This window comes from Talpa occidentalis, unplaced genomic scaffold (assembly GCF_014898055.3).
Source record: "Talpa occidentalis isolate TD23 unplaced genomic scaffold, MPIMG_talOcc4v2.1 talOcc4.16, whole genome shotgun sequence".
NCBI lineage: Eukaryota > Metazoa > Chordata > Mammalia > Eulipotyphla > Talpidae > Talpa > Talpa occidentalis.
Window position 1 is genome coordinate 15,872,935 of NW_023601653.1, and position 144,179 is coordinate 16,017,113.

A 144,179-nucleotide genomic window follows, 5' to 3' on the forward strand; every position below is an offset into this window, starting at 1 on the left:
CATTATTTCACCCGATAAGGAATATCCACATACTTACACAAAGGTTGTTTCTTTTATTTGGGCGGGCAAAATCACTTACTTCTAAAAGGGGTTGTCCACTTGCCCTACTGATAACAATGGAAGAGGTATGTGCCTTGCCACGGTGAATTTTCTTAGGTCCCTGTGGCTGACCTTGAATTTGACCCAGTTTCCTCTAAGTGCTTTCAAAGACATTGAAAATTTCCAGAGTAAAATGAATTTAACAATTGAAAACATAGGAGAGACCGCACAGGTCAACTTCACCATCAGCTAGGTGTCTATTGACGTGCTTTTTTTACATGAAAGATCATCTGGTCTGTTATGGGAATCACAGTTAAAAGGCACGAAATTGACAGTGACTTATTAATTTAGAGAGAGAAGTACAAGAATACATACTCAAGTTATTTACAGGAGGTTTGTCCAGAAACCATAGACGCAGGTACTATTTCATCAGTTTTCCAGACATCAGCTCACTAATAAAGCTGCTGGCAGATTGCAGAGATCTCTATCCTTTATTGTCAAATGACCTTTATTGTCAAATGACCATTGAGTCCTTCATATTAGGTCTCAATAAAGCCACTTTCTGCTCTCCAACAATTCTCCCCAACTGTGCAATTAAGGGTATCCATTTGCATTTTCCAGTGCAAAACAAATGAGAATTTTTTCTGTGAAACTGAAGTCTGTATTATAGGGCATTAAGCATTCTTTACGACACCAGCAAGATTTAAGCAGGGCACCGATCTTTTCTTTGCTGAAGTGCTAATGTGGTGCTTCCTGGAATGAGAGCGTGGCGCAGGGAACTGGAGATATCATTATGCACTTTAAAACTCTGAAAATTACTTTCAGCTGAGTTTCCACATGATTCAGGTCCTTGATTCTGTCAGGTGGGGAAGCAATTGTTTCAATAGAATGTGACTGAGAAGCAGTGAATTCAAGAGTGTGGCTTCCCAAAAAGAGAAGCAGATTTCATGGTGTGTGCTCAGGGCTTTGGATTGTGGGATGGGGATTTGAATCATCTATTGCTTTATAATAACTGAAATTCCATCTGGATTTTCCTCCAGTCTACATTTGAAAGTGTTGGGAAATTTCCCTCTTATCTCTGCCTTTTCTCTTATTTAAAAAAATCTCTCCTAATTGACATTGCAATCTTCTTTCCAAATTTCTTTTCATATAACAAAAGTCAGTTTTATGACCCTACTCAGAACTGCTTTTAATCTTTCCTCCATACTCTCTTCTTTTATTGCTTCCTCCAGACTTGCTACGGTTCAGGGAGAATGTTGGGGGCGTGGAACAAGAAGATGATGGAATTTCAAGAAGAAACTGACAAATCTACTATTGTAGTTGGAGACTTTAACACATCTCTATCAGAAATTGACAGAGAAAAGAAACCATAGGTGCTCATGGTCTTGTTGAAAGTTGAGAAATGTGTATTATCCATCACAAGGTGATAAGTGCACCCCAAAAGATTCTCCCTGAGCTTGGAGAAAGCATGACCAGGAGGGTCTGGGAAGGGGCTTTGAGTTAGACTATAAACTCCATAAGGGTTCGGAGTGGCTTGTACTACCTAGACACTGAAGAAGTCTGAAGAAATAAGAGGAAAAATAAAGGAGAATTAAGATTAAAATGAGTAAACAGTTGAGTGCATGAGTATAACATACAGGTATGATTTTTCAGCTACTTGGGAGGGTGAAACAGGTAACATAGTTTAAATATTTTGGGGATATTATATAGATTTATACATACTATGTTCTATCAGGATATAGGCTATGCATTTTTACCTTTTTAACCCTCAAATATAGAGCAGCCCTTGTTGAGTCTTAATTACAAAGCATTGTTGGAATGAATGAAGGTGATGGGGCCATCAGAAGATTTTAATTAAGAGAGTGAAATGATGGGATCTGTATTTTAGGAAAGTGAGCCTGACATCAGCACGGGGTACAACCTTACAACATGAGTATGAATGATAGCAAATTGGGTTATGGCCCACACACTGTAAGAGGGAGAGAGTGACTGACAGAGCGAGAAGAGCAAAATCATCATGCATTGCTCGTTGTTATACATTAGCACTACTACACAGGTATTCCTTACAGTGCCATGCACAAAAACTGTTTACAAAGCATTTAAGAAACATTGGATTAGAGTTTGGAGAAGCAGAGATAGCAAGACAGACTAAATCAGCATTCAGGACAGAAAATAATGAAGATAGCTGCTTTCTGTTGAAAGGAATGATGCCGGGCTAATTTTCTACCTCATCAGATCTGTTCCTGTGTTGACTTTTGCAGGACCCCGAAATTGTTAAGTAAGAAGGAAGCTAAATTTAAAGTGAGAGAACTTTTGCTTATCTTCCCTTTGTAGCAAAGAAGGGACACACATCCTCATCTTAATGTATTTAATTTGTTTTAGAAGAAGAGACGTTCAACACAGACACACACACACACACACACACACACACATAATCATTGCTATTGATTTCCATGGTGTCTGAATCCCACCCACAATGGGAAGGGACCAGATTCAGAGACATTTTGGAGAAGTGGTTTGGTAGAAGGATCAGGATATACAGTCCGAGTCTGTATGAGATTTACAGAGCTGCTTTAACGAACTATCAAAAACTGGCTGCTTAGAACAACAGATAATTATTCTCTTGCAGTTCTGGAGGCTGAAGTCTAAACCAAAGTAGTGACAGGGCTGCATTCCTTTCTAAGCCTCTGGGAAAGAATCCAGTGGCTGCCTGACTTGTGTCTGCATCCCTCCGGCCTCTGCCTGTGTCTTCATGTCACCTCTTCCTCTGTATCTGTTGTCTCTGCTGTATGTCTCTTTTAATGACACTTGTCATTGGATTTAGAACCCTTCCAGATAATCCGAGGTGGTCTCCTCACCTCGAGATCCTAACTTAATTACATCTGTAAAGATCCATTTTCCAAATAAGGTAATATTTACAGGGAATTAGAATGTGAACAAACCTTTTTTTGGTGCCACCACTCAGACCCCTACTGAGGAGAAGTGCCCTTTGGCCAATGCTCAGGTATCTCAGGTATGCTGCTTTACCAGAAAGGACCTGACCTTTACATCTCCAGGGGGCTGAATGTTCATGACCCACCCCCTACTTTAGATCCTGAAGCCAGAATCCTCCAGCCTGATCGTGTTGGAGATGGAGCCTCCGTGAGTTGGACAGGTGTGACTATGTAAGCCTGGGAGCAGGATTGGGGGTATTAGAGCCCTTCCAGGCAATAAGGAAGTGCTTCCTCTCTGCCTCTCAGCCAGGTGAGGATAGGAGAAGGCCACCGCTTGCACACCAGAAAGCAGTCTCCCACTAAGATATCAGGATTCTTAGCACCTTGATCTTGGACCTCCCAGTCTCCAGAACTGTGAGAAATAAATATTTGTGTTCTAAGCCCCCCAGGCCATGGTATTCTGTAATTGCACTTTGATGACAGACACAGCACCGAGCTCAGCCACAGTGGGGAAGGGTTAGGTCTATGGATGGTACCGAGAGCAGGTGCTGACGCAAGTGGACAAAATGGTGAGCATGGAAGCCGGGACCCTGAGTTGAAGTTTGCTTCTTTGTTATCGTGAAAATAGAGCTCCTTAGTTGGGAGCAGGGCTATACAGTTTTCCATGACACTACCCTGGGAAAATAGCGCCAAATATGTAATACAAAACTTTGTTAAGAAAGGGACACCTGGGCCTCCCTGGTGGCGCAAAGGAGTTAAGTCACAGTGCTGTGAAGCTATCAGCAGCCACTGAAGCAAGAGTTCGATCCCCAGGCAGGGAGCTACCCACATGGCACAGCAGACCTCTCCTGCCTCACCCGCTGCTCCCCTCAGCAGTATATTTCAGCCAATCTGCCTGTTTTGCTCCCCACTCTGTCTCTGGTGAGTCCTCTCGCCCCACGAACCTCTGGCCTACACACCCTCGCTCTTGTATGCATAAATAAATAAATCTTTAAAAAAAAGAAAGGGACAACTACATATATAATTTGGGGCTTTTGTCTAAGCTGTCAGGTTCTCCAAATCCCCTTTCTTAAAATAAGTGAGTCAAACTGTATGATGCTAAGTATCTTTTCACTTTTATTTTTTTTCTGTAAGAACTTCAGAACCTGGGCCTTCCCTGGTGGTGCAGGGGGTTGGGCACTGCGCTGTGAAGCTTCTGCAGCCTCTGCAGTGCTGGTTCGATCCTGGCTGGCTGGCGAGGGTCCCACATGGCACAGCAGACCTCTCCTGTCGCGCCCGCTGCTCCCCTCAGCAGTGTATTTCAGTCAGTCTGCCTGTTCTGTTCCCCGTTCTGTCTCTGGTGAATCTTCTCACCCTCCCGCGCATCTGGCCTGTACCCCAGTTCTTGTGTAAATGAATAAATAAATCTTTAAAAAAGAACTTCAGAACCAGGGTCTACCTTCCACAGCCACCACTCCCTTCTTGCTTCTTGCACATTACCACATGGTCTGCTGGCTGCAGGGAGGCTAAACCCCAGGGCAGCCTGTTTCTCTTCCAGTGACTGGGTCTTGGGAGAACTGTAGGATGGAAACTACCTCCTCGAGCAAATTAAAAGTTTTATTGGCGAAATATAACTTGACAATGTCTGTTGAGATTATCATTTGAACTTAGCAAGAAGATCCAATTTGGAACACCAGCTGAGGGGTGGATGGGATGTAAGTTGGCATGTGAACCACATATATAATACAGTCCCTGGAACGTTTGGGTGCTCAGGAATTACTCGTTGAGTTTGCATGCAAAGGTCTAGGAAAATAGTTCACTGTACAGTCTACCTTTGAAGGAAACCTCTGGAGTCCAAGCATTGTCACTGGCTTGCCCACTTTTTCTTCCACTTCAGAGTTGAAAACCTGGGTTTGTATTTGCCCTAGGGTTCAAGCTATCCCTCCAGCTTCAAGAAAACCAACCTTGTTATGATAAGGCTCTGTGCCTTTCCTTAGTGTCTGCACCCCCTGGCAGTGAATTCACTCCAGGATGCCAGGATTCAAAAACCCTGCAGCCACTAGTCACGTTGGCTCTAAATGACCTCAAGCAGTTTTGGCAATTGGAGCCTCTGAAGTGTGGCCCCTCTGGGTTTGTGGCTTCAGTGCTGAAAAACCCTGGGCTGCTGCCGATTCCCCATGGACATCAAGCCTCAGTCAAAGCAGATCCTCACACCTAGCACACACCCCTTCATATGACTATCTCCCAACATGTCAAAACTACCTTGCTCCCTGCCAGGCAGTAGCCTTCAACTTTTCCTGCTTCCAAGTTTGAGAGGAAGGAAAAGAAGAGAGAGAAACAGGGCCATCTCCAACATGTTGATCTATAAGACCTGACTAAAAGATGGGGGTACCCCACATCCAGGCAGCTCAGTTGCTGCCTCAGTTGCTGTGGCAACCTGACACTCACGGGGCTTCCTGAATTCCTCAATATTTAATAGTGATTCTGTATTTTATAATTTCTCCACTTCAGACTTGCCAGTTTCAGCACAACTCTGGTCTGCCTCACTCAACTGATTAAGCCTGCTGGTGTTTATTTATTTTTAAAATAGGCTAAAATTTTAGACATAGGAAGTGTCTGATAAATATCTGATGAATGAATGATTGAAGTGTCTTGTGTCTGAAACAACACAAGATAGTTTTAAACAAAGTCACTAGAATGGATTTCTCTGGAGAATGAGGTAAAGACTCAAGAAAATTGACATGAGATGGCAATACAATATTTGGCCATGTAATATCTACCTTTTTTATAAAACAGTTCTTTTCTACATCATTCCACACTATATTTGGCCATAGATATTTAATCACAGCAGGCACTTATTTTGTACTGGTCTTTAGTCAAATAAATATTTTCACATAATCTAAAAATGCTTAATTGTTATTACCTCTCTAAAGTCATTCCCTTTCACTTGATGCATGCATGGCAGTTTTATGAGGCTTTTAACCTGATCCAGAAATTTCACCCGAACCTGGCTAAATGAATGTGCTTTCAGTACTCACTAATCCTAGATGCATCTCTACTGTAAAACACGGATATTATATTCAATCTGAGCATGAAGTTATCTCCCACCTGAAATTGCAGGCTCCTTGTTTTCTTGGACTTACTCATCTATATTTTCCCAGTGTCTAGACTCACTGTAGAATTGAACTCGATTTTTATGTCCTCCATCCTCCCTTTAGGGCAGTTCCACTTTTATTCTTCATCTTCTGCGGTGGGCTTTTGGGCTATTATTTAGTTGTATCTTTTTACCTTTGCCTTGGAGAATGAATGTCAGCATGGGACATGGGACAGAAAATGAGGTCAAGTGGCCAGTCCGTTCAAGAAAGAGCCAAGCCTCCAGCAGCAGTTATAAACACCCAACTAGGAAAGGATTTCCAGAGCTCATAAACTCCTTTTTTTTTTTTTTTATTATTTATTTATTTATTTATTTATTTTTTAAATTTATAATAAATTTTATTTTTATATTCCCCATACAATTGCAACACTCTTATTTTGACCCCAATCCCTCCCCTCCCGCCCCCTACCCCCCATAGAGTGTCTCTGGTTCATAGTTTTTTGTTGATTTTGATATTCACTTTCTTATAGTTATTCATTTTCCTGGTCCCTTATTTAAGTTTTCTAGATTCCTGCTATGAGTGAGACCATCTGGTATTTTTCTTTTTCTTTCTGGCTTATTTTGCTGAGCATGATCCCTTCCAGCGCCATCCATGTTGCTGCAAATTGCATGTGTTTATCTTTTTTGAGTGCTGAGTAATATTCCATGGTGTATAAGTACCACATCTTCTTGATCCAGTCATCTATTTTTGGGCATTTGGGTTGTTTCCAAAGCTTAGCTATTGTAACTAGTGCTGCTATAAACATAGGGGTGCAGGTGCTCTTTGGAATTACTGTTTCTGTGTCCTTTGGGTAAATACCTAGGAGTGGAATTGCTGGATCCTATGGAAGCTCTATGTTTAGTAGGTCCAGAAATCTCCACACAGCTCTCCATAGTGGTTGGATCAGTTTGCACTCCCACCAACAGTGCAGAAGAGTTCCTTTTTCTCCACACCCTCGCCAACATTTGTTGTTGCTAGTTTTTTTAATATGTGCCATTCTCACTGGTGTAAGATGGTATCTCATGGTAGTTTTGATTTGCATTTCCCTGATTACAAGTGATGTTGAACATTTTTTCATATGCCTGTTGGCCATTTGCATTTCCTCTTCAGAGAAGTTTCTTTTTAGCTCTTTTTTTTTTTTTTTTTATAAATTTTATTGTTATATTCCCCATACAATTGCAGCCCCCCATTCTGACCCCAATCCCTCCCCTCCCGCCCCCGCCCCCCTAAAAGTGTCTCTGGTTCATAGTTTTTTGTTGATTTTGATTTTCACTTTCTTATAGTTATTTATTTTCCTGGTCCATTATTTAAGTTTTCTAGATTCCTGCTATGAGTGAGACCATCCGGTATTTTTCTTTTTCTTTTTGGCTTATTTCGCTGAGCATGATCCCTTCCAGCGCCATCCATGTTGCTGCAAATTGCATGTGTTTATCTTTTTTGAATGCTGAGTAATATTCCATGGTATATATGTACCACATCTTCTTGATCCAGTCATCTATTTTTGGGCATTTGGGTTGTTTCCAAAGCTTAGCTATTGTAAACAGTGCTGCTATAAACATAGGGGTGCAGGTGTTCTTTGGAATTGATGTTTCTGTGTCCTTTGGGTAAATACCTAGGAGTGGAATTGCTGGGTCATATGGAAGCTCTATGTTTAGTAGGTCCAGAAATCTCCACACAGCTTTCCACAGTGGTTGGACCAGTTTGCACTCCCACCAACAGTGCAGAAGAGTTCCTTTTTCTCCACACCCTCGCCAACATTTGTTGTTGCTAGTTTTTTTAATATGTGCCATTCTCACTGGTGTAAGATGGTATCTCATGGTAGTTTTGATTTGCATTTCCCTGATGACAAGTGATGTTGAACATTTTTTCATATGCCTGTTGGCCATTTGCATTTCCTCTTCAGAGAAGTTTCTTTTAAGCTCTTCTGCCCATTTTTTGACTGGATTATTTTCTTTGTTGTTGTTGAGTCTCATCAGCTCTTTGCAGATTTTTGTGATCAGTCCTTTATCATTAGTGTTGGGTGCAAAAATGTTCTCCCAGTTGGTGGGGTTTCTCTTTGTTTTTGTTATTGTCTCTTTTGCTGTGCAAAAGCTCTTTAATTTGATGTAGTCCCAGCTGTTTATCTTTGCCTTCACTATCACTGCTTTGGGTGATGTGTCTGTAAAGATGTCTTTGATGTGCAAATCACGTAGTGTTTCGCCTATATTTCCTTCTATATATTTTATGGTTTCAGGTCTTATGTCTAGTTCTTTAATCCATTTTGAGTTGATTTTTGTGTATGGTGTGAGGTGGTGGTCAAGCTTCATTCTTTTGCATGTAGCGACCCAGTTTTCCCAGCACCATTTATTGAACAAACTTTCTTTGCTCCAATGCATAGTCTTTGCTCCTTTGTCAAAGATTAGTTGACCATAAATCTGTGGGTTTATTTCTGGATTTTCTATTCGATTCCATTGGTCTGTATGTCTGTTCTTGTTCCAATACCATGCAGTTTTGATGATTATGGCTTTGTAGTATAGTTTGAAGTCTGGGAGTCTGATGCCTCCATTCCCTTCTTTTTTTTTCAGGAGAGCTTTGGCTATTCGGGGTTTTTTGTGATTCCATATGAATTTCATCAATAATTGTTCTATTTCTTTGAAGAATGACATTGAAATTTTGATTGGAATAGCATTGAATCTGTATATTGCTTTTGGAAGGATGGCCATTTTAATAATGTTTATTCTTCCAATCCATGAGCAGGGGATGTCTCTCCATTTCTTTGTGTCTTCTTCTATTTCTTTTAACAGTGTTTTATAGTTTTCTTTGTATAGGTCCTTTACCTCTTTTGTTAGATTTATTCCCAAATATTTGATTTTTTTTGTTTCAATAACAAAAGGGATGGTCTTTTCGATTTCTTCTTCTTCAGATTTATTGTTTGTGTATAGGAAGGCTACTGACTTTTGCGTGTTGATTTTGTATCCTGCCACTTTACTGAACTGATTGATGAGTTGAATTAGCTTTTCTGTGGAGTTTTTGGGGTTCTCTATGTATAATATCATATCGTCTGCAAATAGTGATAGCTTGACTTCTTCTTTTCCTATTTGGATTCCTTGGATGTCTTTCTCTTGTCTTATTGCCCTGGCTAGGACTTCCAGTATTATATTGAAAAGCAATGGTGAGAGTGGACATCCTTGTCTTGTTCCAGATCTTAATGGAATTGCTTTCAGCTTTTCACCATTGAGAATGATACTGGCTGTTGGCTTGTCATAGATGGCCTTTATGATGTTGAGGTATGTTCCTTGTATCCCAAGAACTTCAAGGGCTTTTATCATGAATGGGTGTTGCACTTTGTCGAAAGCTTTCTCAGCATCTATTGATATTATCATATGGTTTTTATATTTCTTTTTGTTGATGTGTTGGATAACGTTGATTGATTTTCGGATGTTAAACCATCCTTGTGCCCCTGGAATGAATCCAACTTGGTCGTGGTGAATTATCTTATGGATACATTGTTGGATTCTGATAGCTAAAATTTTATTGAGGATTTTTGCATCAGTGTTCATTAGGGAGATTGGCCTGTAGTTTTCCTTTTTTGTGTTGTCCTTGTTCGGTTTTGGTATTAGTGTAATGTTGGCTTCATAGAACGTGTTTGGTATTGTCCCTTCCTTCTCAATTTTTTGGAAGAGTTTGTGAAGGATAGGCACTAATTCGTCTCTGAATGTTTGGTAGAATTCATTTGTAAATCCATCAGGTCCTGGGCTTTTGTTTTTGGGGAGGTTTTTGATTACCATTTCAATTTCGCTGCTTGTAATTGGTCTGTTTAGGTGTTCTATTTCTTCTTTATCTAGCTTTGGGTGATTGTAGAGTTGTAGGAATTTGTCCATCTCCTCTAGATTGTTAAACTTGTTTCCATATAACTGTTCATAGTAGTTACTGATTATTCTTTTGATTTCTGCTGTGTCCGTTGTGATTTCTCCTCTTTCATTGATGATCCTGTTTATTTGTGCTTTCTCCCTTTTTTCCTTTGTGAGCCTGGCTAGGGGTTTGTCTATTTTATTGATTTTTTCAAAGAACCAGCTCTTGGTTTCATTGATCTTTTGGATTGTTTTTTTAGTTTCAATTTCATTTATTTCTGCTTTGGTTTTTATTATTTCTTTTCTTCTACTGGTTTTGGGGTTTTCTTGTTGTTCTTTTTCTAGATCTTTGAGCTTCGAGATTAGGTTGTTTCTTTGCGTTCTTTCTTGTTTCTTGATGTGAGCTTCTATTGCTATATATTTTCCTCTTATTACTGCTTTTGCTGCATCCCATACATTTAGGATATTGGTGTCCTCCTTGTCGTTCAATTCAAAAAATTTTTTAATTTCTTCTTTGATCTCCTCATTAGTCCAATGGTCTTCCAGTAGTGTGGTTTTTAATCTCCATGAGGTAGGAAAGTTCCTTGCCTTCTTTTTATGGTTTATTTCTAGTTTGACGCCTTCATGGTCAGAAAAGATGGTTGATATGATTTCAATCTTGGTGTATCTGTTGATGTTTGTCTTGTGCCCCAGTATGTGATCGATCCTGGAGAATGATCCGTGTGCGCTTGAGAAAAATGTGTACTCCGTTTTTTTGGGGTTTAGTGTTCTATAGATGTCTGTTAAGCCCAATTGCTCTAGGTCCTTATTTAGAGCTTTGGTTTCTTTACTTATTTTTTGTCTTGTTGATCTATCCATTGTTGATAGTGGTGTGTTGAAGTCTCCCACTACGTATGTGTTTTCTCTGATGTCTGTTTTCAGAGAGGACAACAGTTGTCTGATATATTTTGGTGCTCCTTCGTTTGGTGAGTATATGTTAATGAGTGTTATTTCTTCTTGAAGTATTGTCCCCTTGATCATAATGTAGTGACCATTGGGGTCTCTTTTTATCTTTTTGAGTTTGAAATCTGTTTTATCTGATATAAGTATAGCTGTTCCTGCTTTCTTTTTTGGTCCATTTGCTTGTAGGATTGTTTTCCATCCTTTAACTTTGAGCCTATTTTTATCTTTTGTAGCTAAATGTGTTTCCTGGAGACAGCAAAAGGTTGGGTTTTGTTTCTTAATCCAGGCTGCAACTCTGTGTCTTTTTATTGAAGAGTTTAGTCCATTTACATTTAGAGTTAATATTGATATGTTAACATCTGTATTTGCCATTGTGTTTGTCTTTCCTTTGATTTTATTTATTTATTCTTTTAATAACTTTTTTTTTTTTTTTGGCCTTCTTTCATTGTTATTCGTCGCTCTGAGGTTCTGGCTTTAGGACTCCTTGTAGTATTTTTTGGAGTGGGGGTTTAGTTGCAATGAAATTCCGGAGTTTCTGTTTGTCTGGGAAGGTCCATATTCTTTCTTCAAAGAGGAAGGAGAGCTTTGCGGGATAGAGTATTCTTGGTTGGCATCTGTTTTCTTGGAGTCTGTTGACTATGTCCCTCCACTCTCTCCTTGCCCGTAGTGTTTCTTCGGAGAAGTCTGATGTCAGCCTGATTGGTTTTCCTTTGAATGTTATCTGTTTCTTCCCTCTTGCCAGCTTCATTATTTTTCCTTGTCCTGGATTCTTGGGAGCTTTACTATTATGTGTCTTGCTGTATTTTTCCTTTCGTCGTGGAAGTTTGGTGTTCTTCTTGCTTCTTGTATATCAATTTTCAGCTCCTTCTTCACATTTGGGAAGTTCTCTTCAATTATCTCTTTGAATATTTTCTCTGTTCCTACATCTCTCTCCTCTCCTTCTGGTATTCCTATAACTCTTATATTTCCTTTCCTCATGGAGTCAGATAGTTCCCGAAGTCTTTCTTCGTTCTTTTTCCTTCGTACTTCTCTTTCCTTCTCTGTTTTGGTTCTTTTTATTTCTGTGTCTTCAAGATTACTTATTCGTTCTTCCATTTCATCTATTCTGCTTTCATTGCTTTTCCCAGAATTCTTTAGTTCTTCCATTAATTCTTTGATCTCCTGCATTTCTTTTACTTCCCTCTTTAGGGACTCAATTTCTTTCTTCTGACCATTGTTTTCCCTCTCTAGGGACTCAATTGCATTCTTCTGATCGTTGATTATTTTTCCCTTATCATTGTTTTCCTTTATGACTTCTGTCAGTTTTTTAATCACGGCAATTTTAAATTCTCTTTCTGGAAGGCTCAGAAATTCTTCCAAGTTATTGTCGTTGCAATCTGGGGGCTGGCTTTCTTTTTGTGGTGTGCTTTTTCTCTGGAGAGTTGCTAGGTTGCGTGTGGTTCTTCTCCTCCCTACTGTCTGTTTTCTAATTTGCCGTATGCGTTGGGACACTGTGTTGTTGGGACTTGCCGGCATCTTGGGTGGGCTTCTCTGTTCCCCTCTGGTTCTTCTAGGAGTCATCTGTCAGTTTCAAGCAGCCTTTACTGGAGAAAGGTCCCTGTTCTAAAATGCCGATGTGGGGACACACTCCCCTGTGCGCCTGGTCTGCCCCGGCGGTGGGTTCCTGCTCCCCTCTGGGCTTGGACTGCAGGCCAGAGGGGGTCTGGCGTGGGCGAACTTCCCCCGCTCACCTCTGGCTCCTGAGGAAGCCTTCTGCAGGTAGTCTTTACTGAAGAAATGTCCCTGTTCTAAAATGGTGATGTGGGACACACTCCCTGCGCTTCTGGTCTCAGGCACACTATTCTGCGCGCCTGGTCTGCCCCGGCTGTGGGTGCTCGCTCTCCCTGTGGGCTCAGACTACTTGTTCAGAAGGGGCCCGGTGTGGGCTAACTCCCCAGCTGGCCACTAGCTCCTTCAGTAGCCTGTGCTGGGGTCAAGTCGCTAGGTGGCACCAGAGATCTCTCCTAGAGCCCTTGGGGAGCTGATTTTCCACCCCGTGGGACAGGGAGCAGAGCGGGGATGGTAGGGTACACCTCAACGGCTTTGGGGTGCTGTGTCTGCCTTGTGCCCCACCGTCGTGGGGAACCCACGCCCCTAATTTCGTGCCCCGGGTCTCAGTTCCAAAGCCCTCAGTTCCAGGACGCGGGCTGTAGCCCAGATCAGTGGCGCGGGAATGGCGCCTTTTGAATCCCGCTCCCCTGCCTGGGCGCCTTGTTCCTGCTCACTCAGGGAGGGCCTCCGCCCGGGTCTCAGTTCCAAAGCCCTCAGTTCCAGGACGCGGGCTGTAGCCCAGATCAGTGGCGCGGGAATGGCGCCTTTTGAATCCCGCTCCCCTGCCTGGGCGCCTTGTTCCTGCTCACTCAGGGAGGGCCTCCGCCGTCTCCCCGCAAGCCTAGGTCGCAGGCGCAGGGCCCTGGGCAGCTGCAATCCGAGCGCCGCTTTCGCGCAAGCTTACCGGGCGGCCGGTTCTGTGTGCTGGTGCTGGTCTCCTCCTGGTGGGCGGGGCTCTCTTTACTGGCGCCTGGAGCTCACCTCCGCGGCGGATCCTGCAGGGTTCGCCTCAGCTCCCGTTCACAGGGTGTGGTGGCTGAAATAGTTCCTTTCCACTCACAGTCCCACTTGCTGCATCCGTTTTTCTTGTTGGTCGTTTTGGTTTGTTGTTTTCCTCCTCTCTGCCGGTCGGAGAGTGCCGCCTCTGTGGGCGGGGGAGGGGAGCAGGGTTCTGCGCTTCCCTCCCTTCTCGTCCTCTTTTATGGCAACTTTCTTCTTTGGGCAGTTTGCTGGCGTCGTCCGTTTATCTTCCGTGTCCCAGTTCTCACTGGGACCTGCCGCTTTTCCTCCCTATTAACTTTTTTTAATGGGAGATCTTACTCGCAGCGTCTCCTCGCCGCCATGTTGCTCCGCCCCCTCATAAACTCCTTTTTATGAGAATCTTTCCTGATAAGAACAGAAGACGAACATCCCCCCCTCCAAAAAAAAGCAACATTCACCCTCTAAATTACAGCATTTTCTGGAGTGTGGTACTCATTGGGTGTTTGTTTAGTTGACAAATATTTATGGTCCCTGCTATGTGCCAGATATTTTCAGACCTGATAAGGGAAAACAGTGGGTTCTTTAGAAAGAGGCAGGCAGTTGAATTGCCATCTGCATAGCAGGAACATATTACAAAAGGAGCTTAAAATCCTCATCTTGGGGAGTCTTAATATTGTACCATTTTGAAATGGTATTTTGGTGTTGAAAACTAAAAACCAAAATATTATGACTTCTTCAACAACCAGATACCTTCTCTCTTCCAAAGAGATTCTTTTTGCTCATTTTTACGGATGATTTTAAAAGTTCAAAGCAGAAACTAGGTTTTTATGGCATTCCTAATAATTTTATCATTGTTAAGCAGTAGTTTTCAAAACTAAGAGGCTGGAACTGTTTACAATAGCTAAGCTTTGGAAACAACCCAAATGCCCAAAAATAGATGACTGGATCAAGAAGATGTGGTACATATATACCATGGAATATTACTCAGCATTCAAAAAAGATAAACACATGCAATTTGCAGCAACATGGATGGCACTGGAAGGGATCATGCTCAGCGAAATAAGCCAAAAAGAAAAAGAAAAATACCGGATGGTCTCACTCATAGCAGGAATCTAGAAAACTTAAATAAGGGACCAGGAAAATGAATATAAGAAAGTGAAAATCAAAATCAACAAAAAACTATGAACCAGAGACACTTTTTTGGGGGGTGGGGGGCGGGAGGGGAAGGATTGGGGTCAGAATGGGGCGTTTGCAACTGTATGGGGGAATATAAAAATAAAATTTAATATTTAAAAATAAAAAAAATAAAAATAAAAAAATAAACAAAAAAAAAAAAAAAAAAACTAAGAGGCTGGAAACTACATCCTGCCTCTTTCCTTTTCACAGCCTTTGTTTCAAAGTCCACACCAACTCCTACTGGTGGTTCTCATTACCTAAGACTTTTCATTTACAGCATCCACCTTTTTCAGAAGGCCTGTGGAGTTGGTATAGTTAACTGTTGCTTTATATATAGTTGACTGTTGCTTTGGTTTTATTCTAAGGACTAGCTCTGTGACATTAGGCCAATCTAGTAACTCATCTTTAAAATAGAATGGGCTAAATAATCTCTAGAGACTGCTCTGGCTCTACAATTTAACAACTTATACACTATTTGGGGAAAATGTGTATTAGATGTTGGAATATAACTTATATAGTTAAGATAGTGGTAGTCTTGTATCCTCTTAATTCATATCTCCTTGATGTTAAGAGGCTTTCCAATTCTGTTTTTCATTCATTTATTCATTCAACAAACATTTACTCAACCTATGCTAGGTGATTGTCCATAGCAGACACTAGTTTATAAAGGTACATAAGTATTGTCTCTACTGCTGAGATGTCTACTGGAAAAGGTTGCTGGAGAAATATTGTACTCTAACAACATAAATAAAGGTATGGGGAAAGGTAGGAACTTCTACAATATATCTTTGTTTCCATGAGAGGATGGGCATTGAACAATATAAACAAGGAAAGAGGTAGATTTTTATCTTCTTTTTCCCATTTCAGCACAAACATACAAATGCACATAAAATCCAATGCCACTTAACATATATGCAGTCTCATTTGATGTAAAGCATTTTGACTGTAAAGTATATAAATGAGAAAAGCATAGTCATTCTACCAAGAAGTTTATACCTATCAATGGGAGACATAATTGGTTCATAAATGCCTGCACTGAAAGTAAAATGAAATCCATACCATAAATAAGGTCTAAAAACTTCGCTAAAGAGATTCTGAAAGAAAGAGCACTGCCAACTTAAAGCATCAAGAAAGGCATTATGGACAGATGATGCTGAAGACATGTCAAAGTGGCTGATAAATCTCAACTAAATACCAAGTGTCATAACTATTGCCTTTCCAAGTAAAATCTGCAACTTGGAGTAAAACACACTTCATATTTCTCTCTTGGAAAGAGTACTTTTCTTTTTCTATTTAAATAATTTTCCAATATCTGATTTAAGTTAGTATTTCTGACCAATAAATGCCTTTTTAAATGACTCCCCAGTTTACGTAGGCAATTCTACTCCCAATGGCTGCTTTGTAGGCTTACCAAGAGTCAGTGGTATTTGTTCCCAAACTGGGTGAAACTTAATTAAATATTATGTAAAACTGATGAAATATGAGAGAAAGAGAAGACAGGAGTTGTTATAGCTCTAAAAATTAAATTGTTCTAGAAAGGCTAAATAAAGGTGAGTCATAAAAAAATTGCTATTAAATTGGGAACAGAGGAAAAAAAAGGTAGAAGATTTGGAGAAAATGTACTAAAAGAAATTCCATTCAGTAGACACAGATGTAAAGAAAAAAATTTTGACTTCCCATAAAATTTTGGTTAACATAAAATGTTGGTATTTCATCCCTATCATTTTTATGATCCTTTGGCTTAATTGACATTTTCAGTTGAATTTTTTAAATTGTGTTATGTAATAAGGTCTTCATATTAATTCTGCCCCAACTCTGAGACCTTTTACATTACTGTAGACTTTCTTGGAGTCTTTACTGTAACATCGCAGGAATTCTGTAACACTTCTTGGGTTTGATTGATGTTGTATGTGCATTGACTATCAAGCTTAAACTATAACTCTCCCAAAACAGAGACAGCCTTGGGTCAACACTATGAATTCTGATTAAAAAAGAAAGAAGTAGACAGAGAGAGATGTTTTGGCCCCACTGTCCTGAATATTTTCTTTTTGTTCTACATTTCCTCCATGTATAATCCCTTCTATGTATTTCTCTATGCAAACTCCCAAATAGGTATTTTCTGCCCCATGCTCTCCAGTTCCTTTTTACTGAAAATTATATGTCTTTCATCTAATTTTATAAAGCCTTTGGCTGTTAATGATGACACTTACACTTCTTAATGTATTGTAATAGTTGTCTAATCCTATTTGGTGGTGTATATTGATTGATATTCCTTTCTACTTTCCAAAATAGAATTTCCAAATGCCAGCCAATGAGAATTCATTACAGCTAGAAAGCACATGATGTAGGAAAGGGAGCCAAAACAAGACATCTAGCAAAGATTAAGCTTTCATGCTCTACTGGTAGCTTTTTGAACAAAGACACCAAGTCACAAGTGACACAGATGATCAGATTTTGTGTCCTTCATGTATCATCTGAGATTTAAACTTGTTATCACTATGACTCTTGACAGGTACCAGTGTTTACTGATACCAATCATTTTCTATTTTGGCTATGAGATTCTTTTCCAGTTAGCAGACCAGTGGTATCTACTAATTTTCTTACTACATTTTAGCATGTGACATAATTTAACAGTTAAAAATATATTTTCCATATACAGAACTAAATCATGATCAAACTATATCTGACAAAAAATACTATTTCTTTAAAACAAAAACAAAGTCTGTAAAATTAACATTCATCTTAACTATACATGCCTTACATATATCCAAATATGGTACCCGATCTCCTTTAGGATGTAGGGTTCTTGAGCTCAGACCTGTTTGATCCATTGCTGTATCCCCCCCACTAAAGTAGAAACAGGCTTAAGTAATGCTTGCCAACATAGACTGGGCCTGCTCCCCAATCATGATCATTTTATTGTGCCAGGCCACTCACAGGTAAGTTCTTTTTTTTAGATAATGATCTATCTCAATGAGACTACCTATAATCCTAAACATCTAATTATATATCTCAGAATCCTTACATATAGAAAGAATAAGAAACATTTCACTTAGAAACTTAATGTGACTGAATTCATAAACTATTTTCAGCTTTAATCAGTCAGTGCTAAAAAATCTAGCCATTGGTTGTAAGAGGCAGCAGCACAGCCAAGCATTTGGGATTGTTACTTGGGTAAGTGACACTTGCCTCCCTGATTGGTCGCGTGATTTTGTTGTATCTCAATTCCTCTCTGATAAAATAGGGACTATAATAACAGAATCTAGTTTACAGGTTCTTATGAAGATATAAGTATGCATATTTTTATATGTACTCATTTATCTTTATATTATTTGAAATAGTACATGGCAAGGTAATGGCAAGGTATAAAGAGGGATTCATTACAGGCATTTGGGTTAAAGAGTTACTAAAAGAAGTTGGTTTGAAAGCAACTTAAAGTGCCTGAGAAGCTATTTTTACTACAGTTTTGCTTTGTGTAGCTTATTCCTACAAAGGAGATTAGATTCCTAATCTGGATTAGTATTTGAAATAAAATGATAATAGTTTTATTCAATTTGCCTTGAAAAATTTTATTTCTTCTGTTTTATCTTTAACTTTGAAGTTGTTAATATTTTTGGAGGAAACCAGATTTGAAAATTTAGAGGTCAATACAGTGATTCTTCCAATTAACTGCAGGTCAGCATCTCTTGGAGCAAAATTTAAAAAAAATTAAGAATATTGAGTTGCAATTCCAACAACCTATTCAGAGTTACAGATGTTCACAGATGGGGCCCAGAAGATCCACTGTTAAGCTTTTGCTCTAGCCCCTACCCTTTGTGATTTGTTGCCAAGTGCAAACGTTTGTACAGCCGCTACCATCTGGTGGAAGTTACCTGAAACACAGACTTACACAAACAACTTTCCAAACAAGGTAAGTGATCATTTGAATTGGTCTTCAGCAAGACAGAAACCATACAGAGATACTATTCTATTACATTTTGCTGCATCACAAATACAAAGGAATTAGTTAAATCAGAGCTAGATTTGGAGAAGTTCTGTATATTTAATTTATTCAAGTTGGTTCAATTTACCACTAACAGCAAAAACATGGAGTTAGCAGGAATACACGGCCACAATATCGGTCTTGGACTCGAGGCGTCTATGTGTCACAATCCATCCCCACACCTCTCTCTGCCTTGCACTTTATTTGAATTGCATTTGATCTCCAACCAATTGGGACTGGTTAGAGAACATTGGCAGACTAACTGGCAGAAGGTTTAGTGATTTTCAAAGAAATATTTTCCTCGTCTAAACACAGTGTTTTAGTTCTCTCAGTATCACTCTTGTAGCTGCTTTTGTCACCTGCTTGCATCCCACATCCTTGATATTCTTGCCCTAGAATAAGGTTCCTGCCTCTACAGCTGCCTCTGGTTGTTCCTTTCTGTTGCCAATTTTCCCCCTTGTTCCTCTAAGTATCAGTTCCCAATTTGCATATTGAAGTGTTTTCTTTCACCCTTTTTCCTGTCTCATTTGTTTCCTCTTGAGTTTTTTTCTTGTTTAATACCTTTCTGCAGAAGTTTAAAGGCAAAACAAACAATTTGTTTATTACCTAGAGAAAGACTATGGACCCAAATTCCTGCAAAGGCCAGTTTATCGTAATGATAGGTCAAGCAGGCAGGCAGACCCTAGGTAAAGGGCCAAAAATAATTTCCCCCTTTGAATGTTGTCTTGGTAGAAGAGACACTCACAGGGGCCAGAATTCCCATTGATTGAACAAAAGTAACCCAAAATTTTAAGCAGAATATCCTGATTTTTAAATGGTAGCATTTAATTCAGTTACATTTAAAAACTCTTCAAAAGAAGAAAAATATAGACTAGTAGATAGAAAATGACCTGTAATGCCTTTCCACATACTCTTATAGGAAAGATGTTTTCCTTCCTATTCTCATCTCCTCTGCCCTGGAAGGTTGGTTCTCACCTCATCAGTTACCAGCTACAAGAAGACCCCCAAGACAGTCAGTGCTCAGGTCTTTCCTAAGTGCTAGAGACTGAACATTTGTGTTGCCCCTAGCTCATATTTTGAAATCCTAACTCCCAATATGATGGTTTTAGGAGGTAGGACCATCAGGAAGTAATTCGGTGAGTCTTGAGATTGAAACTCCTTGAAGGGATTAGTATCCTTAGAAGAAAAAGAACAAGAAGGTGTTAGTGCTCTCCTGTCTTCCCCATGTTGATGTAGCAAGAAGGTCACTATCTGCCAAGTGGAAGAGGACTCTCACCAGATAGTGAATCTGCTGGCAACTTGATCTTGAACTTTGAGAAATAAATGTTTATCGTCAAGCCACAAAATTTATGGTATTTTTTTTTTATAGCAGTCAACTAACCAAGACATTGGGTTAACTTCAGGGTAGTTCACTAGAGTAGTACTCAGAAATAAGTATTAGGTAGAGTATACTCAGAGTTAAGGTAGAAAGTTTTCCTCCCCGATCTTCAAGTTCACCTAGGGAAGGGCATCACACAGTGACAGTCTCTTCTTCCTGCTTCTTCAGCTACTTCTTTCCAGAGGTGCAAAAGTGAATTGTCTGTGTGGAAAGACTAAAGCAGGAACAGAACGTGGAGTGAGGTGCCTTCTCTCTCCGCATCAATTTAGCATCACTCTTAAGTGCCCTAGGATTTTCTGGGTGGTGGATGAGCTGTGGCTTCAACTTCAAATCACCAGCTGCCTCAGCTACTAACAAGAGAGTCAACCTGTTCTTTGAAGCTTCGAAATCAGGCGTTGATGTCTCTTTAGCTGTGAAAGGCCTAGATGGTGTCTTCTTCCAATAAAAAGCTGTTTCTTCTACATTGAAATCTGTTATTTATTGTAGCCACTTCATTGGTGAGTTTAATTAGATCTAGATAACTTGCTTCACATTCTCCATCAGACCTGGCTGCTTCCCCTTGCAATCTGATCTTATGGAGATGCTTTTTTCTTTATGCCTCATGCACCAAACTCTGCTAGTTTCTAACTTTTCTTCTGCAGCTTCCTTACCTCTCTCAACCTTCATAGAATTGAAGAGATTTAGGCTCTGGATTAAGCTTTGGCTCAAGGGAATGTTGTGGCTGGTGTGAATTTCTATCCAAACCACTAACACTTTTTCCATATCAAAAATAAGACGATTTTGCTTTCTTATCATTTGTGTGTTCACTGGAGTAGCACATTTCATTCCTTCAGGAACTTTTTCTTTACAATCACAACTTGGCTGAACTGCAGGAAAGATCTAATTTTCAGTCTGTTTTGATTTTCAAAATGCCTTTCTTACTAAACTTAATCATGTCTAACTCAGTGAGATTCAAGACTCTTTCTTTCACTGGAACACTTAGAGGTCACTATAGGGTTATTAACTGGACTAATTTCAATAGTGTGTCTCAGGGAAAAAGAAGGCCAAGGGGAAGGAGAAAAGGGAACAGCTAGTAAGTAGGGTAGTCACATATTTATTGATTAGTACATATTTATTAGTAGTAGTACACATTTATGCATTAAATTTTCTGTCATGGCCATAGGTTGGCCAATGAAGAGAACAATTGGCAATAGTGCTTTCAAAGATGGCTAATCATGACTCACAATAACAGATGTAATAATAATGAAAATATTTGACATATCATGAGAGTGGCCAAGACGTAACAGACACAAAATGAGCACCTGCTGTTGGACACACAGTTCAGGTTGCTGTGACAAAATACCATAGGCTGAGTGGCTTCAACGGCCATCAGTTCTTCCTGCCAGTTCTGGAGACTGGAGGTCTAAGGTCAGGGCACCAGCATGGTTGGGTTCTGGGGGAGCTCTCTTGCTGCCTGCAGTTGGTTGTTTTCTTGCTGTGTGGTCACATGGAACAGAGACAACCCCTGTTCTGATTTTTAATCTACCTTAGATTAAATATTCATTTTCTAGAACTTCATATGAATGAATACTATCTGTGTTGCTTTTCATAAATTTTTTAATACATACATAAATGTTCTAATAGGACTAGTTAATACTATGCTGAAGTATTTCATGGGAAATATATACATGTCTGCAATTTGCTTTGCAATATATATATATATAAAATAAGATGGATGGGTGAAATGGAATGAGGGAGTCAAATGTAAAATCAAGTGAAAAGTTGTAGTTATAAAATAAACAAATCACGGGGATGTCCAGGTACAATGGTGACTATAGTTAACAATACTAATGCATATTTGAAAGTTGTTAAGAGTGTAACCTTAAAAATTCTTATTCACGGGCCTCCTTGGTGGTGCAAGGGTTAAATTCTCAGCACTATTAAACTAGCACCAGCCACTGTGGCATGAGTTCAATCCTCGGCCAGGGAGCTAACCCACATGGTAGCAGACCTCTCCTGCCTCTCCTGATGCTCCCCTCAGCAGTGTATTTTAGTAGATCTGCCTGTTCTGCTCCCAGCCTGTCTTTGGTGAATCCTCTCAACCCCTCTCCCCTGCACCTCTGGCCTACACCCCACTTCTTATATGCATAAATAAATAAAAATAAATCTTTAAAAAATCTTACGAGAAAAAAAATTATAACTATGTTTGGTAATAGACTTTTTTGGTTATTTTGCAAATATCAAATTATTATGTTCTATACCTAAAACAATATAATGTTATATATCAATTATATCTCAATCAGTAGTCCTAAATAAAGGATATGAAGATAAGTCAGAAAAAAATAAGGTGAATGGATGAATGAATGGATGTCTGGGGAATTCATCCCTGCTCTTGCATGTGTTAATAGTCCATCTCTTTTTATTACTAAATAGCATTTCAGTGAATGAATACATCATATTGTATCAATTTTCCTATTGATGGACAAAAGGTATTTCCAGTTTAGACTTATTATGAAAAAGCTTTTCTGAACCTTCCTGCATCAATCTTTTTGTAGACATATGCTTTCATTTCTCTTGGGTAAATTCATAAATTGAAATCTCTGGTTCATAGGATATTCATATTTTTAGTTTTATTGGAAAAAAGGAATGGCCAGACTTTCATTAGAGTTTAGGCTATGGTACATGCTCATCAACAATGAAAGAGAATTCCAGTTACTCTACTTTAGGTAGTTTAATGCTCAAAACTTCCCTCCCTGGCTTCGGCTGTCAGAGGAAAGGAGATATAATCAATTCCTCTTACCTCCATTTCCCTTCTTCCATTAATCCCTTTTCCTTTCCCTTCACATTTACCTATTTTGTCCACTTGTTCACCAGGATCAGAGAAAGCTGTCTTTAGCATTTCCATTTTCTTTATATCATATCTTTAGTAGTCTGATTCCAATGAAAGGATAGAAAGCATACAGGATCAGCAGAGTGAATTAAATATAATTATTTGGTTAAAGAGGAACTATAAGATAAAGCTCTCTACATATGATACCCTAAGGCTGAGGGAGAACACCAAGGAAGAGGAAACTTAGAAGGGGCCCAGACCTCATTGGGGAAAGGTTAGTTGGCCTCTTGCAGTGAAATGGCTGGCTCAGCATGGCCAGAGCTTATCTGGAATTGCTGAGAAAATACCAGGTAACGCTTTGGAGAGCACGCAAAGGATAAGCAACCAATGACATTGTATACAGTAAGAGTCTGAGTGTTGGAGTCCCTGGAGGGACAGGGACAGAGACCATCAGAGGATACAGGTTGCTCAGAGTCGTGGAAAAGGAGCTGGTCCTGCAGAATGAATAACGGTCCAATGTGTGATTCTCCTGGCTATAGGCAATTGCTTGCAGTTGCACAGAGTTCTGGTTTCTATTTCCAGACAGGGCTGCAGAAAAGTTATCACTAGCCAGAGGCTTAAAAATCACAGAGGGCCCCTGGAACTATAGTTAGGGCAGCCTATGTGGGGTGTCCTCACACCCACATTGCTGACCTCTTGGCCCATCAGAAATTGCAGGAAGTCTCTTCCTTTTGCAATGTCCCTCCAGTGCCCTCTACTGAAAATGCTTACCATCATCATTCTGTTAAGGAGAAATGTTTTCAAGAAATTCCATTGGTTATTGCAGAGAATATATATTTAAGAGTGCAATCAAAACTGAGGGTTAATGGATAGTTGATACAATGTCCTCTACTTCTGGCTCTGGTTAAGTCTAAATGATTGATGGTAAGTAGTAAACAAAGACTGGTTTCCCAACTCATGGTTTATTTACAAAAAGGAGCCACAAGAATTCCTCCCTTTCCTTCATGCATCTCTTTCACAAAGGAACTCTGCAGCTCATGCCCACAGGAGGGGATGTCACTATCTCCATTTCTTAAATCTGAGTTGGCTGCATGATTTGCTTTGGCCAACAGGAAGTTATCAAACACAACATCAGCACTTGAAAAGTGCTCATGCATTGGACGTTGCTCTTTCCTGCTACTGGGAACATTTCTGTAACCATAAGAATGAGCATCACTTGCTTTCTGGAGGATGAGAGAGTATGCGGAGGTAGGACTCAGCATCCCAGAAGTCCTAGCTCAAATGTCCTAGATAATCAAGCCACAGACAAATCAGCTCACTTCAGAGAACCATAGAATCAACCCACAGAAAAGAGAAAAAGTGTAAATGTTTGTCATTATAAGCTACCATACTTGGGATTTGTTATGGAAACAAAATAAAAACACACAAAAATAATGAAATTTGTACTGAGAGTTATTTCAGAAAATGTATACTAATACATTATTATATATTTTAATATAATAATGTAAACAACTCAATTATCAAAATAAACCCCCAAAATTTGCCAGACAAATGGATATGTTTGGTCATTTATTCAGATATCAAGAAACACAAAATTTGTGGCTCAACTTTAGCAACTTTGTTCTCTATGTTAACCTCTTACCTGAGTTTTGACTTTTTATCTCTGCCTATAATTCCTAATTCTTGATTTATACTGGATGGTTAAAAAGTCATGATACATTTTTGCTTGAAAAACATAGAAAAAATACATCATGACTTTTCCGATAATCCAGTAACCCCTTTATACAATTTGCCTCTTTTAATTTATATATTTGCATAAACTGTCTCAAATGATTTTTTGGAATGAGATTAGCTATAACCATATAAAACTAAATAACCATTTATGGAGCTCAAACAATAAAATGCACAGTATTTTTCCTATGTAATAAAGCAACTATGTTTCACTTAAAAAAACTCACCATTTCTAAAAGATCAAAATAAAAATGGTATGCTGGATTACAGCCAGTAAGTATCTTTAACTAAAAAACAAACCAAAAATTCAATTTTTATAAAATTTCAAATTTTTAAGAAATTGAGAGAGATGGCTTTGGTTGGTGTAGTTAGAATAAGTTCAAAACAAAACAAAATCGAGTTTCATTAAATCTTTAGACACAAAGCCAAATAATCCTCCAGTTTTCAAACATTCTGGTGTTCCTATTACTGGTAACCTAAGTTTGAAAGAACTTACTGTTTCTGCTTTAAAAAGTTATTGTCTCTGCTTGAAATAAGATATATATGTACATAAAATTTTTAACAAGACATTTGGCTAATGTTAAACCATTTGGCTGTTTTGGTACATTCCTCTTCCAATCAAATTGTTCTTGAAAGAAATATGATAAAGTTAATAGACCAAAACAAGTTACAGATCTTGAATTAACCAGAAGTGATCTTTTAGAAATGACAAGATTGCCCTTTTATGATAACAAATGTGGATCTACTATTTGAAAGTGGACCAGAATCCCAGACTGGGAGAGAGAAACTAGTCAACTGTGAAATAGGTTGTCAAAAATATAAGTCTAAAATATGATTCAACCAGGAAAAAAAAAATCCGAATTGTGTGGGAAAGTCTAGGATGTTCATTTACTTAGCAGAACAAAATCAGTTGAGCCTCACAGCAGGTAAAGCTGGAATTCCACAAATAAAAAAGTTTGCTGCAGTGAGAAATCTCCCAGTAATTGGAATACTCAAAATATTAAATGTGTATTCCAAGAGTAATTGGAAGGCACTGCACGTTTCCATAATTAGTCCATCATTTTTATTTACCTCATGTATAATACATGGCAACCCACATCGTAAAATAAATTAACAGCTAAATGTCAAATCTCCCCTCTTATTTAGGCCATCTGCTTAGGTGTTCAGACTGACACCCACCAGCATGAGAAATTATAGACCATCTGACTATGAGAGATGAGCTATTGGTAAATGGATCAAACACCCAGACTTGTTCCTCTGGCTTCACCTCTACTGCCACCATCCCATGCCTCCCCAGTTTCCAAAATCTAAAGATTTTATATTTCTAATTACTATTTGTTGCAAGTATTGACCACATTTCCACATTTCAGAACACAAGAGCCAGAATAATCTATTTTCTTAAAAGAATTTGATCTCTGCTTTACCTTCAATTGTGACATTGAAGAAAGTGTGGACTCAGAGCTGTCACTGCAGAGTTCTACCCATGAACTTTATCAGGAAGGAGAATTCTAGAGAATCTTGACCAAGGTCCTTTGTTTTTTTTTTTTTTTTTTTTTTTTTTTTTTTTTTTTTTTTTACTGTAACAAAGTTTAAAAGTAGTCTTGTTTTCTGAAATCAATGTTGGAAACTGATAGTACCCCAAGACCTGAGGGCAGCTGAAAAATCCCTATCGGCTCTGCCAAGTTGAAGAGGTCAAAGAGCAAAATTGAGTCAGTGTTTCTAGTTTCTCTTCTTCCCTCCATCCCTCTGCTCTAGGATCCTGAATGGAATATCTTATAAGGGCCAAGTCAAGGGGTTTTACCCTCACTACTTTCCCATCTGCCAAAGCAAGAGCAACATCATCGTTTATTAATTAGTAAGACTTTTAGATTCCAAAAGCCAATTATAATTCAACATATTTCCCCTATATGGGGTGTTGCCTCCTGCTGTTGCCCATTCTCCTCTCTCATAAACTGGGAGGCTTCTCTGAAATATTTTCAAACTTCTCATCATGTTCATTTCAGTAAGTACCATCACTTACAAGGAAATAAGGGGAGAAAGTGCCTCACGTGCAGATAATGTTGCTCCTTCAACAGAGTTGAAAAGACAAGACCAGCTGGTTGGTTTCACCCCCATAACATGATCTTTGGGAGAAAACTGGATCAGAACCTGTAAGAGTTGCTGTGATATAACTAATTTTATTAGATTAGGATTAAATTTCACCTATAATGGAAATTCCTTCTATGGCTTGGGATAAATTACATAACCATTTCTTCCTCTTCTAAGGAAAAATAAAAATAATTTATTGCACTTGTAACACACCTTTCATTGCCATAGCTCAAATGCTTAGATTAGCTCCCTACCTACCTATCATGCTGTGATGTGAAAATTAATTAGCTAATGTCTATAAAGTGCTTTCAAGATGAAAAGTGCCATATGAGTGCTAAATGCCACCTATGAGTATCAATAAAGGCAACCTCATAGGGAACATAATAGATCGGTGGGTAATGAGTGAATAGCCAGCTTGAAAAAGCAAGGTGACAAAAATAAGTAAATACAGTAACCATACAACATAGACTTCCAAAGCAACAGACATTTTTGTGCAAGGAAATAAACAGGCGCATGAGTATGGAAACACACTTGGATGAGAAGGAGGGTTAGTGGCATACTCAATGGAACACCATCACATCCATAGCATCCTCCTGGGAGATATAAATATAATCAAATGTTCTCAAAAGAGGTGTTCAATGGGGATAGGAAGCACCATTTCCCTGAGGACCACTGCCTCTGGGCAAAAAGAATGAATGAATGCCTTATTCAGAACTTAATACTTTTCAAAGTTCTTGCTTGATAGCCTGACTCTCAACACTTATTTAATAAGCCTTAGACATGAGGTAGATAGAGAGAATATCATTATTCCCATCTTAGAATGAAGACATTGAGGGACAGGGATATTGATTTGATCAAAATTTTAGAGCTAGCAAGGATCAAAAGAGGAGATTTCTACCACAGATCCTGCATTCTTTACTGACACCATATTTGTTAATAGACACTTTATAACTAGATGGCATTGCTGATGCATTTTAAAAGATTTCAGTATGTGTGTATGCTTTATCCAAACAATTTCACTTCTGGCAAGTTATCCTAAGTAATTAAGAAGATGTTCAATGTTCTAGCTGCAGAATCATTCATTGAAGTGTCATCTATAGAAGTGAGAACTAGAAACAACCTAATGTTCAGCAGAAATAATTGAGGAAATATAGGTATACTTACAAGATGGCATATTAAAAGTCAATAATTTAAAATAATATCATAGAAATATCTTTACTGACATGAAACTTTTCACTGTATATTGTTCAATGTTATATAGCATCCTTTTCAAAATTTAAGCACATATTATAAAACATTATTGAGAAAAATATACAACCGAATACTAATGGTAGTTATCCTTGGATGATGGAATTATGGTGTTTTTCATTCTTGCCTAATTAGGTCATCTGTACTTCAGATTTTACCCATTTACTTGTATAATAAAAATTACAAATAAAAAACATTGTCATAGCCACCTAGGTTGACTCAAATCCCCACAAAGTGGCTGTACTGTCAACCTCATTTAAAATGGTTTCCTAGAAATGACTCCAACAGAGGCTGCTACAAGTGGGGTGGGAGGGTGAAGGCAGAATTGCTCCATTCCTCTGTCTTCCCATAAGAAGATGTTATCACCTTATCATATACCTATCGGTCATCTGAATGTCTTCCTTAGTGTCTAATTAGTCCTTATCTCTAAATGGGTATTATTTTAAGGCACTAACTACATTTGTGATAATTTACTCTATAATAATAGAAAAACATTATAATTAGAGAGTACTACAGAAACAATTTTGCCTATTTCCTTTGCCCATGTAAGGAACTAGATATCCAGGGAAGTTATAAGATTTTAGGGGAAATCGAGGCAAATCTGGGACTAGAGTACAGATGACTTGGTCCATCTTCCAGAGCTCTTTTTACCTCCTCCCCCACTTCTTTGCCCCCAGCAAGTTTCTGAGATCACTTTTATCCAGATTCATTTAGTATCTCAGAAGAAGGATGACTGTCAGCTGAAGACCCTGCCAACATCACAATTCTAATGTTTCTTAATTAAAAAAAAGGAGGAAAATTGATTGTGAACACATAGACACTTCTCCACTTTAAAAAGTCAGTATTTATAACTTCCACCCAAGATTTCATATGCTGCCAATACATGTAATCCATTCCTTTCTCCAACAAGTGACAATTTCACTTTTCAATTCAGTGAAGTTCAGCAAAATTCTTATTCCTAGGAGGTTACGTGTAGTGGAATCTTTCAAATCAGCATTCTACAGGTTTCCCTTACTGATGTGACTTAAAACATTTGAAAAAATATAATGAAAATTAAAAAACTTCATGGAGAACACAAACTATGCAAAGTTGAAAGTCCCATAAACTTACATTGTTTCTGTGACAAGAATATACTACATATACTTAATTCTGGTCACTTATTCTGCAGGCAATGCCATCAGTTGTATTTCTAATAATTGTCAAGACCATGACAGGCGTTAGCTCCTGCCTCTCTTGGGATTAATTAAGTGGGTATCATTAATAAATGTAACACAATTCCTGATGATGTGATGCATGACTGGGAACTCAGATAAGAATGAGTAACCAGGACTGAGTTTGCTCACCCTTTAAGCACAATTAAATTCAAATGCATTAAAGAAACCACCAGATCAGAGAGCACTTGAAAAGACATTTCATGACCCAGATGGTTTCAGATTCATTTTACCACAAACTACTTTTCTCAAATACAAAATGATTGTATTTTAAGTTTGGGTTTTGGTTTGTTTTCCTCCCACTGCAGCTGCTGAAGGGTCGTGGCTCCCCATGTGGGATGCTGAGACATGATGAGAGAGGGTGGCTTGATGGTCTTCCCCATTCCCTGCCCATTCCTACCAGACATAGCAGAGGTATTCAAGGGGAGTCAAGGTCTTTAAAATCAATTTACATGGTACCATTTGACCTTCTTCAATTCTTTGCTAATTGAGTTCCACAAACAGGTCTGGTTCTTGCTTGATTGCACAAACTTTATTTCCCCCTTTTTAATTTGTAGACCCCATGTTCCAAATCCCAGGATCTTTGCAGAGTTTAGCCTAGAGCAGCACTGCCCAAAGCGTCTCTTTGTGGTGATGATGGAAGTGTTCTCTGTTACATCCTCTAGGGTAGCCACTGGTCACAATTGCTACTGAGTACTTGGAATGTGACTACCGTGACTGAGGAACTGGAATTTTTATGTTATTGAATTTAAATTAATTAAAAATGTAAATATCGACATGTGGCATGTGGTCACTGCACTGGACAGTTCAGTTCCAAGATACAGGTTACAGTAAACTGCTGAAGAGCAGCTTAGGAGGTTACATGTGGTAGAATGGAGGCAAATTCCTGCAGTTCACTGACCCCTTAGGGGATCAGGTGCTCTCATTTACTGTGGTGGTCACATGCTTTTACCTCCATTATCTGGCTACTCATCCCATAAAAACACATGTAATTATATTCCTTTTTTGTATATAATATTAACAAAAATAGTAATAGTTCCTATTTGTACTGTGCTTGTTTTGGGTCAGGTATTGTACCAGATACACTTGTATGGATTTTCTAAGAAATAGTTTCTACATACATTGCTTTATTAATTTAACAAGAATAACAATTAAAACTAAATAAATCGATGGTGGTTTTAGGTCTGTTCTTTGTAGCATCTGACATTTCCCTTCTATCTACATATTTCATCTCAAAATATACCCTAGTCATCAAAGTTTAGATAGAGTATTAGCATTACATTTCCTTACACAATGCTAGAACATGCTAGGCTTGCTACTTCATCATATAAAAGATACCTCTTTCCTGCCAAGATTTGGCTCTAATACTCTGTCAATTTCTCCTGGCTTTCTTGTAGCAAAGAACCAAAAACAATTGTGGTACAAGAGAAAAACTGATCTGAAAAAGATATGGTGCCAGATAAAATCCCTTGGACATTTTAGAGCAACATATAACTAGAAACAAAGAACAAGTTATTTGACAGAAGGGCACAAGGCTGGAATATCTTACAATGGGACAATATAATGGCTAGTTCTGGAAGGTTATGAGGACAGATGACACCCAAGTTGTAGAGGAGAAGTCATCTGCTAAGTGTGTGCTTTCATTTTGAGAGGCATCTATGACACCATTTCCTCTGTGGGGGTGGGAAGCAACAGCTCCCTACCAGCAATACTCACTATAGAACTGCTTTCATATTTTCCTCTGAATCTTTTATACCCAGTAAAACATTAAGGTGTTTATGATCAAGTGTAATTCAACCAAGTTGGTAAAGTACGATCTTAAAGCTGAAGACTTAATAACAACTCGGTTCAGAGACTGGCTGTCACCAGCAGGCAGAGAGCTCCAGTACACAAAAACACCAGTTTGTGTGATAAAAGCTTGACAGCCTTGCCTACACACACACCAAAGAAAATAACATGCCCGTGACAGCTACAACAGCAGCAATTTTAAACTTCTCACTGATGAAATGCACTTTGCAGTCATAACTCTTGCATAAATCTGGATGTCACTTTTCCATGTTATAATTTTGCGATCCAATGGATCACTATGTAGCCCCTCTACCTGCAAATGAGCCCGATAATGCAGAATGTGCACAAATCATTGAGCTATCAGTGACATCAGGGGTTTGGCTGCTGGGGTTATTAACAGATATTTTTTCACCTAGAAGCACAGACTAAAATCAATCATTCTGATAACTAGGCATGGCATGAGCTGTCTGCACTTTCATTTCAATCTGATTAATCACATATACACAGACCTTTACCTTAAAGGAGCAATTGTTCACATTTAATCACAAAGAAACATTCAAGCATACCATCAGACATTACTAAATTTAACCACAATTTATGCCTCCTGTTTTAGCAAATATGTTTATGATAATATGGTTTGCTGCATATAAATGCATTTTTCATTCATTTTACAAACATTAAAATTGAAGTTAAATAAAATAATCCACTGTTTTATAGATCATTAATCATCTATTTGATGCTTTTGAAGTTTCCATTATGCCCATATATTTTATTGCACAATTTATGCTGATAATCACAGAACAGGTCAATTATTAGCATTATGTTTTCTCCAGTAAAGCAGAACATGCTTGATATCAGATTCCATCGTGTTACATGTCCTACTTCTTGCAAACATTTGGTTCTGTTACCCTATCAATTACTCCTTACTTCTAAATTGCAAGAAAACAAATACAGTTGTGGGTGTAGGAATTTTTTTTTTTTAATCTGAAATAGAGTTGGGACCAAGTAAATCTCTCTTAGATACTCACAACAGTGTTCCCAGGAAATGTAACATTCCAGAAGGCACATCTGCTGTTACTATAACAACAGAAAGACAGAGTCTAAAGAGAATCATATGCATTAGATGGCAGTTCATGAACCGGGAGGATTCTTGGGTTTCTCTAAGAAACCATCTTAAAAGAAGTAGAACTTAAAGAAGGCTTTGATGTATGAATAGTGCATAGGGTTGTCAGAATTTGGGGAAGTTTGAAGGGCAGCTTGAGATTTATAAACTGCAACTAGACCACAGTTGCACAACTGCTCTTTGAGAAATCAGCTACTACAGCTGTAGTGAAACAGTCTCTTGCTGGGATGTGTGCAGAGTTAAGAATGTGTGAGGGGAAACACCAGACAGAAGAAAGGATGCTTCTCCAATTGTGTCACCTAAGGACAAATGGAGGGAGGTCACCTAAGGACAGTCACTGGTCCAGGGGACTAGGAGCCACCTCCATCATGCACGTCCTTTGAGATACTGAGAATGGCCATGGACAAGCTATGCAGGGATTGGCACACTCACCCTGTTGAAGGGCTGGACTTAAAAGTGAGTCTCAGTTAGTTCCTCTCAGACTTTGCCTCTTTTTCTGCTTTAGCTCCTGATTTGTTGATTTATTTTCAGGTCCTTGACCTTCTTGGTCATCTTGCCCAACTTCCTACACTAGGAATGGATTCATTCTTATTTGGGAATCGACATCAGCCAGTCTGCCTTCCTAAGGAAACCCTACCCAGATGACTGATCCCTTTCTCCATCTTGAGTCTTTTGATTCAGCTTATCCCTACCTAAGCCCTAGTTTGAGCTGAACATGGAGTTTTGAGACTCTCCCTGGATGAAATTTACCTGCTTTTATAGTCGAAAAGGGTCATTAGCCAATTAAGTCATTTTCCAGTGGAGAGATACTGCAGGGATCCCTGCAGAAAATAAAGCAGGCACATGACAGTTTCCTTCAAGTGTTTTGAAGGAAATAAACTAAAATAAAGAGGAAAAGGGGTGAAATGATCCTCTTTTCTTAAGGAAGTCAGCACAGACATCTCTCAGAAGGTGATATTTCAAGAGAGACCCAAGAAGGAGCAACAGCTGCCTATATTAACAACATATCACAATACATGGAAGAAACTAAGAATGTGGAAGAGAAGGGCCAAATGGGTCTTCTTGGTGGTGAGCCAAGGGTGATGAGTTTTGAGAAGAGGGTGAGATGTAGGTATGGGCCAAACTGTTCAGAGATTTACAAGTCACCGTTAAAGAGTTTGAATATCATTTGAAGTTTCTTGCACAGCATATTGTCACAAGGCCTAAAGGGACCTCTGAGACTCATGCTATCTGTCAGGTAGAAGGTAATTCTTTGGCTTTTTATCTGTATACCAACTTTTTAAATCAACTTGACTAATGTTTGTTTATAATCAGTGAGTAAGCTGCTACTTTAATACCCTACCCTGGAAGAGGCCCCTTCAAGGCATGTTAAATTAACTGATGTGAATAAAAACAATGAATAAAAATACCTCTCTTCTTTAATGAGAACAGCAACTTCTGTCTCCCTGGGCTTTTTCAGTCCCATAAGACCTTTTAAGGCAGAGTTTGCATGTTCTGGTTCAAATGCTTAAAACATAATCTTGTCTCTCTCTCATTGGGTTATGTTTCAAGAAGCCATTTTAGATCAATCTTTTTGAACACAGAAGCTCTCAGCTGCTGTGGCTTAAGCATACCCAGCACCATGGTTAGTTTGGCTGTTTTCCCCAGTGGCTGTTCTCACACAGAACCCAACGGGGTTGCAATATTTTATCTGACACATGGACTCTTCATGGATAAATGAAGTCCCAGAGTTTGTGTTATGCACTGGCCCAGTTATCTACCCTAATCTCAGTGAAAAGGGCTAACACTCCACTTCCCTAACTCTCCACTTACAGAGCAGTTATAAATTTTCACTAGCACTTTGTGAATCTATTCATATGTTCTGCATGTATCATCTTTTAGGCATTTGACTCCTTATGTTCATTATTCACTCTACAAAGAGGCAAAGTTGTGTAATAAAAATGATTTTATTTCAGTTCTATAATTTTTTTGGGGGGGAAACAAATAAAATAGTGTCCCTTCCAAACATGACTTGCATTTTCCAGGTAACCTCTAAGTTCCTTCTAGCTCTATTACGCTAGGAATCTCTACAAACACGAATTTTAAAATAATGCTGGTATTAATTTTATAAACTGCTATTAAAAAATCCCAAAGTGCAAAGGGACAAACAAAATGGAATTCATTTCTCTCTTACAGTTTGTTTTATGACAGTGTTCTAGATCAGCTAACAGCTCTGCTATCAGAGCAGGTTGATTCAGGATGTGATTTAACCATACGTGGTCTCCAAAGTTACTCAGCTAATAACCTGTGTAAGCCCATAAGGAAGGGAGGGCGAGCTGAAGTCCAGGGCTAAAGATATCCTGCAAGTTAAATAAAGCAAAGATGATATACATCTCTCCCTCTTTCTATCCTCTGGTAATCACTTAAACACATGGCTGCAAGGGAAGCTAGAAAGTATATTCTCACACTGGATCCATATGAAACTCCATGACTAGGAAGATGTGGAGAATGGATCTGGGTGGGCAGAGAGAGGTGTCTGTGTTACAAGTCTTATATTGCATGGTGTTTCAAAGCCTATACAGCTTTCCATCTACTGAATTTTCATCACACTTTGTGAGTTAGCTTTTAAAATCTCCATTCCAAAGAGGTGAACCTATGTCCCAGAGAAATTAAGTAAAATACATGAGGTCTCACAGTTAGCTAAGCTAAGCTTCAATTTCAGGTCTGTTGGTCAGGGCTGTCTCTATAATAAAAACTAAATTGAAATATTTGCATATAAAATAATCATTAGCATAAATCTGCATGAATATGACGGGGTTTTGACGAACAAAGAGGCAAAAAGAAAAGTAAAGGGAACAGCTAAAGCATGGCACAGACCCAGGCTGGTCTCTACATATTAAGAGGTCTCTGGACAACCTTGAGAGAATTTAAGAAGTGAAATTAAGAAGAAAAAACATAAAGCTGATTGTTTGCAATTGAGGCAATTACTCATTTTGTTGTAACTCTCAGTTGGTCTATAAAGCACATCTAAAAAGAAAGAGGAACTGCAAGAAACACTGATTGGAGGTGAAAGTAAATTGTTAAAGAAAACTAAAATTTAAAAATATCAAAAATAATAAGATGTGGATCTCCCTGGTGGCACAGCGGTTGAGCACTGGATTGCGAAGCTGCCCGCAGCCTCTGCAGCGCCAGTTCCATCCCCGGCTGCCGGCCGAGAGTCCCACATGGTATGCAGACCTCTCCTGCTGCCCGCTGCTCCCCTCAGCAGTGTACTTTGTCAGTCTGCCTGCTCTGCTCTCCCCTCTGGCTCTGGTGAATTCTCTCACTCTCCCGTGCTTCTGACTGTACCCAGTGCTTGTATAAATAAATAAATAAATCTTAAAAAATAATAAAAGATGTATAAGTCATCCCATCTGCAGAAAAGTAGTTCTGTACTGACAGTGGAGGTGCAGATTGCTGGAAAGAACAATGCATCCCGCCCATCCTCACCTATCACACACACTCTCCAATCATTTGTTACTTCAACTATCTTATGTTTGCTATGAAAACCCAACCATAAACTGTCAATAAACCAACCTCATTTTTTTTTTTGAAACAACAGTCAAGCAATCCCTAAGTACAACTTTGAAAACTTCTACCTGAGTTCTTTGATTTGAACCAAATTCCTATGAAAATAAAGAATCCCTAAAAAAAATACTAGGTATAATTATTCTTTCTTTTATTCTTCAAAAAAGATTTGAGATGGTAATATTTCAGGGTGATTTCTCTTCCAGTTCTTTTCTTACATTAATAAATAGGATTTCACAGTTTAAAAGTCAAGGTTCTCTTTCCTCAATTCTGTTCATAAGTGTTCATTTTTAAAAGGGATAGTAGATTATCACCTCTATCCAAGAAAGGCTGCAAGGAACCTCAGAGCTCTCTGGTTACTCATACACCATTCAAGATAAACTCCCAGAGAAGGAACATCAGTCAAGCTTACCAAGTCAGTTGTAAATGGGCCAGATGTGACAAGGTCATCTATTATTTTACACCCCAACTTCATACAGTTCTATTTGTGCCTTTTCTGAGGAGGGTGGGAGAACTCATCAATGGAGAAGATTCCTGATGGAGAATATTAAGCATCACATCACCTATCACTTTGTCATGACAAAGTTCTGTTCCAAGTCACCTAGATCTTTTCTCCTAATTCATGTTTATTCTAGACACCCAGGGAACTTACAGAGACAACACTGGCTACCTTTTGTCATCACTTGCAGGAGGCTGGGAATTCTACCAAATTCTACCACATGACCTTTAAGAAAAGTCTTAAGCAAAAACAACTTATTTTATCAATTTTAAAGGCTGTGGCTGTTTTTATATCTAAGTCTGCCATCATCAGGTTCTATTTATTGAGCACCTTTGTGTTTAGAGCCTTGAATCCAGCAGATAACAGAGCAGAAAAGAGACAGAAGCAGAGGATATTTACAATCTAGAGAAAGAAATCTAAATCTACCTCAAAAGCTAATAGTGTCTTATAAATGCAATTCGTCCTAATGCTAATTTCTCTGGTCTTTTGTTTACACAAGCAAGCTCCGGGCTCTTTTATGGTGTCACATTTATCAGCCAGCAGAATATAAGCAAATCTCATTACACCCGAATTCAACCACCCAAATGAGCCAAAATGTGGATTATGGTATCTCTTTATGCTACAATTTCTACTTAAAAAACAGAAACATAATTCTAATGCTTAGCAAATACAAACTGTTTTTCCTTACAATTCCTGTTTTTATTGCTATTTTTGTCTGAGCCCTTAAGCTCCACAGAAAGTACAAACAAAATTTAAATAACTTAAAACCCAGAAAGCCAGAGAGGTTGTGAAGATGACAAGGGGGCATGGAATCCTCACCATCTTCCCAGCAGCATCCTCGTCAGATACTCAGACCGTTCAGCTGACCGTCGGAGTCCAAACTCTGCTCGTTCTTAAGTTGTCCCCATCCTTCATCATCTAGTTTAGAAAACGCCCTTTGTTTATCATAAGATCCACTATTTTTCAAAACATCCAGATATTTTAATCCTTTCTTCCTTCTGATGACAATTCAAAGTCTCATCTCCAGTTTCAAGACAAACCAAGTTCTATGTGATGGTGTCAAAAAAGCAACAGTGACCACATTTATTGTGTTTGTCCAGGGGCTGTCAGGAACACTGGTCTGGCAGAATGAGTGAAGTTTTCTTTTTTTCTTTTTTTTTTTTTTAATAATAAATTTTATTTTTATATTCCCCATACAATTGCAGCCCCCCCATTCTGACCCAATCCCTCCCCTCCAACCCCCGCCCTTAAAGTGTCTCTGGTTCATAGTTTTTTGTTGATTTTGATTTTCACTTTCTTATAGTTATTCGTTTTCCTGGTCCCTTATTTAAGTTTTCTAGATTCCTGCTATGAGTGAGACCATCCGGTATTTTTCTTTTTCTTTTTGGCTTATTTCGCTGAGCATGATCCCTTCCAGCGCCATCCATGTTGCTGCAAATTGCATGTGTTTATCTTTTTTGAATGCTGAGTAATATTCCATGGTGTATATGTACCACATCTTCTTGATCCAGTCATCTATTTTTGGGCATTTGGGTTGTTTCCAAAGCTTAGCTATTGTAAACAGTGCTGCTATAAACATAGGGGTGCAGGTGCTCTTTGGAATTGATGTTTCTGTGTCCTTTGGGTAAATACCTAGGAGTGGAATTGCTGGATCATATGGAAGCTCTATGTTTAGTAGGTCCAGAAATCTCCACACAGCTCTCCGTAGTGGTTGGACCAGTTTGCACTCCCACCAACAGTGCAGAAGAGTTCCTTTTTCTCCACACCCTCGCCAACATTTGTTGTTGCTAGTTTTTTTAATATGTGCCATTCTCACTGGTGTAAGATGGTATCTCATGGTAGTTTTGATTTGCATTTCCCTGATGACAAGTGATGTTGAACATTTTTTCATATGCCTGTTGGCCATTTGCATTTCCTCTTCAGAGAAGTTTCTTTTTAGCTCTTCTGCACATTTTTTGACTGGATTATTTTCTTTGTTGTTGCTGAGTCTCATCAGCTCTTTGCAGATTTTTGTGATCAGTCCTTTATCATTAGTGTTGGGTGCAAAAATGTTCTCCCAGTTGGTGGGGTTTCTCTTTGTTTTTGTTATTGTCTCTTTTGCTGTGCAGAAGCTCTTTAATTTGATGAAGTCCCAGCTATTTATCTTTGCCTTCACTATCACTGCTTTGGGTGATGTGTCTGTAAAGATGTCTTTGATGTGCAAATCACGTAGTGTTTCGCCTATATTTCCTTCTATATATTTTATGGTTTCAGGTCTTATGTCTAGTTCTTTAATCCATTTTGAGTTGATTTTTGTGTATGGTGTGAGGTAGTGGTCAAGCTTCATTCTTTTGCATGTAGCTACCCAGTTTTCCCAGCACCATTTATTGAACAAACTTTCTTTGCTCCAATGCATAGTCTTTGCTCCTTTGTCAAAGATTAGTTGACCATAAATCTGTGGGTTTATTTCTGGATTTTCTATTCGATTCCATTGGTCTGTATGTCTGTTCTTGTTCCAATACCATGCAGTTTTGATGATTATGGCTTTGTAGTATAGTTTGAAGTCTGGGAGTGTGATGCCTCCATTCCCTTCTTTTTTTTTTCAGGAGAGCTTTGGCTATTCGGGTTTTTTTGTGATTCCATATGAATTTCATCAATAATTGTTCTATTTCTTTGAAGAATGACATTGAAATTTTGATTGGAATAGCATTGAATCTGTATATTGCTTTTGGGAGGATGGCCATTTTAATAATGTTTATTCTTCCAATCCATGAGCAGGGGATGTCTTTCCATTTCTTTGTGTCTTCTTCTATTTCTTTTAACAGTGTTTTATAGTTTTCTTTGTATAGGTCCTTTACCTCTTTTGTTAGATTTATTCCCAAATATTTGATTTTTTTTGTTTCAATAAAAAAGGGATGGTTTTTTTGATTTCTTCTTCTTCAGATTTATTGTTTGTGTATAGGAAGGCTACTGACTTTTGCGTGTTGATTTTGTATCCTGCCACTTTACTGAACTGATTGATGAGTTGAATTAGTTTTTCTGTGGACTTTTTGGGGTTCTCTATGTATATTATCATATCATCTGCAAATAGTGACAGTTTGACTTCTTCTTTTCCTATTTGGATTCCTTGGATGTCTTTCTCTTGTCTTATTGCTCTGGCTAGGACTTCCAGTATTATATTGAAAAGCAGTGGTGAGAGTGGACATCCTTGTCTTGTTCCAGATCTTAATGGAATTGCTTTCAGCTTTTCACCATTGAGAATGATACTGGCTGTTGGCTTGTCATAGATGGCCTTTATGATGTTGAGGTATGTTCCTTGTATCCCAAGAATTTCAAGGGCTTTTATCATGAATGGGTGTTGCACTTTGTCAAAAGCTTTCTCAGCATCTATTGATATTATCATATGGTTTTTATATTTCTTTTTGTTGATGTGTTGGATAACGTTGATTGATTTTCGGATGTTAAACCATCCTTGTGTCCCTGGAATGAATCCTACTTGGTCGTGGTGAATTATCTTATGGATACATTGTTGGATTCTGATAGCTAAAATTTTATTGAGGATTTTTGCATCAGTGTTCATTAGGGAGATTGGCCTGTAGTTTTCCTTTTTTGTGTTGTCCTTATTCGGTTTTGGTATTAGTGTAATGTTGGCTTCATAGAACGTGTTTGGTATTGTCCCTTCCTTCTCAATTTTTTGGAAGAGTTTGTGAAGGATAGGCACTAATTCATCTCTGAATGTTTGGTAGAATTCATTTGTAAATCCATCAGGTCCTGGGCTTTTGTTTTTGGGGAGGTTTTTGATTACCATTTCAATTTCGCTAATTGTAATTGGTCTGTTTAGGTGTTCTATTTCTTCTTTATCTAGCTTTGGGTGATTGTAGAGTTGTAGGAATTTGTCCATCTCCTCTAGATTGTTAAACTTGTTTCCATATAACTGTTCATAGTAGTTACTGATTATTCTTTTGATTTCTGCTGTGTCCGTTGTGATTTCTCCTCTTTCATTGATGATCCTGTTTATTTGTGCTTTCTCCCTTTTTTCCTTTGTGAGCCTGGCTAGGGGTTTGTCTATTTTATTGATTTTTTCAAAGAACCAGCTCTTGGTTTCATTGATCTTTTGTATTGTTTTTTTAGTTTCAATTTCATTTATTTCTGCTTTTGTTTTTATTATTTCTTTTCTTCTACTGGTTTTGGGGTTTTTTTGTTGTTCTTTTTCTAGATCTTTGAGCTTCAAGATTAGATTGTTTCTTTGAGTTCTTTCTTGTTTCTTGATGTGAGCTTCCATTGCTATATATTTTCCTCTAATTACTGCTTTTGCTGCATCCCATACATTTAGGATATTGGTGTCCTCCTTGTCGTTCAATTCAAAGAATTTTTTAATTTCTTCTTTGATCTCCTCATTAGTCCAGTGGTCTTCCAGTAGTGTGGTTTTTAATCTCCATGAGGTAGGAAAGTTCCTTGCCTTCTTTTTATGGTTTATTTCTAGTTTGATGCCTTCATGGTCAGAAAAGATGGTTGATATGATTTCAATCTTGGTGTATCTGTTGATGTTTGTCTTGTGCCCCAGTATGTGATGGATCCTGGAGAATGATCCGTGTGCGCTTGAGAAAAATGTGTACTCCGTTTTTTTGGGGTTTAGTGTTCTATAGATGTCTGTTAAGCCCAGTTGCTCTAGGTCCTTATTTAGAGCTTTGGTTTCTTTACTTATTTTTTGTCTTGTTGATCTATCCATTGTTGATAGTGGTGTGTTGAAGTCTCCCACTACGTATGTGTTTTCTCTGATGTCTGTTTTCAGAGAGGACAACAGTTGTCTGATATATTTTGGTGCTCCTTCGTTTGGTGAGTATATGTTAATGAGTGTTATTTCTTCTTGAAGTATTGTCCCCTTGATCATAATGTAGTGACCATTGGGGTCTCTTTTTATCTTTTTGAGTTTGAAATCTGTTTTATCTGATATAAGTATAGCTGTTCCTGCTTTCTTTTTTGGTCCATTTGCTTGTAGGATTGTTTTCCATCCTTTAACTTTGAGCCTATTTTTATCTTTTGTAGCTAAATGTGTTTCCTGGAGACAGCAAAAGGTTGGGTTTTGTTTCTTAACCCAGGCTGCAACTCTGTGTCTTTTTATTGAAGAGTTTAGTCCATTTACATTTAGAGTTAATATTGATATGTTAGCATCTGTATTTGCCATTGTGTTTGTCTTTCCTTTGATTTTATTTATTTATTCTTTTAATAACTTTTTTTTTTGGCCTTCTTTCATTGTTATTCGTCCCTCTGAGGTTCTGGCTTTAGGACTCCTTGTAGTATTTTTTGGAGTGAGGGTTTAGTTGTAATGAAATTCTGGAGTTTCTGTTTGTCTGGGAAGGTCCATATTCTTTCTTCAAAGAGGAAGGAGAGCTTTGTGGGATAGAGAATTCTTGGTTGGCATCTGTTTTCTTGGAGTCTGTTGACTATGTCCCTCCACTCTCTCCTTGCCCGTAGTGTTTCTTCAGAGAAGTCTGATGTCAGCCTGATTGGCTTTCCTTTGAATGTTATCTGTTTCTTCCCTCTTGCCAGCTTCATTATTTTTTCCTTGTCCTGGATTCTTGGGAGCTTTACTATTATGTGTCTTGCTGTATTTTTCCTTTCGTCGTGGAAGTTTGGTGTTCTTCTTGCTTCTTGTATATCAATTTTCAGCTCCTTCTTCACATTTGGGAAGTTCTCTTCAATTATCTCTTTGAATATTTTCTCTGTTCCTACATCTCTCTCCTCTCCTTCTGGTATTCCTATAACTCTTATATTTCCTTTCCTCATGGAGTCAGATAGTTCCCGAAGTCTTTCTTCGTTCTTTTTCCTTCGTACTTCTCTTTCCTTTTCTGTTTTGGTTCTTTTTATTTCTGTGTCTTCAAGATTACTTATTCGTTCTTCCATTTCATCTATTCTGCTTTCATTGCTTTTCCCAGAATTCTTTAGTTCTTCCATTAATTCTTTGATCTCCTGCATTTCTTTTACTTCCCTCTTTAGGGACTCAATTTCATTCTTCTGACCATTGTTTTCCCTCTATAGGGACTCAATTGCATTCTTCTGATCGTTGATTATTTTTCCCTTATCATTGTTTTCCTTTATGACTTCTGTCAGTTTTTTAATCACGGCAATTTTAAATTCTCTTTCTGGAAGGCTCAGAAGTTCTTCCAAGTTACTGTCGTTGCAATCTGGGGGCTGCTTTTCTTTTTGTGGTGTGCTTTTTCCCTGGGGAGTTGCTAGGTTGCGTGTGGTTCTTCTCCTCCCTACTGTCTGTTTTCTAATTTGCCGTATGCGTTGTGACACTGTGTAGTTGGGACTGGCCGGCATCGTGGGTGAGCTTCTCTGCTCTCCTCTGGTTCCTCCAGGAGTCATCTCTGGCTCCTGAGGAAGCCTTCTGCAGGTAGTCTTTACTGAAGAAATGTCCCTGTTCTAAGATGGTGATGTGGGACACACTCCCTGCACGTCCTGGTCTCAGGCACACTCTTCTGCGCGCCTGGTCTGCCCCGGCTGTGGGTGCTCGCTCCCCCTGTGGGCTCAGACTACTGGTCGGAAGGGGCCCGGCGTGGGCTAACTCCCCAGCTGGCCACTGTCTCCTCTAGGCGCCTCTGCTGGCTTCAAGTCGCTAGGTGGCGCCAGAGATCTCTCCTGGAGCCCTTGGGGAGCTGATTTTCCACCCCGTGGGACAGGGAATAGAGCGGGAATGGTAGGGTAAACCTCAACGGCTTTGGGGTGCTGTGTTTGCCTTGTGCCCCACCGTCGTGGGGAACCCACGCCCCTAATTTCGTGTCCCGGGTGTCAGTTCCAAAGCCCTCAGTTCCAGGACTCAGGCTGTAGCCCAGTTCAGTGGCGCCGGAATGGCGCCTTTTGAATCCCGCTCCCGTGCCTGGGCGCCTGGTTCCTGCCTAGGTCGCAGGCGCAGGGACCTGGGCAGCTGCGATCTGGATCCGCGTTTGCTTTTCAACTGCACTGCTTTTCTGAGCGCGATCCCGATTCCGATCCGCACTTGGTTTTCCAGCGCTTACAGGGCGGCCCGGGGCTGTGTGCTGGTGCTGGTCTCCTCCTGGGCGGGGTCTCCTCTCTAATGGCGCCCGGAGCCGTTCGCTCACCGCCGCGGCAGATCCTGCAGGGTTCTCCCCAGCTCCCGTTCACGGGGTGTGGTGGCTGCAATAGTTCCTTTCCACTCACAGTCCCGCTTGCTGCGTCGTTTGTTCTTGTGGGCCCTTTTGGTTTGTTGTTTTCCTCCTCTCTGCCGGTCGGAGAGTGCCGCCTCTGTGGGCGGGGGAGGGGAGCAGGGTTCTGCGCTTCCCTCCCTTCTAGTCCTCTTTTATGGCCACTTTCTTCTTCGGGCAGTTTGCTGGCGTCACCAGTTTATCTTCCGTGTCCCAGTTCTCACGGGGACCTGCTGCTTTTCCTCCCTATTCACTTTTTTTAATGGGAGATCTTACTCGCAGCGTCTCCTCGCCGCCATGTTGCTCCGCCCCCCCCCCCCCCCCCAGTGAAGTTTTCAAAGCCATGAAAGGCAAAGGGTGTGATTTTCCCACTGGGGGAATCTGGGCAACTTCATAAACACAGCAACTGCAATTAAAGGAGCTAGTAGATAAAGTACTATCAACTCAATAATTGCATTTCTATAACGCATGTGCAAAAAACTTTAAAAATATAAATGGCAAAGAGGACTCAAGGAATCTTCTATAACAATATATATAATAAAAATTAACACTCAGTGAGAGTACATTTTGTGTTCTAAGGACTACAAACTATAATGCCTTTAATATATCATAATCAACTTAGGAATTATCATTTTATAGAACAGGAAGCCGAGGTGCAGACCAAATAACTTGACCAATGTTCGCAGTTATTTAAGGAGAGAGGTGGGAATGGCAGTGCTGACGGTCCCCATGCTTCTGCTGAGCGTGATGTGCCTCCTAGCTCTTGTGTCTAGCTTGACTTCTCCTCCTGTGGGCACTTTCCCATCTGAAGGCACAGGCTTCATTTCTCATTCCCTTTTATGAGTCTAGGGACTTCTCTGCTGCTCTGTGCTCTGCAGTGCATCACATGGCTGCTCTCCTTATGTGACTGCTTCTGGCTCTTTGCCTCTGCACGACACTGCCTTCCTTTCCTGATAATAATGCTAAAGTAAGGGATCTCTCTGTGCGTCTGTTCCAACCTGATTCCAACCTCACCTTGAATTAGACTTGAATTGTCTGTTCAGTATCTTGGTTATTTAGAGTGACCAAGTTTTGCCACATAGGCCGGACTCAGAAGGCAATGTGAACTTAGGGTCTTCTATGTCATGCTCCCTCCAACACCATCCTGTGGCCTTGTTCTACATTTGCTCCTTTATCGGACAGATCAATTCACAGCTCTCATTGGGCTCTCAATTCATCACATGCACAGAAGCCTTTACTTCCACTGTTATTGGTGGAGAATACAGAATGGCTGTCAACTTTCATTACTTTGGCTAAAATATGTTTACTGGGGTAACTAGGATCATTTAAGCAGTCCACATAACAAGCAAACTTTTATTCTTGGCAATATTGTTTATTCCACCTGACTTGAAGGGAAAACTTTAAGAGACAAAGAAAATTTTATATCTTCCCCATATTCTAAGAAGATTATCTTGCCACCAACTTGGGGAAATAAACTTGTTCATTACTGAAGTACCCAGATTAGTCACCAAAACAAACATGGAAAGTAGGTTTCTCTCTTTCTTCCTTCTGTGCACAAGGTAGATAGGAAACACATTTGAGCAGCAGTTAAATATATCAGAAGTGGAAAATTGCAGATAGTTTAAAAATGTTCATGGAGAAAAAACTATAAGGGACTAAAAAATACCAGAAAGGAAATCAATGCAGTGATAAACACTGATTATGGTTGGAAGAAACTCATATGTATAATTCTTTACAAAAGATAAAACATGAGGGCCTCCTGGTAGCACAGTGGTTGAGTGCTGGGCTACAAAGCTGCCCGCAGCCTCTGCAGCACCGGGCGAGGGTCCCACATGGTGCACAGACCCCTCCTGCCACCCGCTGCTTCCCTCAGCAGTGTACTTCGTCAGTCTGCCTGTTCTGTTCCCTGCTCTGGCTCTAGGGAATTCTCTCACCCTCCTGCGCTTCTCACTGTACCCAGTGCTTGTATAAACAACAACAACATAAATAAATAAATAAATAAATAAATCCCAAAAGATGAAATTTTTCAAATATAAATCCAAAACAAAATTCAAGCAGTTATTTATTTGTGAGTACATTATGAGCTCAAGAAACTAATAGTTAACATGTTTCAGGCCTATGACTGGTGAATCTTCTGGCAGAAAGAAATCATAGAGGTTGTCTAATCCAGATTCTCTGATTCTGGAACAAGCACTATTTAAACCCCAACCTATAGATTATCTATTGTTTATCCAAAGGCCTTTCAGGGATGTATAGTCTCCATTTTTTTTTTTAAATTGCTGAGCAAATTAATTAATACCACTTTGGTTGCAGGCTAATTCTGTGGAGTTACCTTGAGGACAAAGGCAAGGAGACTCAGGGAGTACTGATGTCCATCACAGTAGCATAACAAAGGTAAAGTGTGGTAAGTTAGAAGAAAATGAAGGAAACGATAAGGTTAGAAAAGACTAGAAATTTTAAAGATTATCTGAGAAAGGAATAGAAAATATGTCTCATCATGGAGCAGGAATCTGTGGAGGGAAATTTATTCCTAATTTATTCATAATTTAATAACGTAGAGAAATCTTTCCATATTTGACTCATTTGATAAGGGTACCAAGGAGTCAAACAGAAGTGGGTGGCAGGGAGTGAAGAGAACTGTGTTCAAGTTTATTATAGTGTAACAAACCACTGTAAAACTTAGTGGCTGAAAAAAATCAACCATGTTATATTTATTATTGAATAAATTTTTAGGCTAGGAATTTAGGCTGGGCTCAACTGGGTGATTCTTCTGTCCTATGTGGAGTCCACAGAGGTCGCTTGGTAGCATTCTTTCAGCTGGCAGACAACAGATGTGGTCTGGAGGGTCCAGGTAGGATTCATTCATATGTTTTTATCCCGTTGACAGGGATGATTGAAAGGGTGGGGGCTCAGCTGGGTCTTTCACTTATATATGGACCCCCGCCCCCAGCAAAGTGATCTTAGGGTAGCTGGACTTCTTATATGATAGCTCAGGATTCTTAGAGTGTTTCAAGGTGAGCAGGATAAAACTGCAAGGCATGATCAAACCTAGGAAACCCCAGAGCATAACTTCTATAATCTACAGATCAAAAATACCACTAGAGTCAGCCCACATGCAAGAGCAGAAGTATTAGCCTCTGTCTCTCAATGGGAGGATGTATTTGCATACATGTGTTTGTGTGCATGCATGCATATGTGTGCATGGGTGTATATGCACTGCAAGTAGTTTAATGTATTGAGAAAGAAATAGGGAAATAAAATATGAGAGGAAGGCAAAGAGTTCATATTTCAAAATCCATTTTGTGTGCCATGTTCTTGATTTGGGAATTTAGGGGATGTCATTTGGAGGGTTTTAAGCAGAGGTCTAATATGTTTATGCTTGAGGAAGACTTCTTTGGGCCATAGTGGGCAAATGAGAGCCTGATCTGACCAGGACACCTATCTCTCAAAGAAGAAGCTCAAGGTAGTTTAGCAATTATTCTGAAATCTTTTCTTGCAACTCACTGGAATTCTCCTTGCTCAAGTCCATTTTTCCTTAGAATAATTATTGTGGATACATAAAATTGTACTTCTGTTTTTTTTTCCCACAGATTGAGAAACTTTTCCATCTTGATTAGTAAAGAAAGTATATTGCAACTGTATTAGCTGCTCCATGAAATATATATTTAAAGGGAGACACTGTTATTATGATTTTAAGACTCCCCTCTCCCCTGCACAATGACATCTGAGAAATCAAAGTAGAAAGAAAAGCTTAGTTCTGTCTTAGAGAAGCTTCAAATGTTTGCTTTTTTATTATAGAATTTATTTCAGTTTGACAATATTTATGTTGCTTCTCCCCTCTACCAAAACACTTCTGAACCCTTTAGTAGCTTAGCCTATGAAATCAGACCATCATGGTCCAGTCTTGCATCTGAGGCAAGTTCTTTAAATGAGAGCGACATTACTTTCCAGGACTAGAGAGGACTATGGACATATATAGTCTCACATGTAGATATAAAATGCTTTTACCAATCAATATCAAAGGTAGGAGTTATAACTGAGAAAGGTATACATGTAGAATTTTTTACTTTGTGAAAAAATAACAATACTAAGAAAAAAATAACAACACACTTTCACTTTTGAAAAAGTTCTTAATTCTAATTTTCTTTTATCACATGAAAAATTATATTTGTTCTTCAAATTAGCCACTTCAGAAGAAATTAGAGCAATACTTCAGTGTAGACAGACTGTTCCAGCAGACACTAATCATCTGTAATGCACAATCCATTCCCATAGTAGACAGGTCTACCAATCCCATAGGTTACTTGAGCCATAGGAGAAAGTGTGAGTGTTTGATGAACTGGAATGGACTTATCACATTGGGTACTTTCCTTATGAAATATCCTTGTAGCTGACCCCTTCAAGACACCTTTCATATGAAAAAAAATGCATTTGCCTTCAAGTGCAATGCAGAATGCTTTGCAGAAAATTAATTTCATTTTTAATTAGGAGCTGGTTCCATCATCTGGCTCATATCTCATTCTGTCAGCTCACCATGATACTGCATTCTACATAAACAGGAATTTTTACCAGCACAGTTTCTCTTTAAGCAAGGAAATATTTTACATAATGCCTATTGTGTTATGTGTGTATAACACATTTTCTGAATATCATATCCTTATTTTTCTTTCAAAGGTGTCTGAAGAGAACTAGAATAATATGTTGACATTGAAGTAAAAAATAAAAATAAAAAAACAGAATTTCAACCATTAGAACAGTGGATATCAATTTCTAGTTGAATATTAGAATCACCTGGAAAGCTTTATAAAAATACCATTGCTGGGCCTCCCCGGTGGTGCAGAGGGTTGAGGGCTGCACTGTGAAGCTGTCTGCAGCCTCTGCAGTGTGGGTTCCATTTCCAGCCAGCCAGGGACATTCCCACATGGTGCGCAGATCTCTCCTGCCTTGCCTGCTGCTCCCCTCAGCAGTGTCTTCAGTCCATCTGCCTGTTCTGCTCCCTGCTCTGTCTCTGATGAATTCTGTCACCCTTCCATGCCTCTGGCCTATACCCTAGTTCTTGTACAAATAAATAAATAAATCTTAATGTCACACCCATTGGTATTTTTCTAAAAGTATCCCAGGAGATTCTAGTGTGCAGCCAAGCTTGAAAACACACAGCACCATAAGATTCTTTGGAGATATATGTTACATGGAGAAAACTTTGAACAATAATATGTGAGAAATATTTTCTTCATGGCTTATTTTATTTGACATCCTTAAATAGCATGTACAATATTATGCAAAGTTTTTCCTCAAAAACATCATCTAAAACCTAACTATGAGGAGCCCATTGCACACATGACACTTTGCTCTAAGTTTATGAGAAATGGAGAAAAGCTTATTTCATGTACAGTAGGATTTGCCAGAAAGCTAATGAGTCCAGTTTCAGGGTGTTCGTTGCATAGGTCTCTTCCAAGGCCACAGAAGGGGCCCTAGCAATGTGATCATATGTTTTTACGAATCAGCAAAAATCATGTAGTTTTACCATTGCTATCTCTTTCACCTCTGTTTTCCATATAAGGTAGCCAATGCTCCAAGAAATTAAGGTATAGAGTGAGGTCACCAGCCAGTAAGCGGAAGAGCAGAATTTAGACCCAGCCCCGTTTTCTAAGGAAACTCTATGGGGACTATACCTGAGGGGTGGTGGAAGCATAAACTGTTTTAAAATGAACAATGATGTAAAAAAAAATTTAAAAAAAAATAAAATGAAAAAAAAAAAATAAAGACCCTTGAGCATTGCACACTACGCCACTGTCGCCTACTATAAATTGAACACTCAGCCCTGCTATCGGCCTGCTGCCTGCCGCCCTCCTCCACTGCACTTCCCATGCTGTCCCCAAGACACACATCTTTTTGTGAGTTTGGAAGAGATGCCGCATTTGGTTTTAAGGATCAGTGTGTGATTTGAAAAACAGAAAGTCCCTCTCCAAAGGGAAAGACTGGAAGGCTTCCCGCCCTGCCCCAGGTACCCAGCCAATGTTTCTAACGGTCTGAATCACACAACTAGGGCCAGAGAAAGTGTGGGTTCCAGGTTTCTTCCAGGCAGCTGCCAAGTTTGTCCTGCAAAGGGGGAGGGGGTGAACAGTGAGAGACAGTTGAGAGAATTAAGAGGAGAGAAAGACACACGCAAGATTTCCATCTAAGAAGTACATCTAGGACCTCCTACCTTTTTCAAATTAGTATTAGCAATTTCTAATTTGAAAATTATCAAGCTGAGAGGCAAAGGGCAAGAGAGAAGCTGCTTTGTATGCTGACTTCAAGAGCCTTTAGGTACTCAAGAGAGAATTTTGTTAGTTTGTTTATGTGTCCTTAGGTTTATTACTGTTTCAATGCAATCCAAGTTCACACACCCACACTTTTTAATGACTTCCTGTTTTTTTCTCACTTTCAACATGAATTGAAAACTTTCTGATGTGACATATGTCTTAGCATCACCCTAGTGTCCAACAGGATTATTTCCAGGGAGAAATTTCCTAAATATTCGGACCATTTCTTTGGCAAAGGTCCTGTTCTATGTTCCCTACTTTCTACAGAAGGACAGACACAAAAATCATGATGAGATGAATACACAGAATTTATAAATGCTCTGAAAGAAAAAAAAAGATGCCAAGATGATCTCTGTGGAGGAGATGAACTTTATCTATGTAGGGATTATCTGACTTTACAGCTGATGCTTAACATCAGGCTTGAATTCATTGTATCCTAAATCACACTCTCAATTCCCATTAATTTGGGGACATCAAACATTAATTTTGGGACCCTGAACTCAGGATCCTTGAACTCTTGATGAGCTCCTCTTTCTTATCTTCAACCATTTCCTTTACTGGGGTTTTCTTCACAAAAGGTAAATTTATGTTATTCCCTCTTAACTAAAAAATAAGCCAACAAACACGACCCACGTTGACCTTGTGTTACTGCCACCTTTCCACTTCAACTGAATGTCTTCACTTTGTTTCATTTATCACTTCACTTACTTCTCAGCTCACTGAAATCTGGCTGCTCTTTCAAGGTCATCAAAAACCTCCATACTCCCATGATGCCACTAGGTCATTCAAACACTGTCCACCCAGATACTCTGATCTTCTTTCAGGTAGTATTAGACCTTCTGGATCAGTCTATCCTTTTTTAACTCTCTTCTCTATGCTTCTGTGAGATCAAGCTCTCTTCCTCGGGTCCTGCTCCCCACCTGCATTCTTTCTCAACCACCTATTTCAGGCTCATCTTCCTCTGCCTTGATCTCAAGTACTAACATTTCCTTGATTATTTCCCAGGTCTCCTTCTCTTCTGTTCCTACATAACTTAACTGATGGAGCCTTCCACTTGCGTGGCTTCAGGCACTCCCTAAATGTTGATGTGTCCCCAACCTGAATCTCTGGATCTTGTTTTATGAGTCTGAAGAAGAACAAGGGTTCAATTCTGGTTATGCCATTTTCCTAGTTTGAACATGTCACAAACTCCTAGTACTCCCAACCTCTCATCTTAAGAGTAGACATAGCAAGAAAACTATATTTGTATCAGGGTTGTAAACCTTATCAGAGTGAGTACAGCTGATCTTTTTTCAGTCATCTCATCTATAAAAATAGGGAGGTCTACCTGCTGGACCTTCCTCGACTTTAAACTGAATGGCTCAATGACAAAAGCAGAATGAAAAAATAACAACTGAGGAAAATGCCCTCTTTGTAATAATCAAAGGATCATTTTAAAGTATCCATTCAAAAGGAGGCACCAGACATGCCAAACCTAAAATAAGTCTGTTATAAATCCACCCCCAGGAGGGAAGAAGTTCCCATCTTACTGATTGGAAAGGAAGAAGACAGACCTATGAATTATGCTCTCACATTATGACAACATTCAATAGTGTGAAAACCACTGAAATGCCAGTCCCCCTCAGGTGCTTCTAGAAGAGAAAGCCTTAGCATTTCCTTTAAAAGAACCATGTTGGAACAAATTATGTACATTAGAAGGAAATTATGTTGAAGAAATAGCAAATGAAGGGGTAGTAACCATACACCTTGGATCTACTTTAGTCATATATTTTGGCAGAAATCTTCTAATCTCAAAAGTTTCCCAAACAATATCATATAGCACAATTTTATTCTATACTGTCCATTCATGAAGAAACTTTCAGACATTATTTGTTTAGTGATTGCTAAGTTTCAGGCACTGTTCTAAACAATTGGTAAACCAGAGAGATGCTATCCTTATTCTCTAAAGCTTCAATCTGGTGGAGGGAGATATAAAATTTATAAGCAACCAGGAGAACCACACCCCAGAAAGTCAAAGCCAGAAGGCAGTGTATCTGGGGGAGACAGAGGGAGGAGGAAGGTGAAAGAGAAGACAATCAAAAAAGTTAGACAGGGGCAAGATCATAAATGTCATTAGATTTTACTGAGCATCTACTACTGTGCAAGACATGTTTCAAGGAACAAAGAATTTTATGCTGTTTCTATCACTTTCCACAGTATTTTCCAAACTGTGCATCAAGTAATCAGGTTAGTAGATTTCGGTCAACATTGCTTGACGATTAATAGAATGAGCTGAAAACAAAAGGTCACACTGACTGTGCAGAGTAGGATCAATAAGTATTATTTGTGCAATCTTCCTTTCACAGCTGTGCATATGTGCACTAGTTCTGGGTTTTGCAACCTCCTCACTATGGACATTCTGGGCCTGAGAATTCTTTGTCTTGAGGGACAGGCATGTGTGCTGTGAGGTCCTGAGCAGTTTTCCTGGCCTCTGCCAATAGTTTGTAGTTCCACCTTCCCCAACCTCCACCAGGGACAACCACAAATGTCTCCAGACGCTGACAAATAGCTCCTGGGAGCAAAAGCTCCCCCATTTGAGAACCACTGTTCAAGCTGTAAAAGCTACTGACAATGGGGCATGGGTTTTAGTGAAGTAGTCCCAAAGCAAAGCAATATTGATCTCTTGTGTTCTATGCCCCCACCCCACCCTGATTCCTCCCGCTGCACGCTTCTATTTCTTACATCTAGAAGTAGGGAGACTTCTTCCACTTTCCATTCTTTCTCTCATTCTGTTTCCTCTACAATCTCCTTCTCCTTAATTTACTCCTTTTATTATCCATTCTTGCTTTCCTTCTCTTCCCCACAAGTCAAGACCAAACCAAGTCTCCAAATATCATTTTAAAATCGGTAGATAATTATCTTCATAGACAAGACCCCATGGGAGAGGCGGCAGCATCTCATTTATCCAGCACACACCTCCTAATGTTATAGGGCAGCCCCGATATTGAACAGATTGCCTGGCTGTGGGTCCTCACCCGCGCGCTTACAAGGGACTTATGAATACTCCACTACAGGCACACACAAAAGGTTAATAAAAGGTTTATTTACAAGGGAAAGGAAATAAGGAAAATGTACAACTCAGGGAGAAAATAGGGAAATAAAGTCTTTAATGCGTCCTACCCAATCCGCCGACCTGGAAACCCAAAGGCACTCTCAGAGTTGGCCGTATGCTGCGAGCTGGTGGAGAGCCAAAATGGGGGACCCCTCCAAAGCCCACATGTCTGGCTTTATCCCAACCTGGCTGCTTACCCCCACCCTCAGGTCCCAGCCACCTTCCCTTTGGTGGGGATGGGATTTGGAGTTCCCAGTGTCTTTGGCTTTGGCCTGGGGTGGGGGTGGAGTCCACAAAGCCTGTATGGAATTAGCTTTAGGACACCCTTTGCCCCCTAACAATTACACACTGAGTTGACTTAATACTGAGCTAGCTTAATGGGGACCAAACAGGTGTGAGCTGTTACATTCAGGATCCCCCCCCCTCTTTCTCTCATTGTCCTCCCAGTCTGTCTCTATGCATTCTGTATGTATATTCAGAAACCAGAGGTTATGGAAAGAAACCTCATCCTCCGGCTAAGTGTTTGCAGGGAAGGAGTGGGTGTAGAAATCCAAAAGACATTTTAAAATATATATGCTAAACAACAGAAGCCCAAGGCGGTGGCGGCAGTGGGAGCAGGGATGACCTAACAGGTCTTTTCCATCCCTAATTTCTTTGCTTCCCCAGCTCGGTGATGCCTCCCGCTCCCCGCTGTGTGCATCTGCTGTCTGTCTCACACTCGCCCCCTCCCCCTGCAGAGGATGGTCTTCGTTACTGACACCCGCTCCGCTCCCTCTCCCCCAGGAGGCTGCTCACGTCCCCCTGCTGTGCGCATCCACCATGCCTTCCTCTCTGCTCTCCTGCTGTTCCGTGTCCACCATCACTCTCAGTTCTATGAGTTCCCATCTCAGCTCCTTTTACACAAGCAGGATTATTTTCATTTTTCAGTCTCCATGCATGCTCTCAGCTTTCCAGATCTCATTCCTTCCTGCCCCACAGTCTGGAGTCAGGACTGTCTTCTTTCTCCCTAGAAAGGCACTTTCTCTCTTTATTCACCATAAACATGCACAAATACATGCAGACAAATACTTCCCCATCCTAAATATACCATACACATGCTAGTGGGAACACAGAAATGAGCAGTTATTCTTCTTTGAAGAGCTTTTGGAAAATGCAACTCTGTTCAGACTTGCATGTTCTCCATAAGCATGCTGGTTTGTCTTGAGCAGAGTGGGGATTTCTTGAGAGGGTGTGGGTCACACCCCCGCAGGCCTAGATGCTCAGGGTGGCCAATCAGATATGTTTTAAAGGACATACCGCTGGGAAATCAGGTGACACAAACACCTAAACTCTCTAGTTCAATTCTTGATTGTTTTCTTTTTCTCCCACTGCTCGGAGAAAAGAACCATCAGGCATTCTTGCCCATGCTCCTCTTGCTCATCTGCCATGGGAGATGGGACGTCTTTCAAATGGGTCACACAGGTAGCCATTGTGTTTCTACATTTGCCTGCCAGGACCGCCAGGCAACTGTCAAACCGCAGTGTATTTGCATAGAATTTTCAGAACATTTGCGCCCACTATTCCCTTAATAGCTTATCCCAAGCCCAGGAGGAAGGGAAAGAAGGCAGAAAGAAAAAGCAAAAGCAACTTTAAATGACTAACTACTACAAACTAGGCACCCATAGGGGTTTTTATATACATTGTCTCATTTAACTCTTCCTGGCAGCCACAGGGAGCTGCTATGATGATCCAGCCTCCAAGAGACAAGGAAATTGGGGCTCATTCAGCCCCTGTGTGGTGCAGTCAGGTTCATTCACGCATCCATCCAACACTACTTATTTGGAGACTTGACTGCGAGCCAGGTACTCTTCTGGATCCTGACTTCCACAAGATTTCTTTGCTAAGGGACCAAAAAGTTGCATGCAAGCACACACTGCCTGCTTTATTAACAATGGCAAGAGGAAAGGAAGCTAGGATCACCCTCATTGGCAGCCAAGGAACCCAGATCTATAATGACATGAAGAGTTTAAAGAGGCACATACCATGGTCACGTGGGATCTGCTCCTGGCAGGTGTTCAGACATGCGTTTTCAAGATGTGCACAGAAGGTATTTTCCCAAGATGTGTCACCTTGCTATGAAGAACTAAGGTCAATAATGACCCTCCAGCTCTCAGGAGAAACTGTTACCATGACATAATGAATGAAGATAACCCACATCCAGGAAGAAACCATATTCCATAGAACCATATTCCATCGAACCATAACTCATATCCCAGAAGTAGACTTTTCATTGGAGAAACCTATCTTAAGGCAAGGCACACGACCAGAGGTAAGACTTGTCCTATAATATCGTCTCCCTCCTTGTCAAGTGAGATCCCCTCCTCCTCCTTGATGGCCCAAGCCAGGTCCCTTAGCAGAATCAATCACTGAACCTGCACAGCTGGGCTATCTGTCCCTCTTGGGCTCAGTCATCTGGAAAGGCATCCTAGGGGGCATTTGCCCCCTGAAGAGTTGTATGTGATCTGTAATGGCCTTTCCAGTTAGGACACATACAATCCTCATCTGTGCCTGCCACCTTCCAGGATTTATACCTTTGTCTAATGGCCGGGGGAAAAAATAAGATAGTTGTCTTTCTATTATGGGGAGAAAATATCCCCCAAGCTGGGCAGGGAGAGGTAAGCAGAGCATTCCACGTTAACCATTTTGGAAACGCAGGGGCCGTGTACCTTCACGCCCTCCACTGGGCCCTTAAACGCAGAAGCACTGCCAAAGGGAGTCAATGACATTTGGATCCTATAAAGAAGCTACTTATAACTGCTAATGTGGAGCAAGATAATGAAGGGAGCCAGGAAGCACTCGGCAAAGTGATAACATGGAAATTATGATATCTGTGGCCCCATTTGCACTCTAGTCAATAAAGCACACAGCCCAGTAACTGTCCCATTTCTCTGGAACTGTTGGAAACAGGGTTGGTCCCACAAGTATGGAGAGGCACAAAAAATAATCTAGGCGAATCGTGTCCCAACTCACATTCATATCAATCTGCCATCGCCTCCCCTAGCCCTAAACAGCAGAAGCTCTACCACAATTATTGACCACCACCTCACAGCCGCATGCGTCCTCCACTCACCTGCTTCTGGGCTCTTTTACAGCCATATCCGTATGCAGTGCAGGGCACTGCTTCCCTATAAATACAAACTTGAAAGTAAAGCATTGTTATTTTTAAAAGCACATCGCAAATGCTCATCTGAGATTTTCAAAAAATCTGAAGTTTATACCTTCCCCCTCTGACCCAGTGCAAGAATGTGGTGGTTTTCTTCTATTGAGAGATTCAAGGAGATTCTTAGCTCAGGATGAGAGAATAAAATACAGACAACAGTGAGGTGGTCTTTGGAGAGTACTGGGGGAATCTTACACACTGGCAGCAATCTTATTTTTTCAGTCTCATGGAACTGAAAGGAAAGCTGTCCTTTTTTAAAGAGCAAAACTCATAGAGAATGAGTTGAATGTTGGGGCCAGGTGGGGAATAAGCCCATCATTTTAGCATGAACATGTGGAACTAACTCTTTATTAATAAAGATCAAAGCATGAGTAATACATAGTGGGTAGTCATCCGCCGTCATGACATTCCTTCAGATGCATCCTGGGAGCAGGTTTATGCATTAATGAGAAACAGGATTGTTGTCAAATAATTTCTAATTTCAGTCATGTCTAAATATGTAACTAATCAGCTAACACAATCATAATATTTCTTCAGCTACAATCTGAAGTTTATTTTAATTATCTTCCAAAGGAGCAGTAAATATCCCAGGCTAAGGTAATGTGCCTTTAAAACAAAACTCAGATTTTGAATGTTGGGGTCCCATAAATTGATAGGAGGCATAAATGACATGATCTTCAGGGCACAAGTGGACTCACACTCAAATTCAATAGAAAATGTAATTTTCCAGAAAATTAAAAAGGAACAGCTAGAAGTCAGAATTTATCATGTACACATGCACACACACAAGCACATGCACACAGAGATACACACACACACACACACACACACACACTACCTGTTTACAAACTGTTCTAACACAGGTGATGGGATTTTTTTTTTTTACAAAACCACACTGAACAAAGAAATGTATGGAGAACTGATTTACTGAGGATATTGTATTAAACTAGGATAGGAGACACAAATACATACAATATACACCTAAGAAGGACTGGATAGACAAGAGGACAGAAGAGAACGCATAAAAAAGAGAGGAGGCAGGAGGATAGGGTATGAAATGTCTGAATTGTCTGAGTGACAACAACCATTTCATTTAAAGAAATTATCAACAATTTCAGATTCAACTGCTATACTCTTACTCTGCAAAGATCCCCAGGTTTAGTGAGAGAAACATTCCAATGCTGATAACCATTTCCATCCATGTCTCTCTCCACCCCAGCTGCTATTTATTTAAATGGTGATATTCCATGACCCCTAAATACTCACCTTCTGGGGTAATAGCACTGAGACTTAAACCCTAGGCCACCAGGGAGACCCAATACTCACCCTCAGGGGTGGATGGGAAGATGGACAGCAGAGGGTTAGATTTGGAAGACAAAGCCAACATTTACAGTAAGCATTAAGGACCCAGGAATGAAAGGCAGTCAGATTAGGAAATGAAGAAGGAAAGCCAGTTGCAGTAGGGATGGGAGAACAGGAAGGGTGTCCAGAGAATAGCCATGAAGTGATAGTTTCCTAAGAGAAATGAAGAATGATAATCTGTTAGTCTAACTAGATTCTAGCCAGGTCCATGGATAGTAGTGTAGGGAGAAAATGTAAGGACACATCATAGATAAAAACTAGTAGCCTAAAAGATAGAGATTCAGGCTGTAGATATGTCCTGTTTGCCTTGCACAATTTATTTAGGTCAAACTTCTTCAGACTGCAAATTTAGGCTGGGTTCAGCTGAGTGATTCTTCTAGTCTAGCTGGGCTTCCTTCTATGCCAGCAGTCATCTGCAAGGTGGCTTGGTTGATATCGGCTGGACACTGTCCCATCTCTAGACTAGAAGTCAACTGGACTGCATCAACTGTGGCCCAAGTGTTCTTTCATCACCCACTAAATTAGTCTGGGTTTGTCATAAGGAAGTTGAGCAGAGTTGCAAGTGAGTAAGGGCAAACACTTAAGAACTGACACCTTCACATAATTCTATTTCCAAAGTAATTTACAAGGCTAACCTGGGTTTGAAAGATGGGAAACATTTCATCTCTTGATGCAAAGAGATGCAAAGTCCCATGACAAAGGGGTGTGGACACTGGGAGACATGAACAATAGCAGCCACTTTTGCATACACACTCTTGCATAGAAGTCTGCATTCCCCAGTGCAATAATCATCTGGACCCAAGTTAGGACTGAGGCCTCTAGGTAATTAGCCCTCCACAGTCCCAGTTAATCATCTACACTTCCTGTAGTATCTTCTTGTTTTATGAGGGCATCAGAAGGAAATGAAGTGAGCTAACAAATCCTTCCCAGTATATTGTGTTCCTATCTTTTCCATATATCTCCTGTTCTTCCCACTTTTATCAGAACCCTTTCCTTTCATGACCATCTCTTTTGGTCCTACTTATTTTGAGACTGCTTATAAATTCTAATATTTCAAAATATTAATATCATTTCTGGGGGACAACATCGCCCACAAAGATTTCATTAAAGGTATCATCATCTAGGGATGGCATATAAGGACCCCAAAGCCAAAGAGATGTGGCTGATTAGTTCTACAATAGCACATATCTGTCCACTGAAAAGGAGCAGAAAGGCTAAGTATATTTCAAAACACTTTTCAAAATCCATGGACTAGAAAAAAGAAATTATTCAGATCATAAAGTTCCTAACCATCCTCCTCTTCTACCGCTAGTTTCATCAGTGATTCTAGGCAAGAGAAATCACTTCTGCTGTATCCTTGCTCCAACCATGGAATTCCTTCTGAATTCCACTTCTTTCTCTTCTGCTACTCTCACCTGCAAGAGCAGAAATCTGACTCATCTTTCAGATTCAGCTGCAAGGTCATTTGAACCTCGCCCGATTTCTTCTTCTCTCCTATACCTTGTATCTGTTGTCAGCTTAGTTGTCATCTTCCCCTTCTAATGTCCAGGACAAAGTTTTCCATACTGTAGAGGCTCAGAGACTTGGCAGAAGAATACAAGTAGCATCTACAAACTTATATTAGTTTGCAAGGTGCTATGGTGCCTCTATTTGTTTTAGAATGCTGTATTATCTCATTTAATCCTCCCTCCCAAGCAACCATGGCACTTCAGTAAGAGGATCATGAACCCATTTAAAAATTAAAGAAAAATAAAAGATTAGAGTATCTAAATGATTTGTCTAAGGCCGTCCAGGTAATAATTCACTGGGCTAGGATAAAACAGATCTCTTGCCTTTTAAGGAAGTGTTCCCTTTTTTCTCATGTACACAATGACAGTACCCTAATTTTAAAATTAAACATAAACTAAATTGCATATTGTAAGGGAGGCTCCCAGAAGTCAAAGGTCATGAGACATCTATAATCCCTCAAAAATAAGAAATTCTTTGGGCTGGTTGCTGTAAGTATCTACATTAGTAGCCGTGAACATAGTCAAAGGTTCTACACAATAGAGATTCCTACTGATAGTTAATCTTCAATGGACAAGAGATGGAAAGTTATGGGTTCCAATCCTAGTTCCTTCTGAGCTCCATTAACCTAATTATGGAGTCCTTTACCATCCTTTCATTAGAACAGAGTTTCAGAACAACACTGTGAAGTATATAAATGTCACTTACATTTTACAGATGAAAAAGTAAAGGCTTGGGCCTCCCTGGTGGCGCAGTGGTTGAGCGCTGGGTTGCGAAGCTGCCCGCGGCCTCTGCCGCGCCGGTTCGATCCCCAGCTGCTCCCCAGCCACCGGAGGAGGGTCCCACATGGCGCTCAGACCTCTCCTGCTGTCCACTGCTCCCCTCAGCAGTGTACTTCGGTCCTTCTGTCTGCTCTGCTCCCCGCTCTGGCTCTGGTGAATTCTCTCACCCTTCCGCGCTTCTGACTGTACCCAGTGCATGTATAAACAAAAACAAACAAACAAATAAATAAAACATGCCTTTATAAAACATGCCTTTCCTAAAAAAAGTTGGAAAAAAAAAAAAAAAGAAAAAGTAAAGGCTCAAAGGTCAAAGACCTGGCCCAAAGTCACACAATGTGAAAAAAGCACATTTAGGACTTAACCCCCAGGTGTCCCCGCAAATCCTGCATTGCCTACCCACTGGCTAGAAAACACTTTCTAGTATTCTCTGAAGATGTTATGGCAATTCTAGATCATTCTGCAGGAAACGAGTTCACTCTTCTCTGCTTTTTCTCCCCTAACTATCTCTCCCAAAATTACTAGTGGCTTGATGCCAATAACTTTACTTCCTTGACAAACCAATGTAGGTACCTTCAGACAGAAGAGTGAGTCAGTCAGAAACACTTACTAGTAAAGTGGTGCTGTAAGTGCTTCCTGGGGTGCTAGCTGGGGGCTTAAATGAAATAATTTTCATAAGTGGCTTAATACATGCTATAACATTAATAATGATGACCATGACAATGATAATATTTTTGATACATTCATAAGAAGTTACTAACTAATGAGCTTTAAACACTAAACGATCTGGGAGAAAAGCATTTATGTGAAAAAATATAGTAAGTCACTATTTATCTTCATCAATTTCAGTGAAATAATACCAATTTTAAAACTGGCTAACTGACATGAACAAGTTAAGTTCCTACAGCAAGTTCTGGTAACAAAAACATCATCAAATTTCTAAAATCTAAAACCATTCCAATATAAAGCAACCACTTGTATTCATTCATTCATTTATATTCCAACCCACTATTTCAATTCAAGGTCATGGATGACTAGAGTGTATACTGACAGCTCAAAGTGCAAGGCAGGACCTAACCTTGGACAGGATGCCTTTCCATTACAGGGGGTGCACACATACATGTTTGCACATGCACACACACACACACACACACACACACACACCCTGACTGCACTCATTCAGATTGGGGCAGATTGAGACCTGCCAATGAGCTTCATGTGCATATCACTGACTTGTGGAAAGAAACCATAGTTCCCCAGGGCCTCCCTGGTGGCACAGGTGGTAAAGTGCTGCACTGTGAAGATGTCCGCAGCCTCCGCAATGTGGGTTCGATCCCAGCCAGCTGGCGAGAATCCCACATGGCGCAGCAGACCTCTCCTGTCTCGCCCGCTGCTCCCCTCAGCAATGTATTTCGTCAGTCTGCCTGTTCTGTTCCCCACTCTGTCTCTGGTAAATCTTCTCACCCTCTTGCACACCTGGCCTGTACCCCAGTTCTTGTAAAAATAAAAAAAACTTCAAAAAAAAAAAAAAAAAAAAAACAAGAAACCATAGTTCTCAGAGAGCGCCCATAACAACATGGGGAGAGTATGCAAACTCTACACAGACAGTGGCCCTGGCTTGGAATCAACTTTTTTTTTTTTTAATCATCAACATTATAATGAAATATTGAATGAAATGATGCTAATTGAGGACCTGCTGTAGTCAATTACCATCCCATTTGTCTGAGAATCAGTCATCACAGAAGGAATGTGCAAGTCATAAAATGATTGTTTTAGGTAGAATGGGGGATTAAGGGTGTGTGAATGCTTGTCACTGATTCATTTATCTACTTACTCAAAATATATGTTACAACTAGTGATGAAAACATGAGTAAGATAGAGACCCTCTTTCAAAAAGTACAAATTTCAAATAGAAAATATTTGGCAGAGGGTAAGAGACACCATTTATTTAACATCTAACACTGTTCTGAGAACTTCACACATATTGAGTCATTTAAACACACAGTCACCCTCTGAATTAGATCCCTTATCATCTCTGTTTTACAGAACAGGACACTGAGACAAATTAAGTCATTTACTCGAGATGACACAACTAATGTCGCAAAATTGAGACCCAAAACAGAGTCTGACATTGAAGTTAAAATGTGTTTAATGACTTATTATTCTACACTACTTCTAGTTAGAAACACAATAAATATTGTTTGAAATTGTGGCACTGATCTCTCCTAAAAAGACAGGTTTTTTCCAAGATGTCTAGAGAAAGCCTTTTTGAATACATGTCATCTTGGTATGAGGAACTAAGGTTAACTGAGACCCTAGCCTTGGGAGAAAGTGTTACCATTACTTAAAAAACGCAGATTTAGGGATTGTTCCAGAAACAAATTATTTTGTTAGAGGAACCTATATTAGGCAAAGCATACAGCCCGAGGCAAGATTTTGCCACATGAAGTCATCCTCGCCTTGTCTTATGAAGTCCCCAGCCCACCTCAGTTCCCCCACCCCTAATCTCCTTAGTTTGGGATTTAAATCCCTTTCCTTCTAACTGAAATCTGAACTTGCATAATCATGCTAGCTGCCCCATGCAAATATTATTAAATTGGTTTGTCTTTTGCTAACCCATATGATACTGTTTTGATTACTCATCCAGCATGAGAAGAACCCAGAGTGACAGGGGAATTTTTTATGGCATTCCAAAAATAAACTAATATTGATGTGAGAGAGCTAAGTGGTTGAGCAGAAGCGTTTCAAAGGTGTGAATGCATTGTAAAGTCAGTTAGATGGTCTCTCCTGCTCTCAGTTGAGGAAGTGGGGGTGGGGGCTTCTCTGACCCATAGCAGAGAAGGCTTCCCAGAGGGCCCTTAGGAACATCCCTGATGATCAAGGAGGGAAGGGGCATTTCAGGGAGAAGTTATAGCATCTGCTGAGTCAAAGTTGCCAAGGGGAAAATACACCAAGGCCTCCAACTTAAGAAGCCCAGCAACATCTCTCTACCTAAAAAGGGGTTGGGGGCCCCCATCAAAGGGGGTGAAGGATCTCCCCATCTGTCTCATGCACTGGAGCGAGTGAGGGCCTCTAAGTGGCTACTCCACGCAGGATCCCATACTCAACATGCAGCAGAGGAATGAATAATGTCTCTTTCCCACCTGAACAGAAGCTAGAGAGGAAGAGGAAACAAACGGGGTTTCTGAGGGTGGAGTGAGTGGCCACGACAGACAATGGTGCAAATGGATGCAGAAGGAGACACAGGACAAATGTGTGGCCTGGGTGTGACGAGAACATCTTCCCCCCTAAAGGATTTCTCCTGCTCCAGAGAGAGCTCACTTACTTGCCCTACTCTGCACCATTAATGCTTTTGTGAAAATTCACATCACTGGAGCCATTTTAAAATAGGGCCAGAGTAAGGCAGGCAGAAAAGCCATTTGCTGTCCCCCTTAAATGGAAGCAAACCCCTGATCCACAAGCCAGCAAGGAGACTGGTCAGCTTGAAAGGACTGATGAAAGTCAGCTTTACCCACCATCAGCTGGCCATTCTCTCAGTCATTAGCTCATTCTTTTTCTCACGAAAAGAAGTCCCTTATCTGGGCTCCTCCCTGGGACATATTTTGGGTTTCTAAACTTAACCTGTGTCCCCTGAATTGTAATCTTCCACTGTCCCCAAATAAACGCAACTTGGCTTATTGCTAACGTGTCTGTTCTCTTACTAAAGTTTAACACTTCTAATGATGTTGAAAGATCCTGTACACAGAAGTGCAAGAAAAGTGGGGGAAAAAAAAGCTTCTGCATTCTCCAAAGCACACTCCACCAGCACCTAAGCCATTTGTACCAACCCCAGGTGGAGCCTTCACTTTTAAAAGCAGAGGGAAAAACAGAGCTACTCAGAGAGGCTGATCCTAAATCTCTGGACCCCAAAAGGACTACTGAAAGACACATCTACATTTCAAAGGAAACTAGTCTTAAAATCTGAATTATTGAGAGAAAGTGAGCTCAGTACATAGAAAGAACGAAAGATAGCATCTGGTCAACAAAACCTTTGAAAATACTGACAAAAATAGGCAAGCGGTCTCTATGGTTGCATTAATGGAGTCTTAGTGGTCCTGTAAACTTGAACCGGAGCCATCTTTCTAGTGCAAATCTTCAACAGGTGTCAGCCATGGCAGATAAAGAAGCAGTTAAAATCCCACACTTCTACCCATCAAAGTTCTCCATGGTTCCTAGGACCTCAGTGCATACACCCAGAACAGTCAGACAACCAGGCTCTCTGAGTAGCCCAAGACTACCCTGGATGGTATTTCTTATTGCCAGACAGACCAACAGATCCAAACAGAAATTAATCTTATAGAGAAACACATTTCTTGCACACAGGAAATTTTCTACTGAGACGCCTATTACTCGTCCTCCCTATTGCCTCAGCCTGAGTCTGTTTGACCAAAGGATTTACCCTCTTAACCCCAAACACGTCACTATTGTCACTTCTGAAAATTTTTTTGGAGTCACCTTAACCTCTCCATTCTCTCTGCCAAATTCTGGTGCCCCTGCAATGTAATAACTGTTAAAAATGCAGATTCCTGGGTCAAATCCAAGTCAATGAGTGAGCACGTCATAGACCAGTCTCTATGTTTCTCTAATTACTTCTCAGGTGACCATTTTGCTTTCCTAGCTAGAATTTTACTTTCTCAAAGGCAAATACCTTGAGTTAACATTTTTTCTTGTAAATAAGAAGAATTTTTTTCCAATTTGTTTTTTTAGATTTTATTTTTTAACGAAGCACCTATTTATTGTATCCTTGTTAATTTTGGGGGCAGCATAGGATTCACCACCCTAAGATGCAGTCACCATAGTTCTCCCATGACTAAGCACCCAAGGCCATCACCATAGTCCTTTGAGCTCTTCCCCATCCTATGTTTACTCCTTGCCTTATCCCTTCCCTGCCCCCCCCCATGCTTCAGATCCATAGTCAGTTTTCAAGGTTTGTCTTTGTCTGACACTTTGTTTGGTTTCTCTGTATTCCACATATAAGCAACACCACTCAGTATTTATCTTTCTCCGTCTGGCTTATTTATTTCGCTGAGCATAATCTCCTCTAGCTCCATCCACGTTGCTGCAAAACATGGGTTTATCTTTTTTGATTGCTGAGTAGTATTCCATTGTGTATATATACCACATCTTCTTGATCTTTTCTGGGGCATTTAGGTTGTGGGTATTTTTTTTTTTTACTTCACTATTGCAAATAGTACTGCAATAAACACGGAGACAGGTTTCCTTTTGAATTAGTGTTTTTCAATCTTTGGGTAGATTCCTAGGAGAGGAATAGCTGGGTCCTATGGAAGATTCATTTTCAGTGTTTTGAGGAAACTCCACTTAGCTTTCCATAATGGCTGGACCAGTTACATTCCCACCAACAGTGTGAAAGTGTTCTTTTTCTCCACACCCTCATCAGCACTTGTTTCTTGTTTTGTTCTTTTTATATTTTCAATATGGCCCATTATTACAGGTGTGAGGTGGTATCTCATTGTGGTTTTGACTTGCATTTCCCTGATGATAAGTGATGATGAATATTTTTCATGTGCCTGCTAGCTATTTGCATATCTTCTTTGGAGAAGAGCCTATTTAGTGCTTCTGCCCATTTTTTGATTGGGTTGTTTTGTTTTTGTTGAGTTGTGTGAGCTCTTTGTAGATCTTCCATTATCAGTCCTTTATCAGATGTGTGGTGTGCAAATATTCGCTCCCATTCAGTAGGGTGTCTCTTCATTTTGGTTACTGTCTCTTTCACTCAATGGAAACTTTTTAGTTTGATGAAGTCCCAGCTGTTTATATTCTCCTTTGTTTTCCTTTCTGCTACAAATGAGTCTGCAGAGATGTTTCTGAGGTTGATGTCATGTTTAGCCTATGTTTTCTTTCATGCATTTTACGATTTCAGGTCTTACATCCAAGTCTATTATCCATTTTGGATTGATTTCATGTATGGTATGAGATAGTGGTCTAGTTTCAGTCTTCTGCAAGTGACCCCAACCAACCCCATGACTGAGTGAAGATTTTTAACCCAGGAAAGACAAAAGGAAAAAAAGCATCTCATGTGCCAATCACCGTGACAGGAAGAGTCCCACGTGTTCTTAGTCAAAACTGACAAAAATCCTCCAAGGTGGTATGTCAAAACTTAATTTTGAAAATGTTAAGAACATAATTCTTATACAAATATACGGCAAGCACATGTGAGGGTTTTAGTTCATTATTAAGGAAACTAGCAGGATGGCAAATTCACTCAAAAGAATTATGAGAACATGAATTAGAGTCAGTGGGAGTGGAAGAGGAGTAAGGAAAGGAAAACAAGACATGCTGAGAAAATATTATGTGAGCTGCAAAACTAGTTACATCCCCCAAAGCAATGAAAATGTGTCTTTTAGGGCTGTCTTCTCTATTTGGACAGAAATGCATATCATCACCTCTTATCAGTTTTACAAATTTGGAAAATACCTGAGCCCTAATTAATTGTATTTATTCCCTAAATAGTCATATTTTTGGCGGACTTTTAAGAAAACATTCTGAGCATGAGATGTAAAGACCACTTGTTGTTCTGTATACCCAATTTCCTGCTTTCTCAACTGTAGGTATAATTTCTCCTTATTTTACAGATGTGGCAACCGAGGGTCAGAGTAGTGAAGTGCCTTACCTATGACCACAAGTGAAGATGAACCATGTATCAGTGCTACATTTGGGCACATAAAAATATCGAAGATATATTCAATAAATATTTCTAAACTGATAGACACAAGAGTATCATCCAAAAGTTTTGTTTATAAACTGACAATAATGCATGTTCCATAAAGAATCTTTGGTTTATTTCCAAAGATTTATTTTCATTTATTTATGCATACATGAACTGGGGTATAGGCCAGAGATGTGAGGAGTGAGAGGATTCACCAGAGACAGAGTGGGGAGCAGAACAGGCAGGTCCACTGAAATACACTGCTGAGGGGAGTAGTGGGCAAACAGGAGAGGTCTACTGTACTATATGTGGGTTAGCTCCCTGGCCAGGATCGTCATGCTTCAGTGGCTGGTGATAGCTTCATAGCGCTGAGACTTTAACCCCTGCACCACCAGGGAGGCCCCAAAATGCTTTATTGGCAAAGGGAATCTGAGCAATGGTCCTTCAATCCCAGGGCATATCTGACATTTTAGAAAGGAAAGTAGCCATCTTGATTGCCTCTTGACTACACACAGGATGATCTTAGATGCCTCAGATGTAGCATCCTTTACTCTGTTGTGCTTGTCTTTATATAATCATTCAACAAATACTTTAATCATCCTCTAGATACCAGGAACCTTAGACTCACCAGTAGCACAATTCAAGTTAAGATACTTTAAGCATGTAAACTAAATGTTTTATTTTATTCTACTTTGAGATATAAGATTTTATTACAGATGATCAGCTACTCCTACTGACAAATAATGGTGCCACAGTTAAAGACTGAGGATTGTCTTGGTCGTTAGGGGACCAAGTTGACTTCCTTAATAAGTTCTAGTAATTCCTTAACCTATTGAGGAGTGCCATTCAGTAACTTGGCAATGGAAAAGAAAAATGGAATGAAGCTTCATTTTGAGAAGAGCCAGATAATTTTTCAGCAAATCATAACATCTTTTTCTATGTAACTTCAGTAAATCCATTTTCTTATCAAACAATATCTAAAGTCCATGATTTGTGTGGTTGTAGTACTGCTTATGGACAGCAGAGGTCACTCTTAACAGGTAGTACACTAGATTACCAAATTTTAATAAATGCAAAAGACCTAGAGGAAGAAGCAATTTTACCTAAATTAGTACCCTGTGGTCACTGAAAAAAAAATGGCCATTATGTCATGTGTATCCTTTAAGACCATTCCTTCTCCTTCCTCCACAAACAGAATGGTATTCCACTAATATTCCACAGAAAAAAATAAGCAGGTACACCAAGGAAGAGGTTACCAGTTACCTCATTAATGATGCATTAGTAACCAACAGATTATTTTCTTAAAGAATGAAATAAAATAATCTTCTTTCCCTAAGGATAGTACAGTCATCAATATCAGAATCATATTATAGAATAACTACAATATCATTGATTTAGAGAGCATCCATGAACCTAATAGCATAATTAAGAGAAGTCTGGTATTTGAAGTTCTCCACCTTTGATTTGACCGACTGCTGGTAACAAAACATTCAAAATATAAAGTACTAAAATTCTAAGTATCTCAACATCTAAAGATTGAAATGTTAGTGTTTAGGACCTAGGTCAATGGTTTTGAAGCTTCAGTCTGCATTAAAATTCTATGGAAGTTATTGTTAAAACACAGATTATGGGTCCCATCCCCAGAGTTTCTGATTCAGTAAGACCAGAGGGAGCCCAATAATTTGAAATTCTAGCTGGTTCTTAGGCGAGAATGCTGCTGTAGGTCCAGGGACCACATGTTGGGAACCACTGATCTCCTCAAAGGCTGAATTACACAATCAACATTAACACCATGACCAGATATAGGGGAAAGAAAAAAAGCTTCATACTAGAACTCAGCAAGTCACATTTTGTTTGGTCTGGGCTCAGTCTAATAAAGTTGTCATTCTGTTGATATTTTAATCATGTCTTATGTCATCCCATTATTTTTCTTCTGCCCTTAATCTCCATGTTATTAGATGTTTTACTAGTCATGTCACTGCTTCCCATCAACCAGCCCAGCACCTCTATGTTTGTGCTGAATTCTTTATCTCAAGTTAAACAGCTTTGCAACATAGTTATATTTTCTGGAACACTGGGTTTAGAGCAAAGAATAAAAATCATAAAAAGACAAAGACAGTAAGTTAAGCAGTGATTAAATGAAAAGAGTTCTGTAGAGAACAGTCAGAAAAGGTCTCACTAAACTGGTTTTCTTTTATTATATTTTTAAATTATGTTTTTTGAGGTAGCATTGGTTTACAACACTGTGTTTTAGAGGTGTAAGATCACACCTCTAAAAATGTATGTTAACACACCATGCCTACCATCAAATCCCCAATAGTCCTCTGCCATATTCGATTGGATTTCCTTACTCCTAAACTGAATTTTCTAAATATGAAGCTGAGGTCCCCCTTCTTTAGCAAGTTATTTTGTTCAATTATTATTATCATCAAGGAGGCCAGATCTTGACTGGGCATTATGTAGTATGCTGTAAAATTATACAAACTTACATGCTAATAGAAAGAAACACCAACAGTAAAAATAAGGAGAGTGAATATAATGCAAAAACCACAGCAAAATCTCACTGACTCATGAAGTCATCACTCAGTCTATTGGAAATGTATATTAGTGTCTTTGTAGTTATATTCATTGGGTCAGATGGGGCCAGGTGAATAGCCACAGTACAACTAAAGGGTCTTTTAGTGGCTTCGTGAAAGAATTCACCTCATTTCTCAGGGCTGTGAGTGAATGAAAATAAGAAATTACAATGGAAATCACACTGCAATCTTCACTCTAGGCTAGGTTACAATGAAGACTATAATAATACATAATAAATATGCAGCAAACCCTGCCTGTTAAAGGAAATGCTCCTTCTGCCAGTGCATGGTACACATCCATCATGGCTGGTACAATAGGCCAACTGCTCCACATTGCAAGAGCCATGCTACTTGCTGGTAATTACCGGCACAAGAATTTCCTGTGCACGGAGAAAAAGGAAGTAAAAGTGCCTTTAATTATACAAGCCCATACATACTTGCTTTGTATGCAAAACTGTCCCTGTTATAATGCTGTCACCCTTGCCTTTTGAATGAATATTTATAAAGAAGCTTCTGAAACAACAACTTCATTTTACACCCAGGCTGCCATCAAATAGGTTAGGTTTAAAAGGCCAGGACATCAGAATGAGGTTAGGATGTCCAGGGCTATGATGACAGAGAGGTGATATGGATTCAAACTAGAACTTCAACACAGTACATTAAAAAATAATTTTAATTAATTCAGTCCACATCCAGACTTCTTTGGGCAGAGAGAATTTGCATGTGAAGTCATTCACTTTGCAATAAATATCAGAAATGAAGGAGGGTGCCTCCATTAGCAATTAAACAGCCTGGAGACATTCCTGTCCACTGGATTTTGGGGTGGTGCAGCATCTCAGGCCTGTAGCTGCCAAGCACTGCCAGCAGCTTGCTGCAAAGCACACAGCATATGGCATCCTCTAAGGATTCCTTACCATTTTTAAAAAAATGTGTGAGTCAGTCAGTCACTCTAACTCCTCTGTGGGATAACTCAAACAGCTGATCCCAACCAACGTGAAGGTGGGAAGAGCTCTTTGTCTTACTTTCTATCACACTGGTTGGCATGGTGTCACTTTTCTCTGTGGCTGATTTCAGAGTATGGAGCTCATTGGCCTTGCTACCTCTCAAATAAAGAATGGAATAATTCTCCGTGTCCACAGGGTATTCCAAACTAAACAGTCAGATTTATATTTTGAAGCAATCAAACATTAACTTCTATCTGATAGCATCTTCAAGGGACATAAATTGCAAGTTTATTTTCTCTTTATGAACACTGAGACACCTTGGGAATGTCATTGATTCAAGACAAGCTCTGCTTAGAGAAAGATCGAAAAATGTAAGAGATTTTTAAAGTTTAAGTCCTCAGCACAATCTTGCAATCTACTTTTTAGGATCATATTTTCCTTCCATCTACTTTTTCAGGAAGATGCCCAGTGTAATTTTACCTACTACCAGACTCTGGATCCTTCAAGTAGAGCAAGGTCACGGATCTCAGACTTCTTTGAGTTCTTATCTTTCATGGTTCACAGATCTCATCTCGTCTTTGATCATCAGGGTTGTTTCCAAATTGAATCTGTTTTCTCTCCCTCCTCTCTCTACAGCCAACTATTTCATTCTGGACCAAGAAATTAATGAAATTGCGATAAGAGTGAAAAAGGAAACTAGTGATAAATGAGTAAATAAATTTCAAAGAAAAAAATTAAAGAGGAAAAAATATGCTTAAGAAAGAAGGTGAAATGAAACACAGAGCAGCAGTCAAACCTCAGCATCCCATATTTCCATGGATAATGAAAAAATAACCTGAAAAAAAATACCCTCCAAAGAGCTAGTTTAATCCCAAAGGGAATCTTTCAAATAGAAAATGTTCATCAACATGATTTCCAGGTTTACATTTAATTGCAATTAAAATGATACATGAATTTTAGGTAAGACTCAAAGAAAGCATCATCATAGAGTTAGGGTTGGCAAAGACAAGAAATTCAGAAATGGGTTATACCCCTCTCTAAACAATGCTGAGGTCTCATTACAATGTCTTAATCAAATGACAAATAAGTGATGTGATACAGAGTGACAGCACCACAGTCTTCTTAATTACCCAGCTGCCCCCAGAAAGGCTACACATGAGGCCACATGTCTTCTGAATTCTGGGTGCTGTCCCCAAGCTCCTGGGTTGTTAGGAGAATCAGTACCGACACAAATTTTCATGGTTTCCTATGGTTCCCCTGGTTCATTAAAGGGGGAAACGTCAGAAAGCCTGGGGCCTGTCCTGCTCCATCCTGTTTGAGCCAGCATGAGGCTCCTCTGTGTCCAGCAGCTGTGCCCATCCTGTCTGTCACCTGCATCTCATAACCTCCTCAGAAAGCAAGGGAGGCACCTGTTCCAGCTGAGAAGTGAAGGGAAATTTAAAAAAGGAAAAAAAGGATGGCAAAGCAGCAGAGAGAAATTTTTATAATCAAGTGGAAAGGAAGACAGAAGGGAAAGAAAGGACTGGGAGCAAAGACGGTCCCTGGCTGCAGAACAATGAGGAAAGCGCAACTCCAGAGCCAGAGCAAAGGTCTCCTGAACCTAAGAAGAAAATGCAGCAGCGAGTGGCCATCACTGAGCCCGTGGCAGTGGCGTCCATCCTGTCTGTGAGTAGCCAGCCTGGCCCTGAAGTTTCCAGCCTGAATAGCTCCAGAAACATCAGCCTTGGAACTAAAACCAATGTCCAAAGGCCTCCAAGAAGGTGTCACTGAGACCCAGAGGAGGGTGAGGCAGGAGTGATGCAACATGTCCTAAAGTGAAGTAAGCCTGGCAGAACTGAGGCTTCCAGAGCGGGGGAGGATGTGATGGGGATGAAGGAGGAGGGGCCCAGGGGTATATGGTAAGGGGGTACAGGGGCACTGGTGGTAGGTGTGGAGTAGATCAAATATGGGGCTGCAAACCAAGTTACCCTGTAATAAAACAAAAGAAACAAGTCAGGAGGAGGAAGACAAACACTAGCTGATTTCACTCATGTGTGGCGTATAAAGAAATAAAACAAAGGAACAGACAAAACCAAGTCAAAACGAGCCCTTCAAATCCGAAGGGGGAGACCCTATACCTGTAAAACATAAGCAATGTTGTAAGGACACAGAAACATTAATTCCAAAGGGCACCTGCACCCCTATGTTTATAGCAGCACTATTTACAATAGCTAAGCTATGGAAGCAACCCAAATGCCCAAAAATAGATGACTGGATCAAGAAGATGTGGTACATATACGCCATGGAATATGACTCAGCATTCGAAAAAGATAAACACATGCAATTTGCAGCAACATGGTGGCGCTGGAAGGGATCATGCTCAGCGAAATAAGCCAGAAAGAAAAAGAAAAATACCGGATGGTCTCACTCATAGCAGGAATCTAGAAAACTTAAATAAGGGACCAGGAAAAATCCTAATTATATAAAGTAAAAATCAAAATCAACAAGGAACTATAAACTAGAGACACACTACAGGGGGATGGGGAGGAGGGAGTAGGATCAAAACAAGGGGAGGTGGGAATTGTATAGGGGCTATAAACAAGATGAAAATGCATACACTGCGTAAAAATGAAAAATGATGTAAAAATATATAAAATTAAAAAAAAATAAAAAAATCTGACTGTGGATCTGAGACTGGGGGGTGGGGGAGAGGAACTGTGGGAAAGGGGAGGGGCCCCAGGGAGCTCTGATGGAGAATTATCGGTGGGTGCAAAAACATACATCTGAGGAGGTGCAGATTTGTACCCCTACAACATACACCGTGTAGTAAGCCAATGTTGCTGCAATAAAAATAACTGTATAAAGAGAGACAGATAGGATTAAATGTGAAAACAGGTACTTATTTGTCTAAGCTGAAGAAATGCAAGGTATTACTATCACAATATTTAATAAGAACATGGCTGTCATTTTCCTGAGCTTGATTTATTAAGAAATATGTAATCAATATTTGAAAGCAGCTGTCAGAAAAACAATCTTCCAAAGAAAAGAGTGATATTTGCAAAATGCAAAGTGTGTTAAAATTCACCCCTTCCCACCTCCCTTCTACTGGCTTTTCTCTGTTTACACTTCAGTGGCTTCCCTTGTTAAACCAGGAGACAGAGAAATCCCTCCAGGCTCTCTACCAGCTCCTTCTCCTCCCACTCTCCATCTCCTATCCTTTCTCAGAGCTTGGGCCACCCTGCTCTGTTCACGCTCATGCTCGCCAACCTCCCCTGCCACAGGGTCTTCTGCCTGCTGCTTCTTCAGAGCAGGACATTCTTCCCTTAACTGTTGATCAACTTATCCCTGCTTTCCCAGTGATTTCACTTTCACGCCAGAAAGTTCCAGAGCCACTTCATCAGAGAATCCTTTCCTGGCCCCCTTAATGGAGCTGATTCCACTAGGACAGGCTCTCAGCACCCCATATGCTTCTCCCTCCTACACAATTAACATGGTATATTTGACATTTAATGGCATTTGTCTTTCTCAAAAGACTGTAAGTTTCATGAGAGAGGCTGAGTCAGTTTTACCTGTTTGTGTCAATGTCAAGAACAGTATCTGACAAAGAGTAGATCCTTAATAAAGAATGAATGAAGGAATGAAAATAATGGATCTATCCTCAGGAAGTTACAGGCAAGATTCATCTACAAAGAAGGAGAGAAAGAGAGGAAGAAAAATGAACAAGCATTTGGAATGTAGTTCTATCTATCTATCTATCTATCTATCTATCTATCTATCTATCTATCTAAAATATCCTGTTACAGTAAATATTAATACATGTGTAGATTACATTGTATAGATACGCACACATATATTTACTTTAATTCATATTAAATATTTCTGTTCCACCATTATACTTTGAGCCATGCACTGGCCTAGGTTTTGGGGGCACAAAGGTGGAGAAGGTGGGATTTGCCCCAGTGAAAGCTCACCATGTAAGGAAGGAGCCCCACATGCCAATTCATTTTTATAACATAGCTTGAAATGAAAGCAAGACAAAATTCTCTATGCAACAAAGTAAAAACAAAGTATTCTGAAAGTTCAGAGGTGGCAGGGACGCAGGCATCGGTTTTCTGAAAGATTCATCACTGGTAAGCAAGAAAGTCTTGCTCCCAACAGGAAATCCCAACATTTTGAGTTGGATAGATACCAGAGTAAAAGGCAGTGGTGGGAGGCCACGTAACTGCTGGCGAATATAGCATGTGGAAGGGTAGAAAGTTCGATGGTGGCTGTTGAAATGGGGAGGAAAGGACAGATTTGAGGGATATTGCAGAGATTCTGTCTGTGAAACAGATCTGCTAATTGGTTTACACCAGTGAGAAGGCAAGCTATCCTATGACGTGCCAGGATACCAGATAATGCCAGGAATGTGCCCTCCGAATGTAAGATCCAAGGTGTTTGTCATCAAAATTCCATCTACTAGGTGGCCCTGTGACTTACATGCATTAATAAATAAAAGACCAAGGTTAGGAACACTGTGCCAAAGTAAGAAACATACTTTGCCTTCTTTTATGCTGTTAGGCTGACCAACCATCAAAGCATCGCTGATGGATAATGCCTCTTCTTGAGGACCGTCCATTTGCCTTTGATTCCAAGTTGAAGTGGGGACACCTCGTGATCACTTCCTCTGAAAACAGCCTTCTCTGGGAAGACCCAGTTTTCAGCTTATTAATCAGAGCCTGATTTGCAACGTATGCTTCCTAGGGTCCGAGAGGTGTTCCGGAGATGTGGGGTTAATGACTAGAGAGGCCCGAGAAAGCACTCAGCACCGCAAAAGGTACGCTGCTCCAAGCAATGAATTAACTGTTCCCATGTTCATTTCCCCTAATGCCCCTGCTAAAAGTGCTAATGAACAGCAACACATGGAGGGGAAGGCAGGCAGGCCCAAGGGGAGGCCAAGAACCACTGGGAGCAGTTGATGCACCACTGACTAATCATCCCCTGACTCATCCGGAACTCGTGGACCATCTTTTACATCTTGATTGTTTTACAAAGCTCTGCGGGAAACTTCATCCAGGCTCCTCCAATTTAAAGCCCACTTCCTGCTCCCAGCCGGCTGTTCTTTACAGTAGAAGTGTCACTGAGAAGGAGGCTCTGAGCTCCACTTCTGGTTCCACTGAGGAACTTAACAACAGGTTATTTTCTCTCTTGATTTTTCTTCATCACCCTTAAAGTCTCACAGAAGAGAGAGCACCATCCATAATCCATAAGTAGGATTCCATTGGCACAATCTTGAACCAAAGTTAAACCACACATTAAACTGGATTATTCTTTTTTATAGTTGTGAACAAAGTAGTGGGCGTGGAGGCAGGACCCTGTTAAACCATAGATTATCTTAGTAAATTTGGAGATATAATTGGTTTTATTTAAATGATCTGGGAGTCAGGAAAACGGGTGCTTTATGGGACTACATAAAATGGAAGGCTTTTATAACCAGAAAAGAGGGTGGACAAGAAAGGAAATAATGTTTCAGGCAAAAGTTAGCTTCCCTTAGGGGAAGGAAGTGGGTCTTATGCAGATTTCTCACTAGTGCTGACCAGGATATTCCAAATGGATTGGTTTTAAATTCCACCTTTGGGAGATGCTGAAACTGCAATTAGATTAGGTATTATGTTCTGGTAGAGCTTGGCATAAAACACTCCATTTTGGGTGTGTTGTTTCCTGGGTTCAGATCCCATCCTTCCAATGGTGAGCAAATCACCTGCTCTCTACTGCTTGTAGAGAAAGGGAGGTTGAGAGTATGGGGGTGGGGAGCTTTGGGAATGATAAAAACCCTGTTTTACTCTTAAGAGAGGAATCATGGTTATAGAAAGAGTCTGTGGAGTGAGATACAGGCTCCAAATGACACACTTGGAATCACTTGGTGACCACTTAGAATCCTCATTTCTGCTTCTGCATAATGGGAAGCTGCTCCTCAAGTGTCAGATACAAGGATGCAGTGACATAACGCAGGGGAAGGTTTTGTAAACTGTAAGGCACTAGGCAGATGTGAGTTGCTGTTGTTACCGCAACAGTACTTGATAAATCACTCAAGTTCAATTCTGCGTTTTCAGGAAAGTACAGAAAGGACATCGAAAGGAGACAGAGACAACAGCACTGGATGCTGGAGATTATGAAGATTAGATTTCTGTATGCCAGTAAATTAATTCTTAATGGAGAACTCCCGAGGAGAGAAATCAGCTAAAGCTGAGAGACCAACCATAGCGTTTTCAAAAGAGAAAGTCATTTTCCTCAGATCAAGTCTGAACTCTGCCAGGCGTGGTTCATTGGATATTTGTGCCGAGAAGAGACTCTAGTTCCAGTGGAAGGTTGTAATTTATCTCCAAAAAAGAAAAAAAGTAACATTTTTTTGCCAGCAACATATGCACTCCAAAATTCTAAGAATTGCAACTGCTTTTGTAAAACATTCTGCAGGGACTTGAACTAAACCAGATGATGAGGAAAGAATGTAGTTGTCATGGGCCTCCCCGGTGGTGCAGCGGTTGAGCGCTGGGTTGCGAAGCTGCCCGCAGCCTCTGCGGCGCTGGTTCGATCCCCTGCTGCTCCCTGGCCACCAGAGGAGGGTCCCACATGGCGCGCAGACCTCTCCTGCCGCCCGCTGCTCCCCTCAGCAGTGTACTTCAGTCCTTCTGCCTGCTCTGCTCTCCGCTCTGGCTCTGGTGAATTCTCTCACCCTCCCGAGCTTCTGACTGTACCCAGTGCATGTATAAACAAAAAAAAACAAAGAAAGAAAGAAAGAAAAAAAAAAAAAAGAATGTAGTTGTCAGATTTGTTACAGATGCATCTCCATGAAAGTGGGGGAGCACTGCAGCACAGTGATGGGGTGCCATTATACCTGTCCCCCCTTACATGCACCTGCTTGGACTATATAATTCCCAGCATACCATGCTGGGAAGAACTGAGGTGGATATATAAATGGAGGTAGAACCAAAGAGGAGGGGAGACAGGTGGAGGAGAAGCACTTGAAGAAGAGATATGTGGGTGAGAGACATGTGGGAGGCTGCCCTGGGTCCTTGGCAGAGATAATAATAGTCATTATCTGGATGTCATGGTGGATTCTATGGTACATTTTGAATTTTGGGTCTCTGATATTTTCAGTTGCCCCACTTTGGGTCAAATTTTTTGATGGATCATTTGCTCACAGGGGATGGGTGATTTTCAGAGTTTTATTGGGGATCTATTACTTAAAATCCTTTCTTTTCTCTCTCTCAATGATCAATTAAAGGTCTTTCTCACTAAGAGTTTATTTTTTTTGCCTTTGTGCACACAGACAGCTGGGCCCTTTTAGAAATAGGTTTTCCCCTTAATGGGTTGGGGCCCCTGGTTATTCCTTGGTTGTCCAATAACAGAGTTCTCTTGACCTTAACTCCAGTACACTGAGAACTTGCACACCATGGACATACTGCTTGACATCTCCAAGCCTTTCCCCTCAACTGCAACATGCAGACTGCAGTTCATTCCTCATAGATCTGCTGTGATAGTCATCACATCAACCAAACCCTCAAAAAAGTACTAAGTAGAGCCCTGGTTAAAAAAAAAAAATAGTCTCCAAATGCTGGATGAAATTATGAATGGGGATAAAAAGAAAGTTTCTATGTAATTCTAAACAGTAATAAGCATTATTAGTGGTTCATGGTTAGAATTTATAAATAAACATGTATTTACAAAGATATGAACCAATTTGAGAGCTAATCTTTTATTTCTTTTTCTTTACCTTTTTTTTTTTTAAGATTTTATTTATTTATTTACACAAGCACTGGGTACAGTCAGAAGTGCGGGAGGGTGAGAGAATTCACCAGAGCCAGAGCGGAGAGTGGAGAGCAGAACAAGCAGACTGACGAAATACACTGCTGAGGGGAGCAGAGGGCGGCAGGAGAGGTTTGTGCGCCAAGTGGGACCCTTGCCCGGCGGCCGGGGATCGAACGGGCGCTGCAGAGCTTCGCAGCCCAGCGCTCAATCGCTGCACCACTGGGCAGGCCCCTCGTTACCTTCTTTTAAAAGACTTTGATTCCAAAAAATTGGGTTGACCATATTCACCTCCTGTAATTTCCTCTTATTACTAAAAGATTCAATGTATATTCTTCCATTTCATGTTCCAGTGTGCACAGACACATAAGCATAATAGAGAGGGGGCAGGAGGTGGGTAAAAGAGGTGGGATGATGAGAAGGTGCAGGGGAGAGGAGAGGGACCCTGAGATTTTCAGTTGTTTGCAGCCTTGGTATTACTTTTGATTGTCCTGGTGACAGACACAAGACAGAGCTGACCCAGTGCCTGGTATTTCGCACATTCCATTGCAAAGTACATCTTCATAAGAGACGCCATATGAAACCACAACAGCTGGTTAGAAGTCTATTCTCAGGAGTTGGATCTCTAAGTTATAAGATTTATACACATTTAATTGCATTAGGTAGAGCCATATTCTCTCCAGAATGGGTGTTCTAAATATGTCTCACTCTGCAGCACATGAAGGATGCCTGTATCCCCACATTTTTGCCAACTCTTAGTATGATTTGACTCTCTAATTTTTGCCCATCTATTGAGTAGTATTTCATTGTCATTTTAATTTCCATTTCTCTGAATTCTAGTGAGATTGAGTTTTTTGGTCATTTATTTATTAGCCAACCACAATTCCCCTTTGGAAGTTACCTATTTATCCTAATTTCCCATCTTTTTATTGCTGATTTACCATAATTAGTTGCTTGATTTGAGACAATAAACTCTTATTGGTTCAGACATCACAGATTTCTTTCCTCAATGTCATCTTTGTCTATATGTCCTGAGTTGAGCAGAAAGCTTTGGTATTGATATAGTCAAATCCTTCAAAATTAAGGTTTATCATTAGGGGTCTTGTTTAAGAATTCCTTGCTTATGCTAAGATTGCAAAAGTGCTCCCTGACTTCATCCAGGAGTCCAGAAGTAAGGAAAGCATAGGTGACACTCACCTGTGATGTGAGGCTCCTGCCTCTCCTCTTGTTGTCTATTTATAACCCATACTGTGTTTCCTCTTTCCCCTCTGTTGTTACTTGTCATTGGCATGCCTTTTTCTCCTATTATGCCAAGTCTTACTCTCAATTATTTTCAGGAAATTCTGGATGAATATATTTGCATATCTTGACTGATAAGATTAGGTGCTAATACTCCTCAAAGGCAGAATATTCCATTTTCACAGAATATATTTTAATAAAGTATTCTAGTACACAGGAGTACACATAATCTTGAGGGAGAAAGTACACATAATCTTGAGGGAGAAAAAGGAATGAAGCCCTTTTATAGGCAGACCTGAGTTTGAATCCTGACTCTGTCAATTACTTTAGAATATTGATCAAGCTACTCGACTACTTTCTGTGATATTTACAAATATGAATAACTATTATATAGACTATATTGGTTAGAAGTAATCATAGAAATAATAATAATGACTACATAGGATCTATTGATTAGAAAAGGTTAGATTAGATTAAGGCAATAAATGAATGCTGAAATCTCCAGGGATTACCAAAAAACAAGTTTGTTTCTCTCTGAGAAAAATGTCTAACAAGAGTTAATGACACAGGGTCACTGGGAGACCAGGCTGATAGAAACTCCACATCTAGAATGTTACCAGTCACACATCTAAATGTCAAAAATACTGTGGTGTGTCTCCCAGATTCCTTTCTCATGACAAGGATGCCCCAGAAGCCAGGAAAGTGTTGACTGCTGGCATTTAGAGCTGAAACTTTCCATTGTGATCATGGAAATAGAGGGGCCACTTCCAGGGCCATGCTCCTCCCTGAGAATAGCCTGCATATAATGGTGGGCTGCCATGGGCTATATAAAAGCCCAGGTCCCTTGCATCCATAAAGGATTGGCCAAGTCTAAAGCTGCAACACAGCTTCCTCCAAGTTCATCTTTTCCCTTTCTTCTCTCCTGTTTCTTTCACTCTTTTATAGGTATTGTTCCAAAGAACATCCATCAGTAAGATGCCTGCATGCAAATCCTAGTTTCTGACTCTGTTCCTTGAGGAATTATTCCTAAGAGAGTTGGTACTGGCAGGCATTTTAGTAAGCTAAGTCTAATGTGAAACTTTGCAGCTGATTGTGCAAAGTTTACCTGCAGGAAAACCTGTATTACCTGGATTACCTGCAGGCCAATTGGTAAGGAAAGCCCCATCACTTCTTCCCTGCCATTTGCTGTGGAACAATTTTTAGAACTTTCATTGATGGTGAAACAGAATGGATAGCAGTGTAAGGAAATTCACTCTCTGGTGAATGCAATAGCTAAGGAGTTTGAGAGGTTTGGAGAACATGATAATTCAAAAGACTAGAATCGAGTGGCTCTTATTGGGTGCTATCAATGTAATGGAGAGAGACAGTGAATGTCTGTGATTGTTTGTTTTCAACTTAAGGTGGTAGCACAGGAAAAGGACCTTATCTCCTGCAGCCAGAGGGCAAAAAGCTGAAGCTCAGGCTGGAACTTAATTATAAAGATTTGAGAGCTCTAGTGAAGGTTGAATTTTCAACCTCAGCAAGTCTGCTAAGCCAAGTCCAGTGACCTAATTGGGAAGGCGTGAAACCTAAAACCTGGGATGGGTACATCTAGATCAAGGCACTTAAAAACCTTGATTCTCCAGGTTACCCTGAACCTCTTGAGTTGGCACAAATGCCCAGAAGTGGTGACTCTGTTAGAGCAAATCAACACAGTTTCAGGTACATTCTTTTCCAGTCCTATCAGGCAGGAAGATCTGAAGATGGTGCTGACTTATGAAGGTTTAACTTAATGTTTCCTCTTTATTGAATAAATATTATGAGCCATTCAACACATTAGTCTAAAATAGGCTTTGTGTTAGATGTTCTTGCCCAACTGTAAGCTAATTAAGTGTTCTGAGCATGTTTAAGGTGGGCAAGACTAAGTTCTAATCTTAAGAAGGTATATTAGATGCATTTTTCAATTTATGCTATTTTCTCCTTACACTGGGTTTATTGGAATGTAACCCTATTTGACTCAAGGAAGATACATATACATTTATGATCTTACCTCAGGGCTAAATAAACTTTCCCGTGGTCTATTACAATATAATTAGAAGAGGTCTGGACCATCTGGACCTTTTTCCAAACATTGTATTGATTTGCTACATCAATGACACTATGTGAATTAGACATGATGAGTAAGATATGACAAACTGATTAGAAGCATTAGTGACTCTATGAGGATACCAGGGACCCCAGTTTTAGTGATCATTTCAGGGACCCAGTTACCTGGGAAATGTAAGCACATCAGCTCCAAAACAAGGGAGAAATTGGGGCATTTCATAACTGATCCTCTAAGAAGGAAGCATTTTAGATATGCAACACTTGCACACCAGATGCTCCAGGGTTTGGGGTTCTAGAGGTAGCATAGTCTGTGCGTGGATATTCTGCTCCAACCATTCACCAAGTAACACAGAATGTTAAGAGAGCAGATCAAACCTACAGTGCAAGCAATCCTACTGCTAGTCATACACCCACCCACTAATCCCTGGGGTAACAGAGTTATCTGTTAGGGAAACATTGTGGAATATGCAGTAAAGAATTTAAAGAGGTCTGATCTTTGCCATTGGCTGCTGGAAGTTACTCTTTGTTTGCCTGGGGATCTTGGAGTAGCCAGACAGTGTGATTTCAAGTGGGGACTGGTCATACATTAGTATGGAGGCTAGGTATGCCAGAGGATTCACAACATGATTTAGAGTTAGGACTCTGAGTTACATGATATCAATCTCTCTGGAGATTAAGCTCAAACATGTACAATTAATCAATCATCCCTATGTAATGGAGCCCAGTGAAAATTATGAAGATCAAGGTTTGAGTAACTTCCTTGGTTGGTGGTCCTCCACATGTATTGTCATGCAACAATGCCAGGAAAGTAACTCATCCTAACCTCATGATGAGGACAGTGGGAGCTCCACACTTTGGAGCTTCACCACACTGTCTTATATACTTTTTCCTTGGCAGATTTTAATGTGTCCTTTCCTCATAATAAATCATAACAATGAGCACAATAGTGTTCAGTAAGTTCTGTGAATTCCAGCAAATCACCAAAACCAAGGGTGGCTTTAGAAACCTCCCAAACACACAGTTGGTGTTAAAAGTGAGGGCAGTCTTGTCTCTTTGTAATTGGCCTAAACTCTTTTCATGGAGCTACTGAACAAAATTCAACAGGAGAATGACAGTGTAGACCCCTTAGGATTCTGGAGCAAGGCCATGCCATCTGCATTGGAGAATTACACACTATTCACTACACAGCTTCTGGCATGTAACTGGGCCTTAGAGACTGAGTGTCTGAACAAGGGAATCATGTTACTATGCAGATGGAAGTGCCCATCATGAGCTGACCCTGGAATACACTCAAAATCATAAGGTTGGACAATCCACTAACAATGCATCATGAGATGCAGATAGTATACCTGGGATCAGGCACCCACAGGCTCATAAAGCACAAGTGAGTTGTATTAGCAAAAGCTTCAGACACCTATGCCCCTACTATTGCACTATGATCTCCACTCAGCTCACAACATGGTACACATGGTAGTCTTATAACTGGTCATATCACCAGCTAGTGGAAAAAGAATAAAGGCTGAGCTTGATTTACAAATGAGTTGGTTCAGTGTGTAAACACAAACCAGAAATAGCCTTCTGCTATCCTGAAAGATATCAGTAATGGAAAATCCTGCTTTCGGCAAAATTTTGGGTGGTTTTTCTGGTGTGGTAATAGAATATACTCCTGGACTTTTGTCAATGGCTGAATTGGTTGATTAGGAACCTCAGTAAAAAGGTTAGAAGGGCCTCCCTGGTGGTGCAGGTAGTTGAGCGCTGCACTGTGAAGCCATCTGCAGCCTCTACAGCACTGGTTCAATCCCGGCCAGCCAACGAGGGTTCCACATGGCGCAGCAGACCTCTCCTGTCATGCCCGTTGCCCCCCTCAGCAGTGTATTTCATCAGTCTGCCATTCTGTTGCCCGCTCTGTCTCTAGTGAATCCTCTCACCCTCCCGCGCATCTGGCCCATACCCCGGATCTTGCATAAAAAATAAATAAATCTTAAAAAAAAAAGATTAGAAGATCAGGGACAAGAAAATCTTGGAAAAAGACATATAGGTGGATGTTTGGGAACATCCACAATGTGAAAGACATTTATTTGTTGAACAACCAACTCCAGAGGAGAGGCAGAGAAGGAAATGTGATGACAGAACATGATGAAAATCAGAGAGAGATTTGAAGATTCTGCAATGCTAGCTTTGAAGATGGAGGATGAGGCCATGAGCCAAGGCATGAAGGCAGCTTCAAGATCGTAGAAAAGTCAAGGAAACAGATCTCTCCTAGTATCTTCAGAAGGAACATACCCTGCTGACAACTTGATTTTAAACCTGTTGGGAACAGCTGCTTTATAGAAAGGGCAATGAACTCTACCTATAATAACATCACCAGCCTGGAACATGAGGCTTTGCACAAAGTAGGCACTCGATAATATTTAATGGATGAGTAAACAAATCACTGAATTAAGTCTTCACATCCATGATTCTCTGCACTGGTAAATTATGTATTAGCTATTTTCTGTCTTTAGAATGACCTTCATCCATCCTAATAAGTCTAGCAAAGTTCAGCCCATCCAAACTAACATCTCTACTGTGAAACCTTCCCTACTCCCCAACATGGTTAACTTCCTAACGTGTTCCTAGGTATGTTGGTATATACCTCCTCCACAGCATTTATTACAGTGAATTGTATTTATTTATACACCTATATGATCCCATAGGACTTTGGGTATTTTAGAGGATGGGGGATGAATTATTTATCCAAGTATCCCCTAAAGTCTAAGCATCATGCTCAGCACATAATAAATTGTTGAACATGTGTTGAATAAATAAGCGAACGAAGGATGAAGGAGACAATTGAAAAAATCCATGCAGAATGGCTTCAAAACACAAGGGAAAAATATGTGGAAATCAAAGAGGAAAGAGAGTTTTCCTAAGAGAGAGCCTGAGATAAGAGCTGGATTTCTGGGGGTTGGCCAGTGGAGAGGTCATAGAGGCACCTTTGATTGTGCTGTACACAGTCTAAAGTCAAGGAGAGCAAGGTCTACAGGGAAGGATGGCAACCTGAGCCCAAGTGGTCCACCTTGAGACATAAGGTCCACAAAGCAACCATGGTTTGAAATAACCCTCACAAAGCTCCTGGGGCCAGTTCTTCAGCAGCTCTGCTGGAATGATGTCCACTCTAAAACCTGATAAAAACAGGCTCTAAAACCCAGTTGCCTGGGTTCAAATCTCAGCTGTGCCACCTACTGGCTGTGTGACCTGGGGCTCAGTGTCTACATCTTCCATGCCTCACTTTTGTCCTCTCTAAATTGCAATAATAATAAAGCACATGTGAGGGGATTTTTAAAGCTACAATGAGCTTTATTAGTGATGCATATTAATGTGTCATATGTTTAGAATGCTGCCTGCCACATTGTAAGCAAACAACCAGGAATAGTGTTATGTATGGAAAATTTAGAGTATCATTTAGAATCATATAAGAAAGGCACTTGGGGATATACAAGAGAGACTTCTGTGTAATGCCTAAGAAACACAGAAATGCTGACTTGGACTGATACAGAACTTTGCACAATTTCTGCAAAGTTTATCCCTCCCCAGTGCTTGTAATTTTTTTGCTAATATTTATCTATAGTCCCACAGAGGTCAGCAGTCAGATATCTAAATGGAGTGCTATGAATTTATTTGGATTGGGGGGATATTGATGTAGAGAGGGACTGAAAGTAATCGTTCAGCCACCAAATCTGTTTTGGGATAAGGACAGCCCCCTAATATCATGTAGATGATGGCATTTGAAAGAAGGAAGGGAAGTAAGTGAATTTCTCAGGACCTGGAGCCTTGGAGCAAAGGGAGCAAGTGACTTCCCACAATGAAGAAGGGCTCCAGGCACTTAGCTGCAGGTGCAGGACTCACTGAAAAGACCCAGGCTGGACTTTCTCATCTCTGCCCCCAAGTGTTCCATTTTTGTCAGGTGACCATTCTTGCAGTGTGTCACACTAGTAAACTTTAATTTGCTCGTGTCATTTCCTTCGCCATTATTCTTCACATCAAGCCTGCCATCAAGTGTTACCTACTTTTTCTACATATTTCTAAAATATTTTCCATTTTATATTGAATGCAAAATATATAAAAGCATATGTCCAGTTTGAGGAACAATAACAAAATATGCAGTTGTGGGCCCCCTCCAGCCAGGTTAAGAAGCAAAATATTAGCAGGTTCTTCGATGTTCCTAGTGGGAATATCTCTCTGACAGTGCTCTCATGGCTACACCCACCAGTTTCCATGGATTCACCTCCGCTGCTATAATTCCACTGCTGTCACCAGATTATTACTACCCCATGCCAAGATCAAAACTGTAACTACTCCATTCATCCATTCAAAATATCGTTAGAGCTTCCAACCAAATGAGCGGCATGCTTGCAGATAACAAAGGTGAAGCCCTGCCCTACAGGAACCGAGAGTCAAGAGGATAGACAGACCAGTGATAAAGTCATGTGCAACTAAGACAAACAGACAGACCAGTGACAAAGTCATGGTGGCTGGGGGACTCCTGGTGGTTCAGGGGACTCCAGTCCTCCTGAACTCTAATTTCATTATATATCCCTTGACTAGTGTTACGATTGATTTCTGTGCCTCCCCTGGTGGTGCAGGCGGTTAAGCGTAGTGCTGTGAAGCCGTCTTCAGCCTCTACCCAGCACCGGTTCGATCCCGGCCGGCCAGCGAGGGTCCCACATGGCGCGGCAGACCTCTCCTATCTTGCCCGCTGCTCCCCTCAGCAGTGTATTTCATCAGTCTGCCTGTTCTGTTCCCCACTCTGTCTCTGGTGAATCCTCTCACCCTCCTGCGTGTCTGGTCTGTACCCCAGTTCTTGTATAAACAAATAACTCTTTAAAAAAAAAGATTGATTTCCATCTACCTGGTTTTACAAACTTCCAGTATCTTCCAGTATACATAACAATATAGCAACAAGCATGCATCAGACATAGATCTGACTCTAATCTCTGCCCTTTACAGTCTGTGTTATCTTAGAAAGTCTACTTGAGTCTCTTGAGCATCAGGATCCTCATCTTGCTGAGTTATTGTAGGGATCAATCCCATGATGAATGTGAATGTGTTTTACCAATAAAAGCACCTTGATACTGCTGCTTATTATGTTTTCTTTCTCTTCTTTTTGCCTTGTTCTCTTCTTTTTTGCCTTATACAATTCAACAATTTTGTCTTCTACGGACCATGCAATTGCAGTCGATTCTATCTCATTGTCCCCCACATATTTGGGGTTGGGATGACTGATAGAAGTGAGTTTAATTTCCCAAATCATACTCTAAGTATTTTGAAAGCATGATCATGTTTCATATTTTCCTTGTGTCCTTCTAGAACTTAACACTCTGCCTGACGTCATTTAAAAGATTCTCACATACCACTGCTTACTGAGCAGAGTATGACTAGCACAGTGTTAGAATTCAATTATAGAAATACTATTTTGATGTTATTTCTATATATTTTAGCCAGAAATTCACTGTGAATTACAATGACTGCAATGAGGAAAATACTACCAAAATCTGAACATCTATTATTGTATTGACATTAAATAAGATTTCAGCAATCCATATTTTGACTTATATTCCCCATCAATGACTGCATTTCCTCAAACAAATCTTTAAATGTGGCCACATGCCTCAGGTTTGAACATATGAACATGAAGTCATTGCTGTCTATCAATTTTAAAAGAATTGTGTCAATGTAATGTATAAATAAGCCTTTAGAATGCCAAATATTTTGGGCAAAAAAAATTTTGGATATGATATCAAAAGAACAGCAACTGAGCAAAAATAGACAAGTGCAATAGTATTAAACTAAAATCCTTCTGCACCTTAATAGAACCAATCAAAAGGCAACCTCCAGAATGGGAGCAAATATTTGCAAACCAGGTATCTGATAGGGAGTTAGTATGGAAAATATATAAGGAACTCAAATAACTAATAATAATAGTTAATAACAATAACCCAATTAAAAAATAGACATAGAACCTGAAATAGACATATGATATTGATTAGTGCTCAATATCACTAATCACCAGGGAAATGAAACACAAAACCAAAATGAAATACCATCTCACACTTCTTAGACTGGCCATTATAAAAAAAGACAAAAGGTAAGTTTGGACAAGGATGTAGAGTAAAGGGAACTCTTTATGGGAATGTAAACAGGGTACACTGTTTATGGGCATGTCAATTGGTATAGCCATGACTGAAAAAAAGTAGGAAACTTCCTCAAAATATTAAAAAAAAGGATTACCACATGATCCAGAACTTCTTGGTATATAACCCAAGGATGAAACTGGTATCTTGAAAATGTATCTCAACTCCCATGTTCACAGGAGTGTTGTTTACAATAGCCAAGATATGAAAACAACTTAAATGTCCACAGATGGATGAATGGATAAAGAAAATGTGATATACATGTGCAACTGAATACTATTCAGCCTTAAAGCAAGAAATCCTCCCATTTGAGACAAAGTGGATGAACCTAAAGGATATTATGCTAAAGGACATAAGCCAGAGGCAGAGAGACCAATACTGCATGACCTCAATTATATGTGGAATCTAAAATCGTTGACTCCATAGTAACAGAGAACACAGTAGTGGTTACCAGGGTTTGGGAGAAGAAGGAAACAGAAAGATATTTGTTGAGGGTAGGGCACAAAGCTTCAGTTATGCAAGGTGAATAAGTTCTGGGGATCAAATGTACAGCAATGTGACCACAGTTAACAAAGCCCTACTGTATACTTCATACATGTGAAGAGGGTAGATCTTAAATGTTTGCACATGCAAACAAATGATAACTATGTTAAATGATGAATATATTAATTAACTTGATTGTGGTGATCATCACTATGGGTACACAGATCAAAACATTAGGTTAAATCTTAAAAATACAATTCTCATCTATTACACTTCAATATAGCTACAAAAGGAGTCAAATACATTTAAGATATCCTTATATTATTACGGCTTCTGTTTCACTCAAAAAATAGTCCAACGATATCATTTTAGACATCCACCAACTCCATGGACAAGGTGAATTTCTAAATCTGTTTAGCTCAGACCAATTTAGCTAAAAATAAGTGAAAAGGCTTGGGAGGAGGAAGGGACCCATGGAATGGGGATAAGGCAGAGAAATCTGGTAGAATAAAGAAAGTCAAATCCCACACAGAAAGACTTATATTCGCCAGTCCATATTCCTTCTCATGTCCCCAAGAATCAAGCTTTAAAGAAAGAAGGAACAAATTCCTCTGAATGCCAGGTATATTATAACTCCTTTCTCATAGTTTTCCTTTTATTTTATGATCCGTGGTAATCTAAAATAGAACCTAGAAATCAGTTGGAATACTGACTTGTAATTTAAGTTGTTTTGCTTTCTGCATCCTGAGTTTGTTTGTATTTTGAACAGTTCACTTTAACCATTTTTGTAACTCCAGTCAAGCACCAAAGTTGGTGTTAGAGGTAAATAAATCATCCCCACTTATTAATGTAACATATCATTTCTTAAAGAAAAGCTGAAAAGGGAAGCAAAAGAGGATAAAATTTAAAACAAGCCAGACCTAATCTGAAGTTCATTTACTTCCTATCTAGATGAAGGACAAGTTATCTTATTTGATACTCAATTTTCCCATCTATAAAATTTGCTTTACAAGACTGATAGAAGAATTAGAGTGACTATATATAAAACATCCATCACAGTATTTGCTCTGAGTTTCCACACAATAAATGTTAAATGCCTAGAATTTATGCCGACAATTTACATTAAATTAGCTGTAATCCAATTTTCCATTCTATAGCAACTGGTCTTAATCCAAGACTCATAATTGAGGGGAAGAGAAAAGTCATCAGAATATTCTAGGAAAAAAATGGAGGGCGAGTAGAAGGGAAGAGGAGAACACTGTTGTGGGGGGAGGAAAGTGGTAATCGTTTTCAGTATTGTTATTATTTGGAATTAGTTTGTTTGGATTATATTAGGGACATATTTCCAGTTTCTCTATAAAAGCTATGAACGATCTTTCTGGTTGTTTAGATTTTGTTTCAAGTGGTTTCAGGGTTTTGTTGCTTTTGGTATTGTTGTTTTAATGAATGCCAGCATTGATCACAGTCACCCTAGAATAACTTCCAAACAGACATACTTTTTAAAACCAGCATTAACTGTGACTATAGATTTCCTGGTGTGTCTGTGCTGCTGCTTCTTATAACGCTAGAGTTCATAAAGGTGAAGAGTGTCTGACAGCGTACTTCTGGCATTTGAAGATTTCATTTGACAGTATCGACTGCAGTGAACTGAATATCCACCAAACAACATTGATAAGAGTATCTCGTGTGGTTTTGAGAGGCAGGCTGATACAATGAAAAGAAATTTGGGTTCAAAATTCACAACAGCTGGTCCCACCCCTGATTCTACCTTGGATTTGCTCTGTGACTTTGAGTATTTTATTAAAGCTCTTTGGCACCGGGCAGCATCTGTAAAATTGGGACAGTATCATTGTAATACAGCTTCAACTCACAGTTCGGTGGCATGGCATTTCTATTACAATCTAGTGAGCACCAACAAAGGAATAGAAGCTCCACTGAATACGAATCAATCTTTGGCTGGCAAACTGAGCTGGGAAGGCAGGTCACAAACCCAGCAGAAAGATGGGGAAATAAATTCAGGGAAATAACCATGGAGTCAACAAATTTTGCAAATGTAGCTTTAGATACACTAGTATAATGATAACAATTAAGAGACAGGAGGATTCTGTACCCACATCAGAATAGAAGGACAGGAGATGGATACTGTAGCTGGCTTCTATCTTAACAATTGAATCTACAATTATGGTGCTTCTGCTGGACATCATGGCCAACTCATTTGCATTTCCCTGTCTGATTGACTGAACCAAGGTTTTGCCACATGACTTTTTGGCTCTAAAGGCAGGCACAACCCACGCTATTAAGACATGTCACATATGCATATAATCCTCAGCTTCTGGCTCTTATCAGTGGCAAACATGGGTGGTGGTGGTAGTGGTGGGATTGGTGATACAGATGTTTATGAATTCAGTGGCCTAGAGTCTGGGGAAATCTGGGGACATATTACAGCCACAACTGCCTTCTGATAAATGGAAGAGGGACTGGTTATTGCAAATTTATTGCATTAGGCTAAGGTATCTTATGGAAGTGATGCTGAGTAGGAACATGGACAGACCCAGAGGACAGATGAGAATCCTATCATTGGCTCCCTGAAGTAATAAAGCAAACTTCAAATTACAAGCCAGATGCAATGAAAGAATGGGATTTGAAAATCAGAGTGTTGAATATAGGACTCTTGGCATTAGTCTACAGCCCATATAAGTGGTGTGCAAGGTATGCCTAAACAGACTCACCATCTAGGGCATTGTAAGTACTGAGTAAGCATTTAGAAGCTTTAGAGCAGTTTCATAGAGTAATGATATTTATTGAAATATTTGCAAACCAGGTATCTGAGAGGGAGTTAATACTAATATAATTGGGCTTGTATTTTTTGTTTTTGAAAACATTGTATGTTTCTAATATTTCATTTTTATTAGACTTCCCTAAAGTATTAGTTTATGACAGTCCTTGCATACTTGTCTAGCCCCCACAGAAAAGAGTAGGAAGTTTCTCAAAATACTAGAAATAGATCTACCACATGATCCAGCAATTCCGCTCCTGGGTATCTACCCAATGCCAAAACACAGTTTCAAAGGATATATACACTCCTATGTCCATTGAAGCACCATTTATGGATACAATAGCCACGTTATGGAAGCAACCTAAGTGCCCAATGAAAGAGGAGTAGATTAAGAAAATGTGGTGTATATATATATAATGGAATATTAATTAGCTATAAAAATGATGAACTCTAGCCATTTGTGAAAGATGATTGGAATTGGAGGGGATAATGTTAAGTGAAATAAGTCAGAATGAGAATGACAAATATTGGATGATTTTACTTATGTGATATATGGAGAAGCAAATCAAATGAACTGACAGAACTAAACCAAAAAAAAAAAAAAAGACCCAAAAATATGACTGAGTAATTGATGCTTTTAGAGGGGAAGGGAGAGTCGTAGGTGGGGACAAAATGGGAGGCACCCAATGTCTGTGGTCAAGTACTGTGGGTATTTTGGTTTTAGGTGGGGTGTGGTAACATATCTGAGGAGGTGTGAACCTGTTCCCTTAAATAATCATATGTTAAACCAGTGCTACCTCAGTATAATAAATACAGTAATTTAAAGCCCCATTGTACAAGAATGTTAAAAAACAGTACTGTTTACAATGGATAGTAGGTTGACACAAACTAACAACATATATTTAAACTAAACTACTTTAAATATTAGGATGCCATTGAAAAATAAATAAAATTTAAAAACAACCCTTTACCACATAGAACATGTTGAGAAGCAAGAACCCATATTAGTTCCCTGGAGTAAAGGTTTTGCAAATACACATGCATTCAGGTTGTATTCGATGTTAGAAAGTATCTCTTAAGCACCAAGTAGCACGTCAGTAGGATAAGAAATAGACAGTGTAAGTCCTAGGAAAGACTATAATAAGCAGCTTGTTTGAGTGATGAAGGAGTAGGTTTAGACTAAAGGCATGTATCAGTCTGATTTTAACCAGGAGGCAGAAACCACACAGTAATTTAAACAGGGGCAGTTTAATATGAAGAATTAATAACCTATGATAGGGGTGTAAATACAAAGATATAAATAGCATTCTAAATCATTCCCAGGGGCTGACAAAGTGTCCCCATAGCTAAGGCTAAGCAGTTTGCTGGGTTGTCTAAACCAGAGTTAGTCTATGTTGCAGGGCAAGCAGAAAGCCCTCCAGGTACAGGTGAGTCAATGCTAGAGGTAGGAACACAGAGGGAGATGGGCCATTGGAAGCATGAGGCTGGAAGTGGGCAGTGTCTGCATCCAGGGGCAAAGTAGTAACCAAACCCAGGAAGCACTGTGTGTTGATCCAGACACTGCACATTCACAGTCTAGATATATGTCTGGATCAAAGCCCTCCAGAAAATATACACACACCGCACCCCACCCCACTGCACGCCCGCTCCCAAGACCATGAAGCAGGACCAAGAAGCAGATCCGGGCAAAGAAAAGCTTCTCAATACCAGGAAAGAAGCCCCCTCCTCCCAAAATGTTCCTCTTGCACCCTCTACTGGCAATGGTTAGCAGTATGTTCTCTCTAAAGGGGAAAGTGCTGTGTCCATTATTACAGAACAGGACCTCAAGGCTGAATTTGGAACTGACAGCCCATACATTGATAATTGGTGCAAGGTTAGAAATACAGTATCATATGTGATACTGAGGAAAACTTATTCAAGAGGCAATCCCTTATAATAACTCATCAGGTCACATTGTCCCCATTTTACAGATGAGAAAACTAAGGTATAGGGAAGTTGAATAACTTGCCAAAGCCACACCGTTAGAAAGTGGTAGACCTGGTATTGGAACCCTGGAAATAATTTTCTAGAATCCTCTCTTTTTAACCACTATGTGCTTGTGGATGTGGAACAATAAATAATAATAGGTACCATCATTGAGAACTTACTATACGTCAAACATTATGTTGAGTACTTTATATCCGTATTATTTTTTAATTTTAATCATATGGCTATGAAATAGAGATTATGGTTATCCCCTCCCAGTTGGATAAAAATTAAGAAATTAATTGCATTGTCCAATATTACACAGCCTATAGGTGGTTTTGCATCTAGTTTATCTATTTCTGGATCTTGTGCACATAATTATCCAGTTCTCCTGTTAGAATTATGAAAGAAGATTTCAGGGAAGAACTAAACCAGACTTTAAGTGGTTTAGTAGGATTTGAATAAGTAAACGGTACAGAGCAGGCTTATTTATTTGACATACAAAGGTGGGTTTTTTTTTTTGTTTGTCTTAATGTGTTTTTGTATTTTAAAAATATATATTTCACACAAAATGTGTATTTATAGCTTCTAAAAATGTAGAAGATATGTCAGCAATGGGTCATTATAGCTTCTAAAAATGTAGAAGATATGTCGGCAATGGGTCATATTTTGACATGACATCCATTCACTAGGAACTAGTAGTGATCGTGCCTTTTAAACCTGGTGGGTCCTTGACAGTTTTCCATGCTCACCACCACTCCCTATTGAGTTTCTTCCATCTGCATCTCTTGTTAATATTGCATGACATCTGTAGGAAGTTAACCTGACTCTTGAATGTGGAGTCACAGATACTCGTGCTGAATAGAAAGTATGAGGAAAGTAAAAAAAAAAAAGCAGAGATTATCCTGCTGAGTGTGTGTGCACATGCATGTATATAGCTCAAGTCAGAAAGAGGAAAAAGTAGGAGGGTAAGAAGCAAGTAATGGCATGCTCCAAAACAGAATGGAGAGATTTTTTTGAGTCAAGGGATATAATAAATGAAGGGCAGTGAAGGATTTTATCTGGGAAATTTATATGAAAGATTTTTCTCAGGAGTTATGAGAGTACAGGGGTAAGGCGTTTTGAAAGATGAGTTGAGCAGGAGAGATTATGCAGGGGAAAAATGGGTGTGGAGAAGAGTTGAGGGGGCATTGCAATGACCCACATGGGAAGCAATAAAAATCTTAGACCAAGGAAGAGTCTGGTTCAGCCAGGAAATATTTAGCACCTTATCTGACTTTCTTTACTTAAGTAGACCCTGGAGAGGTAAATGGAGTGGGAAAAGGTAATGTTTGGGCTAGAGGGCTGATATGGGAGAGAGATGATTCTTCACTACTTAACAGATGGGAGAGATTAAAGAGGAGAGTGTTGGCAAATAAAGAAATGTCACAAAAGGAGTCTGCAATAACAGCCTTAAGCCATGAGTGTCTCTTTTCTCTTCCTTCTACACAGGCTGTACTCTCTGTGTGTAAATTCCTGTACATTTAATAAAAAATAATGTATGTGAAAGTAGTTTGCATAGAGCTAGCCATATAGCAGGTGTTCAATAAATATTAGTCTGAATGGAGATAGACATTTCCGTTTGCCAATCTGTATTTCTGTCAGGTCCACAAAGACAAACTTCAGCTATAATAGATTCTGTACTTTGAGGGCATAACAGCAGCTCAAGAGGAAGGAAACCACTAATGAGGAGAAACTGCAGCAAGAGGAATAGGATGAAAGAGTTACACATATTTTTATTCCTACAGGAAATAATTGCCTAGAAATCGCATAAACTTTCCTAAGTTGAAAAAGAGTACTGTGCTTTAAATTCCCTCTAAAGTGCATGAGTCAGTGGCTACATTTTTACCCTGATCTGAGTCGCTTGGCACAGTAAATACAATCACAACCAAAGTCAACATACTCTTTCCATAGTGTGTTTCCTTTCATCAGTGGGTGTCAGTATGGGGTTAAAAATACTCCAGCCCAAACCATCTAAGTCATTGGGACCTGATGAACTTCTTCTTCCATGTTAATTTTTTTATGGGAACAGTGTGGCATAGTAAAAAGAATATTAATATAAAATAGCAAGGATTCTAATACTAACCTTGCCAAATATTGAGACTGGCAAGTTACTTTACCTCTCTGAGTCTCAGCTTCTCCCTCTAAGAGAAGAAGGGATTAGATGAGCTCAGGGGCTTCTAAATCTAGCTGGATATCAGAAATCACATTGGGAGCAGGGGGCTTTTAGATGACAGATTCCTGTCCCTCCTCCCCCCAAGTCTATTCCTTAGAATATCTAGAGATGGAGCTAAAACCATGCCCTTAGTAAAGAACCACAACATCTTAGTAGCACATACAAGTAAATATTCAGGGGACGAGTCTACAGGATGGCTGGACATCAGCTGATTCCAGCTGGGTTAAGCTAGGCTGGATGGCTCCACTGGATGACTCTGCTGATCCTGGCTGACTCAGCCACATCTGGGGGTCAGCTCTGATCATGTACATTTTATCCTACCCTAGGGACCAGCATGCTAGATTGTGTGACTTGTCACAGCAACAGCAGAGAGGCAAAGGGGCGGGCTTAACTTCACAAAGCTCATTTCAAGTCTCCACTACATGATGTCTTTTTAACAGCAAAGTGACCCAAACAAAGCCTAGGCTAACATCAGAGAGAAAAAGTATATTCTTCCTATGGAAATTAGTAGGAACAAGTGAATATTTCTAAAGAATTATTCAATCTACCATAGATGTCAAAAAACTATTTTTTTAATCCCCAGGAGACTAGGAGACACAACCAGGAATAATGATTAAAAATATTTTCTAGTTCTATCATCCTAAGATGTTATACACTGATGAAGAGAAATTGAAATTGGCTTGAGGAAAAGGTAATCTATGGGGAGATAAATAAATACTTATCACCATCAAGCAAAAGCCATTACTGATGGCACAAGATGAGGGGCCAGTGAGTTGAGGAAAACAGGAAAGACTAACTTTCATCCACCACCTGCTCATCCAAGAACTTTCTATGAACATCCTCATTTTGTTCCTAACAAAAATCCCTGCTAGTTATTATTATAATCCCTGCTAGGTGCTTTCTTCTCCAACTTTCAGAAGAAGACAATGACACAGAAAGACAAATTCTCTTGCTACAGCCACACAGTTCACACAGTTGGCAGTGTTGGGCTTTTCACCCTAGTATGGCTCCAGACTCTACTGCTACCTTTCACTGTTCCTCCACTGTCTTAAATGGGTTCCAATTAGGACCTATACAAGCATGTGGAATCTAGAGGCGCTAAACACATTCTGAGAACCCTAAAGTCTCTGTGCCAGCTGTTGAAGGCTATGTGTCTCTTGGGGCACCTATTCAGTTTTATAACATAATCACTTTCTAGGCAAGTTACTGGGCAGTTTACTTAATTTCTCTGTGCCTCCGTTTTCTCTTCTATAAAGTGGGTATAACAGAAACTGCCTCATGCATCTCCATATGGCACAGATGTCTCAATGCTTGCAATACTTATATTGTGTATATGTACTAAAGTCAGGCACCTGATAAGGGCTAATTGGGTATCATTAAATAAATAAAGGTCTCATCAGTACAAAGCCTTGTGTACAGAGTAGTGGTTCTCAAAATATGTTCGCTGGACCCTATCATGTACTGAGTGAATTAGACACTCTGAGGATGGGTTCCAGTGAAACAGGCCCTCTCAGTGATTCTGATACATGCTAAAGTATCTCAAGAATCTTTCTGTTCTCTGGATCTTATTAGATCTCAATAAATAAATATCAAAACATCAATAGTATTTGACACTTACTGATGTATTTATTCCCTTCAATGTATTCATTGCACACCAGTGTGCTACAAGGGGAACTTTTAATCCTCCCAGACTCCCTGAGAGGTGATCACTGCTATTAGTCCCAATCTGTAGATGAAAAAATTGAGGCACAGCATAACAGCTAGTGAATTGACAGATCTGGAATTTGGGCCCATTTGCCTAATACAAGAATCCATACATTTTCAGCCTCCCAGGAAGCTGTAAATCAATTAGAAAGGGCTATTGCCCACATAGCTCTGGTTCTGAGCCCAAACCTGCCAACCCTGAGCATCCCCATCCTCAGGAACTTGGGAAGGAAGGAGACCCATTGCTCCCAAGGGCCCACTCATCTCCTAGCTCTGGGGTCTCAGTCCCTGCCTTGCTGATCGCTAGACCCTACCTGCTCTATCTCCCCCAAATTGTTTTATCCTTCCATCTCGGCTGCCTTCCGATGCTCACTATCTGTTTTCAGACCTGAAATATTCTGGAATCTGCCAGACTCGCCATTTCCTTTGATCTCCTACTAGACCTGGGTTCCCTACCAAGCCCCACCCACATCTCTGATCTCTTGCCCAGATGTTCTTTCAGAAACTGTCTCCTGACCCCTCTGAAGCAGGCACACTCATAAACATACTCAGAATTTTGTACGCGACTCAGAGGTCTGTGACTCACAGGCTCACAGCTCATTTGGTTAATTTTAAAACCAAGTTACCTATTCCATTTGTGACTGATTCTTAAAACAAAGAAAATGCAATATCCTGGGTTTTAGCAAAAAGATGATTTCTTAAGGGCAGCTGCTAAATTTGAATGTGTACTTCTCAGGGGAAGGTTCTGGGAGACTGACCTTCTCTGGCCATTCGCTGTCACTAGCCTCTGAGCCATTTCAGTTTTCACCTGGATACTGAGCACACACCCATGGCAACAATGCACAGGGCAATTTGGAAAGTGCCTATGTGCAAGGTGGAGAGTAATAAAGAAAACTTCCCTCTCACCCTGGATAAAGCCCAGTTATGCTAGTCAAAGGAGCAAAAAGGAGAAAGAACTAGCCTCAAAAGGGGCGACGTACCCCCACCCCCAGAAATGGACCTCGGAACGAGTGAGGAAATGAGACAGAGAACGCCGGCACACACGTGCTGTCAAGGGCTGGAGGACAGAGGAAACCCCAGAGGGAGCAGCTGCTTTTGTTTCCTTGGAGGCAGCCCAGTAGGCAGTGGGTAAGACAGGGGCCAGGAAGACAATTGCTAGAAAGACATTCCCTGGTGTTCTAATGAGGCAATTAGAGCCACCGAGGTTTCCACTGTGGAGCAGGACAGGGCCCCAAAGGCCCACAGTCCATCCCCTTCATTTTACAGAAGAGGTAAGTGAGGCCCAGAACAGGTGAGTGACTTTCCCAGAGCCACAATGCCAATTAGGACCAGAACCAGAACCCAGGCCTCTGCCAGGCCTGCTCTGCCTCCACCTGAATCAAAACCCACCTGAAGGCTTCCTTGAGGTCTGGAGAAAATGCCCAAAGCAGCAGCAGCATCTTCACCAGGCCTGGGCCTGGGTGGGAACTGCTGTAGGGAAGCACAGTTCAGGTTCAGGATTGCTGAACAGGAGGTAAGAAAATGGGGTTCCTGGGTGAGGGTGAGGAATGGGCTGGGAGGTGCGAGGCCAGGAGGTCATGTCAGCCCCCAGGAGCTGTGACTTTTACCTGCCTGTGTCACGTACTGTCACATTCCAGCCACCTTGAACAAAGATGTGATTCATTTCTGATTTTTCTAGGCAGCCCATGTGCAGCATTCACAGGGAATCCCAGAAAGGAGAGAGCGGCAAGATGCCTGGAATTTAGAATTCTGAAGGGTCTCCCGGGCGCAGGAGCCCGCAGGTCTCCCAGTGCCCCCTTAGTCTTTAACAAGCCCAATAAATCTGCTCACAAAAGGCAGAAGAAAGAAGCTGAAGAACTCGTCCAGCCTTCGCCCCTCCTTGCCCCCCCTCAGCTCCCCGCACACTCATCCTCCTGAATTGTCTCTTTGTGCCCAGCTCCCAGGGCTGGCTCGGCAATTTGCATCTTTGTTGTTCTCCTTTTAAGAACGACAGAAAAACACTCCACAGAGTGGAGCCCGCCCAAGTGGGGCTTCTGCCCACAGAAACAGAGGCACTTAAGTCAACTTGACATTTAGTCAAGTGTGGCGCCCTCACCCCTCACCCCCTCACATACATCAAAATGTAGAATTTAAAAAATAGGGTGGGGGGAAGGGGGGAAGTTATTGAAGGAGAATAGCTAAGGACCTTTTCACCTCATAAAATTTAGTAAATATTTTGTGCACAAATTCTTATGCATGAGTTATATTAATGTTGGGGTTCAGGACACTGTTACCCAAAGTATGGTACCTTGGCATACTAAATATTCAAAGCTGGAGGTGATTCTGACTTCCTCCCCATCTCACCCTTGTCCCCTGAAACAGCTCAAAATCCATCCTGGGAGTCTAGAAGCCTCCTTATTTCTGAACAAGAAGGCCCCCCAATGTAGGGTAAATGGTTATCAGTCTTTTCTGCCCTGCCACCATTAGGATTGATGATGGATCCCTGCAGTCCCGAATGCATGCCTGATGGCGGGCACCTGGAGTGGGGTGTGGGCATATATAGGTGGGATACACCTGGGCTAAGACTGCTTATAAGGGTGGTGTCATGGGGACGCCAACAGAGCAAAAGAGAGACCAGAAGAACAAGTTAGAGACCATGAAGAGAACCAGCAGTGAAGCAGAGGCCATGAGAGAAAGCCAGAGAGCCCAGAAAAGCCAGCGAAAGCCAGAAAGCCAGAAAGCCAGAAAGCCAGAGAGAAAGCCAGCAAAGAGTGAAGATTCCTGGGGGCTGGAAAACCTGCAAGCCTCCCAGCCCCCCGGCATCCCTGCCTGCCGTGTACCTGGTAAAATCCCAATAAAAGCCTGGAAAAGCCACAGAGGGCTCCAGGACTCCTCCTTCACCCATCTGCTCGGGTCTTAGAAAACCTGCCTATCCTGCCACTACACCCCAGTTGATCACAGTGACCTCACATACCTCAGCCTATCAGGGTCCCCTGTGGCGAGCCTCTCTCCTTCAAACTAGCACAAAGATGCTCAGGTCTAACTTTGTTCAGGGCCCTATTTTCTTATGAAGTCTCCCATGTCATGTAAAAGATATTAAACATTTTGCAGTTTTCTCCTGCCAATCTTTCTTTGTCAGTTTAATTTTCAGACCCTGAGAGTGGTGGAAAGCCTCTTCCTCCCCTATGGAGACCTATGGCAAGGCTTCAGTTGTGGGTTTTAATCCTGTTTCTCACCTTTAAAAGGCGGAGGGCCAAAGAAAACTATGTGACTTAGGAATTGGTGTATTTTATTGCAATTTAATTCTTCAGCAGCACGAAGTCTTCAGGTTCTAGATGGTACTATGGTGCATCATAGAGGTTTAACATCTAACTTGAGGATACTTGAGATTTAACACCCATACACTTTGCCATAAATGTGTTGGTCCTCTGGTTTTTAAAAAAACGCACTATATTTAGGGAAATGTAGCGAATATTGTTACTCAAAGACTATATTTTCTCCCAATTAAAAAGATATGCCAAAGGACCTCTTCTGTTTATGTTTTTTATATAACATCCCCTCTGGCACTACTGCTGTCAGTTACACTGCTCACTCTCCATTCACAGACAGAAAGGAGAGACTCAGCAGAAGGGAGAGGGTCCCAGCAACTGCAGCGACAGCCACACGGTGGGATTGAGCTCTTCATCCATATTGATGAGGTGAATGTGGGAGTGGCGTGAGCATTTGGAGTGTAGCTGAAAGAAATGTGGTTCATAACTAAGAGCTGGATGTGAAATATGGGCAGTCTGCAGTGGATATGTTTTTCAGAAGGGCAGCTTGTTCTCTAGGGTTCTCAAGTGCCAACAAAATAATCTTACAGAATACAAACTAGATAATGTGAACTTCACCAGGGTTCAGGTGGAATCAGGCTTTCTCCGGTGAACAAAGTGGTGAGCTCTACTGCCTGCCCCCTCCCAAACCCCTTCCCCCGCCACCTCCTGCTGGGAGGTGAGCTGCCTCTGTACTGGGGATAGGGACCTAGTGCATCTAGTGGCTAGAATAGCTGCAGGCTGAAGAGCAGACCTGGCCTGTTCCACAAGATATGTGGGTAAGGAAGGGTGCAAGACAGAGGAAAGTGGGCCTCCCCAGTGGCGCAAGGGTTGAGCGCTGGGTTGCGAAGCTGCCCGCGGCCTCTGCGGCACCGGTTCAATCCCTGGCTGCTCCCCGGCCACCAGAGGAGGGTCCCACATGGCGCGCAGACCTCTCCTGTCGCCCGCTGCTCCCCTCAGCAGTGTACTTCGGTCCTTCTGCCTGCTCTGCTCCCTGCTCTGGTGAATTCTCTCACCCTCCTGCGCTTCTGACTGTACCCAGTGCTTGCATAAATAAATAAATAAATAAATAAATAAATAAATAAATAAATAAATAAATAAATAAATAAATAAATCTTTAAAAAAAAAAGACAGGAAAGTACAGAGATTTCCCACACACATCCTGCCCACACATGCACCCTCCCCCACCTGTAGATCACCTGCATAATGTACCTGTCTGGTGGAGGATGTGGGTAATGAGGAATGCTTTCTTGATATTTTTATCCCCTGGAGTGGGAGATGGCATTGCATAGACAGTGGTAGCTTTCATAGCTAAACTTCCATATGCAAAATATGTTATCTTCAAGCTAATTGATCTGGGGCAAGGAAGTAGACCTCCCCCTGCCACATCACACGGCTGAGCTTTCGTTCCAGGCAATGCTCTTTGGCCAGTCTCCTCCTCACATGGATAAATGCCCTGGAGGGTGCTGAGAGCTTAATGTCAAACAAAACTCATCCTAAAATCTTGGAGTCTTTGATGGAGCGATTATAAGCAGAACCTATACTTCAAACTCTCCTTTGTTTTGCAAGAGGTAGTGGCTACTTATAAAAGATTTTTATGAACATGAGGACATGATATAAAAGATTTTTATAAATATGAGGACATGAGCCAGACTGCTTTAAAGCACTGGTGTCAATGGGTGCCATTAATTAGGGGGAGGGGAGTCTACCCCTCTAAATGAACTTCAGCTCCATTGTTGGCAAAGATTGTGGAGTCATGATTTTCCAGTCTAGCACTTGGTACATGTAAGTACTCAGCTTAGTTTGTTGTAAGAATAGATGGTTGGTACTTTCAGTAATAGCAGCTGAGGGCATTTTGTCCCAGGCAGAAGTAAGTAAAAAAAAAAACAAAAACGGAGAATGAAATGGGTAGACTGCAGTGAGTAACAGGCAGGAAAGAGCTGGCCTATGTGAGGCATTCATTTAAGTCCTCCAGAAACAACCAGGGTATTTTAAGAGAGGTGACCTTTTATTTGATTGGAGCAAAACTGAATCAAATACTAGAGATGGTAGCCAAATGAAATGTATACCCAGAAACCCCTTATTCAGACTTTAAAGAACATTTTCTAGTCCTATCTTCCCAAATTAAAAAATTAAAAAAGTACAAGCTCAACCTTGGCAAAATCTGGCATACCTTAATCTATTAGGATTTTCTTCCAAAACTATTATGCCTTCAAAGTATCAAAGTACCAAAGACCAGCAAGTTATTTCACATTATATCTAGCAGCAAAGGAAGAAGGACCAAAGATTCTAAAATGTCAAACCTGAATGTGAAAAAGTGAAATAATAAATTAAAAAAAGGAAAAGTGATCTTTAAGTACTCTAAAAATTATTTTCTTTTATCTCTAGACTGATGGCAACTTCTGTGAAATGCCAAGAACCATAATATTACCCCAAGACATCTGGTCCTCTCATCCTTTAGTGAAGTGCAGATGGAGACTCCTATGTGGTCTTGGTAAGAGGAATTGGTCACGCTCATTAGCCTGGGCAGATTTAAGTTTCAAATAATAAGCTAAATTGAGAACTACCAAGAGACTAACTCTTGCAAAAGCTGCACTGTAGCCTGAAGGGGGACATGCCAATTTTGGATTAATTAAAAAGGTTATTAAATTGTTCAGATGGCATGTTAATGAGCAATCTGCAGGGCACTTAGTCAACACCATACCTCCCAGCCTTAATTACAGGACCCTTATATTGAAAAGAATCTTGGCAAGCCCACAAAGGAGCTCAAAGTACATCAGTCTTGAATATAATACGAAGATGGTCAACCCAGGACAAATCCCATGAAGAAAGATGGTAGTTAAGTTTATAATATGGACTCTTCCAGAAGAAAGGTGATGATGATTTCAACCAACTTAGAGACACTGGGATGTCAGAGTTAATTGGAGAGATAATAGATACTATACATTTATAATACATTTTGGACATAAGAGGTCAAAGGGCTTGGTATGTTTTATAAACTCGTATTTCCCCCACATTGTGGTAATAAAATTAGAAGTCTTAAATTATTGGTGTTATTTCATGAAGTTCACCTAATTGAGAGATTGAGATACTTTAATATCCACTTCAGAGTTCAAATGCCAGAAAAAGATAGAACTTGTGCCTGGATCAGTAATTCTCAGAGTGTAGGCCCCAGTAGCCACCTAATACCCCTCAGCCTGATTTACAATCACAGGTCTCTCTTTTTTAGGTCAAAGAAAGTGTGCCTTCATGTAATTTGACACAGCAGCATGGTAACTGAGGAAGGAGGCAGGAGAAGGGGGGCGAGAGATATTGAGCTTGCTAGAAAGTCCTCCCCCACCAGCCTCCATTCCTTTCCCCTTCCTCATCACACCACCACCTCCAGCAACATGGGGAAGGCTTTTAATGCTCACCGCAGACTTGTGTTCTTGGGAAGTGTAGCCAGGTGCATCCTAGGTAGGGGAGAGGAAGGCTTTGGTTACCTAGTGTGTTGTCATCATTTCCTTCTATAACATGCTCAGGCATCTCCAGGAAGCTGAAAGTTTTACCTAATTGGTCTAGTGTTAAATTGTTAATAGGTCATTGTAAATTCCCCAAGGCAGCAGCCAAATATCAAATTGGCTAATTAGCAATAAAATATTTCGAATATTGTTAAAATTCATAGCAGGTTGTCAAAAGGGCAAATTCTGCATTTTCTCAGCATACACATTCAGCTTCAACAACTTCTGTCTTCATATGCTTAAAAAATAAATATTTACCAGCCACTAAATATATTTAAATTTTCCTACTTTTGTGTGAACCTTTGGAAACAATTGCCTGCTATGTTTTCCTGGCAAGTATTTACCAAAAGAAGCCAGAAAAGGTTCTCTTCTCTTCTAAGAGTTGTGGCTACACTGGCTAGATTTCTCCAAATTCATTTTCACCTACATGGTTCCCTTCCCAGTTTTGTACATGGTGGCTTGGAGACTAGGTAAAGGCTGGCCTGAAATACATTCCTATCTGTGATTCCTGGCAGCTTTATTTTTTGTGCCTGTTCAGACCAATTCAGCTAATATTTATGATTCAGACTCTGTGCTATGTGAGAGCAATACAGAGATGATTAATATATAGCTCCTGTGCTCTGTGAGTTCAACACCTAAATAATTAAATGCCATTCTTGTGATGGGAGTATAATAGAGGCAGAGAAGACTAGCAAGAGTGGTCGGCTGTACTTGGGATGGGTGGAAGGTCAAAGAAGGTTTCACAGAGGTAGACTCGTAAAATGACAGAACTTGAACTCAATAAATTAGAAATCTAAAAGTTAAGATGCATTTTAATTAGGACTGAAAGGCTACGGGTGGGATGCATGTGAAAACTTTAAACTGGAGAATGTGAATGGGCATTGAGCTGCTCCTTAGCTAGGCAGCAGCAATGAGGGACGGGCAGAGGAAAGGGCAGCTCCAATAACCCAGAAATGGATACAGTACATTAGTTCTTTGAGTGGCTGATAATTAAAGAACTTTTATCCTCACAAGACACAGCACTATAGAAACAACTTTCGTTCAGAGGAGCAGCTAGATGACAAAAAGTCAGCATTTTAAAAATGAGTTAGAACCTAGTATGTGCCTCTGAGGGGACAACAGAATTTCTGTGTTGTTCTCGAAGCCAAACCAAAGATTCATCTACTGCCTTAGCTTCCTGTTGCATTGTCATCACCTCACACATAGGTGTTCAATAAATAACAACACTATGACTAAGTTCAGCTTTCCACACATCAGAACTACCCTCTCTTGGTATTAACAAATCCAACTAGGTAAACAAATTTGAACCACCAAGAATCTCGCAGAGAACTACATTCTCAGAAGTTATATTTGACACAAAAGTACAATCATGCGTGGGCAACTTCATCCACCGTCATGGCTTTCTCTACAATATCACCAAAATTATCTCCAATGCATATGTTCCAAGCAAAACTATTCCAGGATAAAAATAAAAGGAATTCCAATAGCAATGACATCCCCATAATGTGGGCTTTGCAAGGATGACTTTGTAGTTTTGTTATATAGCACTGAGTTTTAATTTAAGATGAAGAAATTAGAACCATAAACATTTTTGTATCCTACCAATAACTAACTCGCTCTCTCTCACGCTTTCTCTTTCTCCAACCCTGAGACAGATACAAAAAGTTAAATAACCTGAGTCATGTTAGCAACCTCGCAAATGAAGCATAAACATGACATGACATGGACATAGAAAGCATTTTCAACTATGACACAGCCGTGCAAAACAAAATTGCACCTTTTGAATGACAAACGCAGGTGAGAATATGTTTAATAAAGTAGGTCAATTGAACACCTCGGGCCAACACCAATCTATTTACCAACCACCACCTCTTATAATTGCTTCTCTTAGCATCCTGGAACTGATAATTTGGAATCTGGATTTAATACAATCTTTCAATGGAAGCTTCACTAAAAGCTTAAATACATTTCAAATTATTAATTTAAAGGGTTACTTGTTCTTCCCATGGAAACTCTTTTCTAAGACTACAAAAATAAAAATTAACAGGGAGAAAAATTTAGAGAACAGATGGAGGGAGCTGAGAACTTCTCCAAGGTCCCACAACTGGAGAAAGATCCAATAAAACTTAGCACCAGGTTGGCTTACAGAATAAAGGTACTAAGGGCCTCCCCTGGTGGCGCAGCGGTTAAGCGCTGGGCTGCGAAGCTGCCTACAGCCTCTGCAGCACCAGTTCAATCCCCGGCCACCAGCGAGGGTCCCACATGGTGCAACAGACCTCTCCTGCCGCGCCTGCTGCTCCCCTCAGCAGTGTATTTCATCGGTCTGCCTGTTCTGTTCCCGCTCTGGCTCTAGTGAATTCTCTCACCCTCCTGCGCTTCTGACTGTACCCAGTGCTTGAATGAATGAATGAATGAATGAATAAATAAATAAATAAATCTTAAAAAAAAAAAGAATAAAGGTACTAAAAGAAAGCATTTTTGAAAACCAGTGACTTGACATTGCAGTGACTTCCTTAGTTCCTATCATTTACCTTCCTAGACTTTTCCTGAAAACATAAGAAATATCAAACAAAAGAGTAATCCTCCTTCCTCTCTCTATTCCTCCTTTCTTCTTTTTCTTCCTTCCTTCCAAATTTCTGGCATAGGTTATATTGAAAAAGAATAGTTTTATCTTATATTTTTTAAATATTTATTTATGCATACAAGAGCTGGGGTATAGGCCAGAGATATGGAGAGGTGAAGCGTTCACCAAAGACAGAGTTGGGAGCAGAATAGGCAGATTGACTGAAGTACACTGCTGAGGGGAGCAGCGGGTGAGACAGGAGAGGTGTACTTCGCCATGTGGGTTAGCTCCCTGGCAGGGGATCAAACTTGTGCTGCAGTGACTGATGATAGCTTCATAGTGCTGAGACTTAACCCGTTGCACCACCAGGGAGGTCCAAGAAGGAATAGTTTTAAAATGCAGTTATAGGGCCTCCCTGGTGGCGCAGGTGGTTGAGTGCCACACTGTGAAGCTGTCCACAGCCTCTGCAGTGTGGGTTCGATCCCAGCCTGCAGGTGAGGGTCCCACATGGCACAGCAGACCTCTCCTGTCTCGCCTGCTGCTCCCCTCAGCAGTGTATTTCTTCAGTCGACCTATTCTGTTCCCCACTCTGTCTCTGGTGAATCCTCTCATCCTCCCGCGTATCTGGCCTGTACCCCGGTTCTTGTATAAATAAATCTTTTAAAAAAATGCAGTTATAGGGCCTCCCTGGTGGCACAGCAGGTTGAACACAGGGCTGTGAAGCTGTCTGCAGCCTCTGCAGCACCAGTCCAATTCCCAGCCTGCCAGGGAGATTCCCACACAGTGCGGCAGACCGCTCCTGTCTCACCTGCTGTTCCCCTCACCAGTATATTTCAGTCATCTTCCTGTTCTGCTCCCTGCTGTATCTCTGGAGAATCCTCTCACCCTCCTGCACCTCTAGCCTGTATCCTAGCTCTTGTATAAAAATAAATAAATCTTTAAAAAAATAAAATACAATGCAGTTATAAAAAAAAAAAAACAAATTAAGATGATTACCAAAAAATTTATTTCTTAAAAACTGTTGACTTAAGTGAAAACTTGCTAACACCCTGGCATTTACCAAGTGTGTTGGGCATCACAATGGTCTTAAAGACAGTGCACACACAAGTGCACACACACATACAGTTCCATAAATGAAGAAGTTTGGGAGATTCTTGTTTATAGCTCCCCCCACATTCCTTTGGTGATTTATTAGCAATGTTATCTTTTGAGTATTTTGAATTTTAACTCAGGACTTCCCAAACTTATTTGAGCATGGAACTTTCTACAACTTAGATATAGTTTTGGGTTTTTATGGGCTATCTGTGTATGTGTGTGTGTTACCTGAAAATCTGTTAAATATGATGGAAACTGCTGGTTTGTGGAACATCTTAGAAAGAGAGCATTGTTATAGCCTGAACAGGATCACATAGATGATGTGATATGAACAACATATAAGAGTGTCCCTCTTGGTCTCCCAGTAATAATGTCTAAAGTGTGAATAACTTTTACTAGCTGTTAGATTTTTGAGGCCTTTTTGAATAAATAAATATCCCAGGAATCAAAACCAAGAGTCACCAACTAGTTAGTACAACCAAATAATCAGCAGGAATGCTAACCAGCTCCTTAGTTGCCAAGATGTTGTCCACTTCAATGGGGAGAAAAGACTCTGCCACTAGTCATATATCTAGTCAGTCTCTTCAAACTGTGCAACCTTCATCATAAAATTGCTTCTATTTATCATTTCCACTTATTATCCTAGTCCAGATTTCTATAACCATAAATCTCTCTTTTCCAGACTCCTTTCATGTTATTTATCATGCACATAGCCACCAAACAGATCTCCCCAAATACTACTTTTATCTTGTGCTGAAAATGGAATCATTCTCCATTGCCCATGAAGTTACTGCCCTCGCTCCAGCATTCAATATTCGTCTGACTTTATTTTTCATTGCTCCCCATTTCCTTCACTGAAGATACAGGTTCTTTAGTCTTCTCATTAAGTTCCAGGCTCTTCCTTCCTTCCTTTACTTTCTCTTTATATTCTCCTTTCTTTCAAGTTATACTTTCCCTGAGAATTATTTTAGTCACTTCACCTAATATTGATTTCTCTCTTCCTGAGGCCATATACTTGACAGTTTATTAATGCATTTGGCATTTGATTGTATGATTTATTTAGGTCGCTGTTATAGTTGTGTATGTTTTATTCCCCTTGCTTCTAAATACAGGTATTCTAAGAGAGCAAACCTCATCATAATCAATTTGTATTCCATACCATATGTATCATGCACTGAAAAAATAGCAAACACTTTCTTAATTATTGACTGGGATGAAAACAAATGTTAATTTTAAAGAGATATCTGTTAGTTATTAAAGAATGCTAGATAAGATCCTTCTTCAATAATACTTTATTTGCACTAATTTTAAGATAGTCTCTAAGTAGTAAAATTACATTCCATTATACTATTCTATAATTCAGACCCTTCATTATTTCATTCCCTCAGACAACTCAAAAACTTCTTTTCTCTAAGAAGGAATAGGAACAAGGAAGTAGCACGGCTCCTAGGTTTCATTATCTCCAAGAGAGTGTGACAGACTCTGAGCTGGCCTACACCTATTCCTGCCTTTTGCTATCCCTGCCCTTATGCAGTCCCCTCACCTAGAGTGTGAGTAAGACCTATTGTTACAGGGCAACCCCGATATAAAATGGGTTGCCTGACTGTGGGTCCTCACCTGCACACTTAAAGGGGACTTAAACTGTAGGCACACACAAAAGGTTAATCAAAGGTTTATTTACAAGGAAAGGGGAAATGAGGAAATGAATAATTCAGGGAGAAAAAGAGGGAGATAAATTCTTAAATGTGTCCTACCTGTTCTGCTGACCTGAAATCCCAAATGACCCACCTAGACCAAGCACTGCCTGGCCAAGAGAGTAAACCAAAAGAGTGAGCCCCACTCACATGGCTGGTTACAAACACAAGCAGAGAAAATGGCTGCTTAACTCTGCCCTTAGGTCCTCGCAACCTCCCATTGGGGATCATGAGATTTGTAGTTCCCAGTGTGTTGATGGAGTGGGGGTGGAGTCCACAAAACCTGTATGGAGTTTGCACAAGGAATCCTTTCCCCCTAACACTGTGACTTGCTTTTAGCCAATAAACTGGGGCATAGGGTTGGAATGTCCCTTCCCTGATCTTATTACAGAAGATGGTAACTTCAGTCTTGCTAAATAAATCTCTTTTGCCTTCTCAACTGGCATGCTTTGATGAAGCAAATAACCATTTTGGAGAGTCCCATATGATAAAGCACTGAGGGTGGTCTCCAGCTAAGAATAAGCTAGGAACTGAGGCTCTTCATTCTACAACCCTCCAGAAACAGAATTCTACCAACAAACACACAAGTTTGGGAGCAAATCCTTCCACAATGGACCTATCAGATGAGACCTAGTCCTAATCCAGCACCTTGATGGCAGCTCCTGGGGGCCCCTGATGGAGAGGACTCAGCTGCAGTGCCCAACACACAAAAACTGTGATGTGATATGTGCTGTTTGCAGCTGCTAAATGTATATAAATTTTTCATGTAACAAAGGATAATAAATACAGAACATCAAAGAATTATCTATGTGATTATTTTAATGGCTGACATTAAGATATGCTTATCAAAAAACCAAGCATATGATTTGGGTATGTAATGTGACTGAGATATTCTGTCATATCATGGAAGCTCATGCAATCATGCTGGAGAGATTCAAATTGTCTTATGTAATACCTGGTGGAAGCTCAAAAGCACAGACGGCCATTACTAAGAAATCACACTAGAACCTTTTTTGAAACCTTGGCCCCAGTATTCTAAAAGTGAAGTTTAAAATAGTAGGTAATGTGGTCACTTTAAAAGTCTACATCAGATGTTTTTGTCAAAGGCCGCACATTTTATTTTTTTTATTTTAAGATTTATTTATTTATTTACACGAGCACTGGGTACAGTCAGAAGCGCGGGAGGGTGAGAGAATTCACCAGAGCCAGAGCGGGGAGCAGAGCGGGCAGAAGGACCGAAGTACACTGCTGAGGGGAGCAGCGGGCGACAGAAGAAGTCTGCGTGCCATGTGGGACCCTCCTCCGGAGGCCGGGGAGCAGCCGGGAATCGAACCGGTGCTGCAGAGGTTGCGGGCAGCTTCGCAACCCAACACTCAACTGCTGCGCCACCGGGGAGGCCCAAAGGCCACACATTTTAAAATGTGCACTTCAGTGCACATATAAGAACTATGTTTGATATACATTAACTGGTAAGATTCTACCAGCTAGATACTTGATAGGAAAGAGGACTGAAGGGATCATGTAGCAGGTGAGTAGAGCATAGGTAATTAGAACAAAAAACAATGTGATTTTTTTTTTACAGGTTTACATCTCATATCACTAGGTAATTGGCTCTTTGTTTTAGTTTGATTTGTTATTGTTTAGCAGTTGGAAATGCCCACAGATGCTTTGAATCTTTATCCTAGGAATCTGTTATGCATTTGGTGAAACAGTAGTTCCTAGATTTCTAGATTATAAGAACCAGAGAAATGTATTAAAAATAGGCAGTTAGATGAATAGACAAATCGAATATGCTACCACAGACAGTAAACTTCATTATTTCAAGTTAGGGTATTAAAAGAAAAATTATGTGTTGTCACTGACTTTTCATAGAGAAAGGACAATTTGACTTCAAGCAGTAAAGTCACAACCTAAAAAATAAAAAATCAGAACTTAAATTTCATAAATCTACCTTTAAGAAAAATTCACCACATTGTTCATATTTTTCTCTTTTCCTTGTATATCATCACAGCAGTTGGAAACCATGGACTAAAGAGATTCACTAACAGAGCGAGAGCTAAGAGACTATTGACATAAAGCTGCCTAGGACAAGCTCAAGGAAGTCAACATATTTAAGAAAGTCAAGGTCATTGTTTTAAAAAAGCCCATTTGTCTAAGTGACAACAGTTGTAGTTTAATTAGTTAACCAAAATATGTTTCTTTCAGTTTTGTTTTATACATTCAGATCTTTAGAATGTGATGGGTACTGATTCTGACAAACTCTCCCCCCGTGCAATAGATGTGGTGGCATAGAAACATTAGTACAAGCACTGACTCTCTTGTCTCTGCTAGAAAGACAGGTCACTGAGACCCAGACCTACAACCCAGTCACCACAGCATCCAGGTGGCAGCCATGTTGGATTGAGATACAGAAACTTGCAGGTCCCCAAACCCAAGCTAAACGCCAAGATAGCCAACATCACATCCATATTTCACACCATTCTCTAGTGAGAAAAAATTAAGTCCCACAGGCCCTACAAGTCCTCAAGGCTCAATAGACTTTGGGTGAACTCTGGCAGCAGAAGTTCATTATGGCTGAATTGGCATCTCAGCATCTCATCTCAAATGTGCAGCTTGCTCAACCACCTATATCAGCAGGACTTTGAAATAGATCATGGAACTTAATGCACAAAAGCTCAACCATCCCACGAATTTAGTTCCTTTTTATATCTTTGTCGGTGACCTCTCGGGGTGCCTCTCCATGCTCTCGGGGGGCCTTTGGGAACTGCAACTGAAGGAAGCACGCAGGCATCTGTGGCAGAAAAGGGCAGTACCTGAGACGAATGTCAGGGCCAGAATTAAGCTGATTGGCACACATTAAAATGCAACATAATAGTGTATTTGTCGCAGTGTCCCTCTCCTGCAGTTGGCTCATGAGGAATAATGATGGCTTACTGACAGAAGCAGGGACTCAGCGGCTGGATAACATTGTTGGGCTGATGGTTTGAAGTGGCCCCACCGTCGCCTGTTTTGGAGTGGAAACAGAAGCCATTCACTCCTTCAGGCAGGGTGCTGAAAACAGACCCACAGCCGTGCACAACGTGTCCATTTTGAAAGGCTTAAGGAAAGTGTTCTCTGCCATAATTTCCATTGTCATTTCTTCCCCCACTGTTTATATAATGTGGCCAGGAGTGGGATTGTAAACTAATATTACATTCAAGAGCCTCACATAGCAAACACCAGAGCTGGCTTTTCCGGGGAGAGGATTACCAAGGTTCCTACAGAGGCAGGCACACCATGGCACACACAGCCACCTGCCTTATTAAAGCAGTCCTTTCCTGGGAAAAGAACATTGCCACGGAAATAATGAATTAATTTGGCATTTCCTTCGGACTCACTCAGCACGCGGTGTGCTTCCCTAAGCATGAAAACAGCACATCTTCACAGAAACATTTCTAAAATGATGTGCCTACTCATAGAAAAGATCAATTTGAATAGATTCAATCCCCAAGAGGGCAATTCAGGACCAAAAGTTTTCAACCAAAGTCAAGACAGATTGTCTAACTAGTTTTCGAATCCGGCACAGACCATTATCTTTGTCCATATTTCAGTACATATAAAACCTCTCTCTCTCCCCCTCACGCTACATATATACATAGACAGACACACATTTATTTGTAGCTCTTAGATACTGAGAACAAAGCTCTTGCTATGTCAGCATAAAGGCTACTGCTGTTGAAGTGAGAAAAAAAAAGTGTGTTCTAATATAAAGAATGGAAACATAAAGTTATTGAATGTGACTTTTGGCTGAGAGGCTGTATTTAGGTTGTTGAAAGTTAGAAAAAGAGATGAGATAGGATTATAAGGGGAGAGATGTGAGGATCGAGAGAGAAAGTGAGAGATGGGTTGATTAAAATGCTAGCTGGTGGATATTGTGTTGAAAACACAGATTTGAGAGGTGAAAGGCCAGACTCAGCACAGAACAGCCAAAATGGAATTAGAGCTTAAAAGCGCCATTAGCAGATTGAGGGCCAGAAGCTATGCGTTGCAACAAGGAAGTGATAATTATAAATAGCCGAGGAGAGGATAGAGATCCAGACGTGATAATGCTGTGCTGCTCGGAAAAGGAGGATGGAGCTCCCTGAATCAAGTGCAAGAGGACAAAACATACAACCCACCAACACGAGGGTGCATGGAGTGAAAATCAGAAAGCTGTGCTTTTCTTTGTTTTCTTTCTTTCTTAGGTCAAGTGTTGTCACTGAATTTCTCAGGTTGATGTTTGCCTGGCCTCCACCACAGGGACCTCATGTTAGGCGAGCACAAAGCTGAAAGCCCCCTAAGACATTATTCCAGTGGTGTCTGCATTTTCCATGCCAACAATTTGATACCAAAGACACAGCATTTATTACAGCCATCCTCTACCTCCTGATAGGAGCCTGAGGCTAGTTTATCCCAGGTAACTTGGCACTCACAAAAGCAGGAGCCATGGCTGATTAGCTCAACAGGCAAGAGCCCAGTACGAAGAAGCAAAGAGTATAAAGCAGTAGCTCCTGACAGAGGGTACAAATTTCCAGTTATCTTGATCTTGCAAATCATTCTAAATATATCAGTTTATCCAATTATCATGCCTTACACACTATAAATGTATACGATTACATTTGGCAGTTATTCCTTAATAAAGTTCAAAAAAGAAAGATAACCTCACCCCCCTACACACACACAATTCCCTATTCCAAAATATCCCTTAACAATTAAATGAAAATTTTTGTATGTGACATACAAATACTCTTTTTTTCTTTTCTTTTTTTTTTTTATAGTTCAAGAATTACTCACATTGAGAAACCCCTGTGGCACTACTGACTGAGCAACTCCACATCCCTGGATGACACTCTCAACTCTCAACTCCATCCTGTCCAATCCCTCAAATATTGGCCAGTAAACCTTATAAAGCTCCAATGTAAACATGAACAGCTTCAGCACAAATCCATCCCCATCACCTGGCAAAGACTCTTAAGTACAGAATCAAAAGCTTGATGATAAGAAGACCAACAAAGATGGCTTCATAAAGCAGCAGATTCAAGTTTGCAAAAGAAGTTTTACCCTTGAAATAAACATGAACATGTCTGCCCTCCCACTGAAACCCTTTTTTATATCCTGTAATACTATTGCGAGTATCATTTTAGGGTCAAAGTGAGGCGGTCTTCTCAATTTCATGGACTGACAAGTAGAAATTGAACAACTACTCATGGTTTTATGCCCTTTTGAATTTTTACTGGGGGCTTAACATTCCTCCTTAGTGAAAAGTAACTGGCTAACATTCAAAGTTTGCTCTATTCACACAGGTGTCCTTTTTATTCTTATGGACCCAAATTAGTATGTCTTAATCTTACATGCATTACCCTTTACTGCAACACCCTAGAACACTATTAACTCTGGGTAGAAAAGAATTTTCAAATGTACAGTTTGATTTTTTTTTCATATCAATTGAAGCCATACAGATGAACTAAGCTCTTTGTTAATCCAGTCATACAAAAGAAAACTCAATATATAATGCTCTCTATATTGTTATATATTTGCTATATCATGTACTACAAAACCCTTTTCTACAGTAAATTTTTATGCCTACATTCTTCAATAGGGTGATTTTGTTAGTCCTGACTTTAATACTGACTTCTGATTCAAAACCCCACAAACTCATAAAGCTCCTTACCATAATTCCCTCTACAGCATCCTCCTTATTTCTTAATTCTTATAATTCTCCTGAATTATTTCAGTATGTGTGCTCATTATGCCTGGTTTAAAAAGCCATGTGCAATGGTTCCCTAATGTCTAGTGAATGAAGTTCAGGCTCCACAGGCTGCCTTGAAAATATTCTATAATCTGATTTCAACCTTCATTTCAAGATTTTTAGTTAACTGATCGCTCACTGTCCCCTGAAACATACAACAAACCTCCATCAATGCACTGCGCATGTGTAAATTCCCCTTATATCGAGAACTGTCTCCTCTCTTCTCTACACTAGACTATTTGGGTAAAAGTGTCCCCTTGCTTGATCCTTAACTTGAAGGCCATCTACTCCTTAGGTTTCCTAAATGGATTTGTGGGGTATACATCCCTCTTGAAATTATTGTACAAATTGTGTGTGTGCATGGTAGGCTTTAATCTTGGTGGCCTGAAATACATCATGCAGAACTTATTTGCTTGTGTGATTTCCTCCTATGAATCTGGGCAAGTTCTGTTATCAGTTTAACTAACAGAATTCCAAGGAGGTGACTTTGCACCAGTTCTGAAATTTAGCCTTAAGATCTTTAGTTCTCAGGAAAGCCAGCTGCCATATAAAAATTCCAGCTTCTCTGAGACTACCAGATCCTTGAACATCTAGGCAGTGACATGGAAAGGCTCAGAAGGAAGATACCTGAAGTCCCTCACCCAAAGGCAGGGATGTTGTCAGGAGGAATTGGACACTGGGTTCAAGAGCAATATACTTGATGGCAAAGTTCTTCTTTTCCCAGGGACTTCCTAGCACTTGTGGGCTTCTTGACCTTGGGCAGATTACTTAGCCATTCTACACTTTGTGTCCTTATTTGGAGGTTCAGAATAATTGTTCTGAGGATTATGCAAATAAAGCATTTGAAACAATGTTATCCATTATTATCATTATTCCAAAAAATGACAGTAGTGTCTTATTTTTTTTTAATTGGAGACTCAAGTCCCATTCTTTGAAATATCTTGTGAATTTTACAGCTCTCCATTATTATGTACACCTAAAGATTCTTCCTTTAAAATGAAAATTCGCATCTCTATGTTTGCTTATTTATAAGTATTTTCCAACGATACCATCATCCAAAGCCACTAGACTCTGTTGCTAAAACAGAATCCACATTCAGTCTTGGACTTCCCAGACACAGTGATTAAAAAAAAAAGTCAAATTATAGTACTGTCAGCCAATATTTCTCTTTCCTTTGGGGATATTGTAATGGCACATGTGTATACATACCTTTTAAAGTTTAAATAAAGAAATTCAGATAGTATAAATATCAATAAAGATAAAAATCTCACTAGCCTAGTGTGATGGTTAATTTTATGTATTAACTTGCCTGAGCCATAGAGTCTATTTGCTAAAACAATATTCTGGATGGTTCTGCTAAAGTGTTTGGGAGTGAGACTTACATTTTAATTGGTGGATGTTGAGCAAAGCAGATTGACCTTCATAATACAGATGGTCCTCATCAAATCAACTGGGGGTCTGAATAGAACATAAGACTGACCTCCTGGCAAGAGGGAATTCTACTGCCAGGTGGTCTTCAGACTTCAGCTGTCACATCTGCTCTTCCTGAGTCTCCAGCTTGTCAGCCCATCCTGCCTATTTTGAACTTGCTAAGTCTCCATAGTCACCTAAGCCAGTTTGATAACCTAAACTGAATCGCTCTGTATACACATACATCTTATTGATTCTGTTTCTCTGTAAAACCTAACTAATGTACTAGTTATTGCTGATGTTTTCCTGATGGACCACTTGAGGGCCTAAGATAATGAAAGCTTATTCCGTGGAGATGCAATAGACAACATACCCTTGGCCCTAAATTCTTTTTTTGACAGGGAATTTATAAAAATATCCCTCAGGGAAGCATTTGAAGATTAAGCAAAGCATGAGCTCAAACTTGATGCCCTTGGAGTTCGTGAAGTTTAATCTTCGATGGCAGCACCATTCTGCCTATCAGATCATGGATCGCTTCACCTGTAGAATGATAGTGTCTGGTTCTTGTAATATCTACATTTTGCCCAAGGCTTTTTAAAGGCATAGCAAAATTTGCCGCCTCAGAGACAGTATTCTTTCCATATCACCTGCATCTGAGGGCCTTGGGGTTCCATGCATGCTAGTGTTTCTCCCATATTTCAGGTAATACATCTCTCTGTATTCTTTGTCAGAAAGGCTCTGTCATACATATTCAGGAGACATTTGCCTGGGAGACAAATGCCGTGAACACTCTGCAGCAGGTAGAAGAAGAGCCTATTCATTCTTTCTGTTTCATTTCAGATAATAATGACTTTCTGTCTATCTTTTAAATGAGTATTTCTAGACTGCTGAAACATTAAATGAATATTTCTAGACCACTAAGAACATTAAAAAAATAACTAAAACCCAAACTTAATATTCATCTAATTCTAATTTCCCATCTTGCCTTGGTTTAGTGATAGACTTGTTTTTTGCTGCACTTGCTCATTATTTTTCACTTTCTTCGGTCCTTCCCTCTCTATCCACTGTTACTATTTCCCCCATCTTTTTCTTCCCGAATTTCCCTTATCTTCTCCCTTTTTTCATGCCCCTTTAGTGCTGGACTACAAATAGCATTCCATTGCTTTGTAATTCATCCTTTGCCCACTGAAGCTCTTTTCAGTTGTTGTTAAAATACAGCCTCTCTGCATTTATATGTCCCCCTAATATTTTCCCCAACCCTAATACAATAGCTTATTCTTATTTCCTTTCTTTTATAGCCTTTTTCTTAGTAGTTAAGAAATTTAGAAAAAGCCAACTAAAAAATGATTATTTCTAGCCATTCCTTACCATTCCTCATAATTATATTCATCAGAGATTTGATAACCAAGTAATATGAGACATTTCTAGGATCTTCAAATATTCCTCTAACTTCTCTACCTTCAGCTTGTACATCTGTAAAGGGAGTTTTATAACAATAATAATATATGTCTCAGAGGACTGGAGTTAGGGTTACATAAAATTAGCATATTAAAACATGTTATAAACTATAAAGTGATAATATGAAGGTTAGTTTCCAGTCATCCAGGTGTATATTTACCGAGAGACTTTCTGTGGATTAAAAATTAAATTAAAAACTCTGCCAAAACAAGTAAATAAAGAAACTAAACAGCCTACAATTAACAAACTTGGTCTCAATTGTGCCACATTCTTTCTGTCACCTAGAAACTAATTAGTACAACATAATCACATACTTCCTGCTCAGTAAACATACAAGTCCCAGAGGAACAAATGATTTGTATCATGAATCACTGGCCACTGCTTACTGGTAATTATCATATAAATGAGGTGCTTCAAGTTGACCTCTGATTCCCTAGTCCTTTTCTGAGACAGCAGAGATACACCAGTTATGCAAAACTTGATAAAATTTAAATTACTTTTCAAAATTCACCTTCTGAATATTTTTTCCTAAAAAAAAAAATCACCACTACTAGCACAACAAAAAAAAGCTATCAAAACAGATACTAAAATACGAATGTGAATAGTATGTTTAGAAATGGTTCCCATAATTAAAAAAAGAAAATTCAAGAAAATATGTAATAAAGTACCAAGAGTTATCACTCACTTTAGCTGTATGGAAGTCACCATACAAGCCCCTCTGGAGAAGTCAACAAGTTAAAGTCATGGGAGGGTAAGAGCTCAGTTCCTGGTTAGCTCTATGAATTTTGTTGGCTTACTTCCCTCACTTACAGTTTTCTACAATTAGGCAGTTAAAATAGGTGATTTTAGGATTCTTTCCTGACTTAGCATTGATTCTGAATCTTGAAGAGGTATACTCTGTACCTTAAATATCATTTAAAACATATTTAATTTGAATCACACATTGACCACATTGGAATCACTTAAGGAGCTTTAAAAACAAATGATACCAGCACTTCATCCCCCAGGGTGGGAATTTATTGGTCTGGGTGCAGCCCGACACCAACGACAGTAAAAGCTCTAACATGCAGCCAACATGGAGAAATATTTATTAATCACTATGTATTTGAGATGTGAGTAGTTCCTTTTCTTTCCTTTCATCATTAGAAGGACCTAAGTTGTTCTCTGAAACTGCCTTGTCACTAACACATGGAGAATTCAATCAACCCTGCATGGTGGTGGTGCCTGGAGTGAGATGATGTCAGGGAAGTTATCCAGCAGGACATTGTCTTACAGGGGCGCCCAATAAAGAGTCATTTCCTTCTTTCTCCCCACTTCTTGGTTCCCCAAGACCTCCAATCCCTGGATTTCCCTCCACTACATATTAAATATTGCAATATCAGTAAAATAAGTAAATTTTTGAAGTAGAACATTCCGAACTGTTCCATCAACTCAAATAAAAACACAGTGATGTTAGAGACCCTTTCCCCAATACTTAGAATAGATATTTATTCAATGAAGAGATGAACTGGTCAGTGTTTCTACAGACCTTTGGTTTCTGTCTCCCCAACACACACACTTACACACATACATCTCATCTTTTTATAACTGCTTTTTACTGAAATAAAGGATCTGGGTGTCATGAGCCACATCTATTCATTTCCCTTCATTATAAGATCTCCACTACTTCTCAATGGAGATACTATCCTGTAGATAGGATTATATAGGTATGATCATATAAACAGTCTTAATTAAATATTGGTTGGAGGCCTGCATAAATGCATCTGTCCTCATATGTGATACTGGAATATTAGAGAAATGTCAAGAAACAGTAGAATTAGAAAAAAATACATACCAAAAAGTTGACTTTTAGGTTTGGCTTTGTAGCCCCAAGTGAAAGTTTCTAGCCAACAACAGGAAGGCTCTCAAGCCAATGAAAAGATGAAGGCAACAGTTTATCACAACAAGATTCCTCTAGAGAAGACTGCATATAGTACTTTCCAGTCCAAGCCTTGATTTCAGAAATTATTATGTGATGTATGGGCAGGGCCAGAAACAGAAGAAAAGAACAATATTCCATCAGCCAATGTTCCTCGTCAATCAGAATAAATCATGTGTTTTCTCTTTCAAGAGGAGAATGTGGAGCAGCGTATGGTTGAAGTCTGAAGTTATCAGTGAACAGGGAGAAAAAAAGACAAATTGCAAATGTTCCAGTTTTTCAATCCATCAGCTCTAATATAATAACACTGTCTGCTTCATCATTTTGTTCATACAGTCAAATATTCACTGAGGATTTTGACCAGGCATCTTCAACGATCTGCCTGATTACTGAACAAGTCAGGATTTCTTTGGCATTTTGTTCCTAGTGTTCACTGATGACTTAAGAGACAAGGACATTATGAAATACTTAACAGTGGGTAAGACAGTTGAACTCTCCAGCATGCCACTCTTATGTGCCTTTACAAATCAATTCAGCACAAAATAGTGTTTATCCTGACTAATCATAACTGCAAATTACAGAGTGAATAATCACTCATGATTAGGGAAACATCAAGGGGGCTTGTCTTGATGCCACTTTGCGTGGGCCATCTCCAAACCCCCCACTTCCCAAGTCTAAACTGAACTGGAAAGAAATATTCAGAACAAACCAGATGGCAAATGAGAAGCAAAGTTCTTTTTAAAGATTGGGTACACAAGTCAATGTTCTTCCTAAGGAAATCACACTATTAGTCCTGGGCACCCCAAGATAAGGTGTGAGATGAAGGAGAAGCAACACTGCCCCCAGGGAGATGCAGTGATTCACTCACCTTGAGGAGGGCCGTGTGCTTGTTAAGCTCACCAGGGAAACATTTAGTGAACTTGAGCAGCAATTTTGTAAATGAATGGTAATTTCCTTAATGAATCTTTCCCCCAAACCTTTGTGCGGATAATTATGTGTCACTTCAGAAGCAAAAACTGGCCCAAAGGGGCCAGAAATGACTTGCCCACTGTCACACAATGAACGTTAGTTTCACATCTACTTCTTGTCACTGGACACACTCTCATCTCAACAGAAGAATCAAGGTATTTGGGCATATGGGGGCACAATGCCCAATAGGTCCTCAGAGCAACTATCAAGTGTTTGCTTCCATCCAAGTTGCTAACAGGACCCTGGCTGATGCAATCATGTTTTCTTTCTGCCCTTTCACAATGCTGTTGGTTATTCACACATGTTGAATAATCAAGAGAAAAAGCACTGCTTAACTTCTCAAAATGAGACAAAATTAATCATATTCAATTCAAAAGGGAATATGCTGAATATGTAGACTTCAAAGGAATATTAGAAAGGTTTCATTGGCTTTGTCCCTTATGTATTTTTTCCATAGCATACAGGTTAAAATGCAGAGAAAACAGTTTTCCCGGAAGTATTATTTTGCTTCTCCATGGAATAGGGTCAGATTTTTTTCCTACTGCCTCATTCATTTGCATTATCTTTCATGATAGCTTTGAAGATTATGGCAATAGTTACAATAGTTAAGTGATTGTTGTATAAGCATGAAAAACAATGTGCAAGAGGAATTGGACAGACTTTAGAACGACAAAATCCTGGATTCAAATCCCAGCTCTGCCACTAGCCTGGAAGAGGTCATTTCACAATATTGCACTGCAGTTTCTTCACCCCCTCATCTATTGGGGTGAATGACAACTGCCTCACATGGTAGCTGTGCAGGGAGAAATACAGTGTCTGGTCCATCCAATGTTCTCTAAGTGGAGACCTCTCTTCCTCTCTAATTGGTAATCAATCCAAATCCTGGTTTAGTCCCAACCAAGTTGTGGCACTGTATACTGCATTGCCACAATATCCCATTGTGGCATTGGAAAACTTAGTCAACCATACAGCCAACCATACTTCTAGTTGTGAATAAGAAGGCCATACAAGGTAAGAATTTAACAGTGGTTGGGGACAGGGACAGAAAGCTGGAGTCATCCTCACCTGGCCATTTACACAGAGCCTCAGGCAAATTCTTGTCTGTGTCGATTTCCTCATCTGTGAAAAACAATAAAAGCAGCACTTGCTATTCTGACTTCACACATTTGTTGGGGAAATGCTATGATGCACTGAGTAAGTGATGAAGTGTAAAGTATAATTCTTAAACAACATTAGAACACAAATAATTTTGTTTCTCCTTTCATCTACATGTATTTCAATCCTATTTCTCTCTGTCAGAATGCTATACCTCACTTCTATTATTTTCCTGAACAAAGCCTACATAATATTTAACCTTGATCTATAGAAAACATTTGTGTATATAGCTGTGTATGTGCATAGACACACATATAGATATAATATGGGTCATAAGAGATGCATTTGAGGGAGGAAGCATTTTAAAAATTATTTTATTTTTCTATTTTTTTTAAGGATTGGAAACCACTGAAGGAGTAGGATTAAAACTTTAAGACTGAATGGAAGGTGCAAACTTTATCAAATTAACCAGAAGCCATTAATAATAGTAATAGCTGATGTTTATTGGGCAACAACAGGTATAGATCTAAATTCTTCTATTTTTAACCTCTTTTATCTTCAAAATGACCTTTGAATACAGGTATTGGTTACTTCCATTTCACAGGTGAGAAAATTGAGGCTCAAAGAGGCTAAATAATTTGCTGTAGTCACAGAGCCAGTGGGTGGCAGGGCGAGGATTTGAACTCATAACTACCATACCGTTTTGCTCATATCGGACATTCAAATGATCAACTTGAAACAAACCTACTATTGAACTGAGCTCAAAACATCATCAGGCATGGAAGAAAGGAGAATATAGCATAAGTACAAAGGAAAGCTACATATTCAACAACGTTTAGAAAGGTCATAAGGAATAAAATTATTTATAAATAATATATAGTCTCAATGCTGTGCCAACGGCACAGGAGATACTGGAAGAACAGAGTAATTACAAAAGGGGGCATTAGCAAGCACCCTAAGAGGTAATTGATGAGTGGAGATGAGTGGCCTTTGGAGAGGGAGATAGTGTCTTTTTTTTTTAAAGATTTATTCATTTATTGTATTTATTTATACAAGCACTGGGTACAGTCAGAAGCACAGGAGGGTGAGAGAATTCACCAGAGCCAGAGCGGGGAACAGAACAGGCAGAAGGACCGAAGTACACTGCTGAGGGGAGCAGCGGGCGGCAGGAGAGGTCTGCGCGCCATATGGGACCCTCCTCCAGTGGCCGGGGGGCAGCCGGGGATCGAACCGGCGCTGCAGAGGCTGCGGGCAGCTTCGCAACCCAGCGCTCAACCCCTGCGCCACCAGGGAGGCCCGAGATAGTGTCTTGGGGACGGAGAATATTTTCGAAAAGGCATCACATCCTGAAGGGTGGATCTGTGTCAGCTTGAAGAAATGTGCTTATTATTTTTTGTTTGTTTTTCCATTTATTTTTTATATCACTGTTCATTTTTAAACAATATTTGCTCCTCCCCACCCCCTCAGGTGTAGTCCCCAGAGTTTCCTTCCCCAAGGCACCCGTGCACCATCACCTCAGTCCCCTGTGCTCCTCCCTCCCTCCCTCTGATCCCTCTCTTTCCTCGCACCCCCCTCCCCCCGCAGTACGTCTCTGATTTATAATTGCCTGTTTTTGTTTTGTTGTGTGCTGATTTTTAACAGTAAAATATGTATTGAAAAGTAGGTGGTAGAAGACCTTTTTTTCTTTTTTTCTTTTTGTATGTGATTCAGGAGACAGGTTCACACCTCTTTAGATGTAAATCTTGCCACACCCAGCACAAGCGCACCCCTATCCCTCCACCTTATACCACTGGCACTCCCCCATTCCCAGCCTTCCCTCTAGTAGCCTCAATTCTACATATATCTAGTCATATTTTGTTTTGGTTTAGTACAGCCAGTTATTTTGTTTCTCTATACTTCACTTATGAGTGAAATCATCTGATAAAGATCTTTCCTGACTAACTCAAATGCAAACTTTAAAATTAACACAGAGAAATGGGTCACATCTTGGACTGAATATGCTTCATCAAGAGCTGTCAGCAACCAATTAGCCATCAACCTCCATGTGTTCTCTACTGCACCAGGTGTAGAGAGGGAAAAAAAGAAATTACATCTTCCTGTAAGGAAATCTTAACATCTAAGAAGCTTTATAATTAAGGATCCATGAAGTAGCTGAAGAACTCTGGCAAGTAATGTTATTAGCAACTACAAAACAGGAATATCTGTCCCCAATCTAGTTAGGGTAGAAGAGACAGCCCACAGTCCTTTTTATCTTCAGACTTGAAGCAAGAGGTCATTCTGGCTTCAGGTATACATGGTGAAGTGAGCAAATCCTCACCTCCATGACCCACTTGTCTTGTTTCTTTGTTCAGCTCTGTACTTCTTCAAGTATCGGCTTTCTTCGTAGGTCCCAGGATGGCTGTGTTAGCTCTAGACCTTTCATAATTTCAAGAGAAATGGATGAATTTTCTCATCTCAGGAAAATAAGTCAGAATTGAGTCTCAATTAGCTCTTATTAGCTTAACTTCTTTATGCACTTATCCCCAAAACTGTTATGAATAGGTGTAGCTAAGGACTCCATTCATGGATTTAGAATGCCAGAGTCACTTCCATATGAGCTAAGAGTGGGGCAGATTCACTGTCCCAAGAAGGCCGAGGGCCACAACATGGTTACACAACACAGGACCACTAGAATATGGCAAGCACTTTGACATGAGCACGGCAGAACTGAACCTATGATAGCTACTACTAATATCGGTGAAAGTAGCAAAAGTCCCACTAAATGGCTTTTGAATTATGTGTCTCAGCAGCTGCAGCACCACTTGGGCATTTGTTAGAAGTTCTGATGCTTGAGCCCAACCCTGATCTGCAAAATTAGAATCTGTATTTTTAAACAAGATCCCCGGGCGACTTGTATGGATGTTAAGGCAGCACTGTTTAAATATACCTCTTCAAACTTGTACCTGTGGCATTCTGGTCAGAGCATGCAGAAATACTTTTGATTGTGATCAGTGTTAAAGTTGATGTCATCCAGTCAATGCCTACATACTGACCCTAAATATGGGCACTTTATCATGTCCATTTTAAAGAAGCTATGTTAGTACAATGACCAGCATGCTTGGCTCAGAGTAGATTCTACTCACTGGGACCTGAGCAAATCCCTGAACTTAATGCCTCAGTTTCTCACCTTTTTTTTTTTTTTCTTATAGCACTATAGTGATTAATAAGACCTTCAATATCAAGTTTCTAACACACACCCTGTGGGATGTTGCTATTAATGCTGTCCCAGAACAGTTCTTTAACTCAGACTCTCTTCGCAATGTTTGACCTCCATGGATTTGTGTGAAGAGACCATTATACCATGAAGCCCTCCCTGCCATGGGGAGGATCTGCCTGAGGAACACATTCCCAATTTGCTGTTGTTTTATATCTTGGAGTTCCAAGTAAGATTTTCAAGGATGGAGTTTTATTTTATTAAAGGTTTTCCATTATATTTTTCTAAATGAAATACTCCACAGAGGCCCAGTAAGTTTTCCTCCCACATATCGTCACTCTTTTTGTAACATACACTGGGAGGTCAAGAAAAAATCTGAACTAATAAAGAGTTGTGAGTTTAATTTCAGTATAGCTAATTAGCTTTACTCTTTACTGTAACCAAAGACCTACTTTTATTCTTTTTTAAGATTTTTAATTTTATGAGAAGGAAGGGACAATACCAAACACGTTCTATGAAGCCAATATTACACTAATACCAAAACCGAATAAGGACAACACAAAAAAGGAAAACTATAGGCCAATCTCCCTAATGAACACTGATGCAAAAATCCTCAATAAAATTTTAGCTATCAGAATCCAACAATGTATCCATAAGATAATTCACCACGACCAAGTTGGATTCATTCCAGGGGCACAAGGATGGTTTAACATCCGAAAATCAATCAACGTTATCCAACACATCAACAAAGAGAAATATAAAAACCATATGATAATATCAATAGATGCTGAGAAAGCTTTCGACAAAGTGCAACACCCATTCATGATAAAAGCCCTTGAAATTCTTGGGATACAAGGAACATACCTCAACATCATAAAGGCCATCTATGACAAGCCAACAGCCAGTATCATTCTCAATGGTGAAAAGCTGAAAGCAATTCCATTAAGATCTGGAACAAGACAAGGATGTCCACTCTCACCACTGCTTTTCAATATAATACTGGAAGTCCTAGCCAGAGCAATAAGACAAGAGAAAGACATCCAAGGAATCCAAATAGGAAAAGAAGAAGTCAAACTATCACTATTTGCAGATGATATGATAATATACATAGAGAACCCCAAAATCTCCACAGAAAAACTAATTCAACTCATCAATCAATTCAGTAAAGTGGCAGGATACAAAATCAACACGCAAAAGTCAGTAGCCTTCCTATACACAAACAATAAATCTGAAGAAGAAGAAATCAAAAAAACCACCCCTTTTATTATCGAAACAAAAAAAATCAAATATTTGGGAATAAATCTAACAAAAGAGGTAAAGGACCTATACAAAGAAAACTATAAAACACTGTTAAAAGAAATAGAAGAAGACACAAAGAAATGGAAAGACATCCCCTGCTCATGGATTGGAAGAATAAACATTATTAAAATGGCCATCCTACCAAAAGCAATATACAGATTCAATGCTATTCCAATCAAAATCTCAATGGCATTCTTCAAAGAAATAGAACAATTATTGATGAAATTCATATGGAATCACCAAAAACCCGAATAGCCAAAGCTCTACTGAAAAAAAAAGAAGGAAATGGAGGCATCACACTCCCAGACTTCAAACTATACTACAAAGCCATAATCATCAAAACTGCATGGTATTGGAACAAGAACAGACATACAGACCAATGGAATCGAATAGAAAATCCAGAAATAAACCCACAGATTTATGGTCAACTAATCTTTGACAAAGGAGCAAAGACTATGCATTGGAGCAAAGAAAGTTTGTTCAATAAATGGTGCTGGGAAAACTGGGTCGCTACATGCAAAAGAATGAAGCTTGACCACTACCTCACACCATACACAAAAATCAACTCAAAATGGATTAAAGAACTAGACATAAGACCTGAAACCATAAAATACATAGAAGGAAATATAGGCGAAACACTACGGGATTTGCACATCAAAGACATCTTTAAAGACACATCACCCAAAGCAGTGATAGTGAAGAGAAAGATAAACAGCTGGGACTACATCAAATTAAAGAGCTTCTGCACAGCAAAAGAGACAATAACAAAAACAAAGAGAAACCCCACCAACTGGGAGAACATTTTGCACCCAACACTAATGATAAAGGACTGATCACAAAAATCTGCAAAGAGCTGATGAGACTCAGCAACAACAAAGAAAATAATCCAGTCAAAAAATGGGCAGAAGAGCTAAAAAGAAACTTCTCTGAAGAGGAAATGCAAATGGCCAACAGACATATGAAAAAATGTTCAACATCACTTGTAATCAGGGAAATGCAAATCAAAACTACCATGAGATACCATCTCACACCAGTGAGAATGGCACATATTAAAAAAACTAGCAACAACAAATGTTGGCGAGGATGTGGAGAAAAAGGAACTCTTGTGCACTGTTGGTGGGAGTGCAAACTGGTCCAACCACTATGGAGAGCTGTGTGGAGATTTCCGGACCTACTAAACATAGAGCTTCCATATGATCCAGCAATTCCACTCCTAGGTATTTACCCAAAGGACACAGAAACATCAATTCCAAAGAGCACCTGCACTCCTATGTTTATAGCAGCACTGTTTACAATAGCTAAGCTTTGGAAACAGCCCAAATGCCCAAAAATAGATGACTGGATCAAGAAGATGTGGTACATATATACCATGGAATATTACTCAGCATTCAAAAAAGATAAACACATGCAATTTGCAGCAACATGGATGGCACTGGGAGGGATCATGCTCAGCGAAATAAGCCAAAAAGAAAAAGAAAAATACCGGATGGTCTCACTCATAGCAGGAATCTAGAAAACTTAAATAAGGGACCAGGAAAATCAATATAAGAAAGTGAAAATCAAAATCAACAAAAAACTATGAACCAGAGACACTTTTTGGGGGGGGGGGGCGGGAGGGGAAGGATTGGGGTCAGAATGGGGCGTTTGCAATTGTATGGGGGAATATAAAAATAAAATTTAATATTTAAAAAAAAAAAAAAAAACTGCATGGTATTGGAACAAGAACAGACATACAGACCAATGGAATCGAATAGAAAATCCAGAAATAAACCCACAGATTTATGGTCAACTAATCTTTGACAAAGGAGCAAAGACTATGCATTGGAGCAAAGAAAGTTTGTTCAATAAATGGTGCTGGGAAAACTGGGTCGCTACATGCAAAAGAATGAAGCTTGACCACTACCTCACACCATACACAAAAATCAACTCAAAATGGATTAAAGAACTAGACATAAGACCTGAAACCATAAAATACATAGAAGGAAATATAGGCGAAACACTACGGGATTTGCACATCAAAGACATCTTTACAGACACATCACCCAAAGCAGTGATAGTGAAGAGAAAGATAAACAGCTGGGACTACATCAAATTAAAGAGCTTCTGCACAGCAAAAGAGACAATAACAAAAACAAAGAGAAACCCCACCAACTGGGAGAACATTTTTGCACCCAACACTAATGATAAAGGTCTGATCACAAAAATCTGCAAAGAGCTGATGAGACTCAGCAACAACAAAGAAAATAATCCAGTCAAAAAATGGGCAGAAGAGCTAAAAAGAAACTTCTCTGAAGAGGAAATGCAAATGGCCAACAGACATATGAAAAAATGTTCAACATCACTTGTAATCAGGGAAATGCAAATCAAAACTACCATGAGATACCATCTCACACCAGTGAGAATGGCACATATTAAAAAAACTAGCAACAACAAATGTTGGCGAGGATGTGGAGAAAAAGGAACTCTTGTGCACTGTTGGTGGGAGTGCAAACTGGTCCAACCACTATGGAGAGCTGTGTGGAGATTTCTGGACCTACTAAACATAGAGCTTCCATATGATCCAGCAATTCCACTCCTAGGTATTTACCCAAAGGACACAGAAACATCAATTCCAAAGAGCACCTGCACTCCTATGTTTATAGCAGCACTGTTTACAATAGCTAAGCTTTGGAAACAGCCCAAATGCCCAAAAATAGATGACTGGATCAAGAAGATGTGGTACATATATACCATGGAATATTACTCAGCATTCAAAAAAGATAAACACATGCAATTTGCAGCAACATGGATGGCACTGGGAGGGATCATGCTCAGCGAAATAAGCCAAAAAGAAAAAGAAAATACCGGATGGTCTCACTCATAGCAGGAATCTAGAAAACTTAAATAAGGGACCAGGAAAATGAATATAAGAAAGTGAAAATCAAAATCAACAAAAAACTATGAACCAGAGACACTTTTTGGGGGTGGGGGGCGGGAGGGGAAGGATTGGGGTCAGAATGGGGCGTTTGCAATTGTATGGGGGAATATAAAAATAAAATTTAATATTTAAAAAAAAAAAAGATTTTTAATTTTATTTATTTATGCATATAAGAGCTGGGGTGTAAGCCAGAGGTTTGGGGGGTAAGAAGATTCGCCAGGCACAGAGTGGAGAGCAGAACAGGCAGATCTACTGAAATACACTGCTGAGGGGAGCAGCAGGTGGAACAGGAGAGGTCTGCTGCACCATGTGGATCAACTCATTGGGCAGGGTCGAACTCATGCTGAGGTGGCTGGTCATAGCTTGATACTTAACCCCTGTGCCACCAAGGAGACCCGACCAAAGACCTACTTTTATTTAATCCTCTTAAGATTTGCAAAGGCAAGTAAAGGCCAACGAGATCTAGGATAGGTAAACCCAAATACCAGTTGATTTTTGAAAAATATTATGAAGAACAAAACCTTCTAATGTGTGTTAGCCTCCTTGTTACATCTAAATGCTCACATTGTATCTACTTATCAAATAAAAACAGCAGTTACATTCCTTCAATACCACATATGATTTGTCACTTAAAGATGTTCTTTTTTTACTTTAGGGAACCAAAATATATGTACTTACATAAACATAAAAGCACATATACATCTATTTCTTTTTTTTTAAATAATTCCAGATCACTTACATTAGCTACCCATCTCTCACACTGAATATAAGAATATTTTTTAGTAAGAAAAATTAAATGTTATGCATTTCATTGTTTACCCTCAAATTGGCATAGGATCGACCAGTCATTGTAATCACTTATATATCTTGACTTATAAATGCAATGATTTTATTCAATTTTACAAACTTAATGAAATTAAAATCTCTTTCCTGGTCAAAAGACAATTAAAATGACAGTAGAATGAAACAGAAAAATCATTCATTGATTTCATTAGTAGCCTATGGAACACAGACTTGGGTAACTTAAGACAATGGAAATTTATTCTCTGGCTATTCAGGAGGCCAGAAGTATAACATTGAGGTGTCAGTAGGGATCACTCCTTCTTGAGAATTCTGAGAGAGACTCTGATCCATGATGCTGACCTAGCATTGGCAATCCTTAGTGGACCTTGGCTTATAGCTACATCTCTCTAAAACTCTCTGCCTCCTTCAGTCCATGGCTGTCTTCCCTATGTATCTGAGTGTTCGTATGATGTTGATATTGATCTCTGTGTCTCTTCTTCTCTTATAAGAACATCTGTTATATGAGATTAAGAAACCACACCACTCTAGTATGACCTCATCTTAACTTACATCTTAAGTTAAGATCATCCATTACATTTGCAAAGATCCTATTTCCAAATAAGACAACATTCAAAGTACCAGAAGTAAGCATCTCAATATATATATTTAAGATATACAATTCAATTCATAAGAATTTCTCACCATCAGATTAAAGACAAAGTCCTGAACTCTGAGAGATTCAACAAATGACAGTCACTTCCAAGAAGGTTAATTTTCAAGACTTAGCTTTCTTACTTCTTTAGCTACACATTGTATATAAAATCACTTTCATAATTTTGTGCTCAAAGTCATCAACAATAATGGCTCATCCTGGCTTTTCAATCTCTTCTCTCTCTACATATACAATCATACTCAATGTCCCAGCTTAAATAAACTACTCCATTGTTCCAAATGTTTGACCTGAGTTTCCCTATCTCTGTGCTTTTCCTCTTTTATCCAGTCTAGACTCCTGTGCCCTTTTGTAATTATGTAGATTACTGTTCACCAAACATTTGCTATCAACCTCCTACCACTGTAGACAGAGGATCTGTCCCCACATATTCATGTTGGGTTTGGATACATAATTTACTTTGGCTAATGGAAATTTAGTGAATAGGATATTAGAGAAGGCTTGAATATGCTTACATTGTAGGACTTGTCCATTTGCTTTTCTGCCATCACTAAGGAAAATGTATGCCACTTATTGAAGGAGGATGGGAAACTCATGAGGTAGACCTGAACCCCACCTGTGATTTGGAGCTAATCTCAGCCAGACTAAGGTTACTCCAACCAGTCTCTAGCCAATGAGTGAGATTAAATGAATGGCATTTGTGGTGGTTTATTATACAGTAAGAGGACTGAAAAACAGCAGAATTTTGTTATCCCTTCTAATCTGGAGGACCCTTTGAACTTCAACTGCTGCCAACCTAGGCCAAGTCAGATTCATTTCTTCTTAAACCACCATATTAGCTTTCAGCCTACTCTCCCTACTTCTTTTCTGGGTATTCTGCAATCTCTTCTTCATATAATGGTCAGAGAAATCCTTGTAAAATTTCAGGTGCTCTACCTCCACTTAAAACTCTGCATTGCACTGAGAATAAACTTCAAACTTCTTAAACTGGTCTTCGTAATATGACCTCTATCTCCTTTGCCTATTTCACCCTATTTCACCCTTTCTTCTATTTTTAAACATGTGCAGTTTGTTCATACATTAAGAATATCCTTCTTGCTGGTGTGCAGTTCCTTTAGGCCTTTGTAACACTGGCTGCTTCTACTAACTCAGGTCTCAGCTCAAATGTAGGCTCCTCATAAAGGTCTTCCCTTAACACACTAGCTAATGTTGTCTTTACTCTCCATGCAATCCATTCCATTGAAATTAGTGTAGTCATCCAACTGCTCATTCTAGAGCAAGCTAGAATGGGTCCTACTGTCCTTCAATTTACATTCTTATAAGAAGTAAAGATCCATGGTTAAGAGATTGGGCTCTGCAGTCAGACTGTTTGAATTTTCCATTAGGTAAGTTACTTATGTTGGCAAATTTTGTAGACCTCAATCTTCTCGTTGGTTAAATGAAATTATGTAGGAAACTACTTTATAGGTTTGATGTAAGTAATTAGAATGGCACCAGGTGCACAGTGCTCACCATTATTACTGTAGTTATCTTATTGTTCATTGGTTTATCCCAATGCCTAGGACACTATTGGCCACATGGTCCACACTCAATAATTATTTGCTGAATGATTGATTGAAAAGTAAATAGATGAAGGCAGGAACCAAATAATCTCATTTCCAGGTAAAAACAATTATTGTGATTCCAATGCCCACGACCTAGAACAACTGTTTTATTGACTGAGCCAAAAGAGAAACATTGTATACATGAATTACATAAAGACAGGTCTGATCATTTCCTACAATGTAATCTGGAAGTCAAAAGATGCCCTGATCTGACAACTCACAAAACGCAATTTTAGAAAATGAAGAACAAAGAAAAAGCTTCAGAGCTTTCAGGTCTCAGGAGCCAGTGAGCCTAGCATAGTGAGGAGCTGGTCAGAGCATCTCCCTAGAGCATCCAACATAGCTTGGAGTATCAATGTGGCATTTCTAGAAAAGCTTGACTCTGCATGTCAGCATTGTGGCCCCTGAAATGGTGTATGTTTCAAATGAAGAGTGAACAGGGGAGGGATAAAAAAAAATCCATATAAATCATGTCTGAGCTTATTTTTCCTTGATGTCCTTAAGAATAAGCCTCTCTGCTTGGCACTGCTTCTCTGTCCTCCAAGTCTGATCTAAGAGTTTGAATACATTCCCATTAATCAGACAGATACACCAACAGGATTCATAATCCTCTGCAAGCAAGGTTCTGGAGCAAACCCCAGCCCAGCTTCCCTAGACTAGCTCCACCAGCCAAGGCAGCAAGCAGAACGCAACACCTCCTCAAAGTTTAAAGGGAGAGCTACGCCGAAAAAAATTTAAATATATGTTTTATAAAAAAATATTTTACATATCTCCCCTCAGTATTATGCTCCCTCAATTTTTTTTTAAGATTTATTTATTTATGCATATAAGAACTGGGGTACAGGCCAGACCAACTGAAACACACTGCTGATGGGAGCAGCAGGCGAGTCAGGAGAGGAGAGGTCTGCTACACCATGTGGGCAGCTCCCTGGCCGAGGATAGAACTCATGCTGTAGTGGCTACAGACAGCCCCACAGGTTGCATCTCAACCCCTAGTGCCACCAGGGAGGTCCTCAAATTATTTTTTTATTGAAAACAAAATAGATTGGGCCTTCTAACCCTGAAAATAACACTTAGTTCCTATATTTAAATAAATAAATAAATAAACAAATAAATAAATAAACATAAGAGAAAAAAGTGAAAAGCAAGATCACATCACAAATACAAGCTGCTTTCTGTTCTAATCCTCCAAAAGGAAGCAACACACAATTCAAAAATAACCTCAGGTTTGTGTCCATTTTAATGGACAGCCACCACAGAAACCTCACAAGTTATACTTCAAAATCATTTCCAGTGTTAATTTGGAATTATTTTAAAAAAAATTATTTATTGGGCCTCCCCAGTGGTGCAGCAGTTGAGCACCGCACTGCGAAGCTGTCTGTAGCCTCTGCAGCGCTGGTTCGATGCCCCGCCGGCCAGGGAGAACCCCACATGGTGCAGCAGACCTCTCCTGCCTCACCCGCTGCTCCCCTCAGCAGTGTCTCCGCTCCATCTGCCTGTTCTGCTCTCCGCTCTGGCTCTGGTGAATTCTCTCACTCTCCTGAGCTTCTGACATGTATACCCCAGTTCTTGTATAAAATAAATAAAATCTTAAAAAAATTATTTATTTATGTATACAAGAGCTGGGGTGTAGGCCAGAGGTATGAAGGAGTGAGAAGATTCACCAGAGACAGGAGAGGTCTGCTGTGCCATGTGGGTCACCTCCCTGGTCGGGTATCTAAATCAAGTTGAAGTGGCTGGTGATAGCTTGACAGCACTGAGACTTAACCCCTACACCACCAAGGAGTCCCCAGGAATTATTATTTTTTTTTTTTTTGAAAAAAACTGATCACATGTGGTAACCATCAGGAACTGGGTTATAATACAACTGCTGGGACCCGTGCTGAGAGCAGCCTGGCACCACAGGCACTGGGAATCCTCTGCTGAGCTGCACTTCAGTGCGTCACAAGGACATCTGGAGAAAGGACAACATTTTTCACCTGCAGACCCGTGAGCACCGTCACATGCCTGGATTCATGATTGGGATTAAAGGGAAGAGATTTCAGCTGCAGCAAGACCCCACTTTCCGCAACCCTAACCCCCAGCTGAGCCCAGAAAATGACAGTCTTGTCACTGTTCCCATGTGACTTGTTTCATGACCACGTGGAAGTCACTCTCTGCAGCTCCTGCCCCAATTTCTCTTAGCTACAAAGAAGGCAAAATAACAATTATTTTAAATCTTTATTGACTTTTGAAAGTGCCACACTTCGCATAGTTAATAGGCAAGAAGATAAACCATTTCAGAGATTCAGTTTTGTATCTATTCAAAGAATTTTACAAGAAAGGTCACCGTTCTAGTTTTACCTTCTAACTAGCTGTATAAACTCGTATGAGTACTTTGACCCGGTTGAGGGGTGCTTTGCTTCTCTGTATTTTATTTTAACTCCCACCATTTCTTACAGAGTTTCTGTAATAATCATATTAGGTTAGACATATGAAAGTGCTTTTAAAAATATGCGATATTATGAAAATGTACAAGCAGTAACTGGAGTCTAAGCAGAATTCAAAGTGTACCTTGATCTCTTTCTTGATTGTGATGTTATAAGAATTCAGCTTCCTCTTTCCCAGAACACAAAATATCAATACATAAAAAATGATTCTGCCCTTTAGAAACTGCTCTTACTTCAAACCCCTAACCAAGTATGTGTGTTTTCTTTTGCCTCCCACAAAATGCATAATAAAAAAAAAAATAGTTCAGCCTCTGGAGGATATGCAGTTATCAAAAATAAAAATGAAAACTCAAAGGAAAATGAAAGAAATAGCAACACTTCCCATCTGCAGGTAAATAAGTCTTTGATAGATCAGAACTGGGAACAACTGTCTGGAGGAGGAACATTCTAGCAGGCATTGTTCTCAGTAAACAAGAAAGCAGATGCCAACCCACATTTTGTGAAATATTTATAACTCCACCACACACCCTTTTGGGGAGCAAATTGATGACTCCTCTACCCAACACAATCACCTGGGGTGTGCCAAGCACAGTCTCAATCAATCACAACAATGACGTGATTTGTTTTGCCTTATTCAGAGGCAGCCTTCCCTTCAATCCTGAGTCCAAGATGGAGAGGGTGAAAAAGATGGAGTACCCATGCTTCTCTCATCAGTTTTTTTTTTTTTTCTTTAAATACCAAGAGTTATATCTGGGGTTATGGCTGCTGGATATGCAAGCATTTTGTCTCCTTCAAATTGGCCAAACAAATGTTAATCCCATCTCAGTCAAGTGCCACCTATTCCATATTTACAATGGAACAGGTAATGTTCTGTTCTGCATAAGATTTAAAAATCAAAACTCATACTTTCTAAGACTAGATTAATGATGGAAATTCACACTGAGAGTGGATGGAAATGACTATTGCCAAAATAAACTGGAGCATACAACCAGACTAGAATTAACTCTCTAGGTTACAGAGAAGTGGATGTTTATTCAGATTAAATTTATTAAGCATTTAATGAGTACTAGGCAATACATATGTAATGATGTTTTCTTTTTTTTTTTTTTAAACTTAATAGGTCCTTGGACACAAGCAAGCAAGAAATTGAAGGGAACCAGATCTTTCATGATTGGATTCCAAATGTATCTCTCATTATAGCCTCTCTGATATCGTTGTAGTCCATCCATTTCAAAGGAGTCACTGCACAATGCTCATTCCCCTGCCTTTACTGAGGAAGGACCTTTCTCCCGTACAGCCCTACTTTTCTTCCTGCCGAAGTCCTATGCATTTTTAAGTCTTTTCACATGCCACCTCTTCCATGAGATCTTCCTAGATTTCCCACCCCCCAATATGACTAATCTTCCCCCTTTCTCTTATAATTTCATATGATCTCTGTCTATATAATAGCTCTTAACCTCAATCTGATTTGTCCTAGACTTAATTCTGGGGGTACATATCTATGATTAATTAATCATATATCTCTTCTATCAGAGTCCATGTGCTATTCAACTTTGTTCACCCTCTACAAAATACTATGTTGAGTAGATAAGAGGTCATTTTGATGAAAAAGAGAAAGTAGTTTCAACTGTTTCCAGAAATAGTGCCCTTGCTTAGGGTGGTATATTAATAAATAACAACTGTGTTGATTCTTCCGCAGGCTAGTTATATTATTTGATCTTATTTCTAGGAAAGGACCAAGGAAGACCAGCAGGTACTGCCTCACTCATCTCCCATCATGTTAGGTGCTATCAGAAAGAATTATCCCTTCGGGAGCCTGACCTGGAGCTGTCTTCTCTATCACAGGCATCTCTAGGAATGAAAGCCTCCACCACCTTCCCCCACACATACACCTGCGGTCTAGTCCCAGCTCTGATAACCTCAACTGTCAGAAATCTTCTTGCTCAAAGATCTTCACACTTCGATATTTTTTCACCTTGTCAGTACAAATGTTTGTTCATCAAAAGCAGTGGATAAGTTGTTACAATCTTTCATGTTTTGAATTTTCTCTTCCTGGGGGCAAAAAAAGGAAGGGCACTCAACTTCTAAAAAATGGACTTTATAGCCAGCATTTTCACTTTAAGATGTCTTATGTGCTATGTGAGAAATCTATGCAATAAAAGGAAAAGGGGGAAATACTAGTGACAAGAAAACTAAGATACAAAATTTACCCCCCAAAGCCAGTAATATAGTGGTAAGCTTTGTGGCTGAAAAATTGTATGGGGACATGGAAATTATACAGAGAAAAAAAAAGAGACAGAAATTAAGGACTGCAATTGCAAAGGCGGAAATATCTGAAAAATATGCCCTTCTCAATATAACACTCCCAGCAGAGAGAGAATTAAACTTCAAATGTGAGATAGCACTATCAAACTATTTTTATTCATCTAAAAACTTACATTCTGTGATGTATTGGTGTCACAATTCCATTGAACGTATACATAAGATATTAAATGGTAATGGAGCTGCATACATTATAACCATAGAGACAAGATCATCAAGCCAGAAAAGCTGGATCATGGTTCAGGGGTTTAAACTTTCAACATTTTTATTTATAAGAGATTGTGTTGCCTACAAACTGATGTCTGTGGCAATTTCAGGACTATGTGTATATAGACAGACTCATCCTAAAGAACAAAAGCTGAAGGAATTAGTTATTTATTCACTGGGCCAAAACACTCACACACACACACACACACACACATACACACTCACACAATTATTCAGAATTGGGAGTAGTTCCTAAATACCAAATGTTAATGTCCATATAGATATCAACTCTCAAATTCATCTATTAAGGGGCCTCTACCAAATTACCCATCACTGAAGTTAAGAAGTTATTGAATTAGAATGTGCTGGGTTGTTTGCTTTTTAAAATCATGCCCAGAAGGAAATAATCAGATACTTCCATTTTATAATCTTGAATTCCACTACACTTTCACAGACCCTTCAGTCATTCTTCCTTGGAAAGAGTTCTGGCTCTGTCACAATGAACTGTGTGACTTTGGGCAAATTGTCCATCCTCTCTGTTTTCTCAAATACAGAATAAGGATTAAAATAGCATACATCTCTTCAGATTATCATGAAAATTAAAATAATTAGCATACATGAATTGATTCAACTAGGGTCGGAAATATGCATTCAGTAATGTTGACTGTTGTGGTTTCAGTGTCTATTGTAATGAAAGTCTGAAGAGAGTGCTAACTCTTAAATTTTCTCAGTGTTGTTTCCCTACCTAGATGATAGCCAATACCACCAAGTGTTATACCATCAAGTGTTCACATGTCATTTTTAAGAAAAGGAAGTAATTGCCCCATGATTCTCAAAATATAAAGCAATCAAAACACATCTTCAAAAGCTTCTATGTTATTGAGACACTAAGACTACTCATAACGTAGGGATAATAAAAGATTCAGGAAAGGTTCCTAACCTTTGCGCTTGACATCAGGAAAACAGTGCCCTTTCCTCAATAGGTCCCTGGGTAGCTCTGAATGGATGACCCATGGGTGCAAGTCAGGGCGCAGGTGTGCAGTTCCCAGACACCCCTTCTCATATGCCATCATGAAATTATTATTGTACATTAACATTTTCCAACACAGACAATTTTATCATATGGAATCTAGAGTCTTATAAATGCTAGAATAAAATACAAGTCACATATATTAAAAGAAGAATTTATCGGTATTCATTTTACAGTACCTTCAAGTTCAGCATTATTCATTGACCAAAACCCAAACAGAACCCAATTATCATTCTTTTAATTACATTAGCCAAGGTGAAAATTGTACACAATATAATGAAACTAAACATAAAATAGTCACTGACAAGTGATACCCACTTTTCTTAAGGTTTTCTTTGCTATATAGTTTGTAAATTACCAAAGTAGCCTATTCTTTCTGTAAAAATTAAAATTAGAAATGGTGAAGCAAATAGGAAGAACAGGTAATAATTTACCTCTATCCATCTTCATTCTTTTATCTTCCAACGCAATAGATAAATTAAACAGATGCTAAATAGTCTCTCACATGCTCATTAAAATTATACAAAGGTAAATAGTATTTGCTTTATTTTTGTTTATTATAAATACAATCTCATAAAATACATGTTACTAGGAAACTGATTTTTCTCACCCAATAAAACATAATGAGTGTCCTTCTCAGTCATTAGCTATACAGCTAACACATTATTTTTTAATAAATATATTATGGATGTCTCACAAATTCTCAGGTTATTTCTCATGATTTTTTTTAGCTACAACAAAAAAAGCTGGCTCTTCATGTACTGTTATGTTCAAATGAGGAGTAACTGAGTGAAAGGAACATTTGACTTCTGTTTTTAATAGATATTGCCAGATTACTCCCTCCAGCAAAGCACAAGTATATTTGCTTTCTACCATCTTTTTACCGTGGCATTATCATTCTCACTTTTGCTATTGTGGTAGATGACAAAGACACGTAACTGTTATTTTAATTTGAATTTCCCAATGTTGAGTTTTAGGACTGAATCACTGTAACCATGGAGCAATATTTTTTATCTTATTTCTCAAAATTAAAGTCTCTCAACCCCTGTACTATTACAGGTTGTTGCTGGAGATTGTCTTTTGCCTTGTAAGATAGTTACTAGCATCCCTGATCTCTACCCCTAAATGCCAGTAGCACTACCACTCCCATTGGTGACAACCAAAATGTCTCCAGATATTACCAGAATCACCCCATTGAGAAGCTCTTCTTTAAATTTTTAAATTAGAAAGCTTTTTAATTTTTTTACTTACTAAATTTGATGAAGAAGATTTCAGAAATCATCTCCAAGATAATTTTTTTAGAATTGATAAATTTCAAAACCTGTTCAATAAATCTAAAAATATGAGTGAATAGATGGCATCTATATAACATAATGAACACCTTCTTAGGCACACAGCTAATTTGATCAACAAGAATTTCTGTCTTCTGGCAGACAGAAAGGAAATTATTCAAAACCTGGGAATAAGCCCTATTTTAATTTCAAATTCAACAGGCAGCTTTTTTTTTTTTTTTCACTTCAGTCCACCTCCTTGTTTATAACTTGTGAGCAGGTAAAGATAAAAAGAATTGTTAAATATTTAAATATGTATTCACTGTGCCAAAATCTCAAGTGAGGGTGTTTCTTTTGATTATTTCTTTTGATTATTACAGTATTTTGATTCACTTTGATTTCTTGATCCAAAATGGATAAATGTTTTTCCTAGAACTTTCTATAATTAGGGAAAGACTTTCTCTTTTGTTAGAAAACAGGATTCGAATAAGGATGGAAACAGTTCTCTTAGATCAAAAATACACATACTACTTTACTCAAGAAAAAAAAAATATATAAAATATTTGAATCTCTTTGAATACAGAGCATTTTTTCCCACCCTCAGAAGAGAAACATACCAAGAACAGAAAATGCATTAGAAAAGTTTAATTGAAATTCAATACCAAAAGCAAGAGCTAATAAAACAGTTCATTATCTTCACCTATTCTTACAAATCGGTTGAATGGTGTCTTATTTATAATAGTAATAATGCAAGGCATATAGAGACACATTAGCAAGTTCTATGCAAAGAAACTGACCTTTAGCAATTTATTCCAGGAGTAATTTTCTGGCTTTAATTAGAGGTCAATATTCCTTTCTGATGAATTCACAAATAATAATAAAAAGGCGACCAGCCATTCCCAACAGGCTTCAAGATTTCAAGGCTCCATAACAGCAAAGAGGACATTTTAAAAAGGCAATGCCAGTCATGAGATCTATCTGACTATTGATAAAACACTCACAACAGCACTACAGTGACTCAATCAACAATGCAAAAAGCTGACCAAAACAGAAACATGGAAACCTGCCCTCCTTTGCAGGACACGGGCTTTTGTAAAAAATCACAGGGTCTGGAAAAATCTTTCTGCATTGTTACAGCACAGTCTTCCAGCACATGCCACCCTATCAAAGTCTTTTTTCAAAATTTTTTAACTTAAATATTCAAATAGTTAATATAGAGGAGAAAAATTTAAAGTGTCTTGCCTATGATTATGACTACTCTCTACCCTCTTGCCCTGAAGATAATTTTTTTTCAAATTCCCAAAAATATGTTAACTGAACAGTTTGTGTCATGTGAGTTGATGATTCTATTAATAGCTTATATTTTCATCAAATTTCAGCTCATTACCAGCTATTTCAGGTAGCTGTGTTTTATTATATGAGCCCACAAATAAATTGAGAAATGTATCTTCCAACCAAAGCTAACAGACTTCCTATTATATGTGTTTAAAAAGATCTGTATAAGTCACTAGTTTAAAGAACAAGCAATTGGTGACGTTCTTCCAATTATAGCACCTCCCACAAAACTCTATCATGCACAAGTTGAATTATAGTTAATTTATTAATGGATTTGATAAAGCATATAATCAGATTGTCAATAGCGAATACACTTAAATTTATTTAAATAACCAGAGTTCAGAGACTTTAAAAATGTAAGCTAACTTTTAGCTAAGAGAACTCAAAATCAAAATTGTGAAGGAGGAAGTAATCAAACAAGTCATGCTGTCTAGTCCTCAGAAGCACTCCAGACAATCATACAGCTTTGGGAAATAGCCTGCCCACCACAGCTACCTCCTGTTGGCTACATTCAGAAGTGCTTATCTCTGCCCAACACAATTGGAGATCAGATGCAATCATTCTAAAGCGATGGTCCATAACAGGAGGTCAGACTGGCTCCTGGAAATGTAGGTATTTTCTTAAGTAGGAAGAATTGACTTTTTATGACCAACTTTGCTTTTTCCAATCTGTAATATCTATAATCCAGCCTTCAGGAAACTACAGTGTGTCTGTTCTTATGAAGAAGACAAGTAATAAACAAGCTAATGGTATTTGTTTTTAAGAAAAGTTACTATTGACATACCCATTGTGACCTATTTCTGAGTATTTAAATGGTCCCTTAATGTATTTTATTCATAAAAATAGTGATGTGTTGAAAAATCATAATGAAAAATCATAAACATTCACACACTGTCATTTCCAGATTAAATAATTACTACTAATTAAAGATTAAAGTGTGAATATAATCTCAAGCATGCCATTCTACATCTCATCCTCCTATATATATTGTCCTTCGTAGGATTTAGATAACTATAAGAAATAAATTGTGTAATTATTTTGCAATGTCTGCATGTCAAGAATACATAAATTCCCTGAGGTCACAGACTGTCTCTGTCTTATGTATGGTTTCATTGCCAGTGTTTCCACATAGTAGGAACACAGTTTCTTACCCTCCAATAAAGAGACAGGGATATGTAGAATGGATAGGAAAAAAAAACATGATCCAACTATATGCTATTTAAAAGGGACTCACTTGAGATACAAAGACAAACAGGTTGAAAGTGAAAGCATGGTGAAGGACTATGGGTGCCTTGCTGGTGGGTGTGGTGTGGTAAAACACACCTGAAGGGTGTGATCCTATACCTCTAAAACATATACAGTGATGTAAACTGGGCCTTCCCTGGTGGCGCAGCGGTTGAGAGCTGGGCTGCAAAGCTGCCCGTAGCCTCTGCAGCGCCGGTTCGATCCTCAGCCATCAGCGAGGGTCCCACATGGCGAGATACACCTCTCCTGCTGTGCCCACTGCTCCCCTCAGCAGTGTGTTTCGTCACTCTGCCTGTTCTGTTCCCCACTCTGGCTCTGGTGAATTCTCTCACCCTCCCGCGCTTCTGACTGTACCCAGTGCTTGGATAAATAAGTAAATAAATCTTTAAAAAAAAAATAAAGTTGTCTGTTTAAAAAAAAAACACACATATAGTGATGTAAACTAATGTTACCTCAATTAAAAAAGATTTAAAAAGACATTCCATGCAAATAGTAATCAAAAGAGAGCCAAGGTGCCTTTACTAACAACAGATAAAAAGAACTTTATACCAAAAAAATTATAAGAGACAAAAAAAGATATTTTATATTAGCAAAAATTTCAAAGAGCAAGAAGACATAATAATTGGAAACATTTATGCATCTCAACAGATGATTACAATTATGATGCCAAAACTAGAGAACTGAAGGAAGAGATAGTTAGCTCCACATAGCAGTTGGAGACTTCAGTATTCCACTCACAATGACTGAAACAACTAAACAGAAAATAAGTAAAGAAACAGAAGGTTTACACAACACAATAAACCAACTGTATCTAACAGATAAACACAGACCATGCTACCCAACAAGAGAATGCACATGGGACATTTTCAAAAACAGGCCATATGTTAGCCACAAACTAAGTCTCAATAGAGATTTAGTTCTGAACCCCATTTCCAATGGTGGGGTGCAGGTTCCCATACCAGTAGCAAAAGAAAACAAACTGACTAGTTCACAAGAACCTATTTGTCCAGTCTCTTGCCTCTGTCAGGGAGATAAAGTCAATTCTATTTCTAATTCAGTATGCATGAATCCCCCTGGTTATTAAAATTTATTGGTAATGCCAAAATCAACACTCATGTTGCTTTCATGGCTGTTTAAAAACGTGTGCAGAGCAGTGAAAAATGTGAGTTGTCCTTGTGCACATTCTCAGCTGAGGTAGAAAAATCTGGGGTAGTACTCTCTGTCTTCTTGTTTCCACTCTCACACTATAAAGAACTGTCCTTTTTGTGTCTATTTAGTGTCACATTTTTCATACTTTTATGTGTTTGGTGGTGATTTTGTTTTTTGTTTCTTTTTTAAAGATTACTTATTTATACAAGCACTGGGTACAGTCAGAAGTGCAGGAGGGTCAGAGAATTCACCAGAGCCAGAATAGGGAACAGAACAGGCAGACTGATGACATACACTGCTGAGGGGAGCAGCGGGCGCAGCAGGAGAGGTCTGTCTCGCCATGTGGGACCCTCGCTGGTGGCTGGGGATCTAACCGGCACTGCAGAGGCTGCGGGCAGCTTCACAGCCCAGCGCTCAACCACTGCACCACCAGGGGAGGCCCTGGTGGTGATTTTGATGCTCAAAATATGCCTCAAATATAGCGCTGTCTAGTGTTCCTTAGAGTAAGAATGTTGTGACATTCCTATGGAGAAAGTATGTCAGGTTAGTTTCATTTAGGGATGTGTGAAAGTGTAGTTGGCCATGAGTTCAATATTAATAAACCAACAATATATATTATATAAGGTGTCTTTAGACACTAAACTGCATTTTCCCCTAGGAGCAATGGCTCCATATTCAATAATTCAGTATTTGGTGATTCTAGAACACAACTACCATGAATAATGAGAATCAACTGCATGTATATTGTGTTCTTGGAGTAAGGATTATCCAATAATGGCTTCATTAAGGAAAAATGCTTAAGTAAACATTTGAAAAATTAGAAGTTCAAAATGGGGGTATATAGAAGGAGTGCAATGTGGGCAGATGGGTATTCGAGGCAGTAGAAACAACAAAGGCACAGAGCAGGGGTCAACAAATTATTGCCACTGAATCAAATACAGTCCCCATCTACTTTTATAAATAAAGTTTTACTGCAACACAGCTGTGCCCAATATTTACCTGTTGTCTTTATCTCCAGTTCCTGGGACACAGACAATTTATATAGTGAATGGGAAGTAATTATAGAAAATTGTCCAGGTGGGGAGGGACAATAAACAAAGACAGTTGGCAGAAGTCAGATAGGGAATAGCCTCATTTATGGGCCAGGCACAGAGTTTACATAGAAGAGTGTATGGGTTAGGGAATTGGATATGCTGCAGACTGGAAAGGAGAGAAAACAGAGGCTAGGAGACCTACTAAGAGGCTAAGGAAATGATCCAGCTGTGAGAAAATGGGTATTGTGGTCCCTCTGGTGACTTAAAGGAAAAGGGGTACAGTCTGAAAATTTTAAGGAGACATGTCATAATTTTGTGAATGTTTTGGTTTGGAGGAGTATGAAAATGAAGGAAAGACAGACAGTTGTTCCTGGATCCAAACTGGATGAATCAGTGAATGATGACACATCTTCCTAGTCTGAGAGTCCAGAGGAAGAGATGTGAGAGAGGAGCAAAACTAGGACTTTGATTTGGGAAACTTTGAACTTGAGATGACAATGAGATATCTAATGGAGATGTACTGTGAGCCACTATTTGCACATTTTTACAGATTTGGCTTGAATAAACAGATATGGAAGCCATCGGATGATAACCAAGACCCTGACTGCAGTTAGTGTACTTAAAGAAGGCACAAATAATGAGAAACATGAAATAAAATGGTGAGAAAAGGGATGAAAGAATTGACCCATTTGAAGACAACAGTCAGCCATGGATAGTATAATAAGATCTTGCCACTAACTTGTAGTGTTGGTAAAACTTGGGAAGGACAACTGATACCTCAGCCTTCACATGGATTTAAATCCTCATCCGACATGGGAGAGTAAAACTCATTATATTTATGTCTTCTGAGTTGTTAATTTGAATGAAATGTAGCTGGATCCACTCCAACACTTCAAATCACAATTAAAAGAGCT

At 39.7% G+C, this 144,179-nt stretch overlaps 1 long non-coding RNA gene across 1 annotated transcript; it reads left to right on the top strand.

Moving 5' to 3' along the window:
- The first annotated feature begins 31,952 nt into the window (after positions 1 to 31,952).
- LOC119248262 (uncharacterized) lies at positions 31,953 to 110,271 on the top strand. The gene is made up of 5 exons (XR_005125888.2): positions 31,953 to 32,418; positions 45,466 to 45,546; positions 101,697 to 101,802; positions 104,464 to 104,605; positions 110,172 to 110,271. It is a non-coding gene; the product is annotated as an uncharacterized LOC119248262 (long non-coding RNA).
- The last annotated feature ends 33,908 nt before the right edge of the window (positions 110,272 to 144,179 follow it).